The following is a 144,179-nucleotide window of genomic DNA, read 5'->3' on the forward strand; positions in this document are numbered from 1 at the left end:
TCCAAAAAGTTCTGGGACACTGTGAAGTCCATGGAGAACAAGAGCACCTCCTCCCAGCTGCCCACTGCACTGAGGCTAGGTAACACGGTCTCCACCGATAAATCCACGATTATCGAAAGCTTCAATAAGCACTTCTCAACGGCTGGCCATGCCTTCCGCCTGGCTACTCCAACCTCGGCCAACAGCTCCGCCCCCGCAGCTCCTCGCCCAAGCCTCTCCAGGTTCTCCTTTACCCAAATCCAGATAGCAGATGTTCTGAAAGAGCTGCAAAACCTGGACCCGTACAAATCAGATGGGCTTGACAATCTGGACCCTCTATTTCTGAAACTATCTGCCGCCATTGTCGCAACCCCTATTACCAGCCTGTTCAACCTCTCTTTCATATCGTCTGAGATCCCCAAGGATTGGAAAGCTGCCGCAGTCATCCCCCTCTTCAAAGGGGGAGACACCCTGGACCCAAACTGCTATAGATCCATCCTGCCCTGCCTATCTAAGGTCTTCAAAAGCCAAGTCAACAAACAGGTCACTGACCATCTCGAATCCCACCGTACCTTCTCCGCTGTGCAATCTGGTTTCCGAGCCGGTCACGGGTGCACCTCAGCCACACTCAAGGTACTAAACGATATCATAACCGCCATCGATAAAAGACAGTACTGTGCAGCCGTCTTCATCTACCTCGCCAAGGCTTTCGACTCTGTCAATCACCATATTCTTATCGGCAGACTCAATAGCCTCGGTTTTTCGGATGACTGCCTTGCCTGGTTCACCAATTACTTTGCAGACAGAGTTCAGTGTGTCAAATCGGAGGGCATGCTGTCCGGTCCTCTGGCAGTCTCTATGGGGGTGCCACAGGGTTCAATTCTCGGGCCGACTCTTTTCTCTGTATATATCAATGATGTTGCTCTTGCTGCGGGCGATTCCCTGATCCACCTCTACGCAGACGACTCCATTCTATATACTTTCGGCCCGTCATTGGACACTGTGCTATCTAACCTCCAAACGAGCTTCAATGCCATACAGCACTCCTTCCGTGGCCTCCAACTGCTCTTAAACGCGAGTAAAACCAAATGCACGCTTTTCAACCGATCGCTGCCTGCACCCACATGCCCGACTAGCATCACCACCCTGGATGGTTCCGACCTTGAATATGTGGACATCTATAAGTACCTAGGTGTCTGGCTAGACTGCAAACTCTCCTTCCAGACTCACATCAAACATCTCCAATCGAAAATCAAATCAAGAGTCGGCTTTCTATTCCGCAACAAAGCCTCCTTCACTCACGCCGCCAAGCTTACCCTAGTAAAACTGACTATCCTACCGATCCTCGACTTCGGCGATGTCATCTACAAAATGGCTTCCAACACTCTACTCAGCAAACTGGATGCAGTCTATCACAGTGCCATCCGTTTTGTCACCAAAGCACCTTATACCACCCACCACTGCGACTTGTATGCTCTAGTCGGCTGGCCCTCGCTACATATTCGTCGCCAGACCCACTGGCTCCAGGTCATCTACAAGTCCATGCTAGGTAAAGCTCCGCCTTATCTCAGTTCACTGGTCACGATGGCAACACCCATCCGTAGCACGCGCTCCAGCAGGTGTATCTCACTGATCATCCCTAAAGCCAACACCTCATTTGGCCGCCTTTCGTTCCAGTACTCTGCTGCCTGTGACTGGAACGAACTGCAAAAATCACTGAAGTTGGAGACTTATCTCCCTCACCAACTTCAAACATCAGCTATCCGAGCAGCTAACCGATCGCTGCAGCTGTACATAGTCTATTGGTAAATAGCCCACCCATTTTCACCTACCTCATTCCCATACTGTTTTTATACTGTTTTTTTATTTATTTACTTCTCTGCTCTTTTGCACACCAATATCTCTACCTGTACATGACCATCTGATCATTTATCACTCCAGTGTTAATCTGCAAAATTGTATTATTCGCCTACCTCCTCATGCCTTTTGCACACATTGTATATAGACTGCCCATTTTTTCTACTGTGTTATTGACTTGTTAATTGTTTACTCCATGTGTAACTCTGTGTTGTCTGTTCACACTGCTATGCTTTATCTTGGCCAGGTCGTAGTTGCAAATGAGAACTTGTTCTCAACTAGCCTACCTGGTTAAATAAAGGTGAAATAAATAAAATAAAAAATATATAGGTCCCTCATCTTTTCTACATACTTTTTTCATCCCGAAAAAATGTTCCATCCCGAAAATGAATATTTTAATTGTAGATATACACTGCCTTTAGAAAGTATTCATACACCTTGACTTATTCCACATTTTGTTTTGTTATAGCCTGAATTCAAAATGGACAAAAACAAAATATCTCACCCATTTACAAACAATGCCCCATAATGACAAAGTGAAAACATGTTTTTAGACGTTTTTGTGAATTTAATAAAAAATGAAACACAGAAATATTATATTTAATTTACATAAATATTCACAACCCTGAGTCAATACATGTTAGAATCACCTTTGGCAGCGATTACAGCTATGAGTCTATCTGGGTAAGGCTCTAAGAGCTTTCCACACCTGGATTGTACAATATTTGCACATTATTTTTTAAAACAAAATGTCAAGCTCTGTCAAGTTGGTTGGTAATCATTGCTAGACAGCCATTTTCAAGTCTTGACATAGATTTTCAAGACTATTTAAGTCAAAACTGTAACTAGGCCACTGAGGAACATTCAATGTCAGGCAAGGTTATTGCTTTTAGGTTATTGTCCTGCTGACAGGTGAATTTGTCTCCCAGTGTATGTTGGAAAGCAGACTGAACCAGGTTCTCCTCTAGGATTCTCGCTGTGCTTAGTTCTATTCCATTTATTTTTATCAACAAAAACAACTCTCAGGTCCTTGCATGATGCAGCCACCACCATGCTTGAAAATATTAAGATTGTTAGTGATGTCATGTGTTGTGTTGGATTTGCCCCAAATATAATGCTTTGTATTCAGGACATATAGTTCATTTCTTTGTCACATTTTCTGCAGTTTTACTTGAGTGCCATGTTGCAAACAGAATGCATGTTTTGGAATATGTTTTATTCTGTACAGGCTTCCTTTTCACTCTGTCATTTAGGTTAGTATTGTGGAGCAACTACAATGTTGTTGACCCATCCTCAGTTTTCTCCTAGCACAGCCATTAAACTCTAACTGTTTTAAAGTCACCATTGGCCTGATGGTGAAATCCCTGAGCGATTTCCTTACTCCGGCAACTTAGTTAGGAAGAAAGCATGTATCTTTGTAGTGACTGGGTGTATTGACATACCATGCAAAGTGTAATTAATAACTTCACCATGCTCAAAGGGATATTCAATACATGCTTTTTTCTATTTTGACCCGTCTACCAATAGGTACCCTTCTGTGCGAGGCATTGGAAAACTTTTCTGGTCTTTGTGGTTTAATCTGTGTTTGAAATTCACTGCTCGATTGAGTGACCTTACAGATGAATGTATGTGTGGGCTACAGAGATGAGGTAGATATTGAAAAATTACTACTATTGCACACAGAGTGAGTCCCTGCAACTTATTATGTGACTTGTTCAGCACATTTTTACTCCTGAACGTATTTAAGCTTGCCATAACAAAGGGGTTGAATACTTATTGATTTAAGACATTTCAGATTTTCATTTTTAATTAATTAGAAAAACAATTGCACTTTGACATTATTGGGTATTGTGTGGAGGCTAGTGACACAAAATCTCAATTTAATCCATTTTAAATGAGGATGTAACTGTCACGACTTCCGCCGAAGTCGGTTCCTCTCCTTGTTCGGGCGGCGTTCGGAGTTCGACGTCACCGGTCTTCTAGCCATCTCCGATCCACCTTTCATTTTCCATTTGTTTTGTCTTGTTTTCCCACACACCTGGTTTACATTTCCCTCATTACTTGTCGTGTATTTAACCCTCTGTTCCCCCCATGTCTGTGTGTGAAATTGTTTGTTGTAAGTGCTTGTGCACACTTTGACTGGTGCGCGACGGGTTTTGTACCCATATTTTGTTATTTCTGGATGCCGTTGGTTTTGATAATTCAACAGCTCCGGTTATTACCCAGTTCTGCTCTCCTGCGTCTGACTTCCCTGCCACCAGTTACACACCCCTTACAGTAACATAACAAAATGTGGAAAAAGTCAAGAGGTGTGAATCATTTCTGAAGGCACTGTATGTAGTCCTGTCTATACAGAAATACATAAAATCATTCAAAATACTTCACCAGAGAGCATGACTTAGCCACAGAGCATCATTAGCTTATTTTGAAATTTAGCTGTGGATTGTTTCAAATCACAAGTGCATAGGCCTATTTGGAAAGCCTGCAAGTTGGGCAGCATGCATGGCAAGAGGACTAGCTGATTATTGAGTTGCAGCTGTCAGTGAAAAGCATCTAAAATTAGATAATGTGTCTTGTGTATAATTTAAAATGTTGAAACAAGAAGAAGGGAAGGGGTGTGTGGCGAAGATATTGAAGTGTCTCTCTCCAGAATGCTTGAGCTAGGGGGCCAAAATGGAGCCGTAGAGAGAACACTGTTTCAGCGAGCTCCCGTGGCATTCGTAAATTAATATTTTTATATTAATCTCCTAGCTTGAAAAAGTGGTAGAATTGGCTAAATAAGTTATCCTACAGTGAGTCTTGATGGCTATTTCTCAAAAAATCTCAGAGAACATGTCCAACAGAACTACTAAGAACTCGACCAAAACCACCACCCCTGTAGATGGGCAGGAGGAGCTAGCTAACGTTAGCGAAGCTAACACCATTGCGGATCCAGGCACAATGGACCTGGTGATTCAAAAGATGACTGATAACATTGCTAAAGTGATCGATGTTAAGATAAGAACGGTCTTGGAAGCAATAGCAGGCCATTCAGCTGAAATACAGAGCGTTGTGAATGTGTTGATGAGGCAGAAGGAAGAATTGCTACAGTGGAAACTTCAACTACATCTATGGACACTAAGATAAAAGCACTTGAGAAACAGGTGCGCGAAGTGGCGGAGCACATTAACGATTTGGATAATCGAGGACGCAGATGCAATATTCGTGTTGTGGGACTCCAGGAAAATTCTGAAGGGGCACGTTCAGTAAAATATTTGGAGGAATGGATCCCTGGCTACCTACAAATGGACACTAAGGCTGGTCGTGTGAAGCTGGACAGAGCCCATCGCTCTCAAACACCGATACCCGGTCCCAACCAGCGCCCACGGCCAGTGGATATAAAGTTCCACAACTTCACCGACAAGCAGCGCGTCATGGATGCGGCTAGAAACATCGGCTCTGATAGTAGTCAACGTAAAGGTCCAAAGGTTTCATTCTTCAATGATTATTCCACAGCGGTTGTACGAAGACGCAAAGCGTTTGATGAGGCGAAGGCTCGACTCAAGAGAATGAAGATGGACTACGCACTGCTGTACCCGGCCACATTGAAGATTATGGTCAACGGATCGCCTAAAAAACTCTACACACCTGAAGAGGCTGCTGCGTTTATTGACTCTCTCGGGTAAATAACTTTAAGCTGCACCTCCGCCGCATTGGATAACGTTTTTATTTTTAATTGAATCTGATCACAAAACAGTGGTATGAGTTCTCACGTACTCCGGTTCAGTAATATTCGTATCTTTATTATTTTTCTTGCTAAAGTAACTGCCGCTATAGCTCAGGCTGAGATATGTGTGAATCTATAATCGGTGCCCAGGCTTGGTTTTAGGTGGAAGAGCCTCAATCTTCTTCTATTGATTTTCATTTTCATATATATAAAGGATGAGGCTATTGAGTGGCAATGCGGACTTAAGAGTCTACGTTGGAAAGTTGAAATCCCCTGCATGTTAGCTAGTGGGAAAACCCCCTTTTGGATCTTTACATGTTTAATTTTTGGGTTTAGTATAGTTCGAGTTCAGGGTTCATATCATTTGTTTATGCTCGGTGAGATAGAAGAGAGTTCAACACATGGAAAAAGGTACTACCCCACTTTTACAGTAGGATTCAGTCTGGATATTGAATGGGCAAGGTCAATGGCAGGTAATGGACTGTGTGTATGTACTTGGAACATTAGAGGGAGCCATAACCCCATTAAAAGGAAGAAGGTACTGTCTTTTTTTTCAAAGAAAATATTGATATTGCCCTGTTGCAAGAAACTCATTTGGATGATAAGGAGCACCTGAAATTACAACAAGGGGGGTTTGGTCAAGTGTTTTTCTCTTCATTTAGATCTAGAAGTAGAGGTGTAGCAATTCTTGTGAAAAAATAACTTACCACTTAAGGTCTTGAATTGTGTGAAAGATACATTTGGTCGCTTTGTTATAATTAATGGTACTTTACAAGGGCAGAACATTTCCATAATGAATATTTACTCCCCCCCCCCTGCCCACACCCCTGATTTCCTCACTAAGGTATTTCTAGACATTTCAGAATTAAACTCAGACACTGCAGTGGTTGGAGGAGATTTTAATTGCTTGTTGAACCCCCTTATTGATAAGTTTCCCAGCGGTATAGCTTCACTCTCTCCTCAAGCTAAGTCACTTAAAGCTATTTGTGATGATCTGAGGTATGCGGATGTCTGGAGAACTTTTCATCCCTCCCAACAGAGTTCACTTTTTTCTCTGCACCTCATGGATGTCAGACTAGAATAGATTACTTTTTTATGCCCAGGACGTCTTTGCAGTCTGTTTTATCCGCTAGGATAGTAAGCATAGTCATATCTGATCATGCTGAGGTGATCCTGGACACAAAACTCAATGGGGCATTCAATCGGTCAAGACATTGGAGGTTGAATACAACCATTCTTAAAGACCATACATTCACATCATATTTTATTAGAGTTTAAAGCATTTTTCTCTATTAACTCTCAATCAACAGATAACCCCTCGCTCCTTTGGGAAATCTGTAAAGAGTAGGCCAGGGGTCTGATTATGTATTACACAGCCACTAAGAGATGGAAAAAAGCGTGAAAAGCAAAAAAAACGTTAAGAGGGTGAATTAGGAACTAAAGAGAAGGACTACATTAAAACTCCTGCCCTATTAAAGGAAATATCAGTCCTTAGATCAATGTTGGACGCTCTCCTAACACAGGACGCTGAAAAGAAAATGAGATTTGTCAGGCAAAGCTATTGGAACATGGCAATAAGCCAGGAAAGTACTTGGCATACCTAGCTAAAAAGAGAGCTGACTCTGTCAATTGCTTCTATTACTGATTCTGATGGCAATCATTTATGTGAAAATAAATTGATAAATGACTCATTTAAGAAATTTTATGCAAACCTTTATGCCTCAGAACTGCCAAATGATGCACCCAAATTAATGGAGAACTTATTTTCTAAGATTGAGCTCCCTAATATCTCCGAAGAACAGAGGTCTCTCCTTAATGCCCCTATTACCGAGGAAGAGATAATGTTCGCAATTAAGAATCTGCAAAATGGTAAGGCCCCAGGACCAGACGGGTTTTGTAGTGAGTTCTATAAAGAGTTCCATGACATGATCCTTGAGCCATTGCGTGATATGTTTAACCACTCATTTTCAAATGACCAGCTCTCTCAAACGCTGAGAGAAGCCAACATATCACTTATTCTCAAAAAGGGAAAATGTCCAGAGTCTTGTTCCTCATACAAACCAATTTCTCTTCTGAATGTGGATAGAAAATTGCTTTCTAAAATTCTAGCCACAAGATTAGAGGACTCACTGCCATTAATTGTGAAAGGAGACCAAACTGGCTTCATTAAGGGCAATAAATCATGTAAAATGTCAGGCGTTTCTTAATGTAATTCAAAGCCTACCAACAAAGTGCTATGGATGGTCTTGTGCTCTCCCTAGATGCTGAGAAAGCATTTGATCGTGTGGAGTGGTCTTACCTATTCTTTGCTCTAAATAAATTTGGTCTAGGGGACAACTTTATAAAATGGGTGAACATTTTATATGACGATCCTCAGGCTGCTGTCCTTACTAATGGGCTAAGGTCAAATAGCTTCCCTATATACAGAGGTACCAGACAGGGCTGTCCTTTGTCCCCTCTCCTATTTGCACTCGTTATGGAACCACTGGCCAAGGCCTTCAGGGTAACGCTTGCTATACATGGGCTGCTCATTGGTGATGTTCACCATAAAATAAGCTTGTATGCTGATGATGTCCTGATATTAATCTCTAGTCCCGAGACTTCAATTACATCTCTTATTAATATTATTTAATTATTCAGCGAATTCTCAGGCTGCAAGATTAACTTAACTAAATCAGAGGCTATGCCACTTGGTAACCTACACTCTGTACCTAATACTTCTCCCCCCTTCCCTTTTAAATGGTCTCCCTCAGGTTTCATGTTTCTGGGTATATTTGTAACTCCTAAATTCCAGCAAATGTACAGATCCAATTTTGTTCCCTTGTTTGATACAATAAGACAGGATCTGAAGCGCTGGAACTCTCTCCCGATTTCTTGGTTGGGTAGAATATCCCTCTTGAAAATGAACATTTTACCTAGACTACTTTACCCAATCCAAATGATCCCAGTATTACTCTCCAATAAGGTAATAAAGGAGGTAAATGGATGGCTAAGTTCCTTTATATGGATTAAACACAAGCCAAGACGTAAGATGGCAATATTGCAGCTGCCAAGTTCTATGGGCGGCTTGGACCTACCCAATATCAGGTTCTATCAGTTCATATCATGTTACAGTGGGGCAAAAAAGTATTTAGTCAGCCACCAATTGTGCAAGTTCTCCTACTTAAAAAGATGAGAGAGGCCTGTAATTTTCATCGTAGGTACACTTCAACTATGACAGACAAAATGGAAAAAAAATCCAGAAAATCACATTGTTGGATTTTTAATGAATTTATTTGCAAATTATGGTGGAAAATAAGTATTTGGTCACCTACAAACAAGCAAGATTTCTGGCTCTCACAGACCTGTAACTTCTTCTTTAAGAGGCTCCTCTGTCCTCCACTCGTTACCTGTATTAATGGCACCTGTTTGAACTTGTATCAGTATAAAAGACACCTGTCCACATCCTCAAACAGTCACACTCCAAACTCCACTATGGCCAAGACCAAAGAGCTGTCAAAGGACACCAGAAACAAAATTGTAGACCTGCACCAGGCTGGGAAGACTGAATCTGCAATAGGTAAGCAGCTTGGTTTGAAGAAATCAACTGTGGGAGCAATTATTAGGAAATGGAAGACATACAAGACCACTGATAATCGATCTGGGGCTCCACACAAGATCTCACGCCGTGGGGTCAAAATGATCACAAGAAGGGTGAGCAAAAATCCCAGAACCACACGGGGGGACCTAGTCAATGACCTGCAGAGAGCTGGGACCAACGTAACAAAGCCTACCATCAGTAACACCCTACGCCGCCAGGGACTCAAATCCTGCAGTGCCAGACGTGTCCCGCTGCTTAAGCCAGTATATGTCCAGGCCCGTCTGAAATTTGCTAAAGAGCATTTGGATGATCCAGAAGAAGATTGGGAGAATGTCATATGGTCAGATGAAACCAAAATATAACTTTTTGGTAAAAACTCAACTCGTCGTGTTTGGAGGACAAAGAATGCTGAGTTGCATCCAAAGAACACCATACCTACTGTGAATGTATTGGGGAGGAAACATCATGCTTTGGGGCTGTTTTTCTGCAAAGGGACCAGGACGACTGATCCGTGTAAAGGAAAGAATGAATGGGGCCATGTATTGTGAGATTTTGATTGAAAACCTCCTTCCATCAGCAAGGGCATTGAAGATGAAACGTGGCTGAGTCTTTCAGCATGACAATGATCCCAAACACACCGCCCGGGCATCGAAGGAGTGGCTTCGTAAGAAGCATTTCAAGGTCCTGGAGTGGCCTAGCCAGTCTCCAGATCTCAACCCCATAGAAAATCTTTGGAGGGAGTTAAAAGTCCGTGTTGCCCAGTAACAGCCCCAAAACATCACTGCTCTAGTGGAGATCTGCATGGAGGAATGGGCCGAAATACCAGCAACAGTGTGTGAAAACCTTGTGAAGTCTTACAGAAAACGTTTGACCTCTGTCATTGCCAACAAAGGGTATATAACAAAGTAGGTGACCAAATACTTATTTTCTACCATAATTTGCAAATAAATTAATTAAAAGTCCTACAATGTGATTTTCTGGATTTTTTTTCTCATTTTGTCTGGCATAGTTGAAGTGTACCTATGATGAAAATTACAGGCCTCTCTCATCTTTTTAAGTGGGATAACTTGCACAATTGGTGGCTGACTAAATACCTTTTTGCCCCACTGTATGTACACTGCTCAAAAAAGTAAAGGGAACACTTAAACAACACAATGTAACTCCAAGTCAATCACACTTCTGTAAAATCAAACTGTCCACTTAGGAAGCAACACTGATTGACAATAAATTTCACATGCTGTTGTTCAAATGGAATAGACAACAGGTGGAAATTATAGGCAATTAGCAAGACACCCCCAATAAAGGAGTGGTTCTGCAGGTGGTGACCACAGACCACTTCTCAGTTCCTATGCTTCCTGGCTGATGTTTTGGTCACTTTTGAATGCTGGCGGTGCTTTCACTCTAGTGGTAGCATGAGACGGAGTCTACAACCCACACAAGTGGCTCAGGTAGTGCAGCTCATCCAGGATGGCACATCAATGCGAGCTGTGGCAAGAAGGTTTGCTGTGTCTGTCAGCGTAGTGTCCAGAGCATGGAGGCGCTACCAGGAGACAGGCCAGTACATCAGGAGACATGGAGGAGGCCGTAGGAGGGCAACAACCCAACAGCAGGACCGCTACCTCCGCCTTTGTGCAAGGAGGAGCACTGGCAGGGGCCTGCAAAATGACCTCCAGTAGGCCACAAATGTGCATGTGTCTGCTCAAACAGTCAGAAACATACTCCATGAGGGTGGTATGAGGGCCCGACGTCCACAGGTGGGGGTTGTGCTTACAGCCCAACACCGTGCAGGACGTTTGGCATTTGCCAGAGAACACCAAGATTGGCAAATTCGCCACTGGCGCCCTGTGCTCTTCACAGATGAAAGCAGGTTCATACTGAGCACATGTGACAGACGTGACAGAATCTGGAGACGCCGTGGAGAACGTTCTGCTGCCTGCAACATCCTCCAACATGACCGGTTTGGCGGTGGGTCAGTCATGGTGTGGGGTGGCATTTCTTTGGGGGGACGCACAGCCCTCCATGTGCTCGCCAGAGGTAGCCTGACTGCCATTAGGTACCGAGATGAGATCCTCAGACCCCTTGTGAGACCATATGCTGGTGCGGTTGGCCCTGGGTTCCTCCTAATGCAAGACAATGCTAGACCTCATGTGGCTGGAGTGTGTCAGCAGTTCTTGCAAGAGGAAGGCATTGATGCTATGGACTGGCCCGCCCGTTCCCCAGGCCTGAATCAATTGAGCACATCTGGGACATCATTTTTATTTTATTTTTTTATTTTTTTTATTTCACCTTTATTTAACCAGGTAGGCAAGTTGAGAACAAGTTCTCATTTACAATTGCGACCTGGCCAAGATAAAGCAAAGCAGTTCGACAGATACAACGACACAGAGTTACACATGGAGTAAAACAAACATACAGTCAATAATACAGTATAAACAAGTCTATATACAATGTGAGCAAATGAGGTGAGAAGGGAGGTAAAGGCAAAAAAGGCCATGGTGCCAAAGTAAATACAATATAGCAAGTAAAACACTGGAATGGTAGTTTTGCAATGGAAGAATATGCAAAGTAGAAATAAAAATAATGGGGTGAAAAGGAGCAAAATAAATAAATAAATAAAATACAGTTGGGAAAGAGGTAGTTGTTTGGGCTAAATTATAGGTGGGCTATGTACAGGTGCAGTAATCTGTAAGCTGCTCTGACAGTTGGTGCTTAAGTTAAAGCTAGTGAGGGAGATAAGTGTTTCCAGTTTCAGAGATTTTTGTAGTTCGTTCCAGTCATTGGCAGCAGAGAACTGGAAGGAGAGGCGGCCAAAGAAAGAATTGGTTTTGGGGGTGACTAGAGAGATATACCTGCTGGAGCGTGTGCTACAGGTGGGAGATGCTATGGTGACCAGCGAGCTGAGATAAGGGGGGACTTTACCTAGCAGGGTCTTGTAGATGACATGGAGCCAGTGGGTTTGGCGAGGAGTATGAAGCGAGGGCCAGCCAACGAGAGCGTACAGGTCGCAATGGTGGGTAGTATATGGGGCTTTGGTGACAAAACGGATTGCACTGTGATAGACTGCATCCAATTTGTTGAGTAGGGTATTGGAGCCTATTTTGTAAATGACATCGCCAAAGTCGAGGATTGGTAGGATGGTCAGTTTTACAAGGGTATGTTTGGCAGCATGAATGAAGGATGCTTTGTTGCGAAATAGGAAGCCAATTCTAGACTTAACTTTGGGATTGGAGATGTTTGATATGGGTCTGGAAGGAGAGTTTACAGTCTAACCAGACACCTAAGTATTTGTAGTTGTCCACGTATTCTAAGTCAGAGCCGTCCAGAGTAGTGATGTTGGACAGGCGGGTAGGTGCAGGTAGCGATCGGTTGAAGAGCATGCATTTAGTTTTACTTGTATTTAAGAGCAATTGGAGGCCACGGAAGGAGAGTTGTATGGCATTGAAGCTTGCCTGGAGGGTTGTTAACACAGTGTCCAAAGAAGGGCCGGAAGTATACAGAATGGTGTCGTCTGCGTAGAGGTGGATCAGAGACTCACCAGCAGCAAGAGCGACCTCATTGATGTATACAGAGAAGAGAGTCGGTCCAAGAATTGAACCCTGTGGCACCCCCATAGAGACTGCCAGAGGTCCGGACAGCAGACCCTCCGATTTGACATACTGAACTATATCAGAGAAGTAGTTGGTGAACCAGGCGAGGCAATCATTTGAGAAACCAAGGCTGTCGAGTCTGCCGATGAGGATGTGGTGACAGAGTCGAAAGCCTTGGCCAGATCAATGAATACGGCTGCACAGTAATGTTTCTTATCGATGGTGGTTAAGATATCGTTTAGGACCTTGAGCGTGGCTGAGGTGCACCCATGACCAGCTCTGAAACCAGATTGCATAGCAGAGAAGGTATGGTGAGATTCGAAATGGTCGGTAATCTGTTTGTTGACTTGGCTTTCGAAGACAATGTCTCGCTCCATCCACCAACATTGCACCACAGACTGTCCAGGAGTTGGCGGATGCTTTAGTCCAGGTCTGGGAGGAGATCCCTCAGGAGACCATCCGCCACCTCATCAGGAGCATGCCCAGGCGTTGTAGGGAAGTCATACAGGCACGTGGAGGCCACACACACTACTGAGCCTCATTTTGACTTGTTTTAAGGACATTACATCAAAGTTGGATCAGTCTGTAGTGTGGTTTTCCACTTTAATTTTGAGTGTGACTCCAAATCCAGACCTCCATGGGTTGATAAATTTGATTTCCATTGATAATTCTTGTGTGAGTTTGTTGTCAGCACATTCAACTATGTAAAGAAAAAAGTATTGATAAGAATATTTCATTCATTCAGATCTAGGATGTGTTATTTTAGTGTTCCCTTTATATTTTTGAGCAGTGTATGTATGTATGTATACATATATATGTGTATATATATATATATATACGCAGGTATATGTAAGTGAGTGCTGTTTTTTTTGTTGCTTTGTCTCTGTTGTTGTATCTCTTAATATGGGTGAAAATTGTGAAATTCCAATAAAAAATACTGTTACAGAATGCCTGAGCTGTCTCTTCACAATTCTTGTGCATTCATTGTTTCACTGTGTTAATTGTTTGCCCTTTGATTGTTTATTTTGATCAATTCCCCTTTACATTTGTCACCTGTAGTAAATGTACAGTTAATCCCCGTCATTTGGTTACATTAACTTATGTTCATGTTTATATTCATTACAGTCATTTACCGTTCCCATTCTCGGAGTGGAAACTTTGTTTGCATATTTCACAACCTGCTACACTTGTGAGAAACCATTTTTGAACCATAATTTACGAGTTTTGTCAATTTCTCCATTGTCGTTTGTTTGGAGTGCTACATGTGAGCAATGAGCATGTGTCTGGTTTCTCTGTCCTGTTAATAGAGTTCAGTGTGTCAAATCGGAGGGCCTGTTGTCCGGGCCTCTGGCAGTCTCTATGGGGGGTGCCACAGGGTTCAATTCTAGGGCTGACCCTTTATTCTGTATATACAGTTGAACTCAGAAGTTTACATACACCTTAGCCAAATACATTTAAACTCAGTTTTTCCCAATTCCTGATATTTAATCCTAGTAAAAAATGCCCTGTCTTAGGTCAGTTAGGATCACCACTTTATTTTAAGAATGTGAAATGTTAGAATAATAGTAGAGAGAATGATTTATTTCAGCTTTTATTTATTTCATCACATTCCCAGTGGGTCAGAAGTTTACATACACTCAGTTAGTATTTGGTAGCATTGCCTTTAAATTGTTTAACTTGGGTCAAACATTTCGGGTAGCCTTCCACGAGCTTCCCACAATAAGTTGGGTGAATTTTGGCCCATTCCTCCTGACAGAGCTGGTGTAACTGAGTCAGGTTTGTAGGCCTCCTTGCTCTCACACGCTTTTTCAGTTCTGCCCACAAATCTTCTATAGGATTAAGGTCAGGGCTTTGTGATGGCCACTCCAATACTGTCACGCCCTGGCCTTAGTATTCTGTGTTTTCTTTATTATTTTGGTTAGGCCAGGGGGTGACATGGGTGATTTATGTGTCTTGTTTTGTCTAGGGGTTTTGTAGTTTATGGGGTTGTGTTCAGTTGAGTGTTCTAGGTAAGTCTATGGTTGCCTAGAGTGGTTCTCAATCAGAGGCAGGTGTTTATCGTTGTCTCTGATTGGGAACCATATTTAGGCAGCCATATTCTTTAGGTATATTGTGGGTGATTGTTCCTGTCTCTGTGTTTTGCACCAGTTAGGACTGTTTTGGTTTTTCAGCGGTTTCTTATTTTCTATAGTGTTCACGTTTTCATCTTTCATTAAAGATGTTTATCTTCAGACGAAGAGGAGGAAATCAGCCGTAACAAATACCTTGACATTTTTGTGCTTAAGCGATTTTGCAACAACTTTGGAAGTATGTTTGGGGTCATTGTCAATTTGGATGACTCATTAGAAAAAAGCCGAATGAAAGGCATGAGCTCTGTTTTGCGCAGGCTGTACACACTTCATCAGTCTCTCTTGGTCACATGATCGGGTCTTTTTCACAGGCTACAAGTGAATACAGACACTTCGGGGACGCAACTGCATGTGTCCTTATCCAATTCTGAGGTGCATATTGAAGATATTAGAAGAACTGTCCAAATGTACTTCTCATCAGCCAACAAGATGAGTAGGCCTTACCGAACAGCAAAAGCACTAGACTATGTCAATCTACTATCGCCTATAGTACAAAAATTGACCTATTCTGTGCAAGAAATAAATATTTCAAACATAGTCTGGGACAGTTGTGGGATGCGATAGATTCCAAATAAATACAACCACTAGCATCAAAAAAACTATTTTAAGCAATGAGCCTGATGCAACAGATGAGAACGTTTAGCTTAAAATGTTGATAAACTATTAGGCTATTTCTTCACATTATACGTGCAGCAATGCGCACATAGCAGTAGGCTATAACCACAAATGTTTCATTAGCAGGAAAACACCATTCTCAGTGACTACAAATCTGATTATGCATGTATTGCTTTTATTATAAAGGTGCATTTTTATGGTGAAAATGATCTTCCCCAAACTTGAAACTCACAGCTGTAGAGCCAGCAACGCTCTACACCCGCTGTAAAGCGGATTAATGTGCTTAACTTCTTTAAATTATTTGGTCACTTTAGTTGTGAAACAAACCTTATCAAAACATATAGGCTACATGAGGTGTGCGAATTTGATTTGGAAATTATTTGGAAAGGTCGCCAAAAAATGATGTGCTGTTTGCCTTAAGCTGGGGGTCATTCACAAGGGATAATATATCATTTACAAGTGAAAGGCTAATATTGTCACCCATCACACTACTCTTAATTTAATCTTTTCTTTACATATACAAAATAATATGTGTGAAATGTGTTTTGATTTAGAATAGACCATTATCATGCACCTTTTTTCGAAACAGGGGCAGTGTCAAAGAATACATTTAATCTATACAATTAAATAGCGATGGAGGGCACTTTTCACGTGATTCATTTTCATGGCAGCCAGGTAGGCATTACTCATGTTGTAAAGAGAAGAAATGTGCTAAATAATTGGAAAGTTGAGAAATAAATATAGTAGGCCTATAAAAAGCTGATAGAATCTTTCTCTTTTTAGTAGAGACCATCAATCTGTTTTCTCACGCAATTGCATAGCCTATAGAAATGTTGCACAAAATGAGCTCATGGGCTCTCGAAGTGTTTGATTAGATTTTCAATAACATTTGCATTGATTTCAGAGTGATTAGAGGGACAATAGAGTGTAGAGTACCAGGCAGTTAGCAAGTTTGGCAAGTTATTAATGACCATCAGTAGCATCAGCATTTGGAGAAGCCTAATTACTGTGACTAAAAGGTCATGTGGAATTTGACTGTAGTCATGACTCGTGACCGCTGGTGTGGTGGTAATATGGTCACCACAACAGCCCTAGTTGGAGTTCCTTGGTCCCCAGTGGTGGTGAGTATAATAGTAGCTAGACCAAAGACTGCTAGTAATGTATCTGGTTATGTATATTTTGATAATCATTATCACTATCCAATCAGTCTACATCTGTAAAGCATAGAATTATCTTCCAAACGAGATTACGTTATTTCTTGAGCTATGTTTATAATTGAGGGATGATGACAATCGTTGACACTGTTTTTCTGTTAGACAAAGTGCACAGTTGGGTGCCAGACTGATCCCCTGGTTATGAATGGATACCGGGACCTACCAGAAGGAGCAATAGTGGGCATCATACCATGTCCTGCAATGTGATTGCAATGGTTTAGCGACCTCCAAAAATAATTTCAAATCACTGTTCACTTACTATTTTCACAGGTTGTCAGGAAAGATCTCAGAATAAAAGTGTGTCATGCGACACAAGTCCTCTTGTGATACTTCCTCTGAAACCAACCTGGTCTCCGAGCATTTTATATTATTTTGTATATAAATCTGAGACACTCCATTTAGTATGATATGTTATGATATGTTTGGAATGTATAATTTTGATGTCCATGACTCATTTTGTATGATATGTTATAAATTACAATTCGTATGAAATGTTACGAATTTGTGAACGTATGAAATGTTGTGAATTCTATCAAGGTGGCTAAGGTTAGCTAGCTCGCTATTGTTAGCTGGGGTTAGGGTTTTGGGTTAAGTTTAGGAGTTAGGTTAAAGGGTTAGGGTTAGGTGAAAGGGTTAAGGTTAGGGGAAGGGTTAGCTAACATGCTAAGTAGTTGAAAAGTAGCTTAAAAAGTAGTAAGTAGTTGAAAAGTAGTTAATAAGCTAAAATTGTCTGTGATGAGATTCAAACTCACAACCTTGTATTGCTAGACATTCATGTTATATGCCTACCGATCCACTCCGACCAACAACCCTCCTTTCGTTTTTTTGCGCTAAGTAACCATCTGTCTTATGTAACCATGCTAAATGTAACATATCATACTAAATAACATGTCTCGGATTAACGTACAGAAGAATATGAAATTCTCTGAGATCAGGTTGCTGATATCAAAACAAATCCATTTTTATTTGTCACATGCGCCAAATACAACAGGTGTAGACATTACAGTGAAATGCTTACTTACAAGCCCCTAACCAACAATGTAGTTTCAAAAAATACAGATAAGAATAAAAGACAAAAGTAACAAGTAATTAAAGAGCAGCAGTGAAATAACAACAGCGAGACGATATACAGGGGGTACCGATATAGAGTCAATGTGCGGGGGCACCGGTTATTTGAGGTAGTATGTACATGTAGGTAGAGTTAAGGTGACTATGCACAGATGACAACAGAGAGTAGCAGTGGTGTAAAGAGGGGGTGAGGGTGGGGTGGCACTGCATATAGTCTGGGTAGCCATTTCACTAGATGTTCAGGAGTCTTATGGCTTGGGTTAGAATCTGTTTAGAAGCCTCTTGGACCTAGACATGGTGCTCCGGTACCGCTTGCCGTGCGGTAGAAGAGCAAACAGTCTATGACTAGGGTGGCTGGAGTCTTTTAAAATTTTTAGGGCCTTCCTCTGACACCGCCTGGTATAGAGGTCCTGGATGGCAGGAAGCTTGGCCCCAGTGATGTACTGGGCCATTCGCACTACCCTCTGTAGTGCCTTGCGGTCGGAGGCCGAGCAGTTGCCATACCAGGCAGTGATGCAACCAGTCAGGATTCTCTCGATGGTGCAGCTGTAAAACCTTTTGAGGATCTGAGGACCCATGCCAAATCTTTTCAGTCTCCTGAGGGGGAATAGGTTTTGTTGTGCCCTCTTCACGACTGTCTTGGTGAGCTTGGACCATGTTAGTTTGTTGGTGATGTGGACATAAAGGGTCTTGAAGCTTTCAACCTGCTCCACTGCAGCCCCGTCGATGAGAATGGGGGTGTGCTCGGACCTCTTTTTCCTGTAGTCCACAATCATCTCCTTTGTCTTGATCACGTTGAGGAAGAGGTTGTTGTCCTGCCACCACACGGCCAGGTCTCTGACCTTCTCCCTATAGGCTCTCTCGATGTTGTCGGTGATCAGGCCTACCACTGTTGTCTTCTGCAAATGTAATGATGGTGTTGGAGTCGTGCCTGGCAGTGCAGTCATGAGTGAACAGGGAGTACAGGAGGGGACAGAGTACGCACCCCTGAGGGGCCCCTGTGTTGAGGATCAGCGTGGCGGATGTGTTGTTACCTACCCTTACTACCTGGGGGCGGCCCGTCAGGAAGTCCAGGATCCAATTGCAGTGGGAGGTGTTTAGTCCCAGGGTCCTTCGTTTATTGATGAGCTTTGATAGTGACCAGAGTTACTGCCCTGATGACACAGATGGCTTCAGCAACAATGACAGGTTGTGAAATGTGAAAAGTTGAATGAAAAAATACCTGGCTTGATAAAATAGTAGGCTAATTCCTCAGCAAAGTAGACATAGCCGCTAGAAGTATGGGTGATGAAGCACCCCCTGAAAAATCTGGAATAAAAAAAATATTAACGAAAGTAGTGCACTGGGCCTTTACTAGTCCTGTATTAGCAGACCAATATAGCTGTCTGTATTAGCAGATCCCCCCCCCACCCCCTACAATAAATTCTCATACCATAGTATATAAACTCAGCAAAAAAAGCAACATCCCTTTTTCAGGACCCTGTCTTTCAAAGATAATTCGCAAAAATCCGAATAACTTCACAGATCTTCATTGTAAAGGTTTTAAACACTGTTTCCAGTGCTTGTTCAATGAACCATAAACAATTAATGAACATGCACCTGTGGAATGGTCGTTAAGACACTAACAGCTTACAGACGGTAGGCAATTAAGGTCACAGTTATGAAAACGTAGGACACTAAAGAGGCCTTTCTACTGACTCTGAAAAACACCAAAAGAAAGATGCCCAGGGTCCATGCTCATCTGCGTGAACGTGCCTTAGGCATGCTGCAAGGAGGCATGAGTACTGCAGATGTGGCCAGGGCAATAAATTGCAATGTCCGTACTGTGAAATGCCTAAGACAGCGCTACAGGGAGACAGGACGGACAGCTGATGTGGCAGACCATGTGTAACAACACCTGCACAGGATCGGTACATCCGAACATCACACCTGCGGGACAGGTACAAGATGGCAACAACAACTGCCTGAGTTACACCAGGAACACACAATCCCTCCATCAGTGCTCAGACTGTCCTCAAATGGCTGAGAGAGGCTGGACTGGGGGCTTGTAGGCCTGTTGTAAAGCAGGTCCTCACCAGACATCACTGGCAACCACGTCGCACAAACCCACCATCGCTGGACCAGACAGGACTTGCAAAAAGTGCTCTTCACTAACGAGTCGCGGTTTTGTCTCACCAGGGGTGATGCTCGGATTCGCGTTTATCATTGAAGGAATGAACGTTACACCGAGGCCTGTACTCTGAAGCGGGATCAATTTTGGAGGTGGATGGTCCGTCATGGTCTGGGGCAGTGTGTCACAGCATCATCGGACTGAGCTTGTTGTCATTGCAGGCTTGTTGTCATTGCAGGCAATCTCAACACTGTGTGTTACAGGGAAGACATCCTCCTCCCTCATGTGGTACCCTTCCTGCAGGCTCATCCTGACATGACCCTCCAGCATTACAATGCACCAGCAATACTGCTCATTCTGTGCGTGATTTCCTGCAAGACAGGAATGTCAGTGTTCTGCCGTGGCCAGCGAAGAACCCGGATCTCAATCCCACTGAGCACGCCTGGGACCTGTTGGATCGGAGGGTGAGGGCTAGGGCCATTCCCCCCAGAAATGTCTGGGAACTTGCAGGTGCCTTGGTGGAAGAGTGGGGTAACATCTCACAGCAAGAACTGGCAACTCTGGTGCAGTCCACTAGGAGGAGATGCACTGCAGTACTTAACTTCTTGCGTCGAGCCATCCCGGATCCGGTATCGTGACTACAGCCTCAAGCTCATTACCATAACGCAACGTTAACTATTCATGAAAATCGCAAATGAAATGAAATGAATCTATTTGCTCTCAAGCTTAGCCTTTTGTTAACAACACTGTCATCTCAGATTTTCAAAAATATGCTTCTCTACCATAGCAAACTAGCATTTAGCATTTAGCGTTAGCATTTAGCGTTAGCATTAGCAGGCCACATTTTCACAAAAACCAGCAAAAACATTCAATAAATAATTTACCTTTGAAGAACTTCGGATGTTTTCAATGAGGAGACTCTCAGTTAGATAGCAAAAGATTTTTTGTGCAGGAGAAATCGGTCCGTTTGGTGCGTCACATTTGGCTACCAAAAAAAAACGAAAATTCAGTTATCCAAACGCCGAACTTTTTTCCAAATGAACTCCATAATATCGACTGAAACATGGTAAACGTTGTTTAGAATCAATCCTCAAGGTGTTTTTCACATATCTCTTCGATGATATATCGTTCGTGGAAGTCTCCTCTCTCCCCTGAATCACATGGATGAATGCGTGCAGCTTGTAGATTACGCAGCAATTTCGACAAAGGACACCGGGTGGACACCTGGTAAATGTAGTCTCTTATGGCCAATCTTCCAATGATATGCCTACAAATACGCCACAATGCTGCAGACATCTTGGATGAACGGCAGAGCACATAAGCTCGTTCACAGCATATTCACAGCCATATAATGAGACAAAACACAGCGTCAAAAATCCTGTTCATTTCCTGTTTGAAGTTTCATCTTGGTTTCGCCTGTAAGATCAGTTCTGGGGTACTCACAGATAATATCTTTGCAGTTTTGAAAACATCAGAGTGTTTTTTTCCAACGCTGGCAATTATATGCATAGTCGAGCATCTTTTCGTGACAAAATATTGCGCTTAAAACGGGCACATTTTTTTATCCAATAATGACATAGCGCCCCCATAGGTTGAAGAGGTTAATGCAGCTGTTAGCCACACCAGATACTAACTGTTACTTTTGATTTTGACCCATCCTTTGTTCAGGAACACATTATTCCATTTCTGTTAGTCACATGCCTGTGAAACTTGTTCAGTTTATGTCTCAGTTGTTGAATCTTATGTGCATACAAATATTTACACATGTTAAGTTTGCTGAAAATAAACACAGTTGACAGTTAGAGGATGTTTCTTTTTTTGCAGAGTTTATGTTGGTGTGTCAGATATCACCTATCCCAAACAGCCATTGGTAATATAAAAGTGACTATGTTTGTGTTTACAGATGCATGAGATGCAGAGACCTGATAATCAACACATCCACTAAACACATCCACATTGAGGTGAATACTAATAATACAGTATAGCACAAATGACAAGTAATAGCAACACCCTTTTCATTCCATGTGTCACTGATTAACTCAACCCTGCCTATTTCTACAGATGGACTGGAGATGCTTCTTCCAGACGGCAGCCTTAGTCATTTGGTGGGGAGAACATAATTGGGTTGGTTTTATTTGACCTGTTGAAACTTCAACATAGTATAATTTTGTGTGGTCAGATATGACCTATTCTTACTGCCAATGGAGCTTGTATGTATGGAGCTGCACATGGAGACTTGCAAGATGATGTGCTGAAGTCCAGACAGACAAACAGGCTTAATACTGATGTCTCTGAATGGAGAGAGACCTGGCACTCAGCGTCAACATTTTACTAGACACAACTTTTACTTGTATTGTCTTTTTGTTATAGTATCAGTCATTATGGGGAAGGAGAAACCCTGTGTATTCTGCACCAGGATCAGGGAACTCCTGTTGTATACGGGACACCACACAGGAAGGTATGACCACTCTGACATGTTTGCCAAGGTAGCCCCATTACCACCAGACAAAATACTGATAGGCTCTGTATCTGTATCGGCTGGGAATGACAATGAAAGATGTAAGGTGCACATTATTATGTTAGTGTAACACTGCTCCATGGTATTTTGTAAAGGGTTCTTTATTCTACATGGACCTGTTACAACATTTGATACAACATTACCAATATGTTTAGGGGGTAGATCAATTCTTATATTGCAGATACATTGATGGAAGCTACAATCAAATTATCTGCATCATTTCCAATCGCCCATATATTTATTTGTAAATAAACTCAGCAAAAAAAGAAACATCCTCTCACTGTCAACTGCGTTTATTTTCAGCAAACAATGCGTTCAAAGGGAACCCTGATTTTGGGTAGTGGGACCAGAGGGTTTCGGAAGTGTGCTTTCGGGGCAGTGAGTTGACACTCCGGGCAGCTGCGACAGTAGTCTTCTACGGCCCTCCTCATCCCGGGCCAGTGGAACCGGGCTGCGATCCGTTCCTGGGTCTTCTCCATTCCCAGGTGCTCCCCCAACAGGTGGGTGTGGGGCAGCAACAATACCTCTCGAAGTTCCCCCTGTTGGTGCGACACCTGATACAGTGCGACACCTGATTCTTAATTTGGAAATGGAGGTATCGCCAGTCACTCACCCCCAGAAGTAGCTGTCCATCCACCGGTATCACTTGGGCGGCGGCAGCTTTCAAGTTCGGATTCTCTCACTGGGCAGTCCCTAATTGTCCCCTCAGTTGGCCCCCAGCAGGGGTCTCTACTGGCCCCTCGAAATCGAGGAGGGGGAGGATGGGCTCCTCCTCCAGGGGTTCCCCAGGGGGATCGGGTTCCGGCGCCCCCTCCGACTCCGGAGCCGTAGACATATGCTGGTTAACCAGTTGCTTCCGGGCCGCACAGGCTATTGGTCGTCCCCGCTCTCTTCTTCTGCCGGCTTGTACCTTCTTCCTTAACTCATGCCTCTATAGGGCCGTGAACAGAGGACAATCCCGTCCCACTAGGAGAGGTACCGGCAGCTCTGGTACTGCACCCACCATCATCTGATAGCTCCCTTGGGGCGTCACGATGTTGGTCCATACGGTGGGATACCGCTTTGTGTTACCGTGAACACAGGAAATGGACATCTCCCTACCCCGTTCGGTCTCCTGGTTCAGCAACCTCGTGGTTACGAGCGTAACCATGCTTCCGTGCTTCCGTCTAATAGCGCTTCCGTGTTGTGTCCGTCCACCTTCACCGGGACCATGGGTGCAGTTGATTCGTACGTCGGTGAGGAGCCATGCCCTGGTGACGCGCAGTAGGTCGCTCATCTGGGCTCGGGGGAGAGCATCGGGTACGAACCTCCAGTCGTGGAACCTTGAGCCCGATGGGCCAGGCTGTACCCATAGCGGCTGAGTATCTCCCGTTTGAGACTGTCGTAGTTAGCCGCCTGTTCGTTGTTCAGGTCCCAATAGGCCTTTTGGGCATTCCCAGAGAGGTACAAGGCCAGCAGACTTGCCCATTGCGGCCTTGGCCATCCTTCCCGTAGTGCTGTCCATTCAAATGTACAGAGGTATGTTTTGATGTCATCATCTTCCGTTAGCTTGATCAAAAACTGGTTGGGATGTGATCCAGGAGACGCTCCTCATTGCAGCTTCCTGACTTCCTCAACGAGGCGGGCGTTTTGCAGTCGCTGTTCCTCCAGCATTCGTTCCTGAACCGCTTGTTGGGCCCGGACGAACTGAGCTATCAACTCGTCCATGCTGATACTGGGTAAGCGTCAACCCTGATCTGACCACGTTATCAGAAGTGCCCGCATTCTCCACCACTTGTGGCAGACCAGGGGGTTTGGTCAAGACGTTTACCCATATCAGACACGGACAGAGAAGAATTAGCTCAGTTTCAAGGGTGTTTTATTTAAATAAAATATCAAAAAGAAAAGGATATGTCTCCCCTATGAGACCCTCTCCAGGATGCTGTCTTCTGGGATTCCTGGTCTGCATGTTTCCTGTCGGGCACCAAATTGAACTCCCTCTTGTTACCTCTGCAACCGTTACAATAACACAGGTGTCCTTTCTTCCCCCATTCCTCCCCTGTGTGCTGCCCTTCTGCCAGATTTATGGGCCTTGCACAGCTGTTGAGCAATCCACCCTTGATTACTCACCAGCTCCCAATTAATCCTGGCTGGAGAGCCCGTCGAGACCTGGTACGTCCAGCAGATGGAGCCATCGCCTGGTGATGTATACCCCATCTGTTACCAGGCTTCGACGAGTCTCCCCCTGGTGGCTGACCTGCTGTACGCCACAATAGACATACCCACATATATATACAGTACCAGTCAAAAGTTGGGACACGTCTCCTCATTCAAGGATTTGTCTTTATTTTTTATAATTTTATACAATGTAGAATAATAGTGAAGACATTAAAAGGATGAAATAACAAATATGGAATCATGTAGTAACCAAAAAGGGTTAAACAAATACAAATATGCCATCTATTTTGTGAAGTGCACCAGTCCCTCCTGCAGCAAAGAACCTCCACAACATGATCCTGCCACCCCAGTGCTTCACGGTTGGAATGGTGTACTTCGGCCTGCAAGCCTCCCCCTTTTTCCTCCAAACATAACGATGGTCATTATGGCCAAACAGTTCTATTTTTGTTTCATCAGACCAGAGTACATTTCTCCAAAAAGCACAATCTTTATCCCCATGTGCAGTTGCAAAATGTAGTCTTGATTTGCACTTTTCGCACCAAAGTACATTCATCTCTATGAGACAGAACATGTCTCCTTCCTGAGCGGTATGACAGCTGCGTGGTCCCATGGTGTTTATACTTGCGTACTATTGTTTGTACAGATGAACGTGGTACCTTCAGGCATTTGGAAATTGCTCCCATTGATGAACCAGACTGCTGGAGGTCTACAATTTTTTTTCTGAGGTCTTGGCTGATTTCTTTTGATTTTCCCATGATGTCAAGTAAAGATTAACTGAGTTTGAAGGTAGGCCTTGAAATACATCCACAGGTACACCTCCAATTGACTCAAATTATGTCAATTAGCCTATCAGAAGCTTCTGAAGCCATGACATAATTTTTGGGAATTTTCCAAGCTGTTTGAAGGCACAGTCAACATAATGTATGATAACTTCTGACCCACTGGAATTGTGATACAGTGAATTATAAGTGAAATAATCTGTCTGTAAACAATTATTGGAAAAATTACTTGTTACATGCACAAAATAGATGTCCTAACCGACTTGCCAAAACCATAGTTTGTTAACAAGAGATTTGTGGAGGCGTTGAAAAACGAGTTTTAATGACTTCAACCTAAGTGTATGTAAACTTCCAACTTCAACTGTATATATCCATACAAATGCGCATACATATATAAATGTACATATCTTTACAAAAAAAAAACATTTTATTATTTCCTGCAAACCCCCCTTAATTGGAGTAAACTCCCCCTTAATTGGAGTAAACTAATAAACAACAAAACAACAACATTTAGGCTTCTACTTCCAGCTTAAACGTGTATATATATTTTATGGACCCAATCTATTTTACAATAGTTACGTTTTGTTTGTTTTTAGTCCTGGCCTTTTAGTCCACCCCTCCCATTTATTTCTGATCCATCCAGTTTGATTTCTATTTGCTATATATTTTTAACTGTGCTATTTCACAAAGGTTTTGAACCTATATACATTTTACAGACACGTGTTATCTTGTTGTTATTAGTCCCACCCTTCAGCTCCATTCATCTATCTCTTAACACCATCCATATTGGATTTCTATTTGCCATATTTTTTAACTGTGCTGTGATGCTTCACAAAAGTTTTGAACATTTCTATTCTCATAGTTTCTACAGATTGTAAATTAAAGATATTTTTTATTGCTAAAAGTATTATTATATTATTCATAAATGTTCTATTACTTTTCAAATCAGCCAGTATTGCTATCTGCAGCAATAGCTCTAGATAAATGTTACAATAATTCAGCCATTCCTGGACCTGTGATCAAAAACGAGCTACATATGGACAGTACCAAAATAAATGATCTAATGACTGCCTCCTCGCAGAAAAATCTGCAGCGCTGAGAAGGTTGTATCCCCCATATATATATAACATTCTATTGGTTGTACAAATGTTGTATAATAATTGAAATTGTAAAATTCTAAGTTTCGAATCCGGTGTCATTTTGTGTGTCAATTCATAAACCATGGAATCGGTACATCAAAAATCTCTTCCCAACTATTTTGCAATCTATATGGTACAGGTGTCAATTTATCAAAACATTTAGTTTAGAATATGTACATAAATTCAGCAATTGCATTCTTCCATATTACTCTGTAAGCAACTGACCTATTCAAAGCTTCCTCCGGCATCTCACCATTCATCTGCCAGTAGTTATTGAACTGGGGCGGCAGGGTGGTTAGAGCGTTGGACTAGTAACCGAAAGGTTGCAAGTTCGAATCCCCGAGCTGACAAGAACAGGCAGTTAACCCACTGTTCCTAGGCCGTCATTGAAAATAAGAATTTGTTCTTAACTGACTTGCCTAAGTAAAATTAAAAATAAAATAAAACTCAACCTGCAGGAGGTTTGTTTGTTGTGATTGAGCAGGGGGCAAGGTTCTGACAGATGGGTGTGTCTTGGTGGTGCAAGGACACACCCAAGAAACACCACATCAAACCACACACCAAAACCATCTCACATTTGGCTTCTGTCATGGCTGCCAGCATTTCTTGAGGACCAAGTAAAAAACATTGACCAAATCAGTGGGTGCAGTTTCCCTTTAACTCACCATGACCAATAAGCTGAGCTTCTCATGTATTATTTCTTAACCCCACACAGTATCTCATCAAAGTCCATTGTGAATGATAATAGTTCCTCAATCCTCACACTATTTGAAAAATCTTCCCAACACCTCCCCCCCCTCGATAATCACCAAACCTATGTGTGAAAGAGCAACATATCATGATCCGATGATCCCATACATCACAACCTGCCGTGATTGGGAGTCCCATAGGGTAGCGCACTAATGGCCAGCATCATCTGGGTTAGGGTTTGGCCTGGGTAGGCCGTCATTGTAAATAAGAATTTGTTCTTAACTGACTTACCAAGTTAAATAAAGGTTAAATAAATAAAAAATAAATATATTCAGTGGAAACGTCATAAAATACCTGAACACTTTTCCCCAAAACAGCTCTGTCCCGAGCTCACTGGTGCAGGAAACTGAGCTATTTTTACTAAGTTGACAATGGAAGTTATAGGCCTACTCTGAGTTCCGTGCATTCGCTCATTTCTTTAGCCGCCAATGGATCACGGTGTATCAGTGTGTCCATATGGACACATTGGCAGGTGCTCTCGCATTAGCTGAATTTTACCTTTTAGATTTGTATAATTTGTCACAAAAATGCTCATATGAAAATCATAACTGGCATGCAGATCAGTAGAAATGGTAGGATACATTGTAAGCTTCACCAAACTTTAAGCTCAAGTGCCACCTATGAAGTGATTTGTTTGACAATCAAATGAAAACATCATGACTGGTTGTGTTCATGCCATATTAAAAGGTCATATCAAATCAAATGTATTTATAAAGCCCTTCTTACATCAGCTGATATCCCAAAGTGCTGTACAGAAACCCAGCATAAAACCCCAAACAGCAAGCAATGCAGGTGTTGAAGCACGGTGGCCAGGAAAAACTCCCTAGAAAGGTCAAAACCTAGGAAGAAACCTAGAGAGGAAACAGGCTATGAGGGGTGGCCAGTCCTCTTCTGGCTGTGCCGGGTGGAGATTATAACAGAACATGGCCAAGATGTTCAAATGTTCATAGATGACCAGCAGGGTCAAATAATAATAATCACAGTGGTTGTCGAGGGTGCAACAGGTCAGCACCTCAGGAGTAAATGTCAGTTGGCTTTTCACAGCCGATCATTCAGAGTATCTCTACCGCTCCTGCTGTCTCTAGAGAGTTGAAAACAGCAGGTCTGGGACAGGTAGCACGTCCGGTAAACAGGTCAGGGTTCCATAGCGGCAGGCAGAATAGTTGAAACTGGAGCAGCAGCACGGCCAGGTAGACTGGGGACAGCAGGGAGTCATCAGGCCAGGTAGTCCTGAGGCATGGACCCAGGGCTCAGATCCTCCGAATACATTTTTACAGTTAACTGACATGTCTTACTATAAAACCCATTAAAACATTTTTTTTTACATAAGAGGTCCAGTGAAAGAAATGTGCCCCCTATGGAAATCAAATGCCTGTCCAACTGTTTTGTTTTGGCGCCAACCCTAACCCTGACCCCAACAGGTGTACGATATCTTGACTTTCCCATTGAATGAACATGGTTTACACAGCTTTTTCAGTTCAGAGAGTGAGTGTTGACATTCAAGAGATTTTTGACTCCATAAAGCAAAGAGATTGGGCTATCATTAACATGGGCTACAGTTTACAGCTGTTCAGGTGGGGTCTAGGAAAGGGAGTCAACAAGTCCAAATCTGAGGGTACAATATGGCGATTGAGATGTAGCCCATTATGTTTACTGATCTTGCCGCCCATGCAGGCTCTGTTATTTATTGGATAAAGAAAACGAAAAATACATCTCATGACAAGTATTTTGTCCATTAGAGGACGAAAATGCTGCAATATCCTGGAAAAGACATACAATTGCGGACCCCGTGCAATGTCGTTAGAATGTATCGCGGTTGCCAACCAAAATCACTACTAGATTCCCTCCAGCAGCGCATCAAGCTCTGAAACCTCACCGAAGTGATACAGCGAAGGCTCTTCAATTTCAATGTAAATGAAGAAATGAAATATGAAAAACGTACCTTGACTCATTCCTATAGCCTGCTGTCCACGCAATGCAAAAGTTGTATGATGAGACTCTCCATGACAAAAACTACAATAAGATCTTCCAATGCTTTCAGATGGGAAATATGTACAAAGCTAAAATATATATAGATATATCAATGACTTGCGAAGACTGCTGAGAAATTGGCAGACGATCGAGCTACAAGTGTAACATTCTAACAGGCTATTTGCCTTCCCTTTTATTCTAACTGAAACGACAGTTTCACAATTTTACCTAAAGGTAATGGCTGTCTCTCCATTTTTTATCTTCGAATCCCCCCAAAAACAAAGTGTTCTTAGATAACGGACATGTCCATGTTCATCGAAGAATTTCCTTGTTGTGAATGAGAGAAGATGTAAAGATAGAGCCGGGCAGAGATACTGTATATGAGTGACTGACAGTCTGCTGAGTTTCACGTAGTCATACAGGTTAGTTCACCACAGGGGGGCTGCAAGAGCAGGGCCGGCTCTAGCATTTGGGGGGCTCTAAGCGAGATTTGGTTTGGGGGGCCCACACCTCATGGCAAAACGTTTTAGTGGCCATCCCTCTAAGTTTAGTTTTAGTTTCAAAGTTAATTTCCTGAAATTCTACACATTTTGCCATGTGGTGTACCGAAAATGTTGTAGTTTTTAAGATAGTTTTCTGCAATTTTAAACAATTTTGCAAAGTTATAATCCATGTCATGGAATTCTACTCATTTTGATATTACAAGAGAAAAACGGCTGATGCACAACCAAATTTAGAAATTGCACCTGGCGTATTCTACTGTTCTTAACTTGAGACCCGACTGAGTTCCTAATGAAAAACGTTCAGGGCCTTAAGCGACCTGTCGCTTATGCCTGAAGCCGTCCCTGCAGGAGACTCACAGTGTACTGCCAATTAAAGGATATGAGTAATTTACTGCCACCATATTGTTCATATTATGTAATAGACATAAAATAGTGCCCATGGGCCAGTTGTTATTTATTATTTTTCAACATCTTATTAGTAATAAAAAAATCTACATAATTATTTTTTTGTAATTGCCCTGTGTGTTATGTAGACCCACCCTATGAACAGGTAAGCATAAGCTTCTGGTTTTAAAATGAGTTCCTAATTCTTATAGTCATAAGCTTAAATGTTCAATGTATGACTCACCTGTGAGCGATCTCTCTAATGTTCAGACAATTTCTATTTTCTCAGCCATAGGTACCAAAGAGTGCAATGAACACATGCCACATAATACTAGACATTTAGCAGAATCCTGGAGCCAACTAATGTAATAGTATATTATAATGAGATTCAAATACTCATAATGGGACAGTTGGGAACTGAACATGTTAGACTGATGTGAACTGGTATTAGAAGGGACAATATCTTACTAGGCTAATAGGCTATAGTCATACAATTGTCACAAATAAATTAAAATGTTAGAAACTTTGCTCTGTTACAAATGTTGTATCCTGTTTTTATTGAATAAAAGGAATACCCACCAGTTTACATTGTTGACTTCATGAGGGGCGGTCATACAGACAGTCCTTGCTATACTGTACACTTTAGGATTGATAGCCATGCACCACATCCTTCAAGTGATACACAAGCTGCATGGACTACAGCCCAGATTTTGACATAGTGCAAATTTTCCTCTGATATGGCACATTGAATTTCAGCTAAATAAGGCCCTTATTAAGGAGAACCCATTAATTGATTTATATTTAAATACTGTTGTGAACGGCAGGAAAGGGAAGCGAACAATACTTTGGAAAATCTTTCAACACATTCCACCAAAATCAGGTTAACAAACAGCAAATCATGTTCAAATCAAATCAAATGTATTTATATAGCCCTTCGTACATCAGCTGATATCTCAAAGTGCTGTACAGAAACCCAGCCTAAAACCACAAACAGCAAGCAATGCAGGTGTAGAAGCACGGTGGCTAGGAAAAACTCCCTAGAAAGGCCAAAACCTAGGAAGAAACCTAGAGAGGAACCAGGCTATGTGGGGTGCCCACTCCTCTTCTGGCTGTGCCGGGTGGAGATTATAACAGAACATGGCCAAGATGTTCAAATGTTCATAAATGACCAGCATGGTCAAATAATAATAATCACAGGCAGAACAGTTGAAACTGGAGCAGCAGCACAGCCAGGTGGACTGGGACAGCAAGGAGTCATCATGTCAGGTAGTCCTGAGGCATGGTCCTAGGGCTCAGGTCCTCCGAGAGAGAGAAAGAAAGAGAGAATTAGAGAGAGCATACTTAAATTCACACAGGACACCGGATAGGACAGGAGAAGTACTCCAGATATAACAAACTGACCCTAGCCCCCCGACACAAACTACTGCAGCATAAATACTGGAGGCTGAGACAGGAGGGGTCAGGAGACACTTTGGCCCCATCCGAGGACACCCCCGGACAGGGCCAAACAGGAGTGACTCTACTAACTACTTGCTAAAGTGAATTTCAGGCTTGGACTTGAGAGTATGGCTATTGTCCTCTGTGTGTCAGTACACAACCACTTACATCTACTGCTTTGTACAGAGCTAAGGAAATAGTCTGCATTTCGATTTCAGCCCCTAGCACCTAAAAAGTGACTTGAGCTGTGAAGTTTGGTGACGGCCTTTGTACTTCTCCAAGGATTTTGCTGTTAAAGTACTCTTTTCATCCTGTTTTGCTGATCTGCTATGAGGATTTACCTATTCAACATTAATAATTTCCTTGTTGAAAGATGTTTGAGAAGAATAACCAGCAGAGGGTGCTATAGCTCTTTCTTTCAAAATGCCTAAATTGCTAGTTTGACATTTCCCAAATGCAATGTCAGTTTATGACAGTCTCTAACCATTGCCACTGTATCTAACAATTCTGTTGTGTCTTTTCTAAATGTATGCTTATGTTTACCTCTGTTTCCCTTGAAGAAACACAGTGTTTTTTTCTAGAAGGAAGGTTGGGGAGGAAATATACTTGTTGCATGGAAAGAATCTGAAGAGGGTGGGAGTGTTTTGGTGTCTGGGGGTCTGGTGTGACACTCAAATGACATGGGTGGAGCATATTAACAGAGTAGTTGTCAAAGGAAAGAAAATATTGAATGTGATGCATTGCCTGTGTGGTATGGAGTGGGGGGCAGATAGAATGGCATTGAAAATGCTATATATAGTGCTGTTAAGGTCATCACTGGATTGTGGAAGGGTAGCATACGGATCAGCAGCTCAGACATCTTTAAAAAAAAAACTAGATGTTATCCAGGCCCAAGCCCTAAGAATATGTTGTGGAGCACTCTGGACCTCCCTGGTGGCAGCGATGCAGGTAGAGTTGGGAGAGATGCCATTAAAGTTAAAAAGACAACAGCTAACCATGACATATTGGGTAAACTACAAGGACAAATGGCAAGAGTTGTGGAAAAGGGAGGGAATGGGAAGGCACCTGTATAAGATTCAGGAAAAGGTGGGGGCAGGGAGGTCCTCAGGCTGAGAGAGAAGGGAGGAAAGTGTAATCACAAAGCTGAAATTGTGACACAGAAGGCTCAATAGTACATTGAAATTGGTGGGGAAACATTGACCTGGGAGGTGTGCTCATTGTCAGGAGGAGAAGGAGACAGTGGAACACATTCTATTTCAGTGCCTGAAACATGGGAGGGAAAGGGAGTGATTGTTATTAGATTTGAGGAGTAATGGGGATGAAGAGCCAATATTAAATGAACTGGGGATGAAGTATTTAATTATGTATTTTGTTTCCTTAGGGAGACGAGAATATTGCATAGAATTTAGACCTTTCCTTTCGCTGGTCCACACTCCAGTCGAGTTGGTGGCGGTAATGCACCTTAAAGTTGTTTGCTAACCGCCAAATAATAAGAAGAAGACAGGATGGCACTTTTGAAACCCCACTTCTCCTTATATGGTTACTTTCTAAATGCCTACTCCTTTCGAAACCGCCACTTTTCCTGAGAGATTACATATCAATAGGTGGTAGCATAGAGACCATGGCAAAGTTTAATTGAAATTATCAACCCAGATTTTGGTCAATAACCTATGCCTATTGAAATAAGTAAATCTTGCAAAAAGGCCATGTTTGTTATCTTAACATCTGGCGCATAATAACGGCACAATTGCCAGAAAATAGCCTATCATACCTTGGTGGTTTGAGCCCTGAAAGCTGTGGTATATCAGACCGTGTACAGTGTACCACAGGAATTATTATTTTTTCATTTAACTTGGCAAGTCAGTTAAGAACCAATTCTTATTTACAATGATGGCCTACACCGGCCAAACCTGGACAACACAGGGCCAATTGTGTACCGCCATATGGGACTCCCAATCACAGCCGGTTGTGATACAGACTGGTTTCGAACTAGCACTGAGATGCAGTGCCTTAGACCACTGCGCCCCTCAGGAGCCAAAATTACACAACTTTTTTTTTTACTGTTCTAATTATGTTGGTAACCAGTGAATAATAGCAATAAGGCACATCAGAAGTTTATGGTATATGGCCAATATACCACGGCTAAGGGCTGTGTCCTAAGAACACACCTCTGGCCTTATTGCTTAATCATAGCAGTCAAAACAAGTTAAATCGACATCCATTGACAGAACATTATCTGGCGAGTTTAATAAGGGTGATTTATATTTTCTCTTGTGACATACTCTTAAATGGTCAAGAATTATTATTTTGATAGAAAAGTACATTTAGCTTCTTAGTCTTTGTCATTAAAAATTGCGTTGATATTCCTTCTTAATTCGCTTGATAACGGGTTTATTAGATGAATGTTGCAACTCCTATCTTGCTGGCAAATATTTATTGGGCTAGTTGTCAGGCCTTTTTGGCAGCTATTGAGGGGTGAAGGGTCTAGATATTTTTGCTAGACCTGGAAACGCTTCCTTGACCCATCTTCCTCTACTTTCTTCACTGCCTCAGCATACGACACCATCTCCACTAATCTAACCCTGGTGCCTCTCTCGCACCAGACATTTCTGGTCCCCCCTGGCTAAACATGGTGCACAGCATCAGGAAGTAGCATTTGCCACTCTAGCCCTTCATCATGACTCTCACTTCTATAACATTACACATAAGAGTCATTAGATGAAGGCCTCTTCTGTATGGGGAAGCCCCGACATTCGGTCTGAATATTAACACGTATTGCTTGCGGTACGATTTTGGAAGCATAAGGACCTTATCTTTCATATCAGCGAAAAATAATATAATAATAAGCAAAAGGTTAAATTGATACACACCTTTATACGGTTAGGGTTCCCACAAAGCCATATCTCACTGTTACAGCTCATGTTTACAGAATACATATGGTAGAAAGGAAGACCTCCGGTGCTAATTGGCTATCTAGCATGCTCCCTGATGTGTGTAAAGGAAGAAGTTTGCAAGAAACATGTCATGTTTCTTGTTTTATTCCAATCTTTGCAAACAAAGTACATGTAAACAAACACCATATAGCCTCAACACATGGTTAAAACTATAATTTGGATGTCATGGATGGTCAGTCCTTGCATCCGTAGCTATGTTTATGCATTTGAGAGTGGTTACATTTATTTAGCGCCATCCCTCAGCTTTTTACCGAAAAAGGTGCGGGATCTTCGCGTTGTCGTTGTTTCAACGGCTGTTTTCTGCTTTAAGTAGTAATGGTAGGCTCCTTATGAGTACAACTTGGGCAATATCCACTAGCACGGTGGTGGGGGGAAAAAGACCATATGCATATTTTTCTTCTTTTTTCCCCCCGGCGTCACGCCATCAAAACTATGAAATAACACATATGGAATCATTTAGTAACCAAAAAAGTGTTAAATAAATCAAAATATATTTTGTATTTGAGATTCTTCAAAGTAGCCACTCGTTGCCTTGATGACAGGTTTGCACACTCTTGGCATTCTCTCAACCAGGCTTCATGAGATAGTCAACTGGAATGCATTGGTCACCCATGGTTTGCCAGGTCTGTGATAAGATATTGTATGTAAAATAATGAATTTGAAAAATGTATCTGCAGTGTATGTTTGTTAGCTAGCTAGCCAGACAGTTTTAGAGGAATGATTTCATACATATTTCTAATTAACTGCCAATATGCCAACATCTATTTCAAACAGTGCAGTCAATCCACAGCCATACACTGCTGTCTCAGATCAGATGACGATGTGTAACAGCTTCAGTCAGTTTAGATGAAGGGGAGGAGGCAGGTTAAAGAAGGATTTTTAAGCCTTGAGACAATTGAGACATAGTTTGTGTATGTGTGCCATTCAGAGCGTGAATGGGCAAGTTCCTTTGAACAGGGTATGGTAGTACAGTTTTGGCTTGAGTGTGACAAGAACTGCAATGCTGCTGGGTTTTTCACTCTCAACAGTTTCCCGAATGGTCCAGCAAACTTAACACTCATCCATATATTTATATGGATATTCTTATTCCAGCCCTTTACTTAGATGTGTGTGTATTAGGTAGTTGTTGTGGAATTGTTAGATTACTTAATTGATATTAGATATTACTGCACTGTCGGAACTAGAAGCACAAGCATTTCGCTACACTCGCAATAACATCTGCTAACCATGTGTATGTGACCAATAAGATTTGATTTGGAAGCATTGGCGAAAATAAGTATTGATATTGTGTCATATAATAGCACTCACAGCTTTCCAAGAAAACAGCATCTGAGACATTTATGTTCTGTTTACATATATTTAGAGCTTATTTATACAGAAAATGTGTATACAATATTTTAATAGTCAATATTTTAGGTTGACTATAATTCCACTACGCAATTTCTGATATTACATGCCATTTATTTTCCTGTAAAAGACGGAAATGCAGCACCTATGCCTCTACTGTTATTCATTCCAATTAGACTGGTTTTGGATTACCAAAATGGCTGCCATTTTTGACCCTTTATGGAACTTTGAGGATTTAAGACAACTACGCCTCTGGCTTTGGTGCATTTGAGATAACTCGGAAACTCTGACACTTGGAAACAGTTTGTAGAAAGATTATGCCGCGTTGAAGTGCTAATCGGAACTAGAAAACTCTGACATTTCTGACTTGAATTTTTTTTTGGAATAATTATGAGCTCCGAGTTGCCCACTTAAAAGTACCAGAATCAACCAATAGGAAGAAGTTCTAAGCAAATAATTGACGTTCAATATTAACTCTGAGGTTCCGAGATTCCGACTTCAGGAACGTAGCATGTCTATTGCCGCGTTTACTTGCTATCAGAAACTCGGAACCTCCGAGTTAAAATAAATGTAAATTATTTGCATAGCCCGTTCTGTTGGTTGATTTTGTACCTTCTCAAGTGATCATATTTCTACAGCGAGTTAGCAAATTGGACATTTCCTAGTTTATAGGTCCGACTATCACGAAAACGCGACACATGGTTATAGGACGCGTTAGCAAGTCGGTAATGTCAGAGTTTCTTAGGGTGCGCTCTGGTCGTTCGTAAATTCAGAGCATTGTCAGATGGTCCGTTTGTAAATTCAGAGCACACACTGGACGCTCTGGCCAAGGAGTTGGGTTGATCCGAGCGCAAAGACCTCACGGCAGTCAAGCACCCAAGCTAACTGGCTGACGTTGGCTAGCTTGCTACCTACTTCCAGACACAAATGAGAGAACGCCTCAACTCTGACCATTTTACTCGCCCTAGCAGAGCTGGTAAAAGCTGTTTTCATGTTATCCAGAGCGTTGGTGACTGTAACTGTGCTGCAGGCAACAATTTAATTATGCTTCTTTGCCGACGTTTACTGACACCGGCCATATTCAACGGGTATTGAGCGTTAGTAGATTAATCAGCTATTCTGCGCTCTTGCACACTCTGACGAGAATGCTCTGAAATCGTAGTAGATAACCAGAGTGAATTTACGAACGCACTCTTCGTTCCGACTCGAACTTGAACGTAGTTTCGTGTTGTGAAATCACGTTTCCACCTCCCGCGAGGTTCTGCGGCACCAGTTTCCTGTAGTTATTTTGTCAATGGCGGACAGTCAACGTAACGGACGGGGAATATCAACACTGTAACCCGGGAAAAGACAACCTGAAACGCGGGTGGCTAATTATTAATAGAAGCCTTAAACCAAACTCTCCAATACTGAGGCTTTGATAACAGGCGACAGACCTCTGGAAATAAGTTATATGGTTGATGCTAACAAGCTAGCTGGCTAAAATCTGACAGTAGCCTAGCTACAGTAGCAGCGGCCTGGGGTTTTGTAAAAGTTGGATTTTCTGACCAGCTAGCTAGCATCACTAGCCATGGACATCTAGATCGGAACGTCACCCGTACCGGTATGTGGCCACGATTGGCATCTTTTTGAAGTTGTGCAAAATTGCCTTTAAACTAAGCCCCAAACTAACTTTAGCCTTATAGCTAGCTAGAAAGTTAGCTATTTAGCTAATGTCGATTAGCCACAGAAGAACAATCATACTGAAGATAGTTTTATTAATATACATAGATACTAGTAGTAGCTAGCTAGTTTTCAATACAATGTGTGGTGTAAATCCCCCTTCGGCAAATCCTTAGTTACCTAGGTAACTAACGTTAGCTAGCTAACAATTTTACCTAACTAGTTAACTACTGTAGCTAGCTTCACTGCGGAGTCAGCTTTTCTTGATTGATTTAGTCTCTCATCTAGACATTGAGACAACTAGCTAACGTTAGCTACTTGCAAGTGACCGATGTTGTGCTTCAATGTGGACACCTGGACAGTCATGTTTATGTGAATAATTCTATACAAAACGCAGCCTAAGTTGATTTAACTTTTGTGTTGGCAGCCTTACCTTAGTTTTTCTATTAGAGACAGGTAGCTAGCTAGAATAACACCATTTAAGGAAACGATTTATTGCAGATTTATATTAGTAATGATGAATAATGGCTTTTCAAACTTAAAAACACAAACTGTAGTTAACCTTGTGTGCCCAGTTATTACACTTTTATTACAAAGTTGCTGCATTTAAAGTATTTGTTTTTGCCTACAATGCCTGATAATTTGCATTGTATGTAGTGAACGAATTGTTGGGGCAGATCTCATATTTTATTAAACACGTTGAACTGTGGAAGTCACTTTCAGTTGGCAGAGAGACCGTAAAAAGTGGTAGGGTGTATGAGTGTATAGAGGAGCGTGTATGGGGAGTAGGCTAGATCTTGAATGTAACCATAGCATTTGCAATAGTCATTCATGCTAGCCTGAACTGACCACCTTCAAGGAAGTGTTATGTGTTGTTTATGAGGAAACTGTCTTGACATGAGAGGAATGCATGAAGTGTGACATATAAGATGCCAGAATGTCCTGTTTTTTTTCTTCATTTGAACACATCTAGGTAAAGGGATCATTATTGGTTTATTTAACAAAATCTTAACACTGGGAGAGGGACATGCATTGATTGTGTGCAGCCCTATGAGACTCCTAATCACGACTGGATGTGATACAGTCTGGATTCGAATCAGGGACTGTAGTGACGCCTCTTGCACAGAGATGCAGTGCTTTAGACCGCTGTGCCACTTGGGAGCCAAATACATAAACCTTGTTAGTTATTTGCTGTAGGACCAGTTTTAAATGGTAGTGCAACCTCTCTTGAGTTAGCAGTCTGTCATGAAAATCCATTTCCTAGAGAACCATATATATATGTATAATTCTTCCTGTTTTGACCCACTGCACATAGAGGTGCTTGTCCCAGTCACTTTGATTATCTGCCTGCCACTATATTTAATGTTGTGTTTGGCTTCAGTGTTTCTGCTGAGGCAGTTTGTATTCTGTGTACTCTGTTTTCCGAGGTAGATGGCAGCATAAAAGTACTGCTGCTGACATTACATTCCTTTTTCTCATTTACAGCTACACAGTAAACTGTATTTATTGATCAGATGATTGTCTTGGTGAAGTGTTATCAAGTATATTTCCGTACTTCATTACTGTCCTCTACTATTCCAATTGAAGGTGTGATGTGGAGCTCCAAGCGGAGTGAGCCACACCTGACTCCCCCGGTGCAGCCTACTGGGCAGGACAACGGGAGAGGTCAGCTTCTTAATGTCTCTTATGCTATTATTATCCTTTTTATATCAGTGCAACATCCTACTGTCTGGCACACTGAAGTAATAAGGACTTGGGATACCCCTCCATGTCACCTCAAATGTGTCTATCCCAGCAGGTTGGTGTTAGCTTAATTGGGGAGAATGGGCTCGATTTAATGACTGGAGTTGAATGGTATCAAATTCATCAAACACATGGATTCCAGGTGTTTGATGAATGGTATCAAATTCATCAAACACATGGATTCCAGGTGTTTGATGAATGGTATCAAATTCATCAAACACATGGATTCCAGGTGTTTGATGAATGGTATCAAATTCATCAAACACATGGATTCCAGGTGTTTGATGCCGTTCCATTTGTTCTGTTCTGGACATTATTATGATCCGTCCTCCCCTCAGCAGCCTTCTGTGGTGTCTATGGGGCTGCAAAGACGTTGTTTACCTTTTTGTGTTGCCTTTTTTCTTTAGCCCCGTGTTTCTTTTCACTGAAATGCCTTTCTCCACTCAGAGCTGTCAGCTGCATGGACAAGTCTGAATCAGACCAAAGCTGCTGTAAGTAAACCAATATTTACATTGTCTGATTTTGCTGTTTCTCTCTGAGGGGAGACACCCTTAATGTAATGACTCATGGCCTGTGGTATTTGTGATGTCTGTCTGGACTCTGAAGTGAGTTTTTGTTCTACATTGTGTATCTGAGGCAGGCACTCTTGTTTTCCTTGCAGTTGCGGCACATTGAGAACCGCCTGGAGGCAGCTCCTGGCTCTGGGGTTCTGCTGGAATCCATCATGGATACAAAGAAAAGCTCTGGGGGCGCCACAAGGAAAGTCAGCCGCAGGGGTGAGGCACCCAATGGGATAGCTAATCCTTGGAAGCCATGGTTACTATTTATAGAACAAGGTTCTCCCTCGAACTGGACTTGGCAGCAGGCATCATCATTACTTTGCAGATACAAGTGTAATTCATTTTGCATTGCAAGGTTAGTTTGCAGGGATCTAACCCTATCTCTCCTGACTCAGATGGGCGGCGCACAGAGGACTGCTCTCAGGCAGGTGGAACCTCCAAGTCCAGCACAAGAAGTCGTCGCAGCCCAGACAAGAGCTCCCGCAGCCCAGACAAGAGCTCCCGCAGCCCCCTGAGGAACACCACACAGGACAGCAATGTCCGTAGGAACAACTGTGTGGAGTTCAAGGAGCCTCTGGCTTCCTATAGGTATGCATTGTTAACACACTCAGATTTTTATGAGATGTTTTTGTTTTTTAAGTCAGAAGTGCATTTCCACCGTATTTACTCATGTTTGCTGTGACTGAGTGGAGGTTGTGCTATGATACAGGACAAAAGGTTGTTTTTTCAGTCCCTGTCTGTAATCCTATGAGGCCTGCTGTCAGAGGATGGTTGTTAAGTGGCTACTTTAAAATAGTCCTTTTATACTAATAACCGCCACATCTACATGTGTAAGTCTCATGCCATTCAAAGCCATATGATCTTGACATCTCCCACTCGAGTAGCTTGTTTTCTGAGGTTTTTGTAAATAGCAACTAGCCAATTTGTTTCTGCTCTAATCACCCTGCTCCCCCCAGGGAAGCGACTCCACCACCCCTGACCTCCTCACAGCTGGAGGCCCACAGTCTGCAGTCCGAGGTGGCTAACCCCCCTCCCCCGGACTCCCGTCTCAGCCAGCTGGTCTACCAGAGCGACACCCGAGACCAGCAAACCCGCCGAGACCTGGACAGCACACACTCGTCTGCTCTGGACAGCACCGTGGTGCGCTACCTCAACGACCGGCCCGCGCTGGACGCCCTGCGTCCCCCAAGCCACGCTACTGCAGCCAGAGACCCTCACAGGGAGGAGGGCCCGGAGGACAGGCCCAAAGCACACACCCTGGAGTGCCCGGCACCACCCTCAGCAGAGAACTCTTCGTCCTCCAGTCCTGGCTCAGCCTCCCAGCGGCTGGAAAACTTAAGGCGAAGGCAGCCGGACGACAAACTGGAGAAGCTGAAGGAGCGGATCCGCAGGCAGAGAGAGCACCTGGAGGAGGCTGCAGAGAGAGACGGTTTGCTGGGGTACCTGGATCAGACAGTGGGCATCGCTGGAGCTGTGGCTAAAACCACGGCTAAAGTGCGCAAAGTGGCAGCCGCACCTCCTGCACCTGTATACAAAGGTAAGGTCCACTGGAGAGATGCAGTTACACTGGATGTAAAAATAGCATTACAAAATGCCTTCAAACCAAATCTTATGTAACCCAATCCCATTTCAGGTTTCAGCAGTAGTGAGACAAAGATCCGCACTCCTGATGGGAAAGTGTGGCGAGAGGAGGAGTTCCACAACCTGAGCAGAGAGATCTACAGAGACCTGTCTCGCCAGCTCTCAGGTGGGCATCGAGCAGTAGATGTCAGATCACAGAACACACACTATTATATGCTACATAATAATCCCTGTAGTACAGAGTTGTAGGTTGTGACTCAATGCACTTTTGAGATGAACTGCCAACTCATCGACGTTCAATAGAGTCGATGGGCTGTTGAGATCAAATGGCATCAAATGGACAGTGTAGTTGGTTGTCCTGTTTCATAATAGGCTATAAATGTATCTGACAGTCCTGTTTCAAGCTCCTTTGCATAAATGCTGCTCTGCTTTTTCAAACTGCCCTGGAGATTAGATGGCATTAGATACGCACCAGTACTTTCAGGAGGACTGAGACCTATTTGACCTATCCCAATCAACTGTTTCCTTCAAGAAATAATGTTACTGTCCTTTTTGATACGAGGATAATGCTGAGATAGAAATACCACCAAAGAAATCTGAGTGTTCTCTTTTTTAAATTTAGGAAAACTTGATGACTGCGCTGAGGTTTTCGCTGCAGCAGACTTTCCTTGCATTTTGCCACAACTGCAGCACGGCTCATTTCCCATAGTTTTGTATGACTACTTGAAGATTTTTCTTCTCTCAAAGTCTCTTTTCTTTGTCCTCTCTGGCTCTCTGCTGATTCCTGGGCTTCCACCCAAGTGTAGGAGCCAAAGCGCTCAGCTTCTTCATTTACACTGACACAGTCCACCAGCTTCCTATTCAATAGCTTTGTTTTGCATTCAGATTTTTTTGTTGGGCTGCTTTTTGTAATTTGATAGTTCTGTTCATTTCCACTCTTTGGTGCTCAGACTGTCATGTCATCTCCTTTCTCCCCATTTTAGACAGTACCAAGCCCCAGCAGCGGCCCACAGAGAAGGCTAAGGAGAGGAAGCCGTCCAAGCCTGTGAGGAAAGTCCATAAATCAGCTCCTGTTCCTGACCCAAAGACCAAGCCAGGTTGGATCTTTTTCCTCTTTCTCTTTCTTTCTTTCAATCCCCCCCAGTAGTGCTTACTCATCCTGGGTCTATGAATTCAATAGAAGATGTCAAACTTACTTCAATATTGTGTGTAGGTTAGGTGATAATACTCATTAATAATCATTGTGAAGCCAAGGGGTCTTTCACAAAGGGGAATCCCCCTCCAGTAGGAGACTACAAATCACATTTATTTTGGTTCATCAGTTACTGTGCAGTATGCACACTGAACCAGAGCAGGCGTATCACAGTGAATACATTTGGCAGGCCCGTACCACAGAAGGCCTCTCTTAACTGTGTGCTAGTCAACAGGCCCCTCTGTTTGTGTGTGAGTGCCAGCATTTAGTCTCTTATCTTCAAAGATATGTCCAGAATGTATGATTGCAAGCAAGCAGCGGCTTAGAGGCACGCTATCTGGAATGCAGATACTCGCCATACCAGCTCTCACAGCTGAGAACAGACACCCTTTAACAGGGCCCATACCAGTCTCTCAATTTCATTTAAGGGCCTTTATTGGCATGGGAAACTTATGTTTACATTGCCAAAGATAGTGAAATAGATAATAAACAAAAGTGAAATAAAAAATGTACAGTTAACATTACACTCACAAAAGCTCCAAAAGAAAAGACATTTGAAATGTCATTAAGTCTATATACAGTATTGTAATGATGTACAAAAGGGAAAATAAACAAACATCTCTCTCTCCGTCCCAGTGCAGTGGAAAGTGAGATGAATGTGGTATAACCTAGTCTTATCCTGTCACCCAGCTATCCTCCCCTTCTACCCTGCTGCTGGCCTCTGCTCCCAGTCCGCTCACTAAAAATAGCCCTCTGAAATCTGTGATCAAGTTCCTTTACAAAACAGAAACAGCTGCTGGTCTTTAAATTTTCTAAGTTGATTTCAGATGGTGCATAATTGAGCCAAACTCATTAAATTTGATGATGCTGCTCTAAAATAATGAATCTCCAAAGATGTTCAAAGTAGAGAGAGAAATCATGTTTTTGTCTCTCTTTTGGGGACATGAAGATCCTTGCACTTCAAAGGGTTTCATGTGATTCATTTTAGTTGTATATCTTGGCCGTCTGAGAAACAATCCTAACGTAAGTCATTACTGCAGAACTCAACACTGATTATGACCTTCTGTGTGTTTACTTTCCGTCTTCGCTGTTGCTGCAGTGATCAGCACCACGTCATGGCGGGAGGGCCAGAAGATGGTGAAGATGGTACTGGGTCCCGCTCCACGTCTGCCTCGAGAGCAAAGGCCAGAGCCCACAGACAGACTGGCCAGGACAGGTGGGATTTGAGACCTGCATACTACCCTCACTCCTCTCTGCTCTGCTTGGCCTTCTCCCCCCTCTTCTCCAACCCCTCCCCTCTCCTCCACCCCCTCTTCGTTCCACCTCGCCTACACCCCTCACCCATCTCGCTCATCCCCCTCCACTACATTTACAGGCAAATCAAATCTAACTTTATTTGTCAGCACTATGAAAACCAGACAGCAGTTAGTGGTCTGGCAAAACAAAAAATGTGTGACAAAGCAATCGTGTTAGTAGTGGATATTGTTACAGTATATGTGGTGTTGATTTCATGTTAAAAGGCATACAGTGCCCTGCGACAGACAGTCGACATTGCTAAAGAAATATCAATAAATAAAGAGGTTGTCGTCTCTTCCAGCACACAGGCACATTAGCAAACATTGGCTGTCAGTGACCGGAATTAATTACGATTGACTCGCTGTGTCTGACTGACTGCACAATTCAGCACGGTCTGGTTTCCAGTGGTTGTCCCTGTCAGCACGGTCTGGTTTCCAGTGGTTGTCCCGGTCAGCACGGTCTGGTTTCCAGTGGTTGTCCCTGTCAGCACGGTCTGGTTTCCAGTGGTTGTCCCTGTCAGCACGGTCTGGTTTCCAGTGGTTGTCCCTGTCAGCACGGTCTGGTTTCCAGTGGTTGTCCCTGTCAGCACGGTCTGGTTTCCAGTGGTTGTCCCTGTCAGCACGGTCCCAGTGGTTGTCCCTGTCAGCACGGTCTGGTTTCCAGTGGTTGTCCCTGTCAGCACGGTCTGGTTTCCAGTGGTTGTCCCTGTCAGCACGGTCTGGTTTCCAGTGGTTGTCCCTGTCAGCACGGTCTGGTTTCCAGTGGTTGTCCCTGTCAGCACGGTCTGGTTTCCAGTGGTTGTCCCTGTGCTAGACTCAAATACACAGGGGGGAATTGGAGTGAGGCATAAAGGGTTGTACTGCCACTATTCTAAGACAATAACAGATCAGCCAGGTCTGAGTTCACATAACATATCATACAGCTAATGCATCTAGCCATGTCTACTTCTTATCCGTGTTCATAAACATTAACTAGTCAAAAGTTGCTACTACTAGAATTGGGATAATTTGCTAAAATCTTTTGACTTGAGGACTACAATTAAAAACAGTTGCTAAATGGAATCAGAGTTGAATCTAAAGGATTTCAGCCTTGGCATTCTAAACATTCTCATTTTGTAAGCTAGCTAACGTTAGCATAACAAACTAGCTACTTCTGTGCAAATTAAGTGTTTGTTGTTATTTAAAGAAACACCTGTGAAAGTGTTTATGGTTGAACTTTGAAGTTTTCCTTATAAAACTTATTGCTCAACTTGAAAAAATGGAGATGTGATTAAATGCCTAAAAAACAAAACAATGCTGTTAAAAATGTTAACTTTGACAGCCCTAATGGCGACCAATATTTCCCACCTAATCATGCACTCAAAACATTTTCCTTTCAGTCACCAAAAGGTTGCCCTTTGTGTCTTCACAAATCTTTTCCAGGACCCCTTCCCCGGTCAAATTCAGACCACCGTCCGGAGCTGAAGCATCGGTCCAGACCCAGCAGCCGAGACAGGACCACCCATCCCAACCTTCAGTCTGCAGGCCCAGCCAAGGACAGGGCCCCCAACACAGACGACCTCTCTGCAGATATCCGGGGCATCCTGGATGACCTGCAGCTGAAGAGCAGAGCCGAGGAGCGAGGTCCAGCGGATCCCAGGAGAGGTTCAGAGTCCAGGGCCAGAACCACAGCATGGACGACTGGTGGCTCCTCCTTATGGGGCTCCCGAAGTGCCAGCCCTGCCAAGCGCAACAAGCCGGAGCCCTCAGAACCAGCGCCCAGGAAGAGGCACTACGACTCCGACTCAGTGCGCCAGTACATCGCCCGGCAACAGGAGGAGCGCAAGAGACGTCAGGTGGAGGAGCGGAGGGCCCAGAGGGAGGAGGCGGAGAGGAAGAGCCAACGTCTGCAGGAGCTGTACAGGAAGCAGAGAGAGGGGGTAGCCAATAAGGGCCCTGCACTACCGGAAAGCCCAGTACAGAAACGCCTGCAGGAGACCTACACCAAACTACTTCTGGAACAGGCTCAGCTAGGAGAGGAACCTCTGCCTTCCCAGACACAGCCAGCATCTGCCACAGTCATTTACCAGGTAAAGGCATCTTTAGTTCTAATGGGGATGAAGCCCTCACCGTCCCCTTACTCGCATGGCATGCTTTAGTGAAAATGGGGATGGCATGGCCGGTGTGTCAAATGCAATTCATAGCTGCTCTTGTTATGTAAAGGGACCAATATGTGAAATAGTAACATGTATAATTACCCTCAGTTTAACTCCTCAAGATGCCTGTAGGAAATGACACTTCTCATGTGGTGAGTGAAACTAGCTATGAGTTATTTGTGGTGTGGTGTGTTCCGGTATAGCAGAAGTCCCTGTACCAGCCATCCGGGGAGTCGGACAAGGAGAACAAGAGACAGGAGAGACCCCAGAGTGCCTCTTCCAGCAGTGACCTGTCTCTTTCTGAGCCCCCGCCCCCTCCACTCTCAAGGTCATTATATATATATAACCTTTTCCACTAGCGCTGGCTAGTGTAGAGGCCCAAAACAAAGCACAGAACCATAGTACTTCCTCATAGCGAAGCAACAGAGCCAATAAGGAATTGTTTGTTTCTAAACTGTCTGTTTCCATGGGAACTCCTAGCAGCATTTCAAAACATGGTGGCATATGCTCGGTTAACCTTAAAACAGGGAATTTCCAGTGCTATTTTAGATTCAACAGTTACATCAGATGACTCTGTGTAAATGTATGTCTGGTCCTTGTGTGGGGTAAACATTACGGTATGTAATCTGCATAATGTTCATACGCTCTTGAGTTGCTATGCAGTTCTTGGAATTTTGTTGACTTGATCCTCGGCCCTGAACATGTTTGCTTGTATAGTGAACACACAGGTTGTTCTCAGAAGCTCATGGGTTAGACTGTACAAACCACATATTTTAATGGCTGCATGCATATTTAGATGTCTTAAATTCTTGTAACCCTTTGACATAGCCTATAGAGAGTATTGCTGAGTACTAAAATGCATCGAGTCCATATACTAAAGGACTTTGTGAGTCCATAAAACTATATTTCCAGTGTTTCCGAGCCCTTTTTTTCACTACACTTTTAAAAAGTGTAGTATATTTGAATACTAATCCTCCGCTCTCTTCTTCCTGTAGGAATGAGTTGGGCTTGGGAGTTCCATCGTGGCTGCAGCCAGACCGCCTGAGTTCTGCAGTCAGACCCTCCACCGCTCTGGCTCCACCCACAGACCAGCTCTTCTCCCCACTCTTAGGCCCGGAAACAGCAGGGAGCTCTGGTGGGAGGGGAACCAACCCCCCAGCAAGGCCCCAGCACTCCACTCTCAATGGAGCTGGCATCAAGACCAAGATGAACCGCATTGAGGCCCTGAAAGCCACCGCTGCGTCCTTGTCCACTCGCATAGAGAGTGAAGCGAGGAAACTGGCTGGCGCAGGGATCAACTATAGCTGTGCATGGGACATGGACGTGACTGGTCTGACCCCTCCGGATGACGGCCACTGGGCCAAGCCTGTGAGCCCACCGGTCAGAGAGAGAGCTGATGCTGCTGACGAGCTGTCCATGAGGATCCAGAGGCTGCTGAGTGCTGGCCAGAGCACATACAACGGAGCTCTCCCAGGGGTGGGCAACCTGCACAGCTTCAGAGAGCAGAGAGACAGGACCTCTGCTCCAGGCAGCAGGCCCCAGACAGCCCCAGGCCTCGGCTCCCATAAGGAGCCAGAGGAGGAGAAGGGAGGGAAGACCATCACCCATGACTCCAGTGGTGAGTCCATCAGTGAGGGCCCACTGCTGAGCGAATGCAGCCTGTCGGAGAGCGACGGGAGCCCCCTCACCAACATAAAGGGGGTCCCAAAACCGGCAGAGCGTCTTGGGGCTCTGGACTTCTGTGCAGGCCAGCGGGAGGGCTTCCAGCCCATCTCTCACTTCCAGAGAGAGGCAGAGAAGTACCCGGGGCTCAGCCCCCTCTCTCAGCAACGGGACAGCAGCCGTGGCCCATGGGAGGAACTGGCCAAGGGAAGCCCTCATAGTGTCATCAACATCTTCACCAAGAACCACCTGCTCAACCACACCAAAGGTTAGCCAACACATTTACACACCCAACCGTATCCTTAATGTTTTGAATGAAGAATGAACTTTTAAACAATAATCTGTTCCTCTGGCTTCTCCCTGCAGTTGGAGGAGAGGAGCGAGCAGACCGGCGTTCCCCTCCTGTGCATTGTGGCCTGTCTGCAGCCAGCTTAGTGGATGGGGCACCAATGTATGAGGATGACTTTGTGTCATCCCGTAGCAGCGGCGGCAGCAGCCAATATAAGAAAATATACAACGGGCGCAGGTAAGGAGGGTTTCTACCACTGTCACGTGACAGGGTGCTGCTATCTGAATACTGCTCTCATGCAATAAAAACATCATTTTGAAAAAACTGTAAAAATGACAGGATTAACCACAAGGTGGCACTCATGTCAGATGGCTGACAGAGAAGCCTGGCAAGGTGTTTTGAAGTTGTCTTTAGTAGTCTTTTTGTGGTTGTTGGATGCACATGATGTGGGACTTGAACCATCTTTTACCTCAACGTCTCATTGCAGTGTCACGAGTGGGAACAGTCACTATGATGAGTTGATGAGTCGCAGGTCCCCTTATGACACCAGGACTGTAGTAGACCTGCCATCCCATCACTCCGCAGGCTCCACACCAGTATCTTCACCTCACTCAAAGGGCTCTGTGAAAAGGGGTGAGATTTTCACCATAAAATAACCACTTTCCCTGAAATTATGCTATCAAGTGACCATTTCTTACCAGTGAAAGTGTCTCTGCTCTAAAGATAGTTTCTCCCCTTTCTTTAGGCTCTGCTTCAGACAAGAGTGATGCCACTCTGGTGGAGGAGCAGAGGAGCCCCTGCTACCCGGGCTTGGAGGCCCTGACTAGAGACTCCAGATGGGGAGGCTCAGTTTCCGAGAGAAGCTCTGTCCACAACCTGGTGAAGAGCGCCTACTCTGACTGTACACTAGGTGGCGCATCTGGCGACACACTCCGCAGGTAAGTGGCCTCAGCCAAGCCCAAAACTCTTCTGAGGGGCTTAAAGGGATTCCCAGGAGCTTGAATATCTTCCTTGACCTTCAGTTATTATTGGTATTTCTGAGCACATTTGAGTGGGGATATTATTTTTGAAGGCATACAGTTGAAGTCAAAGTTTTACATACACCTTAGCCAAATATATTTAAACTGTGTTTCACAATTCCTGACATTTAATCCTTGTAAAAAATTCCTTATCATAGGTCAGTAAGAATCACCACTTTATTTTAAGAATGTGAAATTTCAGAATAATAGTAGAGTGATTTATTTCAGTTTTATTTCTTTCATCACATTCCCAGTGGGTCAGAAGTTTACATACACTCAATTAGTATTTGGTAGCATTGCCTTTAAATTGTTGAATTTAGGTCAAATGTTTCGGGTAGCCTTCCACAAGCTTCCCACAATAAGTTGGGTGAAATTTGGCCCATTCCTCCTGATAGAGCTGGTGTAACTGAGTCAGGTTTGTAGGCCTCCTTGCATGCACACGCTTTTTCAGTTTTCTATGGGATTGAGGTCAGGGCTTTGTGATGGCCACTCCAATACCTTGACTTTGTTTTCCTTAAGCCATATTGCCACAACTTTGGAAGTATGCTTGGTGTCATTGTCCATTTGGAAGACCCATTTGCGACCAAGCTTTAACTTCCTGACTGATGTCTTGAGATGTTGCTTTAATATATCCACATAATTTTCCTACCTCATGATGCCATCTATTTTGTGAAGTGCACCAGTCCCTCCTGCAGAAAAGCAACCCCACAACATGATGCTGCCACCCCGGTGCTTCACAGTTGGGATGTTGTTCTTCGGCTTGCAAGCCGCCTCCTTTTTCCTCCAAACATAACGATGGTAATTATGGCCAAACAGTTCTATTTTTGTTTCATCAGACCAGAGGACATTTCTCCAAAAAGTACCATCTTTATCCCCATGTGCAGTTGCAAACCGAAGTCTGGCTTTTTTATGGCGGTTTTGGAACAGTGGCTTCTTCGTTGCTGAGCGGCCTTTCACATTAGGTCGATATAGGACTCGTTTTACTGTGGATAAAGATACGTTTGTACCTGTTTCCTCCAGCATCTTCACAAGGTCCTTTGCTGTTGTTCTGGGATTGATTTGCACTTTTCGCACAAAAGTATGTTCATCTCTAGGAGACAGAACGCGTCTCCTTCCTGAGCGGTATGACGGCTGCATGGTCCCATGGTGTTTATACTTGCGTACTATTGTTTGTACAGATGAACATGGTACCTTCAGGCTTTTGGAAATCGCTTCCAAGGATGAACCAGACTTGTGGAGGTCTACACTTTTTTTTTCTAAGGTCTTGTTTGATTTCTTTTGATTTTCCCATGATGTCAAGCAAAGAGGCACTGAGTTTGAAGGCAGGCCTTGAAATACATCCACAGGTACACCTCCAATTGACTCAAATGATGTCAATTAGCCTATCAGATGCTTCTAAAGCCATGACATCATTTTCTGGAATTTTCCAAGCTGTTTAAAGGCACAGTCAACTTAGTGTATGTAAACTTCTGACCCACTGGAATTGTGATACAGTGAAGTATACTTGAAATAATCAGTCTGTAAACAATTGTTGGAAAAATGACTTGTGTCATGCACAAAGTAGATGTCCTAACCGACTTGCCAAAACTATAGTTTGTTAACAAAAAAAATTGTGGAGTGGTTGAAAAACAAGTTTTAATGATTCTAATCTAAGTGTATGTAAACTTCTGACTTCTGAGTTTTTTCTGGATCAAATAGATTAGAGACTTAGGTGGTTGGTGTGGCAATGGGCACAGTCTGCCATCTGCACAGCTGAGGTTTAGAGACATTTTTAGACACTTTTAGAGGCCCCCCCATCTTTGATGATCTAGAGACATTTTTATAATTAAGCCAATTTTCTGCAATTCTACACATTTTTCCCATGGATCTGAGAGAAAGTGTTCCAATTTTTAAAGCTAATTTCCTCATTCTATGCATTTTGCTATTGCCAATGCTGTTATTTTGCTCAAACATAATCAAATCAATACTGCTAGATTCTTTGTTTTTGGAATTTTCAATTCTGCTTGACTGTCTAGCTTTTATTTTGTTGATTGTTAGTTCTCAAAGATTATATTATAAAAACAATATCTATAGGTCCCTCATCTTTTTTTGCGTTCTTTATGTCTGTTTCTTCACACTGAAAGCATTTTTCCATCCTGATTTCGCCCCCCCAAGGATTTCAATGGCAGAAAAGTCCCTGTGTTGGTTTCACTGTGCAGTCTCACTTCAGGGAGAGTAATGATTAAGTGAACCCCGGCGTCCAAAGACCAGCGCTGCACCCCATGCTATTTACACAGTTCAAATGACGAGAGAATATTGAAGTGAAGTTGGGACACCACATCAGCCACAGTGTTCTCTCGACAAAGTATCTCTCCGCCAACATAAAGATGAATCTTAAACCTCTGTCAGGCCTGAGCAGTGAATATCGTCTTTTCAGTTCATTACCACATGGGGCACTCATTGTCCTTTGCTAACTCAACACTTTGGAACGTTTATTTTGCTTAGCCTATATAAGCTCATGAAAAAAAGAACCGCCCTCTCACGGTCAACTGTTTATTTTCAGCAAACGTAACGTGTAAATATTTGTATGAGCATAACAAGATTCAAGAAGACATAAACTGAACAAGTAACAGAAATTTAATAATGTATCCCTGAACATAGGGGGGATAAAAATCAAAAGTAACAGTCAGTATCTGGTATGGCCACCAGCTGCATTAAGTACTGCAGTGCATCTCCTCCTCATGGACTACACAAGATTTGCCAGTTCTTGCTGTGAGATGTTACCCCACTCTTCCACCAAGGCACCTGCAAGTTCCCAGACATTTCTGGGGGGGAATGGCCCTAGCCCTCACCCTCTGATCCAACAGGTCCCAGACGTGCTCAATGGAATTGAGATCCGGGCTCTTCGCTGGCCATGGCAGAACACTGACATTCCTGTCTTGCAGGAAATCACGTGCAGTATGGCTGGTGGCATTGTCATGCTGGAGGGTCATGTCAGGATGAGCCTGCAGGAAGGGCACCACATGAGGGAGGAGGATGTCTTCCCTGTAACGCACAGCGTTGAGATGGCCTGCAATGACAACAAGCTCAGTCTGATGATGCTGTGACACACCGCCCCAGACCATGACGGACCCTCCACCTCCAAATCGATCCCCTCCAGAGTACAGGCCGTGTAACGGTGTAACGCTCATTCCGTCGATGATCAACACGAATCCGACCATCACCCATGGTGAGACAAAACCGTGACTCGTCAGTGAAGAGCACTTTTTGCCAGTCCTGTCTGGTCCAGCGGCGGTGGGTTTGTGCCCATAGGCGACATTGCCGGTAATGTCTCGTGAGGACCTGCCTTACAACAGGCCTACAAGCTCCCAGTCCAGCCTCTCTCAGCCTATTGTGGACAGTCTGAGCACTGATGGAGGGATTGTGTGTTCCTGGTGTAACTCGGGCTGTTGTTGTTGCCATCCTGTACCTGTCTAGCAGGTGTGATGTTCGGATGTACTGATCCTGTGCAGGTGTTGTTACACATGGTTTGTCACTGCGAGAACGATCAGCTGTCCGTCCTTTCTCCCTGTAGCACTGTCTTAGGCGTCTCACAGTACGGACATTGCAATTTATTGCCCTGGCCACATCTGCAATCCTCATGCCTCCTTGCAGCATGCCTAAGGCACGTTCACGCAGATGAGCATGGACCCTGGGCATCTTTCTTTTGGTATTTTTCAGAGTCAGTAGAAAGGCCTCTTTAGTGTCCTAAGTTTTTGTAACTGTGACCTTTATTGCCTACTGTCTGTAAACTGTTAGTGTCTTAACGACCGTTCCACAGGTGCATGTTCATGAATTGAGTATGGTTCATTGAACAAGCATGGGAAACAGTGTTTAAACCTTTACAATGAAGATCTGTGAAGTAATTCGTAAAAATCTGAATAATCTTTGAAAGACAGGGTTCTGAAAAAGGGACGTTTCTTTTTTTGCTGAGTTTATTTGGGCATAGAGGCTAAACACTAATAATTCAAATGTGTTTAGGAGCTGTAGTTCAGAGTGCTAGGGAAAGTAGTGTCGTTGCTCCGGTTGTGGCTGAAGGGTCTGCGGCAGCCAACCTCATGCCATCGACAAGAGGGGGGGGGGGGGGGGGGCTAGCTGACACTGACTCTTTTGTTTGGGCTGCACGGTGGTCAAATCTCCCCACTGCAAAATGGGCACGTCGCCAGGCAGAGTTCACTCCTGTAACATTTGAGCATCCTCAGTGACATTTAAAAAATATATCAGATTCCCTCCATACTGTTCTGTCTGTGTGATTTGATAACATTCAGAATCCAGTCCTTAATGCTACAGTTGTTCTCTGGTAAGGTAAAGCACTGGGTGCGCTAGCAGTTAGGGCATCAGAAGCCGGCTCGGAAGGGCATCAGAAACCAGCTCGGAAGCCGAAGCATATATCATCATGGATTAGACATCGTTGCCTGTTCCACTGGTTCAAAGCAGCACAATATGGTCATTGATACCGTTCTTTCAGCATAACATACTTAGGGTGTCTTTCCTGGGGCCCCCTTTCCTTGATTCTGTTAGTCCCTGGTTCCCATTTCACCTTGTTACAGTGCTCTGTATAGCACACATACCTGAAGTCAAACGGAGTGGGAAAAGTTATGTCAATGTTTTTTTTGTTACTTTTTCAATCTAATCCTTATTTAAAGCCTTAAATTGACAGTTAGAAATGGGACATGACATTTATTTTCAGAAAGCATGCATATGAATACATTTGTTTTTTTCTTGTTTCCAGTTTGGGCTTGGACAATAAGAAATCCACCAGAAGCCCTGGCCTGTCTCCAGCTGGCTCTCCTACAGGCTCTGGTTCTCCTCGTGTGTCTCCAAGCAGCGCCTCCCTAGCCGGGGCAGACACCCTGGGCCTGGGGTCCGGCTCTCCTCACTCCTCAGCCCGCCCCAGCTCATCCTCTTCCCTGTCGTCTTCAGCCAGAGCAGAGCCCAAGGCTGCAGGTATACCACCTAGAAATACCCGCTCAGCAGTTTAAATACATACCAGTATTGCGTATCTACAGTGCCTTCGGAAAGTATTCATACCCCTTGACTTATCCACATTGTGTTGCGTTATTGCCCGAATTGAAATCGGATTAAATAAATACAAAATCTCACCTATCTATACACAATACCCCATAATGACAAAGTAAAAACATGTTTTTAGATTTCAAATTAGTTGAAAATCAAATAGAGAAATGTCTAATTTGCATATCTATTCACACCCCTGAGTCAATACTTGTTAGAATCACCTTTGGCAGCGATTACAGCTAAGAGTCTATCTGGGTAAGACTCTAAGAACTTTGCACACCTGGTTTGTACAATATTTTTACATTCTTTTTTTAATTCTTCAAGCTCTGTCAAGTTGGTTGTTGATCATTGCTAGACAGCCATTTTCAAGTCATAGATGTTCAAGCAGGTTTAAGTCAAAACTGTCTTCTTGGTAAGCAACTCCAGTGCATATTTGGCATTGTGTTTTAGGTAATTGTCCTGCTGAAAGGTGAATTTGTCTCCCAGTGTCTGTTGGAAAGCACACTGAACCAGGTTTTCCTCTACGATTTTGCCTGTGCTTATCTCTATTCCATTTATTTGTATCCTTAAAAACTCCCTAGTTCTTGCCTGATACAGCCACCACCTTGCTTGAAAATATTAAGAGTGGTAGTGGTGTTTTGATATTCCTTTGTCACATTTTTTGCAGTTTTACTTTAGTGATTTATTGCAAACAGGATGCATGTTTTGGAATAGTTTTATTCTGTTCAGGCTTCCTTTTCACTCTGTCATTTAGGTTCGTGTTGTGGATTAACTACAATGTTGTTGATCCATCCTTAGTTTTCTCCTAGCACAGCCATTAAACTCTGCAACTGTTTTCAAGTCACCATTGGCCTCATGGTTAAATTTTCTACATTTCAGTATTTTAGCGGACGCTCTAATCCAGAGCGATTTACAGGAGCAATTAGTGTAAAGTTCCTTGCTCAATGACACAGTGACACATTTTTCACCTCATTAGTTTGGGGACTTGACGCAGCGACCTTTCAGTTACTGGCACAACACTCTTAACCGCTAGGCTACCTGATAGTTTCCTTCCTCTCCGGCAACTGAGTTAGCAAGGATGCCTGTATCTTTGTAGTGACTGGGTATATTGATACACCATCCAAAGTGTAATTAATAACTTCACCATGCTCAAAGGGATATTCAATGTTTGCTTTTTTTTAAATGTATTTGTAAGACATGGAAAACCTGTCTCACAAATCTGTGTTTGAAATTAACTGCTCGATTGAGTGACCTTACAATTATCTGTATGTGTGGGGTACAGAGATGAGGTAGTTATCATAAAATAATGTTAAACACTATTATTGCACAGAGTGAGTCCATGACACTTGTGACTTGTTAAGCACATGTAGGCTTGCCATAACAAAGGGGTTGTATACTTGACTCAAGATATTTCAGCTTTTCATTTCTTATTAATTTGTAAACATTTCAGAAAATATAATTCCACTTTGACAGTATTTAAATTCCGGCTGTAACACAACAAAATGTTCGGAAGGTCTAGGAGTGTGAATACTTTCTGAAGGCACTGTACTATCCATGTCTTAACTCTCCCTCTCTTTGTTTCTATCTGTCTCTTTATTGTCCAGGTGATCTCCACTACACCCCAGGGGTGTTGCAGCAGCGTATGTCTGCAGAACTCAATTACCTGGAATCTATAGAGGAGTCAGTGCGTCAGCTGGGTGACGTGGAGAGGCTGAGGGGCGTGTCTCTGGCTCAGCATGAAAGCGTCTCGCTCGCCCAAATACTCAAGGTGATAGATGCTAACCCACCAATCAGAACACCTGAAGATTGCTAACAATATGTTTAGATGTTTAGTATAGTGCTGCTGCACTTTTGAAACATTACCTTCGGCACTTTTGGCCTGTTCGTTATGTTCTGGTAGTTTTCATTCGCCCTTTCCCATAGGTCCTGACCTTTGACCTCTAACCTTTCAGGCGCAGCAGCAGCGGCACGAGCGTGACCTTTATGAGCTGAAGGTGAAGGCAGAGCAGGAGGCACTGGAGACCCAACGTCAGCTGGAGGAGACACGGCAGAAAGCAGCCAGGGTACTGTACACACAGCACTGGCATTTAGAACGAGCAACTCTGCAGAATACAGAAAGGAATCACCTAGAGTTAGAACCATGCCCCAACTTGGTAGATTGTTGATACTCTCAAGGAGGGCTTCATATTTGCAAAACACCTTTAATATTTATAGAACGCAATCTAACTTCACTGCATTTGTTGTGAGATGAGAGCTGTTTTATTAGATGTGTGTAGTGTGATTCACTAACTGTGTGTGTGTCATTGCAGGCTCACGTGGAGCTGCAGGAGAACATGGCTCAGACCCAGCAGCAGTCTCTGGGAGGCATGCAGGAGGCCACCACTAAGATGATCAGCCAACAGGCTGAGTCTGTACGCTATACGGCCGAAGCTGCCCGCCAGATCAAAGAGGTGAGAACACTCCCTCTCCACTCTTTTCTCTACAGCCAGTCACTGGCGTTGGTTTTGTTTCCTCACTTTGTTTGTTTCCTCAACTACATGTTGTATTGAAATTAGGAAAATATTACAAATATGCAAATAATTACCGTCTACTTTAGGTTGGGTTAAGTCTGCTTTTCAGTTGATACCAGTTGCTCTCTCTCCCAGATGACCGATCTGGCACGTTCTCAGATTGCTGGAGCCATAGGTGTCCCTGCTGCTGCTCCCATCACCACCCTGTTTGACCAGCAGAGGCAGCATCACCAGAGCTTCATGAAGCAGCTCCAGTCCCGCACTGACACAGAGAGCTCCAGGAGTGAGGTGTCTGCTGCCTGGACCAGGACTGAGGATCCCCTCTCCTCCCTGGACAGCCGCTCTGACTCCATCCCCTCCAGGAGACCCACCCTCAGGTACTGGGTCTTTCACACACTGGAGCCTCACAGACACCAGGGGTCTTTCCTTGTTAGCTCACTTGACTTGGTCAGGAAAAACTTGGTCCCATTTATAGGCATTACCTTGATTCAATACTCAATTGTTTTTCTATCTCCCCTGTCCCCTCTGCCTTGCTCTCCTCCCCAGTGGTGGAGAGAGTAGCAGCCACATGAGTCCCTCCCTGGCCTCATCTGACAAGAGGGAGAGGAGGAAGTCTGAGACAGGTAACAGCTCAGTGGAGGAGGAGGCCCATACAGCAGCTGATGACTCCATCCCCAGTGACAGCGTGCAGTCCCTACTGGATGAGAAAGGTAAGGACTGGCCTCATAGCACGCATTGTGGGATCTGGAGATGGACCATTATCAAGCAGGCAGTATATAACCATAATTTATGATAAATATACAGTGGGGCAAAAAAGTATTTAGTCAGCCACCAATTGTGCAAGTTCTCCCACTTAAAAAGATGAGAGGCCTGTAATTTTCATCATAGGTACACTTCAACTATGACAGACAAAATTAGAAAAAAAATCCAGAAAATCACATTGTAGGATTTTTAATGAATTTATTTGCAAATTATGGTGGAAAATAAGTATTTGGTCAATAACAAAAGTTTATCTCAATACTTTGTTATATACCCTTTGTTGGCAATGACAGAGGTCAACGTTTTCTGTAAGTCTTCACAAGGTTTTCACACACCGTTGCTGGTATTTTGGCCCATTCCTCCATGCAGATCTCCTCTAGAGCAGTGATGTTTTGGGGCTGTTGCTGGGCAACACGGACTTTCAACTCCCTCCAAAGATTTTCTATGGGGTTGAGATCTGGAGACTGGCTAGGCCACTCCAGGACCTTGAAATGCTTCTTACGAAGCCACTCCTTCGTTGCCCGGGCGGTGTGTTTGGGATCATTGTCATGCTGAAAGACCCAGCCACGTTCATCTTCAATGCCCTTGCTGATGGAAGGAGGTTTTCACTCAAAATCTCACGATACATGGCCCCATTCATTCTTTGCTTTACACGGATCAGTCGTCCTGGTCCCTTTGCAGAAAAACAGCCCCAAAGCATGATGTTTCCACCCCCATGCTTCACAGTAGGTATGGTGTTCTTTGGATGCAACTCAGCATTCTTTGTCCTCCAAACCCGACGAGTTGAGTTTTTACCAAAAAGTTCTATTTTGGTTTCATCTGACCATATGACATTCTCCCAATCTTCTTCTGGATCATCCAAATGCTCTTTAGCAAACTTCCTACAGGCCTGGACATGTACTGGCTTAAGCAGGGGGACACGTCTGGCAGGATTTGAGTCCCTGGCGGCATAGTGTGATATTGATGGTAGGCTTTGTTACTTTGGTCCCAGCTCTCTGCAGGTCATTCACTAGGTCCCCCCGTGTGGTTCTGGGATTTTTGCTCACAGTTCTTGTGATCATTTTGACTCCACGGGGTGAGATCTTGCATGGAGCCCCAGATCGAGGGAGATTATCAGTGGTCTTGTATGTCTTCCATTTCCTAATAATTGCTCCCACAGTTGATTTCTTCAAACCAAGCTGCTTACCTATTGCAGATTCAGTCTTCCCAGCCTGGTGCAGGTCTACAATTTTGTTTCTGGTGTCCTTTGACAGCTCTTTGGTCTTGGCCATTGTGGAGTTTGGAGTGTGACTGTTTGAGGTTGTGGACAGGTGTCTTTTATACTGATAACAAGTTCAAACAGGTGCCATTCATACAGGTAACGAGTGGAGGACAGAGGAGCCTCTTAAAGAAGAAGTTACAGGTCTGTGAGAGCCAGAAATCTTGCTTGTTTGTAGGTGACCAAATACTTATTTTCCATCATAATTTGCAAATAAATTCATTAAAAATCCTACAATGTGATTTTCTGGATTTTTTTTTCTCATTTTGTCTGTCATAGTTGAAGTGTACCTATGATGAAAATTACAGGCCTCATCTTTTTAAGTGGGAGAACTTGCACAATTGGTGGCTGACTAAATAATTTTTTGCCCACTGTACTCCCATCCATATGTATTTGGACAGTGAAGCTAAATATTTTATTTTGGTTGTATACTCCAGCGTTTTAGATTTGAGAGAGAATGTTTCATATTAGGCGATAGTATAGAATGTCAGCTTTATTTGAAGGTGTATTTATACATATCAGTTTTACCATTTTAGAAATGAAATCACTTTATGTATCCTGTCCCCCCCGTTTGAAGTAGTCGTAAGTATAGTTTATTAAAGTAGTCATAAGTTTTGTGTTTGGTCGACTAAATGCATAAATTGCTTTCATTTCTAAACAGTAAAACAGTTAAATAAAAGGTGACGTTCTGTCCTGTAACCTCATATAAAGCCAAATATAACATAGCTTCACTTTCCAAATATGTATGGAGGAGAGAGTAAACAGCCTGGAGTCTCTTAGAAAGTTATCTATGGTTCCTCTCTCCAATCTGTCCCCATACAGACAGCACCTCAGTTGCTACAGAGTACTCTCTGAAGTTTGATGAGTCAATGACGGAAGATGAGATTGAGGAACGTTCGTTCCGCTCTCTGCTTCCCTCTGAGTCCCACCGGCGGGGAGCGGTGGAGAAGAGAGGTCCCCGTGAGGACTCAGACAACCAACCCAGTCAGGAGAAGACCTCAGAACAGGACAGCTCCAAGGTTAGTATGCCACCTCATCTCAATAGTTGTAATTCTGGCAAAATAGCAAGGCTACTCAAATAATGATTGGCCTCCACAGTACTGAAGTCCTAGCACTTATCCAAAAGCTTAAGTGTACTAGTTTACTTGGAGAGGTTTCTGCCTATCCTTGAATTAACTAGTGCATAATGCTTAACTAGCATTTGACCTCATTAATGGTGAACTTATATATTCTCTAGTATTTTGGCAGCAGCATCTGTCCTCGCTCTTAATGTCAAGCCACAGTGGCAGCTCCCTGCCTCTCTGAAGGGCTCAGTGTTCAGTCCCTGAGATGAGGTATGAGGGAGTGTGCCTGGGCATATTGAGGCCAGGAAATACCTGCCTGCCTTGTGGGCTCCACTGGCAAGGGCATCAGAGAGACTGGGAAAGCCTGCTCAACTCATTTCTACCCTGGGAACAATAAATGTGCTGTGTTCCCCAGTCCGCTTAACTGCTCCTAGGAGATTCCCTTCCTGGCTGTATCCCTCTCTCCCCAACCTGTACTCAGTCCTCTCAAACCCAACATGTGGAGGAGAGGTTGGCCATGGTGCAGCTAAGATAGGGTGGAGAACCATACACCGTTGTTCACACCTGGCTGCCACATGTGGAGATGATCTTGTACAAACCTTGGCCTTCATTGGGCCCGGGTGTTTTATTTGAATGGACTTAGAGAATAAGTGTTGTAAATACCTATGTAGCAACCACTCCCACGCCTCAGTCTGTTTGCCAGCCAAATAAACATTTTAACCAGTGGCCAGAGTGATTTTCCATCTATCGCTGTTTGCTCTCTGTGTATGCCCGGTTTCCTGACTGATAAGGCTTTGTGTTATCTGTGTGTGACTCACTATCCCCTCACTGTCCCCCCCCCAAAGCAGCAGCAGGATGGCAGCATGCCCTTCTCTAGCGGGCAGGACAGCTTCTCCAGGTTCACCATGGACATGGTGCGTCAGTACATGAAGGAGGAAGAGGTGCGCGCCCACCACCAGAGCTCTCTGCTGCGCCTGCGACAGAAGGCCCTTAAGGAGAAGACCAAGGCCGAGCTCGCCTGGCTGGAGCATCAGAAAAGGCACTGGTTTACTTTTATTAGGATCCATGTTGTCCAAATGAATAGTGTCTCATTCCCCGCTAAATTCAATGTTTTGTTTTCTGTCATGTCCTCCAATGATTCATATACAGTAACCACTAGAGAAATTCAACAGAACACATTGACCAAAACTAGACTCCATTTGGCACTTCTGTCCTCATTTTGCATTCATGTTCTCACTTTCTCCTTTCTGACCACATAGGCGCTTCAGAGACAAGGGTGAAGATGACAAGATGCCGCCCATCAGAAAGAAGCAAAGAGGCCTACTGATGAAACTTCAACAGGAGCAGGTAACTAACTCACAACTAACTTACTAAGGGCTTGATTCAGTCTGTGACGCTGAAGTTCAGCACTATGGTGTGATTGACATTTAAAGGCAATTTTTCCTCATTCGCGGAGACTGCATTCACGGTAAACTCAGCATTTGTCTGCTCATCGGAAAGTACCTTTCAATTTGAAGCACACTATAGCACTTAACTTCAGCGATACGGATTGAATCGAGCCTTAAATCTCTGCACATCTCACCTGCTGAGTGACCATGACCCTGTGTGTGTGTGTGTGGCGTCCAGGCGGAAATCAAGTGTCTGCAGGAGGCCAACAAGGCAGCCAGGAAGGAGAGGCAGCTGCTGCTCAAACAGCAGGAGGAGATAGAGAGGATGAGATACACCACCCTCAAGCTGAAGGAGCGCCTCAAGTGTGCCAGCACCGGTGACACCCCACCAGTCAGTACTACCACCACCTTTCATCTTATTCCTATCTGAGACGCATACACTTCTTATTCATGGAGATACTGAACTGAACTTCAGAAAGACATGCTTTTTTTGTTATTCATATGTCTAAAACAATGCTACATGGTCTCATAAAGAGTTGAAATGATCCGTCTGTGTCCTACAGGAGACTCCAGTGTCAGAGCCCATAGTTGAGGCAGCTTCCCTCAGTGCTGCGATAACAGACGGGGATGTGCGCAGTGCCTCTCCCCTCTCAGTGTCTGGCAGTGAGACCAGCAGCATCATGCAGAAGCTCAAGAAGATGCGCTCTCACATGGAGGAGAAGTAATTTTCTCTTCTATTAATAACCACACTGTCCAAATTTCTATTGACAACTCAAATGTCTAATTGACAGTCATGGGCTCTTTTTTTTTTTTTTTCAACTTTAGGGGTGTTAACAGGATTCACTAAGATGGCTGATATTATGCCACCATTCTGGTCACTGAATATTACTTTATACCAACTTTTAAACAGCTGAAATTACCATATTTGATAACTATATCTTTATGGGTGTGATTGTTGTCATACACTGATGATTGAACACAACTATAATCCTGTTCTCACATTGGGTATGTCAATCATTCAAGCTGTTTGCTTTATTATTCACAAGGAATTAGCTAGCCACCTCAGAGCTTCTCTTAGTGAAAACAATTGAATCCAAATCACTATTGCCTTGTGAAAGTGTGGGAATGGCTTGACTAGACACCCTGATCCTTAACCTGTGGTGTGGATATGAATATAAGCATGCTTCCTGTCCTCTATAGATAGGGTGCGTTCTCTTTAACCCCTGTACTAATCATTGGAATATTAACAATATGAACCAGAGCAGATATGTATTGTAAAATATCTGTCTGGTGTCTCGTACAAGCAACCAGGGCAGGTTGATGTCTGTTAAAAATGTGGTTTTGTGACTCTGGGACTCACATGATGGTTATACAACCAGACTTGCACACTGACTGAACTCATTTGTGTACTTGAACATTCTGCAGTACAGGTCCTAACACACGTTCAGGTGTTGTGGCGTTTTAGGATTTTGAATTTTCTTTCAAGAACATCATCAGTACTAATTCTAGAGCTAATGATTCCTTGAATTTATAAAATGACCAAATAACACAAACTGAATGTACGTAATGTCACGGCTAAACATGGAGTTCGCTGTCAATTTGAGCCGAGACATTATTTTCTATAGGGAACTAACAAGCTGCTTGTAGCCATGCCTCTGTCTGCTCGCTAGCTTTGGTCTTCTAACAATCTGCCCTTTCATTATGTAAACAGCCTCTCTTTGAATCATGCCCTAGTGTTGTTATTATTATTGTTGTGTTGATCATAGTGAAGGTTTGTGTGCTTTTAGCCTGGATTTTATTCTAATGAAGTCCAAATCAGTAGTTAAAAACATTAACAATATGATCACCCACCACGTTTGCAACTTTTTGCAAAAATAATCTAATCTCCCCAAATTCCTTAATCCAGTGCATTTAATTAAGCAGAAGCATTATGTCCAGTGGGGTGCAAAATGAGACAAAGGCCTCTCTCTCTTACCCCTTAAGGATGATAATTTATCAGTCACGCCTAGCTCCTGTCTCTGGCACCGCCACCACTGCACGCATTCACACATGGCTACACATTACTAGACACCAGCGATTCATTGTAGTCCGGCTCCAAAGACAAACACGCACTACATCCTTGCCATTGTCCTGGCTCACGTCTGATGAAAAGGACTGGGTTTTAATACCCCTTTAAAGCACTGCCAACAACACAAAGCCCTGGCGCAGTAATTAAGTACATTCATTCTCTTAGAATGAAACATGAAACATTCGGTGCAATAAAACACATGCTTACTCACTGCTGTCTTCTCTCTCTCCCCCTCTTGTCTCTGTGGTTGTTTTTCTATTACTTCCTCATCTCTCTGTTTTGCTGTTTTTTCCCCTCATTTTCCAACTCATGTTTGGTTGTTTTTCTCTGTGTGTCATGTGTCCCCTTGCTTTGTTTTGTTGTAGACACTGCTCTCCTGTGCACTACTTCTTCTGTGTGTTTACGGCCCACCACTGGGCCTCTCTCAGTCTCTGTTTCCCCAATCTCCATCCCAACCTCCAGCTGTTTATCTACAACCAGTTGGTCAGGTACAGTGCTGCTCTCGCCTCTCACTGCTGCCTCTGTCCCATGGAGCATGCTTGTGTTCAGCCACTACCACTAGTGGAAGCATGGGTGGAATGGTGTGTGTGGGGGGGGTGGGCTGCTAGGGTCTTGCCAGGTTATTTTTATTTTTTCTCCAATAATTGGGGAATTGAAAGCTTGAAAAACACAAACCAAACGCAAACCAAAGTCACCAGGCATTGCATGTACGATCACAACCGTATGCATGAAGGGGCACAGAAGTAATACAATTCAAAAAGAAGTGAAAAACAAAGGCATTTTTGTCAATAATAATATGACCTCTCTTTGACATGCTTCGGTCAAAGGTCATATTCATGTTAATATGGTTGGCCTGATTAAGCGAGACTCTCCCATTGAACAGCGAGAGCTCATTGTGGTGTTGCTTGGAGGCGCTCATTTAACTCTCATTCAGAGTGAATAAATCATGATCTGCATCTCCTAATATTCCTCGTATTCATGCCACTCACTACTTAGTTGGAACAAAGTCCCTAAGATGAAATGCTGAGATATCAGGCTACAACCCATCTATGAGAAAGACGCAGTGCCTTTGGGTGTTGCTTTAACATATGATAAAGGGTTTCATCTGATTTAATGAGCCCAGTAAATCTTCACTGATTTTCCTGATTAGGTAACTGTTGCTTGTGATAGGCTAATGAGAATATATATCAAGTGGGCTCAATAGAATTGGGTACACAGTCTAGACCAAAGCCCTACAGTATCTTTCCCAACTTCAGTTTGAATTAGGCTGGTGCAAGAGGGAGTGAGACAAAGCCAAACAACACAGTACTGTCTGGTACTTGTACTAATTATAGTCAATATGCAAAATAGCTGTTTAACTTGCATTGCATAACACACCAGTCCTTTTCAATGTATGTTATAAATCCAAGCAATGGAGAAAGAATTTGAACATTGTCTTTTCTCTCAGCAGTGTACTTGGGAAATGCATTTAGACTCTTGTGTTGTGGAGAATTCATGTTGAAGTTACATCCATAGAGACATTTTGGATATTCTGGGGTGCGGTTCTGTATTGGACAGAGATATTTGAGAGGTGTTAAATCAAATGCGTGATGTTGGCCTGGTGATCAGGTCGCCACCACTTTGTTTCTGTTTTCCCCCATTTTGATGAAATGCTTTTACTCTGTTTTTTGGGGAAGAGTTTGGGTGACTTGTGCACTATGGTGTCAAAATGAAACCATGTCTATCGAGGTAAACATGGTTTGTTGTGTGTGTGTGTGGGCGATCCCATAGGTTTTGAGTTTGCAGTGAAGATCGGCAGGGGGTGGTTGGGTTGACTGTTTGGACTGCTGGTGGCTCTGCTAGCATCTGCAATGTTGCCATCATTTCACTGCTCCTCATGTAGATTGTGCCCTTTGTGCTTTCTCTCCTCCTCCACCCTTCTCTCCATTCCTCCGCTCCTCCCCACCATCAGGTTCCTGACCAAGCGGGAGCAGGGTTTGATGCAGCGGCGGAGGCATGCGGAGGAGCTGCTGGAGTGGAAGCAGAGGCTGGATGCTGAGGAGGCAGAGGTGAGGCACATGGAGAAGCAGGCCATGGCTGCCTGGGACAGAGAGTGTCCTAGAGACCGAGACCAGAGGTCAGAACAGAGAGAGAGCCCCAGCCCCAGCCAGCACAGCCCTGAGGGCAGAACTGACAGAGGTGAGAAAGAGGTTGTGTATGACATTAAATAAATGGGCACCTGGTAGTATACAGTGGTTTCTGTTTACTGCATGTTATCAGGTCATGTGTTTGCTTGCCTTATGTCATGTACTTTTATGAATGACAGAACGCCGTACAGTCCATCTAGCTAGCTGCATCTCAATGTTTGAGGCTGCAGGTCTATCTACTCTTGACCCATGACCTTTGTGTATCTCCTCAGACTCTGTGAGTGGGGGTGACTACTCCCCAGTTGTGACTGGCTCCAGTGTGCACACAGAGCTGTCTGGGTCCCAGCAGCCAGACATCCCCTCCACTGATCAGCCTTGCTCTGTCTCTGAGCTGCCCTCTGCCCAGCACAGCCCCTCTATCTACACCCAGGACTTTGACTCCCCCTCTGCTAGCAGGAGGGTAAGGCCCTGTGCATGTTGGGATTTCATGTTTTGCAGTAATGTATTAATACAGTAGAAAGACATTGATTACATGTGTTTATTAGCCTTTCCATAAGATTAGGAAATTATGTTAAAAGAAATCAAAAGCAGCATGTGAAAGGAATATGGAGGGAATTGTATAATGAGTTAACAGAATCTGTTTCCCTCCTGAGCGCAAATTGAGACTTTGTTAGCTCTCTTTCCATCGCTGGGCAGCTCAGTGAATGCAGGCCTTTGTCCAGGCTCCAGGACCAGTTGCTGCTTTCAGTGAATTGTCACTTCTCGTGATCAATGAATTTGTGCTACTTGATTGTTTTGTTACATGCAGTATTGTTAATCAACTGCCCTATTAGGTCAAGAAAAGAATCACTACTTTCACCCAAATTGTGAATAACATAATATGTAGTAATGAGTTAAATAATTTTAGGAATGTAAATTTTTTGTAATTTAGCAGACACTCTTAACCAGAGCCACCTACAGGAGCAATTAGTGTAAGTGCCTTGCTCAAGGGAACAAAGACTGATATTTCACCTAGTTTACTCGATGATTCAAACCAACGACCTATTGGTTAATGGCCCAACACTCTTAACCGCTACCTGCTGCCATGTGCAAATGGGCTATAAGCAAGAAGACTAAATTAAGGCAGAATATGGCATATTTGAATCCATTAGGGACACTGCCTTTTGAGTGTGTTTGTTTTTGTGTATGTGTGAGATGCTTGGCATGGTTAGTTAGTTGGAGAATGCTGTTGTGGTGAATGTGAGACTGTGTCCTAAATTCCCCTTGGACCCTATCCTTTTACTCTGTTATACAGTCTCTACCAAAAGCCAGCCTCGACACTAACACACACACAGAGGGCAGCAGCAAGATGCAGCTCCGCTCCTCCTCCAGGACCGCCAGCCACGACCCCAAGGCCACTGACACCCCTTCAGGCATACACACAGGTGAGTTGGCCCCAATGTCTGGAGCAGTAGTCCCTTCCAAACTGAGGCATTATTTAGTATTTTCTGTTAGATATGTTGAAAGGCAGAGTATAAAGATGACTGACTGTGCAGGCATAATGTGATGTTGTAAGAAAATGATTGTGCGTGCAGTTCCCTGACGCTCAACCTGCTTATTTGTGTTATGGGTGTATGGAAGCTTCCTACCTGTGTCACCGAGCTACATTCATAGTCCTTAAACTGTTGCTAATTCTGTGTAAATATCATGGTGGGAATTTCAATCTACAGGTTTTACCATTACCATAACATGTACTTGTGCATGCATTTTTGGAGTATCCTATGAATGTTGGTATCGACAAACACCAAATAATGACATTTACGCGCCCCCCCCTGCTCAGAATTTGAGTTCTGTAGCTCTAATTTGGATTACTTTATACTAATCAGTCTTGTATGAATTTAGCATTCTAACAATACTTATTGTGCCACACAGAGCCCATGTCAGATCAGAGAGATATCGAGAGCCGTATACGTGCCCTGAAAGAGGAGCTGCGCAAACGCAAGTCTGTGGTGTACCATCTGAAGAAAGAGCAGAAGAAGAGGCACAAAGAGCGTCTGAAAGCCCAGGAGGCCAGCCTACTGAAGCAGCTAGAGGTCAGTATGTCTGTCAGAGAATCCTAGCCTGTCCTGCTCCATTCAATGAGACATAACAAAAAGAGTGACTGACTTTTTTTGTTGTTGTTTTCTTACGTCTAGTCCTACAATGACTTCATTGAGAAGACCAAGACTGAGTTGAATAAGGAACCAGACTCGACACCCTCTGCCAAGCCTCAAATCAAGGCCCCCATCTCAGCCACAGAGAAGCCCCAGATTAAATCACCACCTCCTTACAGGTACACCATCGCACTTCACTCTATGTATGATCCGCAAATTGATCAATTAGTCTGCTTTCATGGGATCTTAATCGAAATATTCTAATATTCTCCCCAGGTCTGAAACCAGCAAAAACTGGAAGGTTGTCTCTGACTCTGAGAAAGCTGAGAAGACCCTTCCACATTCTCCAGTTGGACAAGGTAGGTTGTGGATAAGCACTGTCAATAAGTGTATTTTTCTCCTCAAAATACTTTCTAAGACTTAGACATTTGTGCCCATACTGTAATCATAACACACATTGTTTAATGCGTTGTTGATTTGTTTTCAGATGACCTCAGTAAATATACCTCAGGGCATGAGGAGTCCTCAGACGAGGACCCCCCTACAGTCACCCCAACTCCAGTGTATGGGAGTCCAGAGCACACCAACGGTCTAAGGGGCCTGCTGTCCCCCGAGAATCTCCCCAGGCAGCCTTCTGAGGGGGCACTCCCTCTGAGGGAGCCAGCCAGACCACAGGCCACCGACTCGGGGGATGAGAGCGTTGTCTCCAGCCTCCGGTCAGAGGTCATGGAGGAGCTGAAGTCTGAAGGCTCTGAGCATTCTCATTCCCGCTCTGAAGACCGACACTTTGACCATCTTCTCAAACTTGACCTAGAGCAGAGACCAGCTTCCCAGCAGCACCAGTCTCTGTCTGAACATGTTCCCATAAAGAAAGGAGAACAAGGGCTTTCCCCGATAAGCAGTCTTGATGTTGATGAGAAATCACCATCCCCCATCAAAGAGCGATCATACAGCCCTGAGTCTGATGCTTTTTCGTCAAATAGGGACTTTTCAGCCAAGGGTAAGGAGGCCTCTCCTTCAGCTGATGATTATCATGAGGACTTTGAATCCTCAGTGGAGTCATCACTCAGGGAGGACAACCAAGGCTCCAAACCTACCTCACCGTCCCGCCAAGAGACCAGGGAGGCTTCCCACAGTAGTTCACCCTTCTACAGTAGTGAGGAGGATATCGGTGAAGAGCTGAGTGAAAGATCTGGAGCTAGTTGTGGCAGTCCTTGCTCTGAAAGACTTTTGGACCTGAATAGCCAGACCAAGGATTCCCAGGAGAAGGTCATTAGTTCAAACCGCTCTCCAACTATCTCCCCTTCCCAGACACCACCTTCACAATCAGTGGATGAAATGCCTTACTTCACCATTGGGGACAGGGTTTTAGTGAGCAACGTCCAGCCTGGTACGCTTAGATTCAAGGGCCACACCAGCTTTGCCAACGGCTTCTGGGCTGGAGTAGAGCTGGACAAGTTTGAGGGAAGCAACAATGGCACCTACGATGAGGTGGTTTACTTTGAGTGTGAGGAGGGCCATGGCATCTTCGCTCCTCCAGACAAGATCTCCCATCTGCCAGATAAGTTTGAGATCTATGTGGAAACCACAGAGGATGAGGACTCTTTCCTTGATGACCAGTCTGAAGACGAGACAAAGAAACACCACATTGAGAAGACACACGGGGGGAATCTGAGAAATAGAAAAGAGGAAACATCTCAGAAGAGTTATGTTTCTGAAGACAAAGGACCTACTGATGTGAATGATGGTTCAGCTGAACACAAGACAAACCTGACCAACTCGCATGAGTTCAAAGAGGGAGAGTATCCATTGTCCAATGGAAGAACCAAGACAATCATTCTGGACCTTGAAGATGTGCCTACCAGTCTCTTCAGCACTGACATAGACAGTAAGATAGCCTTGGGGGGAAAAACTCTTAAAGAGACCACTACCCTCATTGAGAGGGAAGGCCTAGATACCCATCAGAAGTCTACTCCAGAGCAAACCGTGGAGAAAGACGCCCTCGGTGCTTTTGCAGATAAGCTCCTCAACAACTTCATGAAAGATGCTGTGATGCAATTCACACAGATCAGGAAGGCCAAAGAAGAGAAGATATCAGCTTATAATCAAATGCAAGATGACTTTTTTAATGATGAGGGTGGGGTGACTGTCTCCCAACCACAGTCTGTAGCACAAAGAGATGGTCTGCCCTTCTTCCTAGATGCAGAGCAAGAAGAGCAAGTCTCCTCTCCAGAACTCTGTAACCGGCCTGTGAGTTCATCTGACCCTTTCTAGAGACATTTATAGAGTAAATTAAGTGTTAAAACAAAGAATTTAATCCTCCAATAATGTGATAACCTGAAATCACATAATGTGTAACACATTGAATTTCAAATTTATAAATTCCTAGTTTTTCAGTTAAGGCACTTAAGAGACTTGATCTAGTAAATGATTAAACAGAACTGGTAAGATAACTGAGGAGGAATGTAGCAATAATTGCATTTAGCAGCACTATCGATAACATCCTGTCTTGATTTAACCTCAAAAGACCTCAATGCGATTTGTTTGAGTCCGAGGGTCAACCACAACTGTACAGTTGAATTTGGTGCTCTATTTTCATCTCAGTCTAACATAAACTTTTAGTTTTTTATTGTTTTGTTTTTTACTGTGATTGACTTGTCTTTCCTCCCTCCCTCTCTCTTTCTGTAGGAGAGTCCAGTGTTGGGGGCCAGTGGTCAGGAGGAGTTGGCCAAACGTCTGGCTGAGCTGGAGCTGAGCCGCGAGCTACTGGATGAACTGGGAGACGAGCAGGACTGGTTCGATGAGGACTATGGCCTCAGCTCTCATAGAGAGCAGCAAAGACAGAAACGGAAGCAGCAGCAGGAAGAAGAGGGGCTGTCTGCTGGCTCAGGATGCCAGGTGAAGACCCCACCCAGACCAGAGTTGCCCCTGCAGCCCAAGCTCCCTGAGCAGCCTGCTATGGTGGTTCCCCACTCCGCCCCTGAAGTGGAGAAACTGGTCCATGCTGCCACCCAGGAGATCTGGGACAGATTTAAACTGGGCCAGGGCACACAGACCCTCGCTGGTCTCCCCGTCCTCAAGCCTTCAGAGGAGTTCCTGGGCTGCGATACCATAGGCCAGGATAAAGGTCAATGTGTTCGCAGCTACAGACAGGTAAGACCACATTGAAAAGGATTTGCCACAAAAATTGATACTATATGAAATCTTCAAGACCCATGTAATTTATTGAAATGTATCCACTGACATAACCTTTGCTTATCTGCAGGCTGTTTATGACTTAACATGGGAGATCATCCAGGAGATCTTTGCAGATGATCCTAATGCCCATCAGCCTCAGTGGGTGAAGCCTCGACGCATGAACTCCTCCTATTTCCATAGAGTAATGAGCCCTGGCGACATCACCAGGGTTCAGGTGTGTATTCCATGTTTATGCTGGCATCCAATGTGGGTAACACTTCAGTGTTGGTGGTTTGATTTGCTAAGATCACAATGTAATATTTAACCTTGTCTTCTAAGGTGTTCATCACCACCGAGGTGTTGAAGCTGTATGGCCTGAAGAAAGACCACAACCAGAAAACAGATTGGCAGAAGATGCTGAAATTCGGGAGGAAAAAACGGGATCGAGTAGATCATATTCTGGTAAGGGCATTGAACAGTAACTTCAGGAGTGACTCATTGTGAATTTTCCAATTTCAAAAGTATTTTATTTTCTGGTAGTAATTAAGTATTGTGTGTTTTCAGGTCCAGGAGCTTCACGAGGAAGAGTCTCAGTGGGTGAACTATGATGAAGATGAGCTCTATGTCAAGATGCAGTTGGCTGACGGGATCTTTGATGCATTGATAAAGGACACGGCAGAAGTTCTCTCTCAAATTCAGGAGAAGAGAACAAAAAGAGCCCTTTCCTGAGCTTTTAAACCTCTGTTTTAAACCCACCAGACATTTCCTCCCACAGCCAATGTGCCAATGATCTCCGGATGCCTTCATTTCAGTCAAACTGGTACCTCTCTGCTACACAGATTTGGATCAGCTAATTGTGTATCTACCACATGTCTTACACCAAACATCTTTGATCCAGCCTTTAACCAATATGTAAAGCCTCCCACGCTGGCCCACCTGTTAATGGCCAGTCAAAGATGGAGTAGACCTAGTTTTGCATTAAATTAATCAATGCTGCTAAATGTAATGTTCCATGACAAACTCATGGTTTTTGTAATGAGCACAGGGGTAATTTGACAAGACACTAAAGACAGGACGATAAGGATTAATAGAGTATGGAAGAGTCATTGGGGTTATCAGATCTTTTTTTTAAATTATAGTATACAAATAAATATTTTGCCTCCCGTATTGTGATATTTATTGTGAACTATTTGATTAGAATTTTTTTTTTGAGGTAATCTTGCTGTTAACATGTTTAGAAACAAAGTTTATTTGAGCATTTTGTAAAACAGACTGATGAAATAACAAAGCACAAAAATAAATGGGAATGTGAAAATGGCAATTCACTGTATAGGGATTTAAAGGGAATGTTGAAAAGACCTGCAAAGATATCTATTTGTATTTAATATTTAAATATCTTATTAGTAATTGGTGGATTTGATCCCTGTCCCCTTTCTTCCATCGTTTTACCTGTTAACTAGCCTCTTGGCCACAAACAGACACCAAGAGGTTCTACATGGTTAGTTTAGAAACCTTTAATTCTGTCATGCTGGATTCAAGCCTTAAGATGAGCTTTTTACCTGTTTCAGTTAAAGTGCCTCTGTTCTGTATGATTATGAATTGCCTCACTCAAGAAGAGCAACACAATTTATAGTCCTTAAGTGATGTCTCTACTCTTTTAATGTTATTTACATATATACCATGTTTTTCATAAAGACCTAAAGGATAACTTTTCCCCAACTGGGTAAACCTTCAGTCTCTGCCTTATTCTGTGTCTATCGAAGCATAGTTCTATCAGAGAACACCTTCTTGAAATTTGACTTTTGGCATTTGAGTCACTAATTCAGAAACATTAGAAATGTAATACAGACAAGAAGTATTGCATTTCTCATGTTTCTGAATCAGTGACTCAAATGCCATTTATGGTAGGTAAATAAACTAGCTTCTGTGTCGTTATGCCTCTGTGGATGTCACTGATGATGTACATTTGATATACTGTAAGGGAACCAAGTGTTCTCGCCATTCGTCCACGTACACAATGGCTTTTGCATCATGGTAACTAGTGAGTCATGGATTAATCTGTGTGGGTCGTAGCATTCAACATTTGATGTTCAAGGGCTTACTCTTCTTTAGCTACTTCAGTCCAAGAATACTGTGATGTAGCTACAGAAGAATTTAACATGCATGACTATGCTTGTCAACTGTAATGTCTGTTAGCAAAGTGACTTTAATGGTGGTAATGAAAGTTTGCATACTAATTAGCATTTACCACCACTGTTCTTGTACCGGACGAAGGGGTAGATATTTAAACTGTATTGCTAGGGCTCTGGCTAGGGCTCTGACTGTACATTTTCCTTTGAAACCTGTTTCTCCATGATATGCCTAATTTCCGGTCCCTAGATGTGTTTAATGAGAGAACTATGATTTGATTTGTATCTAGGAAATGCATTTCCACAAGGCTGTGTATTGCAACACTTCCCCAGGGATTGACATTTAGGGATGCCCTATTTTGGGGTGGCAGGTAGCCAAGTGGTTAGAGCGTTGGGCCAGTAAACGAAAGGTTGGTAGATCGAATCCCCGAGCTGACAAGGTAAAAATCTGTTGTTCTGCCCCTGAATAAGGCAGTTAACCCACTGTTCCTAGGCCGTCATTGTAAATCAGAATTTGTTCTTAACTGACTTGCCTAGTTAAATTTAAAAAATCCCAACTGCAAAGAATTTCATAAGCCTACAATTGATATTTCTGGGTCCTCCCAGTTAAGTGAAAGACAGAACATTTGTGGGGCAAGTTGAGCCTGTTGAGATTTTTTTTGACAACCATTATACTAAGAATTCCAGTACTGATGTTTCTGATTCTTCCCATATGTGTAGGTGAAAGGCAGGCAATATGACACTTCTGAGTGTAAATACGACTAATAAAACTAACTAGCTCATTTACATTTTCTGGGAAGTGATAGTCTTCAGGTAACTGAAAAATACTCCTGACTTGTCCGACTTTAATGTTCATTTCTGGTGGTCTAGAATGGTTAAAAAAAAATCTGAATTGATTGTAGTTTGGGGATGAAATGTCCCATTTATATATCTATGCAGTATTTGTTGTTTGGATACATTGTTTTACAAGCCAGCTTTGTAGTCTCATTGAATAACAATGTAGTTGAAGTTCTCTGGGCCTCCCATAGGACAGTCAAAATGCCTCAAATTGTTTTCAAACTGCGGTCTGTCTCGGATTGTGTTGGGCCTTACTGTGAAAGGCACAAGCTGAGGCTCACCAAACAACGTTTTATAGAGATGCTGACTAATGGAGAGTAAATGATAAAAATAAAAAGTCTCACATGAATTATGCTCCCAAACATTTAATGGGAATAACAACCAATGTTTCGGCATGCAGTGTCTTCTTCAGGGTTGCCTTGCTTTGAGGACAGGGATTTCAATTCCAAAACAAAAATGGATATTAGGCAAAAATGGTTAGATAATCAAATGGCCTGTAGACTTGCGAAATGTTTTTGCATCTTTAAAGTGTATGAATATTTATAATAATGTACTACTGTGAGAGACGCAGGTGCACTTGAAGACTTGTACATAGTTTTATGGGGTGTTCTTGTATATCGAATCAATCACTATTGAACCTATACGATTATTGTAAAATAAACATTGTTCACTTTGCGGATATGTATATAGTATACATATATATTTGTTAACTAAATTGAACTTTGAAATTGTAAATAAAGCTTTCATTATTTCCACATATTAAATGTTGTATTACCTGCAAAAAAAAAACACTTGCTTTTGGTGCTCAGTGCCTCAAGTGTGGTTTGCCAAATGTTGCTTGCCTTTCAGCTGTTTGAGTGATTTGCATAGGTGTATTATAAGTGTATTATTATAAACAAAGCTGCAGGATAGCCTCAATGTGTCCTGTTACACCTTGAACTTCCCATACCCCACACACTGTCATAATTATTTTAATGAACATTAGCATTTGGAAGTCTGACTACGAGTTATCATAAGGTAGTAAGTCATAATTATGAGCACTCATTATTTTGAGATACATAATTGTGAGATAGTAAATCATCATAATTGAGAAGTAAGTTTTTATTATAATTATGAGAAGTCATTATTAGATGTTTAAGTCAATTATCAGATAGTAAGTCTGGATCATGGACATTGAATAAGTTCTGCAGGCCAATCCCTTTTAAAGGGGCAATCTGTGATTCAAACAAAGCGGAATCTCTGCCACTTTTTTCGTAAACAGCTGAGGAATAGGGAGAAATGTAACCGAATACATAGACACAAGTATTCTCACATATGGATGCATCAACTCACATCAACAAAGCTCAAATCAATTATATCACCTCCGTCCTTGTTTATGAATGTAGCCCTGCTTCTTCGGCGGTTGGGGGAGGGAGTTGGACGAGGGGAAAAAGTTTCTATAACTTTCATATACAGTGGTTGCCTTGCTCGGACCTGCTGGCTGTCAGAAAAACATACGAAGATGGCGTGGCGCTGCTACCGTGCAACGTCTCGGTTTACAGGGAAAATACACGCAACTTTGAGAGAGTCATTAATATCTACTATCTTATTTGTGTGTTTACTTTTTCCTTTTACCACCGAAGCTGGCTTGTACACCACTTCTGATCAGGTAGTCGTTTTAACCCCGGATAATGTGGACAGTGTTTTGGTCAATTCTACAGCCGCACTGGTTGTTGAGTTTTACGCCTCTTGGTGCGGGCATTGTATTGCTTTTTCTCCCGTATGGAAAAGTCTCGCAAGCGATATTAAAGGTTGGTTTGCATTTTCCAGTAATATAATATTCAATGTGTTGGCCTATGGCAGTCTCGCCTACTTCCTGGTGTAAGACTCGTATTGTTTTTGAACGGGTTTCAAGTTTTATATCACCAAATTCATCAAAATTGAGTAATTGAAGATGTAAAATTATATTCGTGTATTAATTTACTTTTACTCAATGGTTTCGATTACGAAGAGAAAAACGCAATCGAAAATGTTCATTTAAAGGCATCAGGTTAATTACGTCAAATTATATTCGTAATTTAATTTATCTTAAATGACCACATTTTCATGAATTTGATATAAACTGGAAGCCCATTCATAAACAGTACCATAGGCGGGGTTTTTACAACCTATTGAACGGGTTGTTAGTAAACCAATCATAATTGACTGGTCATGTGTTAAGTGTACAAGTCATGGGTTGAACAAATTTAAATGTTCTTTCTTGCGACATGGATCCATCAATTTGTCTTCGTTTTTCACTTACAGTGCATTCGTAAAGTATTCAGACGCCTTTTCTTTTTCCACATTTTGTTACATTACCACCTTATTCTACAATTTCTTCAATTACGGGGTTTCCTTATCAATCTACACACAATACCTCATAATGACAATGTGAAAACAGTTTTTTTTAATGTTTGCATATTTCTTACAAATTCAAAACAGAAATACCTTATTTACATAAGTATTCAGACCCTTTTCTATGAGACTTGAAATTGAGCTCAGGTTCAGCCTGTTTCCATTGATCATCCTTGAGATGTTTCTACAACTTCATTGGAGTCCACCTGTGGTAAATTTAATTGATTGGACATGAAAGACACACCTGTCTATATCAGGTCCCACAGTTGACAGTGCATGTCAGACAAAAGCCAAGCCATGAGGTCGAAGGAATTGTCCGTAGTGCTCCGAGACAGGATTGTGTCGAGGTACAGATCTGGGGAAGGGTACAAAAATGTCTGCGGCATTGAAGGTCCCCAAAAACACAATGGCTGCCATCATTCTTAATTGGAAGAAGTTTTGAACCACCAATACTCTTCCTAGAGCTGGCCGCCCAGCCAAACTGAGCAATCAGGGAGAAGGGCCTTGGTCAGGGAGCTGACCAAGAACCCGACGGTCACTCTGACAGAGTTCCAGTGTTCATCTGTGGAGATGGGAGAACCTTCCAGAAGGACAACCATCTCTCCATCTCTGCAACACTGCACCAATCTGGACTTTGTGGTAGAGTGGCCAGATGGAAGCCACTCCTTAGTAAAAGGCACACGACAGCCAGCTTGGAGTTTGTCAAAGGGCACCTAAAGGACTCTGACCATGGGAAACAATATTCTCTGGTCTGATGAAACCAAGATTGAACTCTTTGGGCTGAATGCCAAGCATCACATCTGGAGGAAACATGGCACCATCCCTACGGTGAAGCATGGTGGTGGCAACATCATGTTGTGTGGATGTTTTTCCGCGTCAGGGACTGTGAGACAAGTCCAGGATTGAGGTAAAGATGAATGGAGCAAAGTACAGGAAGGTCCTTGATGAAAACCTGTTCCAGAGCGTGCAGGACCTCAGACTGCGGCGAAGGTTCACCTTCCTACAGGACAACGACCCTAAGCACACAGCCAAGACAATGCAGGAATGGCTTCGGGACAAGTCTCTGAATGTCCTTGAGTGGCCCAGCCAGAGCCCGAACTTGAACTTGATCAAACATCTCTGGAGAGACCTGAAAATAGCTGTGCAGTGATGTTCCCCATCCAACCTGACAGCGCTTGAGAGGATCTGCAGAGAAGAATGGGAGGAACTCTCCAAATGCAGGTGTGCCAAGCTTGTGGCATCACACCCAAGAAAACTCTAGGCTGTAATCTCTGCCAAAGGTGCTTCAACAAAGTACAAACTAAAAGGTCTGAATACTTATGTAAATGTTGTAATTCAGTTATTTTTAATACATTTGTGTACATTTCTAAAAACCTAATTTTGCTTTGCCATTATGGGGTATTGTGTGTAGATTGATGGGGGGGGGACAATTAAATACATTACAGCCTTGTTCTAAAATGTAACAAAATGTGGAAAAAGTCAAGGGATCTAAGTACTTACCGATTGCAGTTTATGTATTCATGTTTTATATACCCATCAAACTGCAGTGCAAATTGAGACTGTATGTAGTATCACATTTTGTTTTAGAAATTGATTAGCCTATGTAGACTTTTTAAATGTGTTTCTTGACTTTAAAAAAATAAATAAAGCAATTATTTAAAATTCCTGTATTATTCCACTTTCAAATATAAATTGCGGGATAAGAGCTGTGTGATTCTGACTTTGTTGTTTTTCAGAGTTCAGCACAGCCAGTATCTCAGCCCTCCCCTCCCAGAAGGCAGACTCTACATTTGATTATGGGAGCATATGATGTGATTTAGGAATTCACATTCTGTCCATCTCATCTACTCTCTTGTTCAAACACCATCCTTTGGAATCCCAAATTACAATACATTTTGGCATTTCAGGTCTCAGTCTATATGCAGGATCCAATTAACTGTGTAATAGGAAAATAATCCCATGCAGTTAGTTTGAAATTGACATAGTTTCCTATTGGCAGCAGGCCCAAACCATGAGGCAGGTTTTAAGGCCTCAGATCTAGAGAAGCCACCAGCCTCTGGCCTGCTTTCCTGCTGATCATATGGAATAATTGTATGTGCTTAGAAGTTGTAGTAATCAGAGGAATATTTATATAACCCCTATCGTATGGAGTTATGCATTTTTGGTGCATTGAGTTTGAAACTAATTATAATTTCTCTCCCTAGAGTGGAAACCGGCTGTGGATTTAGCTGCCATAGACTGTGCTAATCAAGATAATGGGCCGGTTTGTTCCCGTTTTGGTGTTAGGGGGTACCCAACACTGAAGGTACTTCAACTGTTATATTCCACCAGCTTTATGGATTTTCAGTGTCTTACCTCACAGGAACCAATGAATCCAATGTTTAAAATTAACCATATCACAGATTGTGAGTCATTCATTATCAGCTATTTTGACTCATAAACCCTAACAGTGTTACGTTTCAGTTAGCAATACTCTCACTTGAGATTAGTTATCAATAAATGTCTTCTTTTGAGTTCTTGTTTTTGTGGTCCGGTGAAAGTCAGATCAAAGAGACTATTTGTCTGAATGAATGAGGGAGCTGCAACATCTGCACGTGATTTAAAGTAGGAAGGGGTTTTAATGGGGAGGGGTGTCCCCTGTTCCTCCCAGTGGTCAACATGTGGCGACCTGCCATCTGATCCTCTCTTTCTCTCTGACAGTTCTTCCACGCTTACTCCAAACCTGACTCCAAGGGAGAAAGTTTCAGAGGTAATACAAATGTTTAGATCATTCCTGGGGCAGATGGTGAATGACTAGTATGAGAAGTTTTGAACTGTGTTTTTCTACATGTTCTCTTATTAGTCCTGTGTGCCTGTATCCTCCCAGGATTTCCTCGTAATGTGAGGGGTTTACGCCATAAGATCATCGATAAGATGGAGACCCATGCGGAGCCCTGGCCCCCGGCCTGCCCCCCTCTGGAGACTACTAGGTAAGATGGAGACCCATGCGGAGCCCTGGCCCCCGGCCTGCCCCCCTCTGGAGACTACTAGGTAAGATGGAGACCCATGCGGAGCCCTGGCCCCCGGCCTGCCCCCCTCTGGAGACTACTAGGTAAGATGGAGACCCATGCGGAGCCCTGCGGGCCCCCCCGGCCTGCCCCCCTCTGGAGACTACTAGGTGAGATGGAGACCCATGCGGAGCCCTGGCCCCCGGCCTGCCCCCCTCTGGAGACTACTAGGTGAGATGGAGACTCATGCGGAGCCCTGGCCCCCGGCCTGCCCCCCTCTGGAGACTACTAGGTGAGATGGAGACCCATGCGGAGCCCTGGACCCCCCTGGGCCTGCCCCCTCTGGAGACTACTAGGTAAGATGGAGACCCATGCGGAGCCCTGGCCCCGGCCTGCCCCCTCTGGAGACTACTAGATAAGATGGAGACCCATGCGGAGCCCTGCCTGCCCCCTCTGGAGACTACTAGGTAAGATGGAGACCCATGCGGAGCCCTGGCCCCCGGCCCCCTCTGGAGACTACTACGTAAGATGGAGACCCATGCGGAGCCCTGGCCCCCGGCCTGCCCTGAGACTACTAGGTGAGATGGAGACCCATGCGGAGACCCGCCCCCGGCCTGCCCCCTCTGGAGACTACTAGGTAAGATGGAGACCCATGCGGAGCCCTGGCCCCCGGCCTGCCCCCCTCTGGAGACTACTAGGTAAGATGGAGACCCATGCGGAGCCCTGGCCCCCGGCCTGCCCCCCTCTGGAGACTACTAGGTAAGATGGAGACCCATGCGGAGCCCTGGCCCCGGCGTGCCCCCTCTGGAGACTACTAGGTAAGATGGAGACCCATGCGGAGCCCTGGACCCCCCCGGCCTGCCTGCCCCCTCTGGAGACTACTAGGTGAGATGGAGACCCATGCGGAGCCCTGGCCCCGGCCTGCCCCTCTGGAGACTACTAGGTGAGATGGAGACCCATGCGGAGCCGGAGCCCTGGCCCCCGGCCTGCCCCTCTGGAGACTACTAGGTGAGATGGAGACCCATGCGGAGTCCTGGCCCCGGCCTGCCCCCTCTGGAGACTACTAGGTGAGATGGAGACCCATGCGGAGCCCTGGATGGAGACCCATGCGGAGCCCTATCCCTGCCCCCTCTGGAGACCCCGGCCTGCCCCCTCTGGAGACTACTAGGTAAGATGGAGACCCATGCGGAGCCCCCGGCCTGCCCCGGCCTGCCCCCTCTGGAGACTACTAGGTAAGATGGAGACCCATGCGGAGCCCTGGCCCCCGGCGTGCCCCCTCTGGAGAATACTAGGTAAGATGGAGACCCATGCGGATCCCTGGACCCCCCGGCCTGCCCCCTCTGGAGACTACTAGGTGAGATGGAGACTCATGCTGGAGACTACTAGGTAAGATGGAGCCCTGGCCCTGGCCTGCCCCCCTCTGGAGACTACTAGGTAAGATGGAGACCCATGCGGAGACCTGGCCCCCGGCCTGCCCCCCTCTGGAGACTACTAGGTAAGATGGAGACCCATGCGGAGACCTGGCCCCCGGCCTGCCCCCCTCTAGAGACTACTAGGTGAGGTAGCCTCTTCTTTTTTTCCCTTCTTTTTTTTGAACAAACATACATGCAGGAGAGGAGAGGCAGCATCTTCTGATCACACAAACATCCTAGCGCTCACACACACACACAAACACTACCTCTAGGGCTTAGGCCATCATGACTTCCATTTATATTGTGACAATACCACCCTTGGTTTAAAGGTTTTCATGGATAAATGAGGGTGTCTATTGGGTTGTGCCACAGCACATATACTCACACACTCCTCCAACCCGTCATAAGAGACACTTGAGTTCTACTTTTGGCGTTATTTATCTCCGTGACTTTACAAGATAATGGTTGATAACATAGGAAGTAGAATAAAGGAAACAGTCAGGAGGTCACGTTGATTCCTCTTTTCTGAATGAAAGTGTTAGCTCATGAAGTCTTCTTCCTCTTTTGAAGAAGGCGCTATACCACTTGTCATGTGTGTTACATGTCAATGCTCAGATTGTGCTGTTGTTCAATTTCTATGAAGTCTTAATAGAAATGTACTTGCTGTTTCAATTGTCAACTATTAGTGATATGTTGTGGTCCCTATGTAAATTCTATTATCCTCCTCACTCCACAGCAGAGCAGAGCTTGACAACTTCATTGAGACAAACAGTGTGGGACACCTGGCCTTGCTCTTCGAGACCTCTAACTCATATGTGGGCAGAGAGGTAAGCATTAATTAGCATCAGTCAAGCTACATGCTCCTCAGGGAAATGGAGGAGAAAAAAATCCTGGGGTGGTCAAATGGTAAACATTTACAAGCACACTAAAAACATTTTCTATGTATAGCAGGTGTTGGCAAAAGACAGTGATATTTTTTGGGCTCCCCTAAGTTTTGATTCTTGGGGGGGATCTGTTCCCACGAATTCCCACAATTTAAAAAATATATAAAAAAAAGAGATGTGGTCGTGTCTCAGTTTTATTTTCTAATATAATCTATTTTTGGACTTAGTTGTGGTCAATTTGCAATGTACAAATGATTGTGCCCCCCGACCATCAGCCCTGACAAATCGCCCCCTGCTGAATCTAGTTGCCTACCCCTGCTGTATAGGAGGCAAACATTATGTTGACTGTGTCACTGTGTCAACAGTGTACTTGTGTGCCTAGTACAACCAATTTGAAACAACATGCAGACAGTCGGTCATTACTGTGTTGGTTTTTCTTCCTCACCAGTTGACTCTGGACCTACTGCAGTATGAGAACATAGCTGTGCGGAGGGTCCTGAGCACCGAGGATGGCCTGGTGGCTAAACTGAATGTGACCCACTTCCCATCCTGTTACCTGTACTATCCTAGTGGGATCTTCACCAGGCTCCATGTGTGAGTGGCTGCTCTAATACCATCACAATGTGTGACAGAACTGCAGATCACTTTCAGCTTTCCTCAGAGTCTGGACCCTAAATGTACCTACTCATCAAGAGTTCTTTTTTTCTTCTATTTTCACAGTTCAATACTCAACAATCTTGTTGATAAATGTGTTGTGTTATACACTGCTATAGTATGATGCCTTTTAACATCTGGCCTCTTAATGGGATCATGGAATTAAAATATTATTTTATTATTATTATTATTAATATCATAATAGTTTGTATGATGATTCCTCACCCCGTGAATTAATCTGCTGTTTCTTTCACTTTGTTTTGCTTATTTCCATAACTTGGCATGCAAGAGGAGTCTTTTTAGTTGGCAAATGCAAAAAGGAAATGATTTATTGCTGATTTATTTATTCCCCCCTCTTCCAGGGTGTACAGAGGGGGTTTAATTTATTGCATGGATACAATAGCGTTCCTTTCCTGCAGTTCACCTGCCAAACCACCCCAACGTTGCCTCGCGCTGCGACAGATGGTCGCCCATTGAATACGTGATTGATCCGGGGGGGTGGAGTCGTACATCCGTCATGCGTGTGCCTCTCCCAGGTGAAAGCGGCCCCTCCCCTCCGACGTGTGCATCTCCCCCTCTGACGCGTGCCTCTGTGCTCTGGGGACCTCACAATGAATAGCGACCCAGCGAGTCTAGTGTAATTGAGTCCCAGGCAGGGGTGGGCCGGGCAAGCTCAGGCCTGGAGAGTCCTCCTGCTCTCATTGGTCCACAGGGTGGTTTGGCTGGCTGGTAAGAACAGGGAGAGGGATAGCAGTCTGTTCCTTTTGTAGGGTTAGTAGAGAGGGAAATGATCAGTGATGGTATTTCAGCACCATCTGTTCACCAGAGGAGGGCTTAGTGAGGAGACCAGGGGCCCACCTGTGGTCTGTTGAGAGCAGGCCCTGGCACATGCAACCACTTGTATCCTGTTCCTAGACAGAGAAGCTAAAAACCTTATTTTTCCACTGTAGCTACAATATACTGTGAGGTATGTGTTGTTATTCTAGTGGGAATAATTTTTCACCTGTTCCCATGGTTAAAGTCTTCCTGTGGCTGGTGCCAGATTAATAGAAATTCATCAGTCCTAACTGTGAACTCAACTGTCTGCTTGGCTGTCTTCCAGACAACTTGAGGTCCGGACCTTCTACACCTACGCCCTCCAGAGGCTTCCTGGGGTAGTGCGGGCCGGAAAGCCACTGCCAGTGACCTCTGACCTTGCGAAAAACACAACAAAGGACCAATTGAGACCATTCAACAGGTAAAGCATTTTAACTTGACAAAACAGTAATAGTGTCCAGAAAAATAAGTTCCTAATTTTTAGGTATAAGATTTACCCCCATTGATTCCATGACAACAATGTTGATTTGTGTGTGTCGTCAGGTCTCGTGTGTATATGTCAGACCTGGAGTCTACTCTGCACTACTCTCTGCGCGTGGAGCTGGCCGCTCACCCTGTCATCAAAGGAGAGGCACTGAACACACTACAACGGTACATCTCAGTACTAGCGAAGGTGAGTGGACCGGTTTGCTGCTCACACGGAAACTAAACCATACCCATACTGAACACTAACCTCACCCATTCATCCTCTCTCTGTTCAGATCAGCCCTAAAGAAGATGGTTGGTTGGCTGTTGTCAGGGCTATGCAGTTATGACGACATACCACTAGAGGGAGAGTGAGACAGTGCTTTGGATTTGTTCAAGGATATCAGTTGTGAAACAGAGGCCTTCCATTTAGCTGCATAATTAGTTCTAATTCAGTTTTGCTTTTTAAAAAAAAAGTAAATATGAGAATATGGTCCATATAATTCACCAAATGAACAAGTGCTGTTGTTACTTGGTTCAAAATTCCTAATGTAATACCGTTTAAGTGTCCAATAACTATACTATTACATTGTTTTTACATGCTTATACCTTCACACCCAAAAATGTGTATCACAATAGGAATGACACTCTCAATGGTGAGCCCAAAATTGGAGGCCATTGACTTGACAGGACACAAAAGGCTCTCTTGGGGAAATACTTTATTTGCTTCCCATTGGTTCCTCACCTCTTGTTTTTGTATGCAGACATACCCTGATTAGGATTTCTTAGAACTGGGTAAAACCCCTGTCCCTACCCCTCACCTCCCCTCCCAGCTCTATGCTAGCCAGACGTGTGCCAGGGATCCCAAGACAATGACCTCCCCAGTCCTGCTCGTATTGGCTGTGCATCAGGCCTCTCCACCACCAATCTCTGTGATTATTTCAGACTCTCTAGGGAGGGATTGAACGGACTGTGGGAGGGTTTTTCTCCAGCCCCCCATTAACTCCAGTTTGTTTTGTCAATACCTCAAACTCCCTGTGGTATTTGTCAGTGCCCCACAACAATGTCCTTGCAGAAAAAGCAGGCATTGCAGCAGCATTTATTGATATTTGTCAGACCGTTGCCTCAACAGAGTGGTTATATTCAACCTGTCTTAGGGATGGTTTGGACCAATACAGACAAGTGAACCATGTGTATAAAACCATGGTCTGTCTGTTCATGCTCAATCTGTCGTATCCCTTCAAGTATTGTGACCAAATGGCAGACCGCACAGCACTGTTTACCCGTCTACTTGATAACACGCACGGCATGTCACAGCAAACTAAGATTCTTAAAATTCCAGAGTGACTGTTATAATTGGATCATCCTGAGAATGAGTCACTGTGCACAAAACCTACAGCTGGTCTCATACCGATGATACGCTCAGCTGTCAATAGAATCTGTGGTGTGCTGTGTGCTCTCACATCACAGTGCATCTCTGTCCCAGACAGGGTGTAAACAAGTTATATTTTCTTGCTCTGTAATATTACTAGATTTACTGTCTTGTCAACCAGAATCCAGATTTATGAATCCCTACATGTATATGAGGATTTTTTTTTAAGTGGATCTGGGAAGCAAGAGAGCATTACAAAGAGGTTTTAGGATTACCGTTTCTATCCTGCTTTCTTGAAAGAAGCCTCCTGCAGCGAGGGAGGGCCAGGGAATAAAACAAGGATTTAGGGGGGAGCTTGAGCCCAAATCCATCTTTCTCCTGTGGCGCTTGGCTCAGTGTGTCCATGCTAAGGTTAGCAGTTAGCGGAGGTGGATGGTGGTGGAATGTGGCTGTGTTAACTGATTGGCCTCAGTGATACTGTAAGGGTAGCCCACCAACCTCTGGACTCCACCAGTAGGACAAAGGCCTTTGTTTGTTGGGTTGTGGCTGGGCTGTGGGCATGACAGATAGGTCCACTAGGCTGCTGCATGCAGGGAAGCAGTTGGGCAGCTTTTACTCAGTGGCATGTATATTGGTCCCTGAGGTTGAATGAGGCAGGATTAAAAAGGGCTTCCCGGGCCAGGCCGACAGATGCATTCTATTTTGAACGTCTCTCAGAGGAGACTGCGGTTTCTCAAGTGCTGATACTAATCGGATTTAAGATGACATATTGCCGGGTGAAGTGGATTGTCATGGTCCTCTGAGAGGCTGGGGGAGGGGGCAGGGGGTTAGGTTTGGGGGTCAGGTTGGGGCTCTGATAGTGGTTAGAGGTACACTACCAGAGAAGAGGTCACTCGGAGAGATCCTTCATGATGGGGATACAGTATACTGTAGCATTGATTCATCACACTTGATATGTTCATGTTTGCCAATCAAATACTTCAGCCCAAATTACTACTAATTTCCCAGCCAAATATGTTGGCCTTTGCTTATGATTTAGGAAATAGATACGCAGGTGGAGAGCAGAACATGCTAAGTGTTTGGCTCTGGTGAGCAGAGCCCATTTGCCTGCCCGCACCCAATTTCCTTGCTGTTAAATTCAAATGTGTGTTAATGAGCATTTCAGCCTGGTTAGTGCCCAGTAGTCCCCAGACCTAGGCGCCTCGGCTGCCCGGCCGATGATCTAATTGTCCTCCTCAGCAGCAGCAGATGCGGGACCTCTTTTTGTTTCCTGTTAACACCCCACCTGTAGTACAGGATTGGGTATCTCTGTCTGTGAATACCCAAACACCATCTTCTTAGCTGAATGTCTCAGATTAAGGGAGCAAATCAAGCCCTGTATGGGGCTTGTGTGGGCCACAGGGGTTAAGTAAATCTCCAGGAGCCTTTTTAAGTGGGCCTGGTGTAATGGAGATCCAGTTAGAGCAGGGGTGTCAAAGTCAAATGGACGGAGGGCCAAATAAAAAAATCAGCTACAAGACGAGGGCCGGACTGTTCGAATGTTCATTGAAAAATTTTTAAATGACGCATATAGTCTAGTGAACCTAATTGAACCTACTGAAAACCTAACAAATATATTACAATATGATCAGATAAATAAAGCAATATTTTCTTATGGCTCTGTCAGTAATCTTTAATTTTCAACAGACACAAAAGACAAATTTCCTTTATATAAATATCCCATAACATGAACATTAAATGAAAGAAACCGGTATTCAAGGCACCATCAGTAGACTATATTTTCTATTTTAGCAAAAGTGGGCTAAATTTACTTCAAAGAAAAAACAATAATAGCAATTTTCTATCATCCACTCAACTGAAATATTTTTAAAATATAATTGGATTGAAATACAAAAATAAAGTGCAAAAATCTATTAATCAAAAACAACACTTTGTTTAAGGAGAAGTAACATGCAGTGAAAACAAATATTAAATTTTTACTTTTAAACTTGAACTGAGTAAAACTCTAAATATGTGATTGCACAGTAATGTTCACTTGTTTGAGGTTGAGGGTGATACTTGGTGGTGTCCCATCTTTTCCACAAGTTCATCAATGTTCGGGGTAAGGCTCTGAGCTGAAGAAATCCTCAGAATTGAGTGGAGGTGTTCAGCAGTAAGTCGACTTCTGTGTGATGTTTTGTTCAGGTTCATCAAAGAAAACAGTTGTTCACACAGGTATGTGCTGCCAAACATAGACAACGTTTGAGCAGCCTGGATGCGCAGCTGGGGCATTGTGCCGGGAGGAACGGGCGAACTCCGCAGCACCCACTGCCGCATATTTTGCCCTCAGTGCATCATTGCATTGGAGGTCAATCAACTCCATTTGGAGGTTTGGTGGTGAGCTTTTCAACAGCAAATGGGTTACCGAGCAGTTCCAACCTGCTTTTTTGTGCTTCAAAGTCAGCAAATGTCGAAAGTCAGCGGCAAGCATACCTATTTTATCAGCCAACTGTGTGCTCGGGAACGCACTGGTAGAGAGCTTCTCTTTCATGGTCTGGCAGCTGGGAAAGTGGCTCAAATTTTCTTTCCGCATCTCGTCTCCCACAGAGTCAGTTTGGTTTTAAATGCCTTCACTGTACTGTACATATCAGAGATGACACGATCCCGACCCTGCAGCTGCAAGTTTATTGCATTCAGATGACTCGTAATGTCACACAGCCATTTCACACAGAAACATTTCGTCTCGGAGTTGTGTTGTGTCTTTCCCTTTGCTGTCCAAGAACAGACAAATCTCCTCAAGCTCGAAACATCTTTGAAGCACCTTTCCCTGGCTTAGCCAGCACCTCTGTGTGATAAGGCAAATCACCATGCTCCGTTTCTAACTCCGTCAGAAATGCCTTGAACTGGCGGTGATTCAAACCTTTGGCTCTGATAAAGTTAACTGTGCGCGTGATGATGCTCATTACATGCTCCATTTTCAAGGCTTTACCGCACAACGCTTCCTGGTGTATGATACAATGATAAGCTGTCAGCTCACCTGTCGCGTTTTCCTCTTGCATCTTTTCCCGTATCTTCGCCACCAGTCCGCTCCTGTGTCCACACATCGCAGGTGCTCCGTCGGTTGTCAAACCCACGAGTTTTTCCCAAGGCAGCTCCATCTCATTTACACATCTTGACACCTCTTCATACAAATCATGCCCCGTAGTTGTGCCATGCATAGGACGTAAAGCCAAAAACTCCTCTGTCACGCTTAGGTTGGAGTCCACTCCGCGGATGAAAATTGACAACTGGGCAATGTCAGAAATGTCGGTGCTCTCATCCACAGCCAAGGAATATGCAATAAAAATCTTTTCCCTTTTTCACAAGCTGCTCTTTTAGATTGATGGACAACTGGTCTACTCTCTCGGCAATGGTGTTTCTGCTCAGACTCACATTTAAAAGAGTTGCCTTTTTTCTGGGCAAACTTCGTCACAAACTTTAATCATGCAGTTTTTGATGAAATCCCCTCCGTAAATGGCCGGGCTGATTTAGCGATCTCTTCTGCCAAAATAAAACTGGCCTTGACAGCAGCCTGGCCTTGTGATTTGGCTTTTTTGAACAGAGCCTGTCGAGATTTGAGGCCTCGTTTTAATTCCTCTGCCTTTTGTAGCCTTTGTTCCATGTCCATATTCTTGTTTTTGTCCGCGTGGTTTCATAATGTCGTCTCAGATTATACTCTTTCAGTACCGCCACACTTTCTCCACACAGAAGACACACAGGTTTTCCAGCTACCTTCGTGAACATATACTCCGACTCCCACCTTGTTTGAAACCCCGGTTCCAGTATCCACCTTCCGTTTTGCCATTTTTGATGGGTATCTGAAAGTTAATTTTACTGTGATGCTGACGACTGCTGTGCCAATAAATATTGAAATGAAGCAGCCTACTGCTCGGTGCGTCACCTTTGCATTGTTATTGGTGCGTGTAAAAGATCTGCGGGCTGCCGGCTTGCTGTTCTAATAATAAATCAAGATCATCCCAGGGGCCGTAAAAAACCTTCTTGCGGGCCGGATGTGGCCCGCGGGCCTTGACTCTGACATATGTGAGTTAGAGTGATGAATAGAACCATGAGCCAGGCACCCAAATGCTGCTGAACAGATGGCCAGGGCAAATTGAAAAGACTCTGCAGCACAAATCAAAAAAGGTGCACCTCTGGGATGCTCCCCCCTCCCCCGGCCAGGCCCCTGCCTCTGTGTCGCACTGATGGGTTTGTGCCCCCGTGCCGCAAAAGGGCAGCACTTGCCCACTTCCAGGTTCACCATATTCGCACTGCTGGATGTTACTACACTGACTGTTTCTTGTGGGTGTGTGCGTGCATACACGCCTGCACATGTGTGTGGGCATCTGATTGGATTGTTATCTACAGGCTCCTCATAAGTAGTTTTCGCCATGACAACCCCAGAAAATGCTAATGAACTTAAATAGTCCATCGTGACTGAGACATCTTACCTCTGTTTTGAATGGGAGAAGGTTGCCATGACAGCCTACTGTTTATTTGGTCGTCTCTTAGCCATTAGGGTTAAATCCAGGTCGACCTGTAGAATCTAGTCAATAGCAGTATAGTGATGGGTCTTCCAGGGTGGCTGTTGTAAGAGTTCTTTAAGGATGGGAAGTGGCTTTACACCCCCAATCAGCTTGTTCTGTTGTTAATGCCTCCCTGTCTTCAGCTGACCTTCTTCTGTCACCATCCGTCTCAAACACAAGGCACTGGGATTTCCTCCCTGCCTCCCATAGCAACTGTTAGTTGCAGTGTTATATTTCCATACACGTCATGTTGTATTTGTATTTATAAGGTATCCCCGTTTGCTGCTTCCAAGGCAGCAGCTACTCTTCCTAGAATCCAAACATATTAAGGCACTTATATTACACAAAATATAAAACCGTACCTCATATAAAGTTATTACACAGCTACATATCTACAATACAAAATGTATAATACCACAATACAACAATATTTCAATGTACGTGTATTTAGTGTGTATGTGCTAGCGTGTGTGTGTGTGTGTTTAGTGTGTGTGTGTGTGTGTTTAGTGTGTATGTGCTAGCGTTTGTGTGTGTGTGTGTTTAGTGTGTATGTGCTAGCGTGTGTGTGTGTGTGTGTGTGTGTGTGTGTATGCATGCATGCATGCGTCTGTACCTGTGTGTTAGTCTCTTCACATTCCCTGCTGTTCAATATCTGTTTTTTTTAATCTGATTCTACTGCTTGCATCAGTTACCTGATGTGGAATATAGTTCCATGTAGTCATGGCTCTATGTAGTACTGTGTGCCTCCCATAGTCTGTTCTTGACTTAGGGATTGTGAAGAGACCTCTGGTGGCATGTCTTGCGGGGTATGCATGGGTGTCTGAGATGTGTGCTCGTCGTTTAAACCGACACCTCAGTGCATTCAACATGTCAACACTTCTTATAAAAACAAATGCTGATGAAGTCAATCTCTCCTCCACTTTGAGCCATGAGAGATTGACATGCATATCATTGTTAGCTCTCTGTGTACATTTAAGAGCCAGCCGTGCTGCCCTGTTCTAAGCCAATGGTAATTTTCCTGATTATGTTGGAGAAGTTTCCATTAAAGAACACCCCCTGTGTTCTGTTAGACAGGTAACTCTTGGTCCACAATATAGCAAGGGGTGTAAAGCAGTAGATTATGATCAATAATTTCAAAAACCGCACTGAAGTCAAAACAGCCGCCACAATCCTTTTAATCAATTTCTCTTAGCCAATCATCAGTTATTTGTATAAGTGCTGTACTTGTTGAATGTCCTTCCCTATAAGCGTGCTGAAAGTTTTATCAATTTGTTTACTGTAAAATAGCATTTGTATCTGGTCAAACACCTTCTTTTTTTTACTACGAATTGCTAATATGCTGATTGGTAGCGGAATGACTTTTGCTTCCCTCCAGGCCTGAGGGTACACACTTTCTAGTAGGCTTAAATCAAATAAATGGCAGATAGGCGTGTCAATATCATCTGCTATTATCCTCAGTAATATTCCAAAGAAGTTGTCAGACCCCGGTGACTTGCCATTGTTGATAGAACACAATAACTTTTTCACCTCTTCCACACTTACATCATTTGGTCAGTTATACTTGGATGTGTAGTGAAAGCGTTTGTTACTGGCATGTCATGCTTAAGTTTGCTAATGCCAATGAAAAGGTCATTAAAGTAGTTGGCAATATCAGTGGGTTTTGTGATGAACCATCTGATTCAATGAATGATGGATCTGAGTTTGCCTTTTTGGCTGAAATTTCAACCTACTTCTTGACAACGACAGAGGTTAGAGAACGTAAACAAACAGTACAAGAAAGTCATGACAAATCCTCTGGTGTCTTTATACACTGTCGTTTTTACTAAATTAGTGGGGAAAAACATTACATGTTACGTATGGCAAAAGAGGGTTTAGGTGAATTTTCTAAACTCAGACAGATGGATTTCCAACTCCGTAATAATGATCTATTACCACACAGTACAAAATATACTGTTTAATAGTCTTGAATGAAATGAGAGGAGTTAATGATGTTGATGTTTACCTGTAATGTTGTCTTGGGCAGTACTTCCCTGGTCGTCCTGTGGTGAACAACCTGCTGAAGTCTGTGGACATGTGGCTGAAGGGTGAGAAGGACACAGAGCTGTCCTACAGTTCTCTGAGGGACGCTCTGGACAACACTGCAGAGGTGAAGGGTCAACACGCCAGCCAATCAGACAAGCCTGAGGCAGAACCACTCACCATATTGTTGATGAGCCAGAGTCAAGTGATTTTATAGATGATAGCTGAAATATTTCAGGCATAGAGTATCAGCACACAGGTAAGTAGGTTTATGTAATGCTGTAAACAAATCTTCGCTCACAACCTTGTGCCAGCATATGTATTATTGGAAAATGTATGTGTTGTTGACTTTGGATTAAAGCCGACATGCCTATAGGTTCCCCAATTGGACCAGTCACTTAGTGACATCATTAACTTTTTGCAGCCGAATCAATTAATCAATGAAGAGGTATGAACAAGCTCCTCTAAGAAATGGACTGGTGTCGAACAGTATACACACACCGAATCTTTACTATCGACTTTGAAGTAATTCTGTCAATCACAGACTCTGCAATCCTGGGCAGTGGCAGGGAGGAAACGATCATATGTCAGAAATATGCTGTTTGATTAAAGCATGTTTTCCCAGTGATTCTTTCCCTTGACCTGAGCACAATCCCACAACTCTGTTGAGGAGTTTCCATTAACCTGGAATCGCCATGATATAGAATGAGAATAGTATGGCACAGAACGTGCTCCCACTTAACATAGATAAATCATAGATGTATTTTCCATGTACTTACTTGGCCTGTTTTCATTAATGTAAACTAACCTCTTAGGAATCCTCAGATAGAGCAGGTTATATGGAAACAGCTTTATGAGAAGATAGGGCGAAATCAATCAATCTTGAAGTGTTAAAGTAAAATAAATCAAATATTCAAATTTGATTGGCCACATACACATATTTAGCAGATGTTATTGTGGGTGAAGCTAAATGCTTATAAATGTTTGTGTGTGTGATCAGGTACCTAATGCTGCGCTGCCTGAGGGGGTGAGGTGGGTGGGCTGCCAGGGCTCCAAGCCCCACTTCAGAAGTTACCCCTGTGGCATGTGGACCCTATTCCATGTCCTTACTGTACAGGCCGAGGAAGCTGCTGGCAAAGGTAGGAAAAACTCTCTAAACAACCGCTGTTTACGTCTTTATGATTACATGATCACTAAACTTCAGTTAATTCAAGAGGAATGTTCCTGGGACAATGGTAATAAGTGGAAAAGGGATGTTGTTAGAAGCTAAAACGAGTCCTCCTGCCATGTTAGCCTGTTAATGCGGCCTTTAGAGCCCATCGCCTCCTAGGAAATTGGCCAGAAGTCAGCAGCCATTCAGTCTTGGAGGATTGACTGTGCCCAGGCGATGAACCATGACACAAGTGTTTCCAGTCTGTTAGAACCCCTATGGCTCTCTGGGGACAGATCCCTCCAGGTCATTGAGCCAGTCAGAAGAGTGTACAGCGTTCACACAGGGGCTGCTGCTTTCAATACAGGGATATGGTCCAGCTAGGGGAGAGCAGGGTGGGGGGTGACCAACCGAGGACAAGTGCTTTGTGGGGCTTTGTAAACAAATTAGCCTGGAATGTTTAGTGGAATGTTTTGCAGTGACTGTATTTACCTGCGCACACTTGCACAACATTTAGACAGTCCCACACAACAACTCACACACACTTACTTCTGTGTTAAGTTCCGTAAGTAGCCTATACAAAGCACTTTTTTTGTTCTGTTTTCTTGTCACAACAGCATCTGAAACAGTCCCTAATTGTGGGTGGGTCAAAAGGGATTTCTTTAGATTAGTGGAATATGAGTGGTTAATAATGGAGGCAGCTGACCAGCTGACCAGCTCCTGGAGGGCTTAATACCAGGGCTTATGGGATGGGGTGGAAAGGGGGGTCACAACCTGCAGATGGGCCAGCAGGAGACCAGGGGTGTCCATCTGGCCCCCTGCGGATGGACCTCTGGATTAGGCCTCCGCCCTTCCACCACGGATCATCTGAGAGCAAAATAAGGCTTTACTGTAGGGAATTAAACACAACAAAAACCTGCAGCAGACATTTTGGTGCTGGTACTGGTGGTGACATCTGCCAACCTCGTTGTTTTTCAGAGCACATTGACTAAATACGGGTATTCATGGAAGATATCAGAGCACCGTGGGAATGCCCAGGGGACTCAGGATCCAGGCCCTTTATTGCCTTGTTATTATCCACTAATAGTTTAGAACTGGAAAATTCCTCACTATCCCTGTCATGTCTGTTGTCCATGTTTCGATGTTTTAAGCCTTTCATAATAACTGGCAAAACATTTTAAAGGACCGGTGCACCTTTTTTACGTTGTGCCAAACCCATATGTCCCGAGCCATACTAAATGTATACGAAACAATATACAGACATTCCTTGCTGCGATTTTCAAATGTACAATATTAGACTCCTTTTCAACAGTACACATCATACTGATGTGTATAACAAGTATGGTTAATCTTGCTAATGACTTCCTCCTCCTATGCGTTCTTCTCCCCAGACCCCCAGGAGGTGCTCCAGGCGATGAGGTCATACATCCACAGTTTCTTTGGCTGTCGGGCATGTGCCACCCACTTTGAGAACATGGCCCAGGAGAGCATGTCCCATGTGGGGACACTGTCCTCTGCCGTGCTGTGGCTCTGGTCCCACCATAACCACGTAAACAATAGACTGGCAGGTAAGGACAAATGTTACTGCTACTTCCATTGAGGACGATTGGTCTTTAAGACTGAACTTCCAACACATAATATGCTAATTAGTAAGTATAGAATTTGCATATATCACATTACTATAGAGTAGTATGATAAATTGAAATGTCTCCTATAGTGGTCACCATTGTCCATACAATAACATTAGATAAATGTGGCCCCCACAGGCCACTGTACTTTTCAGCCTCTCACTCCTTTAAAAGGGCTCCTACATACCCCCCCAAGTGTCCCAACTCTACTCCTAACCCCTAAATCCCTATAATATGCCTGGCGATCCTCTGGGCAGACACCAGCTGTCCCCCCTCACTCCTCCTCACCCAGTCTTCCCCTTCTCTTCTTCCTCTCAGAGATTAGCCCTCCTTCCAGAAGACTGAGATTCCCTGCCCTAGCCTGTCTAGAGCTCACTACAGGTCAACAGTAGATACTAAATCTATGACCTAAAGACTGCAAACGGCCAAGACTGTAGCCTTGATGTCCGTGTCATTTTATTGAGGACTATATGGCTGCTGAGTTGGCTGTTAGGGCCATCATTTGAGTTTATTTGGCACAAGCCTGTCATTATCACCTCACTTCGTTGAATCACATTGTTGTCGTTTCTGTGTGGTGGTGGTGACTCCCCATCCTCAATCCCCTGGACAGCCTGTGTCCTGAATAACAGGGTAGAGGGGCGTGTGTGTCCCCTTCTGTGCTTGTCCCTGGTCCCCAGACACTCCTCCCTATTAGGATTGCATGTCTGTCCCTCCCCAGAGAGTCATATCTTTCGCTTGACAATTGATATGGCAACAATCTCCCAGAGCGAGGACCATCAGCCCAAGAGCTCAATTTCCAAGATGCTTGTGACAGCAGTTGGCACACGCCATGTCACCTTCATCACGCTTCCCTGTTTTGTAATCCCTCACCCTCACCAGGATGCTTCAGGTTGTGACATGTGGTGGGGTTTGGGGGCAGGGCCTCAAGGGGTGGGCTTGGCTGGTGGGGAGGGGATGGGGCAGGGGTGTTGGTAGCATTGAGTAGCAGTATCTCCTCCATCGGTCCACCCCCCTCACAAACGCCTCTGCTTCTCATCCCAGTCTTCCCCAGGGGGAACGTACTCTCCTCTTCCCCCTCGTTCTCTCACCCCTCCCTCTCCACCTCCTCGCTAAAGTGGGGCTCTTTAGCAGCTCCCACTGTCCTCCTTTCAGAGGCAGCCATGCATGAAGCGGGACCTATTTGTAAAGCAGCAACGCAATTAATTTAGCTGGCACAAAGAGACCCTGAGTCGAGCCCGGCTCGGCAGCAACAGCAGACCTGTCCTGTTGCCACATGTCAACAGGGTGAGATAGAGACGCATGTCTACAGACAGCAGAGCCACGGGCCTGCCAGGGCTCAGTGAAGAGGGGCAGGGAGATGCGACTGGAGCAGCTCGTACTGTATCAGCCTCATGTTGTTGGTTTGCTTTGTAGAGCATCACTCTGCTAATCTACCAGTCTGCCTACATTAATACTGCTCCTCTGTGTCCTGTACAGTAGATCTCCACATTGAGAATTAGTGCTGAAGAAACTATTTTGATATGGTAAATAGATATTTCTTTATACTTCATTAATATTTATGGGATGCTTTGAATGACATTCCCTGACAAGCCTTTGTTACAGTATCAGTACTATTGCTAAAGTCACCCCTGGAAATGAAATGAAAGGCAAGGTAGTTAGAATAGAGACATCAAAGACATGTCGTCATAAGGGGACGGGATATGAAAGCTGTCACGCTGGTGAAATGTATAAAAGGCCCCAAGCCCAGCAGGACATAGTAAAATTGATGTATCTCTTATGTAAAGTGCTGTATGCAGAGTACATACACACATGCATATGACTGAGATTAATCTGGGGAGAGACGGGGGATGTAAATTGACAGCGCTGTAAAGTGACAGAACTGCTGCAGCTTTGACTTTCCTCTCGCATGGGCGACGACAAGCAATTTATTAGCAGATGCCTCCATTTGGGGGGCTAAAGGAAACGTGTAAAGCAAAAAAATTGTAATTCATTAAAAGGAGAGCTCCCCTCTGGAGGTGCCTGCTTTCATATTCAATTTGGAGATTGGGCCGTCTTCAAAGGGGTGTGGAGGTAAGGGGTTTGGGGTCTGGGAGAGGTTGGGGGTGGGGGCGGGGTAGCTGTCCGCTTGGACGACGTCTATTATCTCGCCACCCCTCCCTCCGGGACGTCCCAGAAGCCCATTGATCATTGTTAGACCCTGTCACACTGTCACACACACACACCGAGACATCACACACTCATCCACACATGATGCTAACACACTGCACTTACTGCTTATTATGAGCCATGTGGAGAAATGGATCTTTTGTAATGTATTCAAGCATCAACATAGATTCTGCATGCAAAAATACCTCTTGGTATCAGTTTAATTTTATTGTGTGAGATGTCATCAGTATGTCCTTCTATTCGACCAGTCAATTTTACCTAATACATTTTACATTTCCACCAAAACAGTTTACCCTCTCAACATGACTGTGTATCTGTATCATTTATGTTAGCTCTGATAAGTAAGCACACTTACTCATCCTAAGTAACCGTCTCATTCCTGCTGACCAGGTGCTCTGAGTGAGGATCCTCACTTCCCTAAGATCCAGTGGCCGTCCCCAGAGCTGTGTCCCAGTTGCCACGGGGTTAAGAATGGAGAACACACCTGGAACCAGGCAGAGCTGCTCACCTTCCTCCGCTCCCACTTCTCTTCTGAACACCTCCTCTCTGACTACCTGGAGGAGGAGGCCCAGCTCCTCAGCAGGCAGAAGGAGAGGCTGGTCGCCAGGCATCAGGAGAAAGAGCAGGAGGCCAAGAGAGGAGCAGAGAGGTGGGCCAGACAGACCCAGGACACCTTGCTCAAACCACAGCCGGAGGAGGAGGAGGAAGTGGCTAAAGAACAGCCAGCAGAAGAGGAGGCAGCGAGGGCAGGAGAAAAGGTGCAGATATCTGAACCCCCAACTTGGGTAAAGCCCAAGGCAGATGTGTCCCACCAGCCCCAGCGCAGGCCCAGCATCGTGGGGTTGAAGTTCAGGCCCCCCCAGGAGGAGATTGTAGACCTGGACTCCTTCATCAACCAGCACTACAAGGCCACGGCCCTCCGTGCTGCAGCCAGAGTGTCCTCCCATGTCAAACTCAGGACCCTGCAGATGAAGGAGCAGCCGCAGCCTGGAGCCGGCCTGGAACAGGGGCCAGTGCTGCGGCTGGGGATGCAGCCCGTGGAGCCAGAGGACTTGTTAGGGCAGCACAAAACGATGCAGAAGAGGATTCTGACGGGCAAGTACACTGGGTCAGAGGAGGAGGGGGCTCTGGAGATATACCCGCACCCTAACAAGAGGCGCTGGATGTCCTTGCTGAGCGTGGGCTTCTCCAGACTGGACATCAGCCTGTGTATGCTCCTCTACTTCCTGTCCTCAATGTGTCTGCTGGCCATGTACCTCTTCTTCAAGAACCGCCGGCGGCTGCGACGGGCCAAGGTGGCTCTGCCCTGAGTCAACATTACCTGGCAATGCTACTGTAGATTTACCCATACTGTGACGCTGTGGTCAGTTCCAAAACCCTCCAACTGAAGGATTCGTAATGTTCTGCATCCATGGATTGCTTCATTGTGCTTGCATTCAGGATAATAATTTATGACCCCAAAATATTTAGCCTTTTTTGACCACTTCTGAAGGATGAATTAAAACACCAGGGAATTAATGGGATTTTATATATATTTCTTTGTGAAAACAACTAAAGGGGTTTATTTGATATTTGTTGTAATTCTTAGTCTGTATATAATGAGAAATTAATTTATGTGAATAAAGAATAACTTTATATAGTTTCATGGATAAAAGCCCTAATGTAATATGAGAAGCACTGCTCTTTTCTCTTAGACCTGTCACTGCCAGCCTTTCCAAAGAGTTGTATGAGCTGTGAACTCTAACAATGATTTTATATTCTTAGAAAGAAATCAACCTCCATTAGAAAATGTGATTTTACAAAGAGAAATGTGCCTTGAATGTCATTTTGGAAAAACGGGTGCCTAAAAGTAGATTATCCATATTGATTTTAGCATAAAGCAAGTGGATGTTTCCAAATAAACAAAGATGCTGTGTATGTGTGTGGTTAGAGCGTTGGACTAGTAACCGGAAGGTTCAAATCCCCGAGCTGACAAGGTACAAATCTGTCGTTCTGCCCCTGAACAGGCAGTTAACCCACTGTTCCTAAGCCATCATTGGAAATAAGAATTTGTTCTGAACTGACTTGCCTAGTTAAATAAAGGTAAAATTGTCAAATGTAATTCTATGGTTCACACATTCTGTTCCAAAGTGGTCTATGTTGTGACTGGCCATACCATGCTATTGTCTGATTGGCTAGTGCATCTTACATGTCCCAATTAGCTTTGCACAATAGAGTTTAGACATTAAAGAAGTGTTGTAGAGCAGCACTTGTTCACAGGGTACAAAATAAGCAGGATTGGGGTTTTGGCTGGTGTCCATTACATTAGGCTTACTGGTCTCACTCAACTCGAGATACTGTGTTTTGCTTTGCTTATCTCAATCAATAAAATTATTTTTGCTAAGATTGTGCATCGTTGTAATTGTTCAATAGTGGACTTTGATAGTTCTCCTGGAGCAAATTGCACTGTTATAGAATATACACGAACTACCTTTCTGCTGTTTTATATCTCTCTACAACTATAGATTAATGTAAACCAAATGTACATGCAGTATACCATCAATATCCAAAGTACCTGAGATGCCAGATAATTATGTTTTTCTGTCCCTCCACAGCTTTCCACTTCATGTTTTGCATGAGATCTTATGAGTAACATTCAAATGTTTTGTTTTGAGGAAGGGGGTGGGGTAAGGAGTGGTGGGGGTGTCTGTAGGTTGAAGGAAAAAGCCTGTTACCATCTGGTCTGTTGCGCTAGCTAAATCCTAACAATTTCATTGGGATTATAGCAAGTGAGTAATCCAGCTTTCCTTTGGGCTGTGGGAGATTACCGTGAGGATTAGCTCCCACCCGATAATAAACTTTATTAAAACGCAATCGGCTTTCAGGGTCTCTTCCTTCACACACTTGGAAGTGGGCTCTGCTGGGGGTGTTTCAACCGTGGATGTGAAGGCCGGGTGGATACCTTGGGGAATAGGAGGGTTTTGATGTGGTCCAGATTACAAACTCATATGAAGGACAGTAAACGCTTGATCTTGAGCTTTGTGTTTTCCTGGAACATTGCATTTCACCCATCCCGTGTCTCTGCCCCCTCTCTAGTCCAAGCCCTCCCTGTCTCCTGGCTTTCACACTGGCAGAGTAGAGTAGAACCATGGTCACAGCAGCCAGCAGTGTGATGGGGGTGCTCTCAATTGTCTCCACAAAAACACACATGATTAATGGCCCTACATTATAGTTGAACACCAAACCTGAGAAGCTGTGATCTCTGACCTAATCAAACCTGTGCCTTGAATGTCATTTTGGAAAAATGATGGCAAGTTAGTTTATGATCTGTAGAATGGGCTGAGAAAAGCATAGTTTGTGATGCCGAAATTACTGCAAGGTTTAGACATTTTACTGATGGCCTCCGATGTACCATCTATATTACTCATTCCGGAGAGGTGTATCTCTCAGATTGAGCTGTCTGAGACGTCAAACTGCTGTAAGAATGATGACATGAACAAACATTTGTTAACTGTACTTATTTACTTGCTTTATCACTTGCTCTGTTACCTGTGACTACCTACCTACTTATCTTTCTTAATCGACTTGTTTATTTGTTTAATTGCTGTTGGATTGTGAGCTGTGAAGGTGCTTGTTGACACCCTCCCTGCTGCTTGTGGCAACCCTCAGGTGCTTTGAGCCCTAGAGCCCAGGATATTATGTGGGTTGAGACTAATGAAAGTTAATGAGGAAGTTGGCTGTGCAATATACATCTGTGGCTTTGCCAATACTGAAGGTGAAAAGTGCACACTGAGAACAAGGTTTTCTAATCCAGTCGTAGACTCTCAGCCATCCACTTGATATCCCTGCTCATGAATCGAGATCACAGAGGGACACTTTTACTACTTTAACATCTTTTAGAAACTGAGAAAGCCTCTCCTTGCACTGATCCTAAAACATGGCCAGACTCAGTGAGGTCTGTGTCTGTGTCTGTAGCACTACACCAGAATAATGTTATGGAAGCTCAAAACACAGGGGTAAAAAAATCACCTAGCTGCCCTGTATGGTGTTGTCTTCCACAATGCTTAGTTTTATTGTGGGCCTCTCCTGTATTCACAGCCTGCATGTTTGTTACCTGTGTATTGATATTCAAATGCAGGACAGGCTTGATACATTTTCTGTCATCTCTCTCTGACTTTAATAATACTATAAAGCTTTCCCCTATAGATGTCCAGCATGCAGACATTTAGTCATTGAATTAAACAATGAAAGAAAAAATAGTTTAATATATGATACCCTTATCACATCTCATTCACCCATTTATCCAGGGTTTTTACATTTGCCTCTAAAGAGGGAGTCAAGCAGGTTCAGAATCATCTCAATTTACTGCCATGGCTCAACCTCCTCCACTTGGACTGATCTCCTTGGACACACATCTCATCTCTCATGCATCTTATCCTATCTTCAGCTTCCCCACCATGGCCACCAAATCATCCTAGGAAAAGGGACATGTCTCCTCCTGAGAGAGATGATAGCAGAGGATACCTCCAGGGGCAGATTGGCCATCAGGAAATTCAGGCAAACGCTAGATAGGCTGGACTGTTTTTTTAATAGCTATGATCCCTTATTGATTTCACTTGTTAAATCCACTTCAATCAGTATAGATGAAGGGGAGGAGACGGGTTAAATAATGATTTTTAAGCCTTGAGACAATTGAGACATGGATTGTGTATGTGCCATACAGAGGGTGAATGGGCAAGAGAAAAGATGAGTGTCTTTGAACAGGGTGTGGTAGTAGGTGCCAGGCGTGCTGGTTTGTGACGAGAACTGCAACACTGCTGGGTTTTTCACAGTCAACAGTTTGCCCTGTGTAGCAATAATGACCCATCACCCAAAGGACATCCGGCCAGCTTGAGACAACTGTGGGAAGCATTGGAGTCAAGATGGGCCAGTATCGCTGTTGAACGCTTTCGACACCGACACCTTGTAGAGTCCATGCCCTGACGAATTGAGGCTACTCTGAGGGCAAAGGGGGGGTGCAAGTGCAACTCAATATTGGGAATGTGTTCCTAATGTTTGGTATACTCAATGTATTATGAGCCTTTGGCTGATCAGTGTGCTACGCCCAGCCTGGTTTTCTGATAGACTGAGCTGAGGTCATGCAAATTCACATTCAACGTCATACATGGAAGCACCAAAGAGACAGCCAAGATCATGGATCGTAAAAAAACAGAAAGACCACATTCTACATTGTCACCTCACTCAAAACGTCCTGTTTGTTGGGCGGCTAAAACCATGATTTGGCCAAACAGTAAAGTGTATTGTCTGTTGTACTGGGGCCTGCTGCTGTAATGAGCGAGACACTCTCCTCTCCAGCCATGCGCTCGACAGAAAAAATGTGTTCTGGTTCTATAAAATTTCAAAATGCAATTTCGAGGAAAACACAGCTTTTGAAGCTTCATCCCCACTCGTCCCTGTCAAATAGAGGGTGAATGGTATCAGCTTTCTCTATGCATCGTTTTTATTTCTCAAGTCTCCATATTCAGCTCAATAGCAACTATTTTACAACCAAGATATTTGGTATGGCTTTGGGATATGGAGCGGCGCAAGCGCGAAATGCGCACCGGCCATGGCGAGGGCATAGGCCCAAAGGTCTCATTGGTAGTAGCCTACGGCTGCAATGTTTTTTCATTACATTTACTGTTGGATGGGTACATGGCTTGCAGTGGGTTAGCGATCCAGTTCATGTGTTTTGAGTTTCCACTTCCTCGGGTGTTGAACCCCAAATTAATTAGACTATAATACCAGTTACTGGAAGATTGTAACGTCCTGGGTGTAGTGGGTGAGAAGTCAGGCGCAGGAAGCAGAGAGTTCAGGGTAGTGCTATACTTTTGAATGCACAAAAACGGTGAACATACGCCAACCCCACGAAACACAGGGCGCACACCAAAACAAATGCTCCAAACACGAGGGACTTAAACAGTCCAGCAAAACCCAAGAAAATGGGAAAACCGTGACACACTGACGTGTACACACGTACACCAAACAATCCCGCATGTTGATAAAGCCCGACCAATAAGCCTAAAACAAACACAGGTGAAACCAATAAACAGAAAAGGGGAAAAGGGATCAGTGGCAGCTAGTAGGCCGGTGACGACGACCGCCGAGCACCACCCGAACAGGAAGGGGAGCAACCTTCGGTCGGAGTCGTGACAAAGATACATGTAATTCATCTCTATTGAACAAAAAGTCAAATTTTGACTGTAAAATATATCAACTACAGTCTTAATTGTCAACGCAAAATTCACGACAATTTCTGGATTAGGTTGCACAAAATCGTGTGTATCCTGCTTGGACATGTTAGACGAAACAACGTTTTTCTTGAATATCTCAGTAGTTTATAAATTACATTCTAATTAAAACACTATGAATTACTTTATAAGATGATTACTCATGATTTCGGGCCAACCAAATCATGGGCTGGTGCCACCAACTGTAAAAGATAGTGGCACCAGTGACACCAGGGGAATGTTAGTCTGTAGCCCTATAATAGTAATTAACACTTAGGGTAGGTGTTGATTCAGGGGAACATGCATGACAGGCACTAATTTGCAATATAGCCTAAGTGGCTGGCTGGCTGGCTGGCTGGCTGGCTGGCAGGCAGGCAGGCAGGCAGGCAGGCAGGCAGGCAGGCAGGCAGGCAGGCAGGCAGGCAGGCAGGCAGGCAGGCAGGCAGGCAGGCACAGGCAGGCAGGCAGGCAGGCAGGCAGGCAGGCAGGCAGGCAGGCAGGCAGGCAGGCAGGCAGGCAGGCAGGCCACAATTGAAACGTAGGCCTGTGATATGGGGAGGTGGATAGACATTATTGCAAAATAAACGTTTGTGGGGTTTGTTTTTTAAGTCTTCAATTTGGTCATTTTTGAAGACCTATAAGCTCCCCATATAGTGAAATACGGCATACTGTATCTGTAACGACCTATTCTAAAAAAAAATGCAACTAAAATAATATAATGGCACCATTCAGATGTTTATTTTATCTTTAAAATGCGCTAGCAGACATTACAAAACAGATTATCAATTATTATGTAAGGGCTTCTTGTTATGCACAGAGCCATACATAGTAAGTAGCCTACCGCTGGTTGTGGTTCACATTTGTGGTCTAATAATAATAGCAACGGATTGATTACATTAGCCTACAGATAATACAATCGCATGTAAAATATAACGTATTAAGCCACAAAATAGTAGTCAATCAGATTGCGGTGGAAATCATGATTTCTGACTAAAATACAGCCCGTTTGTTCAAGCAATCTCTTCCACTAATTACCTAAATGGACAGGACCTGTCAGGAGACAATAACTATTCCCTAATAGAATTTGCTCCCAAGTGCAATTTAATTTTCTCCTTGCCCTCGTCTAAAGGTCCCCCTTTCTTTCACTGTCTTTTTTTCTGGCAAAGAAAGGGGGAGCACGTTCTGACATGCCTCAGCCACGATGGTTCTCTCTATTTTTGTCTCTATTTTCAGAGAAACAGAGACTGATATTATTAAAATGCTACAGCAGAAGCTAGCTGGAGTAAACAAGTCGTGAAAAAGACAGAACCTGGCTGCCACGTTGAGCGCTGTCCAGTAGGAGTAGTGCTGAAATTAACATGACGCCTGCAATCCACCTAAGTAGGTACGTTTGCATGAAGTTGTACGTGTTTTGTCAATACGAGGGGCAGAAGTGTGATGCTCCCTATTGATATTACGCATCTTGAGTTTATGAAAGAAATGTATTCATGTGATGTTAAAACCTGTATATTGTATAAGTCTGGGTCCATTCATTGTGATTGTCGTGTCTATGTCACTTTGACAAGTAGGTAATGTCGGCTTATCAAAAGTAACTAGATAATGATAAGAAGGAGATTTCGAGATTTATCCTATGGCACACAATGTTCCAGGTTCCAAGTTGATCGCTATTGTAGTTTAAGTTTAATTGTGCAAATGCATTAAATGCACAAATCCATCACAATTTACAATATATGAAAATATTGTTCCTCCTTTAATTATTTAGCAGGATATAATGTATGTTTTAAAAAGAAGATAAATAGTGCTAGCAGAAAAAACATTGGCTTTTCTATTTATATTGTTATTCATGTTTCTCCCAATCACTGCTTACTGTTTTCGTGTGCATATCATCTCATGGAGCGTATGGTGTACACACTCTACGGTGTGTGGTTTTGTGTGTGTGTGTGTGTGTTTTCTTACTGGAATCTACTGTACTACTGAACAACCTATGTGCTTTTCAGTTAGGTTTAACCTGTTCAACTATACAACCTGACTTGATATAGACCTAGGAGATTATTTATATTTCTGTCGATTACCCACAACTATCAACTTCATTTCAAGTAAGATACTTGTAGGCTATAGGTTCTCAAGTTATTTGTGCTTTCTGTCAATCACCAAACCACTTCCCTCGGTGTATCTCGGTTTAAATAATAAGCATAGATGACGCCTTATTTCGTTGAGGGTAATCAAGCTAGCCTATTGGGTGAAAACGTGTAATATTATTTTATAAGCTGGTTTTGGGGAAGGCCTGCTTATCCTATGGACAATATAGCGGTCCAGTGGTGAGAATGAATGGTTATATTGCGAGACCTCTTGGTCCTTGTGCTTTACCTATAAGATGGATTTGTGAATCGCAGATGTCAATGAACTCTTACACTGAAATATTATATCTAATTAGAGGTGACTGGGTCAACAGTGGTGGTAGAAAAGTTGCCCTTTGCTTGAATTATAGCTTCCAGCCTAGGACTCATTGTCCTATACTAAGGGATGCATCATTAGATTTTACAATGACACAAGGACTTTTCCCCCCAAGCACACAAGAGGAGGTGTACTACCCACTTCCATTTCCTTGTACCTTCTAGCAGGGGATCAAACAAATGCAGCAGTTTACACTATTTCAATCGGTCTATTTCTCTTCAGATATTTTGATCGCTTGCTTTGTTGTATTTTTATATAGACTACTTTTTATATTCGTTCGTGGGTATAAGAAACAACATCTACATTTTGTCCAGCAGTTTCACTGTCAAATGTGCTCTGCCTTTATCCACTATAGGCCTACTACATCTAACCCTATGACCGAATGTTGACAGTCCAAGATCATTTTCTCTACCCTGTATTTTAAAGCCAAATGCATGATTGCAATGCACTCGACAATCTAAGTAACTGAATAATCTTTGGGGAAAAGTGAATATTGAAAATGAAAGTGTATGACGGGGTGATTCCCTTGCCTTGCCGCACTGTCCTGGATGAGGGGATAGATGGAGGGATAGGGATGAAGGGGGTGGATATAACTGGGACACCTGGCATACAGACATGAAGCAGGGTTTAGCGCTGGTGTGGGGCTGGTGTGGGGAGTATTCCCGTAATATCCCTGCTGCTCCCATTTAATCAGCTTGATGAGTGTTTTCATTTTACTAAATTCAATTTGAAATATTAACACACAACCGCGTATGGGGTTTGTATAGGCCCTATTGCACTGCAATGTGACACAATGGAATCATCAGCTAAATTTTAAATATCCTATCAGTTTAGCTGAAATATCCAACATCATAATCCCATTATGCAAATTATTCCGAATATCTTCTATTTTTTAGACATTGATTCACCTATAGGCCTATATTGTCAGTCTGCAAGTGATAACCCAACTGAGTTGAGTCTAGTTAGCATTGATATTGATTTTTTTTTTTTTTTTGTAGTTGTACATATTCCGAAAACGAAAGAAGATGCCCACTGGGCACACGCTGGGTGAATCGACGTTGTTTCCGTCATTTCAACGAAAGTATGTTGAACAAACGTGGAATATTGACGACTGTGAGAGGATGCAAGGTGAATAGAAAAACAACGGATATTTCTTATGCCCCAAATGTATATTTTCCTCTTTCAATTGTTGTCTGGACAAAATAATATTCTACAGTTATTGTGTTCATTATCAAAATTCTGTTGATATTAATAGGCTATTCTTATTCTTATTATTATTATTAGTAGTAGTCGTAGTATTGTTAGTATTGTTCTTATTATTAGTAGTATTGTTATATTGTAATACAATAATTGGTTAATGATTAATAGGCTACATATATTATTTAATGTAATAAATGTTCAATGTTCATGATCATTAATATAAACACTTGTTGTTATATTAGTAATGGTGGTACGGGTTATGGTAATAGCAGACATAAGCCTATATGCTATAGATCTTTTGTATTCAGATATTCCGAGATTCAGACGGTCGGCTACTTGAAGGTTTCGATTTCGTTCAACGTGTGAGTGGAATAGGACCGTATTGTTCATCTGAAAGCTTGGGACGTGGACCAAGCAACCACACTGTACATGCTTGAAGCAAATTGGAAGCGAAGATTGAGTTCATCTTGCTTGAACTACGAACTCTCCGGGGGGAATATCTTATCCGAAAGCAGTCTCTCAAACGCGGAATTGAAATGAACACTGTCAGAAGGACTGTGCTTGGACTTCTAATACCTGTCAAGGCTCTCGGACAATAGGTCTTCCTTGCAGTCAGGTTACATCCCATTCACAGAGATCAGACACAAATATTGTGATTGTGTCCAATCAACGAAAAATAAAAAGGAAAACCCCGCACGCTGATGCTCATGCTCTAAGGTGATTTTATTTTAACAACCATACTACACTCAGGCATCCATATCCCAGATGGGGGTGGAAGGTCCTATATGTCCAATCAACAAAATGTAATAAACTTGCTTTTTTAGCCTCCACGTCATCGATGGTGGGCCTATTCGTATGCTATCGGCAAACCAAATTCAATAACTCCTATCCTAACAGATATGACCTACCTTTCCTGAAGGTTTTAGAGCAATATTTTTTTTTTTTAGCCTACATGCAATTTAAAGATCAGCTAATTGTCAAATCCTTGAGCTTCAATGCCATACAACACTCCTTATGTGGCCTCCAACTGCTCTTAAATGCAAGTAAAACTAAATGCATGCTCTTCAACCGATCGCTGCCCGCACCTGCCCGCCCGTCCAGCATCACTACTCTGGACGGTTCTGACTTAGAATATGTGGACAAATACAAATACCTAGGTGTCTGGTTTGACTGTAAACTATCCTTCCAGACTCACATTAAGCATCTCCAATCGAAAATTAAATCTAGAATCGGCGTCCTATTTCGCAACAAAGCCTCCTTAACTCATGCTGCCAAACATACCCTAGTAAAACTGACTATCCTACCGATCCTTGACTTCGGCGATAGCATTTACAAAATAGCCCCCAACACTCTACTCAGCAAATTGGATGCAGTCTATCACAGTGCCATCCGTTTTGTCACCAAAACACTATATACTATCCACCACTGAGACCTGTACGCTCTCGTTGACTGGACCTCGCTTCATAATCGTCGCCAAACCCACTGGCTCCAGGTTATCTATAAGTCTTTGCTAGGTAAAGCCCCGCCTTATCTCAGCTCACTGGTCACCATAACAGCACCCACCCGTAGCACGCGCTCCAGCAGGTATATTTCACTTGTCATCCCCAAAGCCAACTCCTCCTTTGTCCGCCTCTCCTTCCAGTTCTCTGCTGCCAATGACTGGAACTAATAGCAAAAATCACTGAAGCTGGAGTCTTATATTTCCCTCACTAACTTTAAGCATCAGCTATCAGAGTAGCTTACCACAGTTGCACCTATACACAGCCCATCTGTAATTAGCCCACCCAACTACCTCATCCCCACATTGTTGTTGTTGTTTTTGCTCCTTTGCACCCCAGTATCTAATTTTGCACGTTCATCTTCTGCACATATATCACTCCAGTGGTTAATTTTTCAATTGTAATTATTTCGCCACTATGGCCTATTTATTGCCTTACCTCCCTCATCTTACTACATTTGCACACACTGTATATAGATTTTTATATTGTGTTATTGACTGTACGTTTGTTTATCCCATGTGTAACTATGTGTTGTTTGTGTCGTACTGCTTTGCTTTATCTTGGCCAGGTCGCAGTTGGAAATGAGAACTTGTTCTCAAATGGCCTACCTGGTTACATACAGGTGAAATAAAAACTAAAATAAAAAAATATGAGAAAACTCATTAAACTATTAATTTCATGTCACCAGAGCAGGTAGGCTGTGGATTCGGCTGTATAGGCTAGTAGCGGTTGCTCAATGTTACCTTTCACGTCTCTGAAGAAAGAGACGCTTTGATAGTGCAAAGTCTATCTATTGAAGCGTATTTCCATATTCAGCTGAAAAACATTTTACCCCTTCATACTAGAAAGACAATTCTATGTGCTAAGCGAGACTATATTTATTTATACTATTCTAAAGAAGGTTGCTTCTTTCTGGGGACATTCTGTTTTGTCACCAATTCTTTCGTCTTTCTCACTGTACACCTGCGCTCAGGAGCAGAATTCTTCCGCCCATTTGAGGCTTGATGGAGGATCCCATTGGTCCCTGGTGGTTCCTATGCTGGGGTGACGTCACAGTTGCCCCTGCAGTGTGAATGAATCAAGCAGTTTGTATGATCCACATCAAAAGAGCACGGCGAAATCTCGCACGCATGGACAATATTCCAGGATAATAAAAAATACCGGACTTTAAAGGGACAGCTAGGTCTACAGAAGGGTTCATACCCTGTTTCTATTTGACATATTCTACATTTTCTCACTAAAAGACGGGAGCTTCAGCCCACCTTGTTGAGCGTGTATATGTGTGTGTTTATTCCCCGTTCTGGATCACAATGATGCAAAGTGCTGCTGTTCTACCAACAGAGAGTCCTGTGAAGGGTGTACCCGAGATACTCGGAGTGCCAATGCAACGTAAGGCTTTTCCACTTCATTTTCAATATTGATTATATCATACGGAAATTGGCAGCCGAGCTCTGAAATGCTGCAGGGCACTGCTGTAGAAAAAATATGTGCAGCGACATTGTTCTACTGGATCATATATATTCATATTATTCTACTTATTCATATAACGTGTGTTTCATATTATTATTTGAAGTGAGGGTATTATGCATTTCATTTTGATCTTCTGGTCCTCATGTGGACTTTTGTGGAATGTTGTATGGATAGAGATTATTTATCACATGTAGCCTATGTCTTGTTTAAAGTGTGCGTTTGTACTGCTCGTAATGTTGTGTTTCCAACCCCCAGCCTTTGCACGAGTTGTACATGCTGGTTTTACACTATTAGAACCCATGAGCATATATAGGCCTAGGTTGGGACATATGTATACTAGTATAACACTCATCAAGGCATAAACACTTTATGTTTGTACATTCTTTTGTATTATACAGGAATATTCATATTCCCTACCTCGAGCGCATTTTGTTATTCTATTCCCTCGAGCTGTATAAGAAGTTTGCTTCTGGTCAGAGATGAGACAGCTGTTTATTTGTCTGGCCATGGACGAGAGATCAGACGCTCTCATCACCTACTCTCCATACCCCACCAGTTTGACTGACAGCTATTACTGATTCGTATCGGAATTATCCAGGCTATGTTTGCGTATGCTTGGATGTTTCTGCTATAGCTGTGTTATTGTACAATTGTAGGCTACATAATTGTACAATTATGTCAGTCTTATTATTGTTTGACACATAGGGTGTAGGCTATATTACACGTACAGATTGTGATATGATATTATAGCCTACTAAAATAAGTATTTTTAATTTTTATTTAAAAAATAACAAACGTGGAATATTTCACTACATTGTGTGTGCAGTAAATAGTTCAATGCCTCAAATTGCTCATTATCTTCGCATCTGCTCTTTAACTCAGTTTTGATAATCTATGCTATATAATCTGATCCTGCAATCAAGATGGAAGTGGAATTGGATACATTCCTGACCTAATTATTCATATGCGAGCCACGGAAATGTATAGATAGACCAACTCTATTACCTCTAATGTTGCTTTTAATCCACAATGAAATACTATATAGTTTACATCACAGATCCAAACAAGTTGTTGCTTCTTTCAGCGCAGGAGAGTATATTTTTGCTCAAAATCTAGCATCATTTATCATTTAACCCATTTAAAATTGTCTTGAATTGACCTTCATTTAGGCTACCTTATTGGTAAAGGCAGTGAACCATAATGTTTAATGCACAAAGTGAAACAATGCAGATTTGTGAAATATAATTGGTTTAAGCTATAAAACTATATGTTAGTGGGGTATGCGCTTTAATTTTGTAAATCGAAGGAGATTGTGCAAAGATTGTGTAAAGATTGTGTAAAAATTGTGTAAAGATCTGGCCACTCAACCCCCATTGGTGCATACATGCAATATTTAATACGGCATTACTCTGGGAATAAAAGCAATTTAGTATTATGTATCTAAACATTATTATCATGATTAATATGGCTGTTAGCATGCTCTTATGAATAAGGGTAATTATTCTAAACCGTTTGGATACAAGAGACGTTTAGGCCCCAAGAAAAATTATTTCCTGAATAGAGTTTTACAGTCTGCTTGCTTTGAAGTGTAGGTCATGCAATCTACAAAACATATGAGAGGCCTATGAGCTCAATGTGGCCTATGAGCTCTATAGGCTATGTGCTCGTTCCCTATAAGACCTACAGTTATTCCGATAGTGTAGCTAATGAGTACATTACTTGATTGATATGAAACACTTTTTTTAGTCTTGTTAAAAAACACAATTATCCTCTGCTAATCGAAATACAGTAAAACAGGATGATATATTTATGTTGTAGGAGATGCATATATTGTAACTGAGAAAAGGAAGCTTATAGGATCACATTTGATTAGATTTGAGGACCCCTCTTGAGGAGGCTCACAAAAGATCTTAAGTGGTATAATCGTGTGATTTACAAGTTATGCAGAAGAGAGAGGGGGGTGGGGGTGGGGGGGGGGTGAAGGGGCTATTAGACATCGAACGTGAATACTGCCAAGATTGGCCCTCGTGCTATCCTTTCAGTATCATCACTTACACCAAAGCATAATGCATAATGCTCCACAAATCAGGGCATTTCTTTAATATTTTGTGGATGTAAAATACACCTAACTTTCATTTAAGTTTTGTAAAAAGTCTTAAAAAGCCATGTACTTCATAGTTATCTCATTTGATTGTGAAGTTGATTGGGAAACACTTGGTATTTCGATGTCTGTATAGGCTAATGTATAGGCTAATGTATAGGCTAATGCCACATCGCAATAGTACAATTAAAGAAATGGAGCTTAGCAGCATCTCAAAATGCAACTCCTGTACATTGTATAGGCTACCGTATTACCTTCATTCATGTATTGTAAAATCAACCCTCTATTTGTGCATGCTTAGCTTAGGCCTTATGTATAAATGTAGTTCATTGAGCAGCCCTCCAGAAACTATACATAAAAATGTAAATGTTTTACTCTTCAAAAATGTCTCCCAACGTAGGCTACAGTATGAAGATGCACATGTAGGCCTACTGTATTGTAATTGTTTTGAAATGTTGTCATGACCTCCACAACGCACATTTAAACAGTTTGGTATGGGTGTGATTAGATTACTCATAGGCCGTATGAGTAAAACAGTTTTTTTTATTAAAACAACAATTGGCTTGGCAAAGCCTAATTGCAGACATACTTGTAGATATAGTACAAATATTAAACTGCTCGAGTACAAAAAAAATAACCTGGCCAATTATTTTGTGCACAAAACGGTGCTTATTGCATCCGCTTTCATGAGTTTGAGGGGTCAGTTTCCATTACGATCTCTTCTTGCCCTCACCCGCTATTCTAAGATACTGAAAAGGCAATTTAGTCTACCATGAGAAGCCTCTCTTCATCTGGCCATTGTTCACATGCGGTACCATTGCACTGACGACAACGGAGATTGAGGGAAATTATTCCCGAAGTTTCATTTTCTAAAATGAAAAAAAAAGATGGCAAAAATAATAATAATAACAATACTATTAATATGTATTATTCTATCACATTATAATATATATGTATATATATTTATAAATATAAAAATAACTCTGGTTATTTCCTTTTGCATAGACTAATCACATTAATAGCGACACTGTGCTGGTGTTACGATGTTGATGGTGATAATAGTGCATTGTTTTTAACACTATAAGGCCGAGGTTATTGCTCCTTCTTATAGCCCAGTTTTTTTTCATTCACGTTGTTTATGACTATTAGTATTTATTATATATATTTACTACTTGGTTTTTCGAATCAGTCGGCTTATCCAATCAAATCCACTTCAAGGCTAAATATTGTGGCACAGGCACAGGCATTTGAAAAACCTAAGTCGAATGAGTGGCATGATGATACAATTTACTCTGTCAGACCATATTTGTTTTCATCGAGGGTCACAATGGTGAGGAATTAGGCTACATTACCGATTTTGTTTAACATAATTTTAGCCGGCTCTGATCTCAAAAACCTGCAAGGGCAATGCTCACCTTGTCTCCTTGCACTATTCCACCACCAATATGTTATCTTAACTCATGGTGTGTGTTCTCTCTCTCTCTCCCCATAGAAATCCCCCAGTGTGCGGGCTGTAGTCAACACATCCTCGACAAGTTCATCCTGAAGGTGCTGGACCGCCACTGGCACTCCAAGTGCCTCAAGTGCGCAGACTGTCAAGCGTTGCTGGCAGACAAGTGTTTCTCGCGGGCAGGAAATGTGTACTGCAAAGAGGACTTCTTCAAGTGAGTTCCACTTCTTCATCTTAAATCTTAAAACATTCACCTATTTTGTTTGAATGGGAATTTTGAGCATTTGATTGCTGCAAGCTAAGTGACATTACTTGTAGAAGTGATTTACTTTAATATTTGTGAGCTCAAAAATGGCAATAAAATTGCACTGATTTTGACTTGTAAAATCTGTGACATGATCAGAGTGGTCTGTATTGCATGTTGCTTTTGAGGAAATATTTGGTGAGCACATTACTCATGGACTAGGTTTGACTTATCATACAGGACTAGTGCTAGTGAGGATTTTCCTCTTTACATAGTTTACTTTCATAATATAATATAATAACATAATATCATGATGTGGATGTTAAAAAACAGGCTTGTGTCAATACTTAGTGACAGGACCAACACAATGAGGTTAATTAAGCTGAACATCCTACAACATCCTCCTGCCTTTCTGTCCTGAAGACTTGAATACTTGTGTTGGATAAGACAGAACACATAACAATCAAACTTTCAACTCCAAACACTCTATATACTAATTGAATGAATTACTGATCTAGCAGCCTTAGCTGGACACACACAACAGCAACTTGAATTTCTTCTCATCCCTCTTTCTCTTTCTTTTGCTTCCATCTTTTTACGATTGCATTTCTGAGGCATTAAAGAAGTAAATTAAGTTAGACTTTTATCCAAAACAGGATCAGTACTGTCTTTTACTAAATCATGTTTGAGAGGTTTTAATGTCAGAAGCTTCAATGAGACCTAAAAAGCTTGCGAGTCAGAGAGTGGAGATAACTTTATTAGTCGGCCCTGGGGACAATAGGGGCGATTTTTGCTGTTACAACTGCAGTGATGCTGCGTGTGCACTATGGGGATGCTACCGGAGACAGGGAGAGGAGTAGAGATGATGGGGCTGAGGCCTGGGCTGGAAACTGGAGTATAGTGCAGGATTTCCTAGCAGTAATGAAGAAACTTCTCCTTGGTCTAAAGGAAGGGTTTATTTTTCTGTATAGGCTTTGTGATTTACAGCCCCATCCCGAGTCAGTGTTTTATTGGTTCTCTTCAGCCTGTTTACTGTGCAGGGCTCTCTCTACTGGTTCTTATAGCCTCCACTTCCACTGCATTGATCCAGGCCATTCGTCAAGCTGAGGACAAGCCCACCACCAACACAAATACATTCCACCACTGATGCTTTGCCCATCTACAACTAACAACTAACCCAAGTAGTATTACAGAAACTATTATTACAGGTGGAAGTGGAGGTGGAAACTATGTGTGCTACGTTATAACTATGCTATAAGGCCATGTTATCTTCAGCCTCTGAACAGTGGAGATGCATCCACCTGTTCTGTGTGGGGTTTGTGTATCTGATGGCAGGTGTGTGTGTGTGTGTGTGTGTGTGTGTGTACTTGCAGGCGGTTTGGAACAAAGTGTGCGTCGTGCCAACAGGGGATCCCTCCGACTCAGGTGGTGCGGAAGGCCCAGGACTTTGTGTACCACCTGCACTGCTTCGCCTGCGTCATGTGCAGCCGGCAGCTGGCCACTGGGGATGAGTTCTACCTCATGGAGGATGGCAGGCTGGTGTGCAAGGAGGACTATGAAACAGCCAAACAGAATGGTAGGTTTCTGACTGGGCCATCCTACTAGTTCTATGGCCAATCAAACACCATCCAAATATTTTGAAAGAATAATTCAGTCTTATCTCCCTGGTTGATAAACTGTCATATTCAGAACCTCTTCAGGGAATTGACTTGAATTAACTATCTAGAGCTGGTGTGACGCTCTGAGTAATGGGTCCAGCAGGGGAGTTGTGGAGAGTGGTGCAGGAGTTAGCAGCCCATTCAAAAGCATTCAGACAGGGAGTTCAGCAGACAGCAAGGTGCAATTAACTCCTTTATGTACAATAATACTGAAGCATTGAGGAATCACAAGAGACAGTGGGATATTGGAGCGACAGAATCATCATAAACCCAGCCGGATGGGGTCCCAGTGTCTCTCAGTGTCTCTCAGTGTCCTGCTTGGGCATTAAATCTCCAGTTGCTGTGACCTTTTATGGATCTGATTCTGAAAGCTCTGCCTGTGTATTTATGGAAATTTCCATGGCCCACTGATTGATTATGTTAAGTGATGCAATGCACTTTTACAGTGGGTCCCCAATAACTCCCTTCTTCTAGCATTCCCCAGGGAGATTTATATCCCCTACAGATAGAGTGGGACAGTTTCAGAAGGGTATTGACTTGCCATACATGACCACTCAGTCCATCCAAGCCTATATGATGTTTTCAAAAGCGAAAAGCCACAAGTTAATTTCATTTTTTTTATATGCAAATATTGCAAACAATATTCTTCCAGAAGATATTCTTTAATCCGTCTTTCTCAGATGATTCAGAGGCCGGGGCAAAGCGACCACGGACCACCATCACAGCCAAACAGTTGGAGACCCTTAAAATTGCCTACAAGAACTCTCCCAAGCCAGCGCGCCACGTCCGCGAGCAGCTCTCCTCAGAGACGGGACTGGACATGAGAGTAGTGCAGGTGTGTGCCTCAACAGGATCTTTAATTCCAAGCTGAGCAGTTGTCTAGTTTGGACTAGTTTAATATAACATCCCTGTGATAATATGCAGATATATACATGAATTAGAAGTCAAACGTCTCTACTCCCACAATGGCAGGTGTGGTTCCAGAATCGTCGCGCGAAAGAGAAGCGTCTGAAGAAGGACGCAGGGCGGCACCGCTGGGGTCAGTTCTACAAAAGCGTCAAACGTAACCGAGGGGGCAACAAAGCAGAGAAGGAGAGTTCAACAGACGATGCAGGACTGAGTGACAGTGAGCTCAGCTTCAGAGGTCAGTATGGCTAACCCAACCCCAAACCTCCTTCACTTCACATCTTTCTCTTGCTTCTTCAACTCCTCCTCTTCTTCCTGTCTTTCTTTTCACACTTCTCCAATATGGAGCGTACACGAAAAGAGAAGCTTCTACTGTGCAAATTAGATTTTAGACATCCCCATGTTTTTATGGTTGTTTGATGTTTGTGAGCCCGTTTTGGGGACTCATAAAAGTCTCAAGCCATTTTTAAAAGGAGGCCATTTTTACGAGAAATGAAAACCCCATAGCAGAAACTCTATAAAGTAGGTGAAGCTTTTAGTCAATTAGAGGGAAAGTGCTCTGGGGCATTGTTGTTATTGAAACAGCACTGGAAGGACTGTCGGAGACAAATATTTTCTATTGCACGCACAGACCCCCTTTGTTTGAGCTTAAGGTAAATCACAAGTCTTTCGACCTCTTACTAAGCGCTGGGGGAGCACTACACACCCATGCCATTTACCTAGATGAAATACAGATTATGTTGCCTCAATAAAAAGGTTTCATAACGGCACTTAATTCTATTTAAAGATAAAAGCTGTATAATGTTGATATAGTTGATGACAGCACCAAAGAAGTGTTAAAACCCTCCCTCCCTTCTCTCTGTAGATGACCAGATCCTGTCAGACCTGGGTCACACCAACGGCCTGTATGGGAGTGTGGGCGACGGGGGAGTGTTGAACGGAGGCTTCTCTCTGGACGCTGCTGGACAGCCCTATCATGACATTCGGTCTGGCAGTCCCTACGGTCTCCCCCAGTCGCCCTCGTCCATCGCCTCACTGCCCGGCCACACCCCGCTGCTCAACAACCTGGGCTTCACCATGGACAGCATCATAGCCCATGGGGGGCAGGGAGGCGTGGGGCAGGCTCTCAGGTCCATGGCAGGAGGCCCCACCTCTGACCTCTCCACGGGAAGCAGCACGGGCTACCCAGACTTCCCCACCAGCCCTGCATCATGGCTGGATGAGATGGACCACTCCCAGTTCTGAGCTCCACCTTGAACACAGCAGATTGACTGTGGAACAGAGACAGACGAAGCAGGCTTTTTACATTTCTATTTCCCTGAAACTGATGTTGCTTGTTGTCCAATAATGGTTGTGGAAGTAGTAGGTATGCCGGACAGGCTACACTTCAGCTACCCTCCCACCACATTAGAGTAAAGGATGTGTGGAGACCCACTGGTGACCTGAGCAGAGCAGTGACGCCACACAGAACAGAATGGCAGGACAAAACACTACTGAATGTTGAACTTACACTGTATTATCATTTTTTTATGGATAGATTTGATTCCATTCTCAAAAAAAACTGGATTTGACATTTCCAGCATGAGTTCCTGCATTGGGATGATGTTTGTCATTAAACCCTGAGGCAAGCCCAAACAGGCATCAGCAATGTTAGGGCCACAATCTAAATGGAATCCCTAAAAAAAAAAGAAGCTTCCTGCATGCTTCTGAATGAGGAGGATCAATGTTCATATTAAAGCCTTTTACATTGGCAATGCACTTTACACTTCTCCTCGTTTGTACATGGACAGCAACAAACAGAAGAGAGATGAATGCACAATGCAACCCAGCAGTGTTTCATTTGAGAACTAGTTTCAAACAGTGACACAAGTCTAATTTTACAATGCAACGTTTTTTAAAAATGTAATACTGAAACTAACAGCACTGGGTTTTTAGGAATGACTAGATGTTGGTCTATACAGTGTGGGAGCCACAGATTATTCTGTGTCTGTGAGGAGGAAGTCGCTTTCTTCAAACTCTTTCTCTTCTGTAATGTTCTTCTCTGTGAATGATCTGTAGTCCTGGGGTACACTTTTGTCAGTATTTATTTATCTGTTGTTCTTACTCCAAGAATATGCTCTCTGCTAGAAGTCGTCATGACCCAATGACTGTAGGATAGAAAGAAGTGGAAAGGCAACCCAACAACAATGTGGAAATTCACATTTGATATCTTCTTTTATTGGTGCAGCTGACAACATGGTGCAGCTGACAACATCTGAACTCATTATGACAGATACAGGAACAGGAAATAAAAGAGAGCCGCACACTCTTGGAGCTCAGATGCAAAAATTTAATAACAACGTTTCGACAGCCAAGCTGTCTTCATAAGATACCCTGATGAAGACAGCTTGGCTGTCGAAACGTTGGTATTAAATTTTTGCATCTGAGCTCCAAGAGTGTGCAGCTCTCTTTTATTTTCAAGTTTCTACTCCGCTAGCCAGCACCTCGTCTTAATAGGTGTGCGTTTCTTTTTCTTCTAGATACAGGAACAGAACAATCATTTTACTAAATGTTTCATTAATGCAGTATATTTATTTATATGAGAAAACACACACCAACCTAATCTTGACTGAGGAACATTCACTGTTAATGCTGAAAAGTCATAAACAGCCATCCTGGCTCCAGTATCTTTGGCTGTTTAGAAGCTGCTCTTCTCTGTCAACAGATGTAATATCACCCATCAAAGTCTACTGAACAAAAAATAAATGTAAAGTGTTGGTCCCATGTTTCATGAGCTGAATTAAAAGATCCCAGAAATGTTCCGTATGTGCAAAAACCGTATTTCTCTCATATTTTGTGCACAAATTTGTTTATATCCCTGTTAGTGAGCATATTTCCTTTGTCAAGATAATCGATCCACCTGAAATATCAAGAAGCTGATTAACCAGCATGATCATTACACAGGTGCACCTTGTGCTGGGGAAAATAAAAGGCCACTCTAAAATGTGCAGTTTTGTCACACAAAACAATTCCTGAAGTTTTGAGGGAGTGTGCAATTGGCATTCTGACTGCAGGAATGTCCAACAGAGCTGATGCCAGATAATTTAATGTTAATTTCTCTACCATAAGCTGCCTCCATTGTCATTTTAGAGAATTTGGTAGTACGTCCAACCGCAGACCACGTGTAACCACGCCAGCCCAGGACCTCAACATCCGTCTTCTTTACCATCAGGATGGTTTGGCTCCCCAGTGGGTGGGTCTATGCCCTCCCAGGCCCACCCATGGCTGCGCCCCTGCCTAGTCATGTTAAATCCATAGATTAGGGCATAATGAATTGATTTAAATTGACTGATATCCTTCTATGAACTGTAACTCAGTAAAATATTTGAAATTGTTGCATGTTGGTTTTATATTTTTGTTCAGTATAAATACATGCAAAAGGGATTATCAAACGTAAAACAGCTGATGGCTGTAAAACAGCTGATGGCCTGATTGTCATGGTATCTGAATATGCTGTTGTGTCATGCGTTACAGGCTGTATCTTAGGACTGGGTGAGATGAGAGAGGTTTTACAAAATCTCAGTCTTGTGTGATGGTGTTGGTTTCAAGACTTTCATGAATGTTTCTAAAGATTTACGACGAGAATACGTGTATAAGGGGACAGAACAATTCCTGTAAAAAAATCTCTCAAAATCACAATGTCTGCTAATTTATATTTCTTTCCGTGTCAATTGCCAAATGTTGAACCAGATGAAAAGAGCATACATTATGCCAACCAGAAAGCCAATGGGAAAACACACAAAAAAAACACATGCAAATATATACACACACCAATATACTTTTTGTTCAATCTGTTGCCTCAGAACTTTGCGTCTTAATTGTTGTACATTTTGTACAGTTTCAAAAGGTGTTGACAGTCTTGTTTCATGAGCGCTATTTATTGCCATGTGTCTTTAAAAAAGATAGCACTGAAACTATTCATATATGCCTTCTGTGCATTGATAGGAACTGTGTACAGAAATATCTATATGAGGAAATAAAGCTAAAATGTCTTTGGATTAAAGTGGGTGTATTTCTCTTTAATGTTTACATGTATATTCTATCATAAAGCAGATAGGAGATGCAGTTAGAAGAGATTAGTCTTCAGACTGCAGAGGAAGAGGAGGAGCAACAACTCAGCAGTGGGAAGGACCTAGCTATGGCCGGCCCACCACTAAAGAACCAGAAGAAAAGAGGAGGGACCATAGTTAGTGTTTCCTTCTCATAGGGGAAAGGTGTGACAGACAAGCAAAGCAAGGCCCTAGGGATTGTTCACTCAATTTCCATAATTTGTCAATCTTGTTCTTACCTTGTAAGAAGCATATGGGCCAGGAGTGACTGCAACCTATCATTCATATTTTATGACTTAGCTATGACCATGCACCAGAAGGTAAGAATAGCATCAATTACCTTAAACAGTGGTGTTTAACATCACTCACTTCAGAAGAGTAATCCCATAGGATTGTAGCTACGTGTTTATTGAAAATGTAGAGAACATTATTTTCACTATTATACACGTCTATATACAGGGCATTCAGAAAGTATTCAGACTCCTTGACTTTTTCCACATTTTGTAAAAATCCTCATCAATCTACACACAATACCCCATAATGACAAAGTGAAAACATTTTTTTTTTTTTGCAAATGTATTTAAAAAAGAAATAAAACAGAAATACCTTATTTACATAAGTATTCAGACCCTTTGCTATGAGACTCGAAATTTATCTCAGATGCATTCTGTTTCCATTGATCATCCTTGAGATGTTTCTCCAACTTGATTGGAGTCCACCTGTGGTAAATTCAATTTATTGGACATGATTTGGAAAGCCACACACCTGTCTATATAAGGTCCCACAGTTGACAGTGCATGTCAGAGCAAAAACCAAGCCAAGAGGTCGAAGGAATTGTTCGTAGAGCTCCGAGACAGGATTGTGTCGAGGTACAGATCGGGGGAAGGGTACCAAAACATTTCTGCAGCATTGAAGGTACCCAAGAACACAGTCTCCTCCATCATTGTTAAAAATGGAAGAAGTTTGGAACCACCAAGACTCTTCCTAGAGCTGGCCGCCCATCTAAACTGAGCAACCGGGGGAGAAGGACCTTGGTCAGGGAGGTGACCAATAACCCAATGGTCCCTCGGACAGAGCTCCAGAGTTCCTCTTTGGAGATGGGAGAACCTTTCAGAAGGACACTCATCTCTGCAGCACTCAACCAATCAGGCCTTTATGGTAGAGTGGCCAGACGGAAGCCACTCCTCAGTAAAAGGCACATAACAGCCCGCTTGGAGTTTGCTAAAAGGCACCTTAAAGGACTCTCAGACCATGAGAAACAAGATTCTCTGGTCTGATGAAACCAAGATTGAACTCTCCCTACGGTAAAGCATGGTGGTGGCAGCATCATGCTGTGGGGATGTTTTTCAGTGGCAGGGACTGAAAGACTAGTCAGGATCGAGGGAAAGATTAACAGAGCAATGTACAGAGAAATCCTTGATGAAAACCTGCTCCAGAGCCCTCAGGACTTCAGCCTGGGGTGAAGGTTCACCTTCCAACAGGAAAACGACCCTAAACACACAGACAAGACAACGCAGGAGTTGCTTCGGGACAAGTCTCTAAATGTTCTTCAGTGGCCCAGTCAGAGCCCTGACTTGAACCCGATCTAACATCTCTGAAGAGACCTGAAAATAGCTGTGCAGCGACCCTCCCCATCCAACCTGACAACGCTTGAGAGGATCTGCAAAGAAGAACGGGAGAAACTTCCCAAATACAGGATTACCAAGCTTGTAGCATTTTGGTCTTTGTCATTACAGGGTATTGTGTATAGATTGATGAGGGGGGGTAAACACAATTGAATCAATTTTAGAATAAGGCCTTAAAGTAACAAATTGTGGAAAAAGTCAAGGGGTCTGAATACTTTCCCGAATGCATTGTATAATTTAGCTGTATGTATTTTTAGATATAGGCCGATTGTAAATGTGTATTATTGTTCCGTCACCATCTTCATTGCAAAGATAAATAAGTACAAACATAAGCTAAGTTACAGAAATCAGGCTTTTTTTATTTAACTAGGCAAGTCAGTTAAGAACAAATTCTTATTTACAATGACGGCCTACCCCAGCCAAAACCTAACCCGGACGACGCTGGACCAATTGTGCACCGCCCTATGGGACTGCCAATCATGGCCGGTTGTGATACAGCCCAGGATCGAACCAGGGTCTGTAGTGACGCCTCTAGCACTGAGATGCAGTGCCTTAGACCTCTGCGCCACTCGGGAGGAAAGCAGACAGGCTCTATCTAAGCTACTGTGTCCAACACACCACCACCTGTTATGTTGTGCACCAACTAACCAGAAAATACAGGCATGCACCACATTATTACAGGACAAAACAGCTCAATCAAGCCAGATGATCTTGTAAGTATTAAAGTAAAGCTTGCATTCATTTAATAAAAAGAGCATGAAAAGGTAGTGTAGTGGGATAATGTCTTACTGTTGTGTGTGAAGAATCCAATACATTAACTTGTATGTGGTACAAATCACATTGTGGAAGCACCTCCTCCAAGAGTATGAATTAGGCTGTTTGAGAAGGTTTGAATCCTAAGCAACCTGCCTACACATATAGTGTTTAGTACAATACCAACATAGCTATTGTAGTAGGTCAAAGCTGTGTGCTGTACAATCTTAGTAGAGCATGGGTGGGATAGGCATTGTTGTGCTCAAGTTAATTTCCTCTCTTTTTCAGCTTCAGACCAATGCCTATTCTCACTTAAAACCCGTTTTTTTATACTCTTACTACTTTGGGTAAACTATCCCTTTAAGGATGAACTGATAATAAATATCACACACATTCAAAGATGGAGATCCAGTTAGTAACCAATGGTGGGTGTTGGTTTTCTGTGTCTGCTAGTCCTTGGCCGGTAGTGTTTGTTTGTAAGCCCATATACACCACTCCCACCCATAGAAGAGACAAAACGGGGGCCGAAGCAGCACATCTGCTTAGCTGCTGCAAACACTGATCCCTCTGCTACTAAAGACTGCACCAGATTGCAGTTTTGCACAGTCACACTTTTCCTTAATCCCTGCACTGCTAACTAATTGTAAACTGCTTTGTGAAATATGGATAAATATGCTTTGTGGTCAGGCAAGATACACTCTTAAAAAATAAGTGCTATCCAGAAGCAAAACGGGCTCTTCGGCTTTCCCCTTAGGAGAACCCTTTGAAGAACCCCTTTTGGTTCAAGGTCAAACCCTTTTGTGTTCCATGTAGAACCCTATCCACAGAGGGTTCTATATGGAACCAAAAGGGTTCTCCTATGGGGACAGCCGCATAACCCTTTTTTCTAAGAGTGTAGAGATAGAGAGAAGCATTAAGTATGGCATAAATACAGGAGTGTAGAGATAGAGAGAAGCATTAAGTATGGCATAAATACAGGAGTATAGAGATAGAGAGAAGCATTAAGTATGGCATAAATACAGGAGTGTAGAGATAGAGAGAAGCATTAAGTATGGCATAAATACAGGAGTGTAGAGATAGAGAGAAGAAGCATTAGGAGTAGAGATAGAGAGAAGGCATAAATACAGGAGTGTAGAGATAGAGAGAAGCATTAGAGTATGGCATAAATGGCACAGGAGTATAGAGATAGAGAGAAGCATTAAGTATGGCATAAATACAGGAGTGTAGAGATAGAGAGAAGCATTAAGTATGGCATAAATACAGGAGTGTAGAGATAGAGAGAAGCATTAAGTATGGCATAAATACAGGAGTGTAGAGATAGAGAGAAGCATTAAGTATGGCATAAATACAGGAGTGTAGAGATAGAGAGAAGCATTAAGTATGGCATAAATACAGGAGTGTGGAGATAGAGAGAAGCATTAAGTATGGCATAAATACAGGAGTGTAGAGATAGAGAGAAGCATTAAGTATGGCATAAATACAGGAGTGTAGAGATAGAGAGAAGCATTATGTATGGCATAAATACAGGAGTGTAGAGATAGAGAGAAGCATTAAGTACGGCATAAATACAGGAGTGTATATTACATATGATAGTAAATTAACAGAATACGACAAGTCTCAATTTTAAGTTCCTTACAATTCCGCATTACTAAAACCCATGAGCTAAAAGCAGTCTTGTTGGCTAGTCATCTGCAATATACTGGCTATAAATTCATAGTTAAATGGAAACAAATAGAATGTAAATATAACTCTTTAATAATTGATCTGTTATCCAGCCTTTTCGGAGTCATAGCATGTGTGTCCTATACTTAAGTATCATCAATTTGGTTGCATTTTAGCTATTCCTGTTGCAGAACAAGCACGTCTGCATAAAACGCCACAAAACAAGCTGGTTTTATTCAGCCATTGATTAGACAAGCCATGGGCATTAATGGATAGCCTTTAATAGTGCTGCCTTACAAAGATAAACAGCGACAAAGACAGTTAGGATAATTTACACGGCACTTACAGCACTAGTATACAAATAAATCTGGGAAATTCCTGCACTGTTGCTTTTGCAAAGATGACAAACACAAGCACAAATGCCATTATCATCGATCTGAGGCTTTTATTACAAACTTCATGAAGGTAACAATTCTATGTTCCTTCTGATGGAAAGAAATACATTAACATGTAAATAGATATTTGGTTCAGACTAAACTTAATCTTGGACATCAAGACAGGATATTTGTCTCCTAAAATTATATTTTATTTTAATGTTGAGCAATGGCTGCCATGACAGAGTGTAGCTTTAAAAGGGTTTGAGTCACAGAGAGGCCTTTCAATGACAACTTCAAGGTTGTTCTTCTGTTTGAAGTGAAATTAGGTTTGTTTCACTGGGTCATTATAGCAGAAATGAGATGTACATATAATATAATTAGAGAGAGGGAGGGTCGTTAACAGGATATTGCCTTCAGTGTCTGCTGAGGTGTTGCATAAGAACATTCTGAGGAGAAGAACCATATAGACACTTGAGTGTCTGTGTGGCAGCTTTGATCACTATCGCCTTGAGTAGCAGCAGACGGCAATGCTTGTTAATCATGCACTAAACACACAGCTTGCAGCAAGAGACTTATCGAGTCCTCTTGAAGATATTAGAGGGATGCATTTCAACAGCAGAGCTGAGATTTTGCTTACTGTTGAATTTCAAGCAATGCTGTTCTGGGGACTAGCGAGCGGATTGCATTAAGACTTGGCCAGTACAATGACATGCCACTGCTTTTAACCCCCAGACTGGGGAGAGTAAGAGAGGGAGAGGAAAGTGCTCCAGTTCATCTCTGTAACAAACCTTGGCCATCTGTCACTAATGGTGTTAGAGAACCATAGAGAGGCGACTTGTAAAAATGCATAAACGTTAAGTAAAGAAGGTTGAGCAATATGGGCTGCGATTTGAGAGGAGGCAGTGTCAAAAGTGAAAAGCTCAGAGAAAATGGAGGCCCATAATGGAAACATAATGGGCTTAGTGTCACAGTTGTGCAGACATGCCTGGGGAGCATGCCGTCACCGACTACTACTCCAACCCGATCAGGATTTAGGAAATTACTGGAAAATGGGCGAAACATCCTTTGGAAATATACCGACAGCATAATTCCTGGTTGTGTAGGGAATGCATAACAATGCTCTCTCTCTCTCTCTCTCAGTGATACTGCAACAGAGCAGAGTGTCTGGGCTGGACCATCTCTGTTCTGTATGCTGGGGCCATGGTGACAGACAGCAGTCAGCCGCAGCAGGACTCTTTTTGCTGACTGTTATTTAATGCCTCGTGTTCAGAGAGAGGGATTACAGCATGTCCCCATTGTTTGTTCAAATGTGCATTAGCTTCTTTATCAAGCTGTAGTTAAGAGCTGAGATTCCAGATTTAGTATTCTCATCAGGTGGGAGGGAGGGGGTGCCAAAGAGACTGCTCTGATCAGAAGAGCTTATGAAAAACTAAAGCAGATTTGGAGGCAGCCCATGTGTTGACTATTTGGAGAACATCCAAATATATCTTAAGTGACATAATAGAGGGTGTGGGTATGTTGGGTGGGCCAAGGGAGACAGAATGTGCTCAGTGGACAAAGGGTTCACTCAAATGAAGAGGCCTGGCCAGGGAATTTGATCGGTGTGCTGCTATGGTTATGTTAGTTATCATGGAATAACTTTTAGCTAGATTTCTCCATGCTCCATCTGAATATATAATTGCATATTCTAAGTTTATTTTGGGACAAATATAGGTTAAATTTGTATTTTCTTGTCCAGATCTATATATGCAAGGATGATACCAACTAAAATGCTAAATAAGCAGTCAGACTAGATAGGTAATAATAGGTCAACTTCTTTGGAAGTTGTATATTGGTAAAAAAAAGAAAGAAAAAGATATATATATGCTATCCAAATGTCTTTCAAAAAAATCAATAATAATAATCAGGAAAGACAAGACAAGTGAAGGTAACACAAAATCCGAAGTGCAAACATGACTGTCGTGTCATCAAAGGAGGTGGTCTGAAAAAGTCAGAGAGAAACTCATTTCTTTAATAGCGATGATGATGGATGCATTCCTTGGAATGGGACATGAGAGATGATGAAGTGGTGGGTTGCACTTTCAGAGTGTGATGACCATTACTGAGAGAGCTGGATGCTAGGTCTAGGATGGGATGGGCACCGGCTGGAGGGGAGGAGAGGGGATGGCGAAGCTGGGCCTAGCCCTTGGGGGCGGTGTACTGGCGCAGCAGTGAGGAGATGGAGCTGGATTCAGTGACCTCCTCAGGCAGAGAGCCCTCCTGGTCCTTCATGGAAGGGTCTGCCCCAGCCTGTAGAAGCAGTTCCACTACGCCAGCAAACTCACACGCAGACGCTGCAGGACAGAGCGGGAGGGGGGGGCAGAATAACAGAACAGGGAGCGAGAACAGAAGGAGAGAGTGTGTGTGTGGGGGGGGGGGGTGCACAGCACACCAGGGTGAGAGAGAACGAGAGAGAGGAAAGCGATATCATTGTGATGCACTTCAGAGGTAAAAGGATCCAGGATTGACTACATAGGTAACATGCCATGAAAGCAGCCATTTCCATATATCATTCTGGGTGGTACGACAAGACAGGACATAGTAAATCTCATTGTTCTGACAGCAACTTTAATACACACTTATCTGTATATCTTACAGTACCCAAATTACTAATAGAAAAGGATAGGATCACCTTTAAATATCTCCAAGGTCACCTGAGGAGACATGATGCACACAACTATGTCTAAACACAGCCTCTAAAGCATTGGTGTTTATATTCCTTTTTTAACCTGAGTGCAGGAGTCAATGAAAAGCTCATATGGAGGCCCATTGACATTTCCCTGAACCTGTGGTTGGCTGAAACACTCAATTTGTGCCCAATTGGCAATTTGTGTCCCACTAAAAGGACTCACAGGCTAGGCTACGATATGAGGATAGGGCTTGCATTTTCTTAACTCAGTTAGCGAGTCACAGCGCTGATGCACCTAGATTCCTCTGTGCTCAGAGTGCTTTTCTCCGCCAGTGTCAATCGCTCTCTCCTCTTAAAAAGAGAGCCCTCCTGCTCTTGTGTGATGGGCTGATGTCAGCAGGAACGGCTGATTGACAGCAGGCCCTTTTATCCTCCAGCCCAGAGGTGGCTAAAGTGTCACCCGTTCTCAGCAGGGAGAAGAAAAAAACAGCCGTGGTTATGTCAGGTTCAATAATTTTTATTCTTTTAAATTGTATATATTTTTGGGGGCTGCGTGTGGGGCCTTGGTCTGTAAAAACCCTCATCCCCCGGGAGTCGTTGAGAAGGAGAACAATTTATAGTGTGCAGTAAACCCTCCATTAATCATTTGCCAGCCACTGTGGCCCTGTGCAAAGAGAGGTGGAAATGAATTTTCATTCTCTGCTATTTGTCTCCAAGAGTTCATCGCTTATGTTTATTAGTCATTTTTTAAAGCCCCATCCTCCTGTCCCTGCCTGGGTCCCCAGTGGCGTGTGGTTTACTGTACGCCAGCCACGTGCCCAGTCCACACCCTGTAGTCACCCAGACCAGCCACGTGCCCAGTCCCCACCCTGTAGTCACCCAGACCAGCCACATGCCCAGTCCCCACCCTGTAGTCACCCAGACCAGCCACATGCCCAGTCCCCACCCTGTAGTCACCCAGCCCAGCCACGTGCCCAGTCCCCACCCTGTAGTCACCCAGCCCAGCCACGTGCCCAGTCCCCACCCTGTAGTCACCCAGTCCAGCCACGTGCCCAGTCCCCACCCTGTAGTCACCCAGCACAGCCACGTGCCCAGTCCCCACCCTGTAGTCACCCAGCCCAGCCACGTACCCAGTCCCCACCCTGTAGTCACCCAGCCCAGCCGGGGGCCAGATGGTGTCCCCCCACACACACACACACACCAAGGGCTCAGAGGACATGGGGGCCGCCCATGGGAGGGGGTATTGAGAGTCTGAGGAGCACTGTTGATTTCCTTGGGGAGACCTGGTGATTATTACACACTGCCACTCCATACGCACAGACACACACACATAGACCATAGATTAGACACAAGCACATGAGCACACACACACACACACACACACACACACACACACACACACACACACACACACACACACACACACACACACACACACACACACACACAGATGGAAAGAGGGAGGGATGAAAGAGACGCTGATGGATGAAAGGCACCTTAGATAGAAAAAGCAGTAAAAGAGGGAGAAGAGAGGGGGATGAGAAAGAGCGAGGGAGAGTGAGACAGATGCAGGGCCAAGAGAGCAGATGGTGCACGCTTTCCCATCCATCACCATACAATTGTTCACACTCATAAACAGAGATGCAATTTACAGTACATGTACAGACATACAACCATTCATACACAAACATAGCCTATATACACATATTCACCCAGAAATCTAGATGACATTCTCTGATATCTGGAAGCGTTTGGTTTATGACAACTCCTTACCATAGTGTAACGCTGTCTGGCCCTCGTCATCCTGCGAGAAGAGAGTGAGAAATGTTAAGAAACCTGAGGAGAGCTAAAGACAAACAAGTCTAACTTGCAGACCCATAACACAGTAATAGAGACAATAACCATGGCTCTGTTTGTCAAAGAACAATGAAAGAACCTTAGCCTTGACAGTTGTAAAGTTCTTACTTGTGGCTTGCAAACTTTGCAGTTGAGAAAACTACGGTATTATTGACTAAATCAAAAACCCAATGATTTCACCATAAAGGGGATTATGTGAAAAGATTAAATATTGATCTCAACCTGAGCGAACAATTAAACCTTTCAACTTGGGAGAGACTCTATAGCGACCTGAGCCAGTGGAACCAATGGCATTAGCCCAGTAGCTACCCCTGAGCCCTGGCTGAGCCGTCCCTGCCACAGGTTAACACACTGTGGCCAATGGGCCAGGAAGAGAAGGCAGACCTCCGTGCTCAACAGGCTCTGAGGTAGGGTGACACGGCCAGGGTCGAGGGACAAAGCCTGGGCGTCTCTCGTCATTGTCCTGGGGTGAGAACGCGCTAAATGCATTACCCACGGAGGCCGTACCGTCACACAATGGTCTTGCTACAAAGGAGCAATCTGCCCTGAGCACGGCCACCGTTTGGGACTAATTGAAGTGGTATCTGTACTCTGTGTCCTGGAGCGGGGGTGTAAATCCTGTGGACTCTACGTGTAGGAGGCATGAGGCCGGGAGTGAGACGGGGAGGGGGTCGGTGTAACACTGACACAGTGTATGACACGCCTCATCAAGGGGGATTCATCTCTTAATTACCACTCCAGCGTGCCTTTTCACCCCATAATGATGACAAACTGCAATACTGTTGTCACCAGCAAGCCGCAGGATCAGATGGGAACAATTAGAATACCTGCAGTCACTGAGCTAACTGGCTGTTTCTTTAGTAAGGTCTAAGGCTGTCAAAACCTGACTATCAGCAGCCAGCACAGCCACAGGAACAGCCTTTCTGCTACTTACAAGATAGACCGATCATACAAGGCTCCATGAAATATACAGTCAGGTACAGAGTTATTGGCACACTTGATAAAGACAATTCCCTATTTCTTCTCAAATAAGTTGAAATAAAAAATACTTTTTAATTTATTTTTTAAAATCGGTCTTCACACCTTGTCATTGGTTTTTCAACATTCCAGAAGCAATATTATTTCTGTAAACTGAAGTTTACAATTTTATTTAGAAAATAAAGACAAATGACATCGGCACCCCAGAGGAAGCCTTTGGACAAAATAACTGCAGAGTAATGCCTCTTGTAGCCATCAATGAGCTTGCTGCACCTTTCTAATGCCAATTTGTTCCACTTCTCAGCAGCAACCTGCTCTAATTCTTCAATGTTTAAGGGGTGCCTTCCACCAACAGCTGTTTTCAGATCTCGCTATAGGTTTTGGATGTAATTTAGATCTGAACTCTTCGCTGACCACTCCAGAACAGTCCAGCATCTCTTCTTGAATCATTCCAGGGTGCTTTTTATGTGCGTTTGGGGTCAGTGTCTTACTGGAAGACCCACAACCTTCAATGGAGACCAAACAAAATTTCACTTAGGGCTCCCAAAAGGCTAGGGCTGGCTCTGACTGCATGTGTGGGTATGGATATGGGTAAACAGATGAGTTCAGATTTTTGTGTTGCCCCAACCCCATCAAATTTGCCCATCCCTGGTCTAGTGGGTCTATTGCATGTGTTAACTTCATGCAGGAGAGATGCAGGCATGATGATACCCACTGACAGACAGACAGGCAGGCAGAGAGAGAAAGGCAACAAACAGGTAAGACAGTGAGAAGTGCCTCTCCAAGCTCATAGAGTTCATAATATCTCTGATGAAATTATAGCATCTTAAGTCGAGAGGGTGAATTGTATGTGTTTACTTCATGCAGGAGAGAGGCTGTCATGATTACATTTCATTTTAGAGTGGCGATTGATTCATTTCTGTTGGACCTTTCAAGCCTACCTTAAAACAAAAGTTTTAAACAGATTTTAACTGTGTATGTTGCTGTTTATTATTACAGTATACGAACTGTATTATAAGTTGAAAATATGACGTTAAGTTTTAGTCCATACAGTATGTAGAGCTGCAGTAGTAATAACCTGACATAGGGGAAGTGAGTAAAATGCTAGGAAATTAATCATACAGTAGCAGAGAAAGAGTACAAAATGTTTTTTATATATATATCCACATTAAGTCACACTGGTATTCAGTACAGTATGAATGGTCATGGCCCTTAGACTGATTGGACTGTATCAGTGTAAGTGCCCTTTAAAAAATAAGTATATATATATATATTTCACCTTTATTAAACCAGTTAGGCCAGTTGAGAACAAGTTCTCATTTACAACTGCCACCTGGCCAAGATAATGCAAAGCAGTGTGACACACACAACACAGAGTTACACATGGAATAAACAGAAATACAGTCAATAACACAATAGAAATATATATATACAGTGTGTGCAAATTGTAACGGTTTTGACTTGAGGTTATTGTTTGTAGGGGTGCCAGGTTGGTGGTGCCTACCAGAGAAAATATTGATTTCTCCTCTTGGTTTGGGAGGGAATGAGTCCCTTCTGGTCCTTCAAGTCTACACTAGAGGTCGACCGATTAATCGGAATGGCCGAATAATTAGGGCCGATTTCAAGTTTTCATAACAATCGGAAATCGGTCATTTTGGACGCTTATTTGCAGATTTCCCCCCCCATTTTTCCCCATCTTTATTTAACTAGGCAAGTCAGTTTAGAACACATTCTTATTTTCAATGACGACCTTGGAACGGTGGGTTAATTGCCTTGTTCAGGGGCAGAACGACAGATTTCTACCTCGTCAGCTCAGGGATTCAATCTTGCAACCGTACGGTTAACTAGTCCAACGCTCCAACCACCTGCCTCACGAGGAGCCCGCCTGTTATGCGAATGCAGTAAGAAGACAAGGTAAGTTGCTAGCTAGCATTAAACTTAATCAATCATAATCACTGGTTATAACTACACATGGTTGATGATATTACTAGTTTATCTAGCGTGTCCTGCGTTGCATATAATCGATGCAGTGCGCATTCGCGAAAAAGGACTGTCGTTGCTCCAACGTGTACCTAACCATAAACATCAATGCCTTTCTTAAAATCAATACACAGAAGTATATATTTTTTAAACCTGCATATTTAGCTAAAAGAAATCCAGGTCAGCAGGCAATATTAACCAGGTGTAATTGTGTCACTTCTCTTGCGTTCATTGCACGCAGAGTCAGGGTATATGCAACAGTTTGGGCCACCTGGCTCATTGCGAACTAATTTGCCAGAATTTTACGTAATTATGACATAACATTGAAGGTTGTGCAATGTAACAGGAATATTTAGACTGATGGATGCCACCCGTTAGATAAAATGCGGAACGGTTCCGTAATTCACTGAAAGAATAAACGGCTTGTTTTCGAGATGATAGTTTCTGTATTCGACCATATTAATGACCTAAGGCTCATATTTCTGTGTGTTATTATGTTATAACTAAGTCTATGATTTGATAGAGCAGTCTGACAACTGAGCGATGGTAGGCACCAGCAGGCTCATAAGCATTGATTCAAACAGCACTTTCTTGCGTTTTGCCAGCAGCGCTGCTGTTTATGACTTCAAGCCTATCAACTCCCAAGATTAGGCTGGTGTAACGATGTGATGTGAAATAGCTAGCTAGTTAGCGGGGTGTGCGCTAATAGCGTTTCAAACGTCACTCGCTCTGAGACTTGGAGTCGTTATTCCCCTTGCTCTGCATGGGTAACGCTGCTTCGAGGGTGGCTGTTGTCGTTGTGTTCCTGGTTCGAGCCCGGGTAGGAGCGAGGAGAGGTACGGAAGCTATACTGTTACACTGGCAATACTAAAGTGCCTATAAGAACATCCAATAGTCAAAGGTATATGAAATACAAATGGTATAGAGAGAAATAGTCCTAATAATACTGATAATGGGAATATTGAAGACTCGTGTTAAAAGGAACATGTTCTCATGTTCTGAGCAAGGAACTTAAACGTTAGCTTTCTTACATGGCACATATTGCACTTTTACTTTCTTCTCCACCACTTTGTTTTTGCATTATTTAAACCAAATTGAACATGTTTCATTATTTATTTGAGGCTAAATTGATTTTATTGATGTATTATATTAAGTTAAAATAAGTGTTAATTCAGTATTGTTGTAATTGTCATTATTACAAATACATTTTAAAAATCGGCTGATTAATCGGTATCGGCTTTTTTTGTCCTCCTATCATCGGTATCGGCGTTGAAAAATCATAATCGGTCGACCTCTAGTCTACACCAATACATAAACCCTTAAAACATTGGAAATAACTTCAAAACAACTGTATTATTTTGCGTGGGTGGTATTACCAACATAAATTAATCACACACACATAATAATATAACAAATAATGATCTCTGTTTACTACAGAAAAGACCTGTACCTTGGGCCTAAAAGAGTCCTGCCCGGTAAAGGAGTTCACTCAAGTAACCTTAGTCATGCAATGTTTGTCCGGTCATAAAAGTGTAGCGTAAACCCAGTCTCTTTTCATACAATCAAAATATGAACTATTTTACCACACAACCATAAAGAGTATCAAATCTCAATAAGTCTTCAACTACAACTGATCACATAAATCATCAAGGTCTATCATCACACCAAAACAAATGAAATACCGTATACAAAAAGGTTGTAGTCAGTCGGTCAGTCAAACAATCCAATCCGCCAACAGATCTCCAGCGGAGAAAGGCCACGAAGAACAACGGAGATGTGTAGTCCACAACGCAAAGTGTGGATCCGATCCTGGGCAAACTCTATTAGGCTACGAAGCACACTTTTAAATACAACAAAACAAACCGAATAGAGCAGCTTCGAAACTGAGGGTTGAACACATCCTCATTTGCGTCTCAACCACAACCCCACTTTTGCGCAGCTGATGCTGGCTATTTAATTGGGAAATAAAGGGGAAGCGCCCTATTGGAAGGAGATGCACAGACAATTCAGACAAATTCAGGGCCATCACAAAATGGAGTTAAGGTAAGGCAATAAATAGGCCACAGTAACGAAGTAATTACAATTTAGAAAATTAACACAAGTGATAGATGTGCAGATGATGATGTCCAAGTAGAAATACTGGTGTGCAAAAGAGCAAAACAAGTAAATAAAAACAATATGGGGATGAGGTAGGTAGTTGGATGGGCTATTAATAGATGGGCTGTGTACAGCTGCAGCGATCAGTAAGCTGCTCAGATAGCTTCAGCTATTTTAGCTATTTTTGATCAACTTCAGCTATTTTTGCAATTCGTTCAAGACATTGGCAGCAGAGAATTGGAAGGAAATGTTGCCAAATGAGGTGTTGGCTTTGGGGATGACCAGTGAGATATACCTGCTGGAGTGTGTGCTATGGGTGGGTGCTGCTATAGTGACCAATAAGCTGAGATAAGGCAGAGCTTTACCTAGCAAAGACTTATAGATAACCTAGAGCCAGTGGGTTTGGCGAAGAATATGTAGAGAGGACCAGCCAACGAGAGCATACAGGTTGCAGTGGTGGGTAGTATATGGGCTTTGGTGACAAAACGGATGGCACTGTGATAGACTGCATCCAGTTTGATGGGTAGAATTTGGAGGCTATTTTGTAAATGACATCACCGAAGTCGAGGATTGGTAGGATAGTCAGTTTTACGAGGGTATGTTTTGTAGCGTTATTGAAGGAGACTTTGTTGTGAAATAGGAAGCCGATTCTAGATTTCATTTTGGATTGGAGATGCTTAATGTGAGTCTGGAAGGGGAGTTTACAGTCTAGCCAGACACCTAGGTATTTGTATTTGTCCACATATTCTAAGTCAGAACCGTCCAGAGTAGTGATGCTAGTCGGGCGGGCAGGTGCAGGCAGAGATCGGTTGAAGAGCATGCATTTTGTTTTACTTGCATTTAAGAGCAGTTGGAGGCCACAGAAGGAGTGTTGTATGGCATTGAAGCTGGTTTGTAGGTTTGTTAACACAGTGTCCAAAGAAGCGTCAGATGTAAACAGTAGTTGGTGAACCAGGCGAGGCAGTCATTTGAGAAACCAAGGCTGTTGAGTCAGATTAATAATAGGTGTTGCAACAACGGTGGCAGATAATTTTAGAAAGAGAGGGTCCAGATTGTCTAGCCCAGCTGATTTGTAGGGGTCCAGATTTTGCAGCTCTTTCAGAACATCAGCAATCTGGATTTGGGTGAAGGAGAAGCTGGGGAGGCTTTGGCAAGTAGCTGCGAGGGGTGCGAAGCTGTTGGCCGGGGTATCCAGGAGGAAAGCCGTAGAGAAATGCTTATTGAAATTCTCGATTATCGTGGATTTATCGGTGGTGACAGTGTTTCCTAACCTCAGTGGACAGCTGGGAGGAAGTGCTCTTATTCTCCATGGACTTTACACTGCCCCAAAACCTTTTGGAGTTAGAGCTATAGGATGCAAATCTGTTTGAAAAAGTTAGCCTTTACTTTCCTAACTGACTGTATGTATTGGTTCCTGACCTTCCTGAAAAGTTGCATATCGCAGGGACTATTCGATGCTAGTGCAGTGCGCCACAGGATGTTTTTGTGCTGGTCGAGGGCAGTCAGGTCTGGAGTGAACCAAGGGCTATATCTATTCTTAGTTCTACATATTTTGAATGGGGCATGCTTAGTTAAGATGGTGAGAAAATTAATTTTAAAGAACAACCAGGCATCCACTACTGACGGGATGAGGTCAATATCCTTCCAGGATACCCGGGCCAGGTCGATTAGAAAGGCCTGCTCACAGAAGTGTTTTAGGGAGTGCTTGCAGGCGCTGAGGGGTGGTCGTTTGATCGTGGGCCCATAACGGATGCAGGCAATGAGGCAGTGATCGCTGAGATCCTGATTGAAAACAGCAGAGGTGTATTTTGAGGGCAAGTTGGTCAGGATAATATCTATGAGGGTGCCCATGTTTACAGATTTAGGGTTGTACCTGGTTTGTTCCCTGATAATTTGTGTGAGATTGAGGCCATCTAGTTTAGATTGTAGGACGGCCGGGGTGTTAACCATATCCTAGTTTAGGTCACCTAACAGAACGAACTCTGAAGATAGATGGGGGGGCAATCAATTCATATATGGTGTCCAGGGCACAGCCCCTCTGCAAGGACCCCTGTAAATTTGCATATTTGTAAGTTAATATGTGTCTGTATAGCTCTCAAAAGTCACTAGAAATTAGTATTTAAAACCTGTTTTTCAAAAAAGATTGGCCAAAGAGCTGAATAGCACTGCCTGGAGTTCAGAATAGCAAACAAAGGTTATCAATGATTTGGAAAGATTGATCTGGTCTACTCCCAATAATGTTTACATACTGTTTTTACCCACTTTATAAGATACTGTACTCTAGTAAAGGCTCATCCTATATAACTACTGGTCAGGGTTGTGGCGTAACGGATTATATGTAATGGATTACAAAAAAAAAAACTGTAATCCGTTACGTTACCAGCAAAAATATTGTACAGATTACAGATACTTTTGAAAAACTAGATGATTAATTCGAGGACTCCTTTTAAATTCAGAAAATATGTTCACACAAAAAACTTTGACACTTCTGTTTTCTCAACGACATTCAAACCAGAACTGAAAAAAGGCGCAAGTTAAAATTTGTTCAACGTGAGCGAGTCAGACTATAATTCAGAGACCACTATGATGACACACCAAATGTGTTTGATGGATCGTGGGAAAAGAGCAGGAATAGGCTTTTTTAGGCTACAGTCCAAGCTATGTCTTTCAATGGTGTAACCGCTGTTGGCATCCAAAGATGATCCAACTTGAATAAATGCTTGGAGGTAAGGATGACAGCAGTGGTGTAGTCTACGATGATATGAATATCACTTATTATTGATATCTACATAGCGCATTGATGTTAATCAAACCTTCTGCTATCTCATTTAGCTATTTGCGCCTAAGGATTGTGGTTGTTCTGGATGGCTGTTCAAATATAAATGTGTATTTGAACCCAATAATGGTTGAATTCAAGAAGTTTAAGCAGCATATCAATCATTGTTTATGAAACCAGTTGACAGCCAGTGAAAAATGCGCTCTAGCAACAGCTGCACAGTGAGGATCACAGCCTATGGAATAAAAGTGAGGCTTTTACATTTACACATTTAAGTCATTTAGCAGACGCTCTTATCCAGAGCGACTTACAAATTGGTGCATTCACCTTATGACATCCAGTGGAACAGCCACTTTACAATAGTGCATCTAAATCTTTTAAGGGGGGGGGGGGGGGGTGAGAAGGATTACTTTATCCTATCCTAGGTATTCCTTAAAGAGGTGGGGTTTCAGGTGTCTCCGGAAGGTGGTGATTGACTCCGCTGCTATAACACATAAATCCATAGGCCTAATGGACACATGCTCAAACTCACACACTTTTGATAGAATTAAAAGTGGGCAATCTGTATTTGCTACACCCATTTTTGGATGTGCAAGTGCAAGTTTGAGCATTGAGCATTAGGCCTATGGATTTTTTTTAATCAGCAAAAAAAGAAACGTCCCCTTTTCAGGACCCTGTCTTTCAAAGATAATTCGTAAAAATCCAAATAACTTCACAGATCTTCATTGTAAAAGGTTTAAACACTGTTTCCAATGCTTGTTCAATGAACCATAAACAATTAACGAACATGCACCTGTGGAACGGTCGTTAAGACACTAACAGTTTACAGACGGTAGGCAATTAAGGTCACAGTTACGAAAACTTAGGACACTAAAGAGGCCTTTCTACTGACTCTGAAAAACACCAAAAGAAAGATGCCCAGGGTCCCTGCTAATCTGCGTGAACGTGCCTTAGGCATACTGCAAGGAGGCATGAGTACTGCAGATGTGGCCAGGGCAATAAATTGCAATGTCCGTACTGTGAAACGCCTAAGACAGTGCTACAGGGAGACAGGACGGACAGCTGATCATCCTTGCAGTGGCAGACCACTTGTAACAACACCTGCACAGGATCGGTACATCCGAACATAACACCTGCGGGACAGGTACAGGATGGCAACAACAACTGCCCGAGTTACACCAGAAATGGACAATCCCTCCATCAGTGCTCAGACTGTCCGGAATAGGCTGAGATAGGCTGGACTGAGGGCTTGTGTAAGCCAGGGGGCTGTTGTAAGGCAGGTCCTCACCAGACATCACCGGCAACAACGTCGCAAATGGGCACAAACCCACCGTCGCTGGACCAGACAGGACTGGCAAAAAGTGCTTTTCACTGACGAGTCGCGGTTTTGTCTCACTGGGGGTGATGCTCGGATTCGCGTTTATAATCAAAGGAATGAGCGTTACACCGAGGCCTGTACTCTGAAGCGGGATTGATTTGGAGGTGGAGGGTCCATCATGGTCTGGGGCGGTGTGTTATAGCATCATCAGACTGAGCTTGTTGTCATTGCAGGCAATCTCAATGCTGTGTGTTACAGGGAAGACATACTCCTCCCTCATGTGGTACCCTTCCTGCAGGCACATCCTGAATTGACACTCCAGCATGACAATGCCACCAGCCATACTGCTCGTTCTGTTCGTGATTTCCTGCAAGACAGGAATGTCAATGTTCTGCCATGGCCAGCTAAGAGCCCTGACCCCAATCCAATTGAGCACGTCTGGGACCTGCTGTATCGGAGGGTGAGGGCTAGGGCCATTCCCCCCAAGAAATGTCTGGGAACTTGCTGGTGCCTTGGTGGAAGAGTGGGGTAACATCTCACAGCAAGAACTGGCAAATCTGGTGCAGTCCATGAGGAGGAGATGCACTGCAGAACTTAATGCAGCTGGTGGCCACACCAGATACTGACTGTTACTTTTGATTTTGACCCCCCCTTTGCTCAGGAACACATTATTCCATTTCTGTTCGTCACATGTCTGTGGAACATGTTCAGTTTATGTCTCAGTTGTTGAAACTTATGTTCATACAAATATGTCACATGTTAAGTTTGCTGAAAATAAACCATGTTCACAGTGAGAGGACATTTCTTTTTTTGCAGAGTTTATATCTCTCAATGAGCTCAATCAGTCCTCCATGACAACAAAATCATTAAAAACAGAGTAGGGCTGGCTAATAAATCCTTAGTTTTGGGGTTATGCTCAGGTAAAACAATTTGGCTAATCTCTACTTCCATATTTCCAAGTCCTATTCTTGAAGATCAAGAATTCTGTTTTTTAATGTAAACATATAATTTACATAACCAACCCATAAAGTAAAATTGAACATTCATATATGGCCAGCTATGTAAACTTTAACATTGATTTATCCTGCAATAGATGTCATTCAATTGGTAACATACATTTTTGTCTTCTTCTAATGCCCCTTGAGGGGAAAGTAATCTAAAAGTAACTTAATGTAATCAGATTGCGTTACGTGACAATTTTGGACAGGTAGCTAATAACTGTAACGGATTACATTTAGAAAATAACCTATCCAACCCTGCTACTGGTGTATACACCTTTTCTATTCACATATTGTTCATACTGTCTATATACACCATTCACATACAATACCAGTCAAAAGTTTGGACACGCCTACCTATTCAAGGGTTTTTCATTATTGTAACTTTTTTTTACATTGTTTAATAATATTAGCGAAGATATCAAAACTATAAAATAACACATAAGGAATCATGTAACCAAAAAAGTCTAATATCCATTGTTTGTGTTTCTTGACCCTATCAAGTCACTTCTTATTATTGGTGTCCTTTAGTAGTTGTTTCTTTGCAGCAATTTGACCATGAAGGTCTGATTCACGCAGTCTCCTCTGAACAGTTGATGTTGAGATGTGTCTGTTACTTGAACTGTGTGAAGCATTTATTTGGGCTGCAATTTCTGAGGCTGGTAACTCTAATGAACTTATCCTCTGGGTCTTCCTTTCCTGTGGCGGTCCTCATTAGAGCCAGTTTCATCATAGCGCTTGATGAAGAAACAAGTTCTTGACATTTTCCGTATTGACTGTCTTAAAGTAATGATGGATTGTCATTTCTCTTTGCTTATTTGAGCTGTTCTTGCCAGAATATGGACTTGGTATTTTACCAATGTATACCACCCCCATCTTGTCACAACACAACTGATTGGCTCAAACGCATAAAGAAATAAATTAAGACTATCAAGTAATCTAACAATTCCACAACAACTACCTAATACACACAAATCTAAGTAAAGGAATGGAAATAGAATATATAAATATATGGATGAGCAATGACCGAGCAACATTGGCAAGACACAATAGATGGTTTAAAATACAGTATATCATATGAGATCAGTAATGTAAGATATATAAACATTATTAAAGTGGAATTATTAAAGTGACTAGTGATCCATTTATTAAAGTGGCCAATGATTTAAAGTCTGTATGTAGGCAGTAGCCTCTCTATGTTAGTTATGGCTATTTAACAGTCTGATGGCCTTGAGATAGAAGCTATTTTTCAGGTCTCTCGGTCGCAGCTTTGATGCACCTGCACTGACCTCGCCTTCTGGATGGTTGCGGGGTGACCAGGCAGTGGCTCGGGTGGTTGTTGTCCTTGATGATTTTTATGGCCTTCCTGTGACATCAGGTGCTGTAGGTGTCTTGGAAGGCAGGTAGTTTGCCCCCGGTAATGCTTTGTGCAGACCGCACCACCCTCTGGAGAGCCCTGCGGTTGTGGGTGATGCAGTTGCCGTACCAGGCGGTGATACAACCCGACTGGATGCTCTCAATTGTGCATCTGTAAAAGTTTGTGAGGGTTTCATGTGACAAGCCAAATTTCTTCAGCCTCCTGAGGTTGAAGAGGCACTTCCCCACATTGTCTGTGTGGGTGGCCCATTTCATTTTGTCCGTGATATGTACGCTGAGGACCTTAAAACTTTCCACCTTCTCCACTGCTGTCCCGTCGATGTTGATTGGAGGGTGCTCCCTCTGCTATTTCCTGAAGTCCACGATCATATCCTTTGTTTTGTTGACATTGAGTGAGTTTGTTTCCCTGACACCACACTCCGAGTGCCCTCACCTCCTCCCTATAGGCTGTCTCGTCGTTGTTGGTAATCAAGCCTACTACTGTTGTGTCGTCTGCAAACTTGATGATTGAGTTGGAGGCATGCATGGCCACGCAGTCATGGGTGAACAGGGAGTACAGGAGAGGGCTGAGCACGCAACCTTGTGGGGCCGCAGTGTTGAGGTTCAGCGAAGTGGAGATGTTGATTCTTACCTTCACCACCTGGGGGCAGCCCATCAGGAAGTGCAGGACCCAATTGCACAGGTTGGGGTCAAGACCCAGGGCCTGAAGATTAATGATGAGCTTGTAGGGTACTACGGTGTTGAATTCTGAGCTGTAGTCAATGAACAGCATTCTTACATAGGTATTCCTCTTGTCCAGGTGGGATAGGGCAGTGTGCGTGTGAACAGTTTAAATGTCTTGCTCACGTTGGCCACAAAGAAGGAGAACCCACAGTACTTGGTAGCGGGCCGCATCGGTGGCACTGTAATATCCTCAAAGCGGGCAAAGAAGGTGTTTAGTTTGTCTGGAAACAAGAAGTCGGTGTCCGTGACGTGGCTGGTTGAGGGGAAAATAATAAAGGAAAATATATTTTAAAAATATATTTTATATACACACAGTACCATTAAAACGTTTGGACATACCTACTGTACTCACTCAAGGGTTTTTCTTTATTTTTACTACTTTCTACATTGTATAATAATAATGAAGACATCAAAACTATGGCATAACACATAAGGAATCATCTAGTAACCAAAAAGGTGTTAAACAAATCAAAATATATTTTATATTTGAGATTCTTCAAAGTAGCCACCCTGTGCCTTGATGACAACTTTACAGTTGACACTATGCATTTGGGCAGGTAGCATTCCCCTGGCATTCACCAAACCCAGATTCGTCCGTCGGACTGCCAGATGGGAAAGCGTGATTCATCTCTCCAGAGAACGCTCCAGAGTCCAAAGGTGGCGAGCTTTACACCACTCCAGCCGACGCCTGGCATTGCGCATGGTGATCTTAGGCTTGTGTGCGGCTAATCGGCCATGGAAACCCATTTAATGAATCTCCCAACGAACAGTTCTTGTGCTGACGTTGCTTCCAGAGGCAGTGAGTGTTGCAACCGAGGACAGACCATTTTTACAGATTACTGTTACAGTGCTATTTGGGTTGTCAATTAGATTTGTTCTGACATTTCAAGATATTGTTTATTTTATTTAATGTTCTGATTATTTGTGTACTTGTTTACATTTACTGCATTTTTAGGAGCTGTAACATACTGTAAGCACCCACGATAACATCTGGTAAACTGTGTATGCAGCCAATAAACGTTGATTTGTGTGTTCTCCAATCTCATAAAACATTTTAGGAAAATAGTATTGTTTGAGTATTGAAAACAGGGCTGCCAATAATGTTGACCCCCATCTTTGAGATTTTGTTTAATTACTTTCCTATTTTTTTGTTGCATACAATATACTGTTGCTCAGTATTTGTATAATTTATTTTATACAGTATTTTTTTCTCATCTTTATCAAGGGTGCCAATCATTCTGGACCTGACTATATGTCTACAAATGTATGGGTTTAAGTACAGGTTCAATTGCGTCCAACATTTAAGTTGGTTCATTCAATATGGACCCTTATGTGAAAAGCAACAAACACAGTGTTTCACTTTCAATATCAGTAAATCCTCTATTTCTTAGCCCTTGGCCCTAGCCATTAACCACTGAGCACAACCATTAGTAGTACCAACCCAGTGTCAGACAGAGACTGTTAAACCGTCCCAGAGCATGAGGGGAGATCTCCTACACTGCCTAGTAAAGGCTCTCTCTAACAAGCCCAGAGATCCTATTGTTTGCCCCGAGTAGCACCACTTCAGGGGCCTGCTGATTCCATTAGAGTTAAATTCCCCCAAGATGGATAGAATACTGATGCAAATGCCCTCAACCATAAATGGTAGAGAGGGATACAGTATTTTGTTATGGCCTGTCCCTATGACAACGTTGAGTATTCAGTACAATGTGAGTGTTGGGCTTACTCAGCTAAAGCTGCAATAAATCATGAATGGGTATTAATCGCACTTGATGTGCAAAGTGAGTATTAATATCAAATTCACATAATAAGTACAAATGCCTTTACAACTAATTGGTTGAACAGACAGATGCATATCCGGACAATAAATGCATGTCAGTGCGCAGACGCACTCACACACACTATGTTTGGTCTATTGCCCTATACAATAGAGAAGTGGCAGATGTTTAGTGTAGAGGCAGTGAGTGGGACCTTGACGCACACAAATACATACAGGAATAATTAAACTGTAAGGGGTTTAGGTCTTAATCTGCTCCCACTAATCTGGTGTTAGTCCCGGATGGGCTGGGACAGCACAGTATGTGCAGGGACACTCCCAGGGTATGACAGGAACACACACACACACACACACACGAGTTGGCTCATGCACAACACATACAAACACACCACAATTAACACAGATTAACAGTGTATAAAATAATACAGAATAACACCATATAAAAACTAAGCTTAACAGCATATAGAAGTATACAACATAATGAAGTAACCACTGCAAAACTAAGCTTAACAGCATATAGAAGTATACAACATAATGAAGTAACCACTGCAAAACTAAGTTCGTATAAAAATTATATTAACTTAGACTAAAAACATGCCTGTACATTTCAGTCGAATTATGAAACCAAAAGCACCAGGTTACCTTTGAAGGCAAATACTGTATGTAGCCTAGGCCCCATAGCATGTGGCAGTGGTATCCAGAGGTAGAGCACTATGCTGCAGGTTGGTGCACTGTGGCTGAATAAATGTATGTTAGGGCAGGTGGGGGCTCTGGTCTTTACTGGGCTCTTTAATGGGCTGCAGTGGGGAGGCTGGCTGGACCTGTGTGTCTGGGAGCTGATACTAGAGGGGGGGGGTCACTGGCCCATCCTCCTCTCCTCTCACCGTTTACTAATGCTCCAAGAGGGGCTTGGTGGTAATCAGGGGAAATTGGATTGTCTTGCTTTGGGAAAAAGGAGACTTCCTAGTTGGAGGTAACCGTTTCCCATGTAGCCTTCCATCCCATTACAGAAGCACATCAGAGCTCATTATATATATTTTTTAAATGTTACCAAAAAATACCTAGATGAATGTCAGCATACAGCTCAATAAAGCAGGGTCCATACAACAGATAGAAGCGGGGGGTAATATAATACATACAATATGATTTGGAGGTTCATCATAAAAATGGATTGGTCTATTTGTGTGATGGCAGTACTACATTTTGCTTACACAAATCTATCATTCCTTTTGGAGATTGAGAGAGGAATGCAACATTATTGGAATAGGGCTGCACAAGTGAATCATACAACTACAGTCTACATCTTATTGTCTGGCTGCCTTTTTTAGTGTGTGTGTGTGTATGCTTGTGACAGTGTATCAATATGTCCATCTCTGTTAATCTATTTGTTTGTAGCAGCCAAAACCCTGGAGGATGCTCCAATCAGACTACCCTTGGAGGGGAGTGCTGGAATTTCCCTTTCTAGTAGCATGGGGGGAGGGAAGAGTCCACAGACAGAGAGAGAAATAAGACGGATAGACGTGAAGACCCTGAAAGAGATGATAAAACAGAGAGAAACATGGAAATAGAGATAAGAAACATGGAGAAAATGAGAGAGAGACACGAATAGGGGTTGAAAGGGTTACAGAACAAGGTCTTTCCAGTCCATCACAGCAAAGTAGGTTTGTGTCTACGTGAGCCAGACACAGATTCTGTAGAGAAAAATCCCTCTGAAATCCACTGCCATCTGTAGAACCTGCTGCAGCATATGAGGCAGCAGGCAGGGCTTGTTCTCTCTATGGCCAGCCACTAAAAGCTTTCTTGTTTTCATACCACAGAAATCCGGCAACGGCATATGGTAGTTGTGCTGAAAGCCATTGTGGGATTTTTATCCTTTAACACCATTCTCTATTGCAGCTAAATCTCACTCTAAACCCCCCATTCCACTCTCCACCCCCTCTCCCTCAACTGTCCCTGACAGGCACATTAAACAAGTGGGAAAAATGGACATGCAATTATGATTTATGATCAATGCATACAGCTGC

General features: G+C 43.2%; 4 protein-coding genes across 6 annotated transcripts in view; 3 read left to right on the plus strand and 1 right to left on the minus strand.

Moving 5' to 3' along the window:
• The first annotated feature begins 37,067 nt into the window (after nt 1-37,067).
• cep350 (centrosomal protein 350) lies at nt 37,068-72,172 on the plus strand. 3 transcript variants are annotated; one of them, XM_029632757.2, is made up of 37 exons: nt 37,068-37,387; nt 39,034-39,111; nt 39,637-39,680; nt 39,851-39,965; nt 40,145-40,337; nt 40,706-41,286; nt 41,383-41,496; nt 42,314-42,427; nt 43,622-43,738; nt 45,240-45,886; nt 46,156-46,280; nt 46,948-47,882; nt 47,981-48,140; nt 48,391-48,536; nt 48,649-48,841; nt 53,673-53,887; nt 55,561-55,724; nt 55,909-56,019; nt 56,266-56,406; nt 56,602-56,843; nt 57,013-57,176; nt 59,306-59,502; nt 60,393-60,586; nt 60,807-60,894; nt 61,174-61,326; nt 61,499-61,656; nt 64,955-65,181; nt 65,402-65,589; nt 66,424-66,553; nt 67,041-67,201; nt 67,304-67,440; nt 67,538-67,620; nt 67,749-69,511; nt 69,950-70,414; nt 70,527-70,673; nt 70,778-70,900; nt 71,003-72,172. In XM_029632757.2, exons 2-37 carry the CDS (start codon nt 39,039-39,041, stop codon nt 71,165-71,167), a joined length of 8,973 nt encoding a protein of 2,990 aa, XP_029488617.2. In that variant the 5' UTR covers nt 37,068-37,387; nt 39,034-39,038; the 3' UTR covers nt 71,168-72,172. The 3 variants fall into 3 exon arrangements, with proteins under 3 accessions (XP_029488617.2, XP_029488618.2, XP_029488619.2); XM_029632758.2 differs by having other exon boundaries at nt 60,396-60,586; XM_029632759.2 differs by having other exon boundaries at nt 46,159-46,280.
• A 2,508-nt stretch (nt 72,173-74,680) lies between these two features.
• On the plus strand, nt 74,681-98,254 carry LOC115108437 (sulfhydryl oxidase 1-like). Its single transcript, XM_029632760.2, has 12 exons — nt 74,681-75,194; nt 77,982-78,082; nt 78,478-78,526; nt 78,644-78,746; nt 80,913-81,003; nt 81,509-81,654; nt 82,817-82,951; nt 83,074-83,203; nt 90,932-91,054; nt 91,928-92,066; nt 93,469-93,645; nt 96,262-98,254. The coding sequence occupies exons 1-12, from the start codon at nt 74,723-74,725 to the stop codon at nt 97,179-97,181; spliced, it is 2,586 nt and encodes an 861-aa protein (XP_029488620.1). The 5' UTR covers nt 74,681-74,722; the 3' UTR covers nt 97,182-98,254.
• A 10,137-nt stretch (nt 98,255-108,391) lies between these two features.
• Nucleotides 108,392-117,414, plus strand: LOC115107415 (LIM/homeobox protein Lhx4-like). Its single transcript, XM_029630815.2, has 6 exons — nt 108,392-108,661; nt 112,336-112,507; nt 113,911-114,113; nt 114,876-115,030; nt 115,168-115,339; nt 115,967-117,414. Exons 1-6 carry the CDS (start codon nt 108,583-108,585, stop codon nt 116,344-116,346), a joined length of 1,161 nt encoding a protein of 386 aa, XP_029486675.1. The 5' UTR covers nt 108,392-108,582; the 3' UTR covers nt 116,347-117,414.
• Nucleotides 117,415-123,494: 6,080 nt separating this feature from the next.
• The window catches only part of LOC115108439 (acyl-CoA-binding domain-containing protein 6-like), a 61,132-nt gene continuing 40,447 nt past the window's right edge, over nt 123,495-144,179 (minus strand). The window contains exons 6-7 of the mRNA XM_029632763.2: nt 128,048-128,078; nt 123,495-125,939 (exon numbers count right to left, since the gene is read on the minus strand). Of these exons, the coding sequence (XP_029488623.1) occupies nt 125,785-125,939; nt 128,048-128,078 (186 nt within the window). The 3' untranslated portion in view covers nt 123,495-125,784. The remainder of the gene's footprint in view (nt 125,940-128,047; nt 128,079-144,179) is intronic.

The sequence above is a fragment of the Oncorhynchus nerka genome, linkage group LG24, assembly GCF_034236695.1.
Source record: "Oncorhynchus nerka isolate Pitt River linkage group LG24, Oner_Uvic_2.0, whole genome shotgun sequence".
NCBI classification, from domain to species: Eukaryota; Metazoa; Chordata; class Actinopteri; order Salmoniformes; family Salmonidae; genus Oncorhynchus; species Oncorhynchus nerka.

What these genes read in the sequence shown, in the direction of transcription:
- LOC115107415 (XM_029630815.2), top strand. Translation starts at nt 108,583, where the DNA reads ATGATGCAAAGTGCTGCTGTTCTACCAACAGAGAGTCCTGTGAAGGGT. An exon ending in TGAAACAGCCAAACAGAATG is followed by an intron (nt 114,114 to 114,875) that starts GTAGGTTTCTGA and finishes CGTCTTTCTCAG; the next exon opens with ATGATTCAGAGGCCGGGGCA. An exon ending in TGGACATGAGAGTAGTGCAG is followed by an intron (nt 115,031 to 115,167) that starts GTGTGTGCCTCA and finishes CCACAATGGCAG; the next exon opens with GTGTGGTTCCAGAATCGTCG.
- cep350 (XM_029632757.2), top strand. Translation starts at nt 39,039, where the DNA reads ATGTGGAGCTCCAAGCGGAGTGAGCCACACCTGACTCCCCCGGTGCAG. An exon ending in CTGCCACAGTCATTTACCAG is followed by an intron (nt 45,887 to 46,155) that starts GTAAAGGCATCT and finishes GTTCCGGTATAG; the next exon opens with CAGAAGTCCCTGTACCAGCC. An exon ending in CAGAACTCTGTAACCGGCCT is followed by an intron (nt 69,512 to 69,949) that starts GTGAGTTCATCT and finishes CTCTTTCTGTAG; the next exon opens with GAGAGTCCAGTGTTGGGGGC.
- LOC115108437 (XM_029632760.2), top strand. Translation starts at nt 74,723, where the DNA reads ATGCATCAACTCACATCAACAAAGCTCAAATCAATTATATCACCTCCG. An exon ending in ACTCATATGTGGGCAGAGAG is followed by an intron (nt 81,004 to 81,508) that starts GTAAGCATTAAT and finishes CTTCCTCACCAG; the next exon opens with TTGACTCTGGACCTACTGCA. An exon ending in CAATTGAGACCATTCAACAG is followed by an intron (nt 82,952 to 83,073) that starts GTAAAGCATTTT and finishes GTGTGTCGTCAG; the next exon opens with GTCTCGTGTGTATATGTCAG.